The sequence below is a fragment of the Quercus lobata genome, chromosome 5, assembly GCF_001633185.2.
Source record: "Quercus lobata isolate SW786 chromosome 5, ValleyOak3.0 Primary Assembly, whole genome shotgun sequence".
In the NCBI taxonomy this organism is placed as follows: Eukaryota; Viridiplantae; Streptophyta; class Magnoliopsida; order Fagales; family Fagaceae; genus Quercus; species Quercus lobata.
The window spans coordinates 73,633,102-73,768,044 of record NC_044908.1 but is presented as its reverse complement, the minus strand read 5'-3'; the positions used below and the strand labels follow the sequence as shown (position 1 = coordinate 73,768,044).

General features: G+C 34.9%; 6 protein-coding genes and 1 long non-coding RNA gene across 14 annotated transcripts in view; 3 read left to right on the top strand and 4 right to left on the bottom strand.

Moving 5' to 3' along the window:
* Positions 1-5,109, bottom strand: part of LOC115989041 — an 8,034-nt gene extending 2,925 nt beyond the window's left edge. Inside the window, exon 1 of the mRNA XM_031112699.1 lies at positions 4,996-5,109. The gene's annotated coding sequence lies outside the window, so the exon portion shown is untranslated. The remainder of the gene's footprint in view (positions 1-4,995) is intronic.
* Positions 5,110-24,695: 19,586 nt separating this feature from the next.
* On the bottom strand, positions 24,696-25,355 carry LOC115991106. The gene is made up of 2 exons (XM_031114850.1): positions 25,323-25,355; positions 24,696-25,217 (listed from the first exon to the last, which is right to left on the bottom strand). The coding sequence occupies exons 1-2, from the start codon at positions 25,353-25,355 to the stop codon at positions 24,696-24,698; spliced, it is 555 nt and encodes a 184-aa protein (XP_030970710.1).
* A 6,071-nt stretch (positions 25,356-31,426) lies between these two features.
* LOC115992714 lies at positions 31,427-33,427 on the top strand. Of its 2 annotated transcripts, none has more exons than XR_004092626.1 (2): positions 31,427-31,741; positions 33,177-33,427. It is a non-coding gene; the product is annotated as an uncharacterized LOC115992714 (long non-coding RNA). The 2 variants fall into 2 exon arrangements; XR_004092625.1 differs by having other exon boundaries at positions 31,427-31,750.
* A 1,347-nt stretch (positions 33,428-34,774) lies between these two features.
* Positions 34,775-42,499, top strand: LOC115992001 (heat shock 70 kDa protein 16-like). Its single transcript, XM_031116035.1, has 10 exons — positions 34,775-34,986; positions 35,346-36,648; positions 37,855-38,067; positions 39,304-39,399; positions 39,501-39,659; positions 39,926-40,126; positions 41,122-41,268; positions 41,347-41,475; positions 41,563-41,693; positions 42,107-42,499. Exons 2-10 carry the CDS (start codon positions 35,479-35,481, stop codon positions 42,213-42,215), a joined length of 2,355 nt encoding a protein of 784 aa, XP_030971895.1. The 5' UTR covers positions 34,775-34,986; positions 35,346-35,478; the 3' UTR covers positions 42,216-42,499.
* Positions 42,500-59,776: 17,277 nt separating this feature from the next.
* LOC115992655 (calcium permeable stress-gated cation channel 1-like) lies at positions 59,777-85,886 on the top strand. Of its 5 annotated transcripts, none has more exons than XM_031116878.1 (11): positions 59,777-60,098; positions 60,213-60,368; positions 61,576-61,711; positions 62,495-62,596; positions 62,886-63,005; positions 63,109-63,189; positions 73,040-73,386; positions 73,465-73,710; positions 75,232-75,556; positions 83,667-83,885; positions 85,187-85,886. In XM_031116878.1, exons 1-11 carry the CDS (start codon positions 59,785-59,787, stop codon positions 85,454-85,456), a joined length of 2,316 nt encoding a protein of 771 aa, XP_030972738.1. In that variant the 5' UTR covers positions 59,777-59,784; the 3' UTR covers positions 85,457-85,886. The 5 variants fall into 5 exon arrangements, with proteins under 5 accessions (XP_030972738.1, XP_030972737.1, XP_030972739.1 ...); XM_031116877.1 differs by having other exon boundaries at positions 83,667-83,903; XM_031116879.1 differs by lacking the exon at positions 73,465-73,710 and having other exon boundaries at positions 83,667-83,903.
* A 6,567-nt stretch (positions 85,887-92,453) lies between these two features.
* The window catches only part of LOC115991479 (protein DETOXIFICATION 40-like), a 43,213-nt gene continuing 723 nt past the window's right edge, over positions 92,454-134,943 (bottom strand). The window contains exons 2-7 of one of the 3 annotated variants that reach the window (XM_031115210.1): positions 133,798-134,429; positions 131,446-131,502; positions 130,830-131,068; positions 129,857-129,975; positions 129,571-129,657; positions 92,454-92,767 (exon numbers count right to left, since the gene is read on the bottom strand). In XM_031115210.1, the coding sequence (XP_030971070.1) occupies positions 92,702-92,767; positions 129,571-129,657; positions 129,857-129,975; positions 130,830-131,068; positions 131,446-131,502; positions 133,798-134,429 (1,200 nt within the window). In that variant the 3' untranslated portion in view covers positions 92,454-92,701. Of the gene's footprint in view, positions 92,768-122,370; positions 122,768-128,303; positions 128,870-129,570; positions 129,658-129,856; positions 129,976-130,829; positions 131,069-131,445; positions 131,503-133,797; positions 134,430-134,943 lie in introns of those variants that run through there. The other 2 variants (XM_031115212.1, XM_031115211.1) reach the window with 2 other exon arrangements.
* On the bottom strand, positions 109,877-117,475 carry LOC115991480 (protein DETOXIFICATION 40-like). The gene is made up of 7 exons (XM_031115213.1): positions 117,043-117,475; positions 116,270-116,901; positions 113,657-113,713; positions 113,274-113,512; positions 110,899-111,017; positions 110,728-110,814; positions 109,877-110,179 (listed from the first exon to the last, which is right to left on the bottom strand). Exons 1-5 carry the CDS (start codon positions 117,352-117,354, stop codon positions 111,001-111,003), a joined length of 1,257 nt encoding a protein of 418 aa, XP_030971073.1. The 5' UTR covers positions 117,355-117,475; the 3' UTR covers positions 109,877-110,179; positions 110,728-110,814; positions 110,899-111,000.

The window sequence follows — 134,943 nt, the reverse complement described above, 5'->3', positions numbered from 1 at the left end:
AAAAGTCAAGCTTTTCGGCAAAAAAAAAAAAAAAAAAAAAAAAAAGGAATGCAGAAACGCAAACGCGTCTGGGAAGCGCAAAACGCGCTTCCCAAACGCACTCTTAGCATTATCCTTTTTGACCCTGAAACATCTACACGCTTCTGCTAGGGCATCTCACTGAATTCAACACTAAACAGTTGATATATATATGATATTGCTTATGATGCTGATGATGGAAATAAAACCAAAAGCTTATTAGCTAAGAATTTATATAGCAGACTCCACACCCTTAGAGCTACTGATGATTATGACAACAGCGAGTTTAAACCAAAAGTTTATTAGATAAGAAATATAACTAGCGGCCTCCAGAGGGCCCTCCAAACCAGATTGGAAGAAAAATCCTTCCACCCATCACGTGGTGGTTCCAATGACCATCCATGCAAACTTTTAATATAACAACAACAACCATCCCTTAGCCCCAAATTTTTGGGGCTGTCAGCTATGGATTCTCTGTAGCTTCCTTTATTGACATGTCCTTGTTTACTATTTCTACTAATGATATTTTTGGTCTTCCTCTATCTTTTTTAATTCTCTCAACTTGAATAAACTCATTCTTTCTCATCAGTGCATTAATCACTCTCATCTGAACATGGCTAAACCATCTCAAGCGATTCTCCCTCATCTTTTCATCAATAGGGACCACCCTTATCTTTAAGCAAATTTCCCCATTCAACCCTACCTATCCGTGTAATTCCATTTTATCTATCTTAAGATTCTCATTTTAGCTACACTCATTTTATGAAGTGGTTGCTTCTTAACTACCCAACATTCAGTACTAAAGAGCATAGATGGTCTAATGCATACTTTTGATCACATAACTTATTCATTAGTCATGTGTCTTATTTAAACTAGCTATAACCTGCGCAATGCACCGCATTATTTGATGCTTTTTTTTTTTTGAGAAACATTATTTGATGCTTTAGTCATGTTTCAAACATGTAAAATCCTTAAGTTATACTTTTGTTGTCTAAACAATATAATAAAATTCTAGTAATAGAATTATAACAATAGTATTGAAGTAAGTATCTTAATTCTAGTAAATTTAATATAAAAAGTTATTGGTGCAAAAAATACAGTTGGTACACTTTTCCATGTTGTTTTCATTTATATTTTAATTGTATTCCTTAAAATTAAAGTAAATAAGCAGATCACAATAGTGCCCTTTGGGTACAATGGCAGCTTCAACCCTTCAAAATATAAGGTGGTGGCTGTGGTCAGGAGGTATTCCTCTAGGTCCATGACTGAACTGAATTATAAAATCTGTTATGAATTATATGTAGTTTCAAAACTTGCAAAAAACACACACACACACACACACACACACACACACATACAGCGACAACTGAAATCCTAAAGAAAACAAACCAAATAAACAAAAGTGGCTTGAACTTGAAATGGGTAATCACAGGGGAAAAAAAAAGGAGAGCAATCACAGTCAATAAATATTGAAAAATAACTTAGAAGAGCTTCTAATGACGGATTTAAGGACAATATTTATCAGGAAAAAAAAACTGGCACATTCTATAAAATAAATAGAACCTAAACACTAAGTCATTTTCCTACAGTTTAGTTGTCTGTTGTGACAAACTCTCCCAGTACATAAAGCATGCTTTAAGTAGCTAATGAGATGTTAGAACTAAAATCATAAGAGATATCAATGGACCGCTGCTTCATGTCAGAAAAAAAATACCAAACATAATTTAAGTCTAATTAGAAATTGGAAAGCAGAAACTATAAAATAAAATTAAATCTTTCACAAACTCTAAAATAATAAATAAAAAGGATGAAGATGCATCACTGATATAGAAAGAATGAATAAAATATATATTATTCTTATGGATAATTGATTAGAAATATAGCCCTTTTTCATTTGGCTATCTCAAGTGGGGTTAGATTTAACAAATCAACAAGAACATAATATAATTGGAATTTACTCTATCTACTCCACATTGCAACCTTCTTTAATTTGAAACCCAAAAGAATTTATTACATAATATCAAGACCTATAATCGTCATTTCTCCCTCTCATTTATCCTGGTAACCAATCAGAAATTAGAATAAATAAAATGATTTCCTAAGCAACATCAGATAGGCAACAATTACATCTAAACCTTGACTAGCCAAAACCAAATTAACACAAATATCCTGAAGCAGACCCAAATCCAACAAAAATATGCAAACAAAACAAATACTAACTCAAATACCAAAATCAAACAAATACAACCAAAGTACTCAAACATTAATCATATTTACTGTCCAATTTTTATTTTTATTTTTTTAAAAGTTTTATGCTATTAGATGTTTAGCATCGACATGGTTGCCATAATATTTCAAATATATTACCAAAAAAAAAGAAGAAGAAGATCCATAACCTAAGCATCGAAGAGCTAGACTAGCATCATACAACTATCAGCTATCCTTTGCCTTCTCTTTTGTAGGCATCTACTTTATGAGTCACTAGTGCAACCATCTTAATGGTATTAAAAGTCAGAGGACTCGTTTTGCAGGTATATATTCTCTGAACAACATAATACTAAGGAAATAATATGCAGGTCCATAAGACATTTTGTCAAATACGTAGCATGCTATAAAACTCAGCCAACAGTCATGCAAACATTGTTAACCCAGTTAAGATTAATCTGCCATATATTAGTTAGAAACTCAACTATTTAAACAACCTGAATATCGTAGCCTTTGAATTATAAGTCTGGAGTACACTATTAAAATGAATCCAAATATTCCAAGCAAAACCAAATCGTTTCAAAGGCCAGAGAATGAACAAGTAGACAGTGTTTAAACGGTGTGTTTTATGGTATACATGTCATAATGGAGCGAATTGTGGATTAGGCTTCTTCTATTATATGGTAATAGATATGATATGGTGACTTAGTGTGCATTTTGCATCAGCTTATTTGGCTCTTTGCTGAAGGTGGGTCTTTGAAAATGTGAAAAAAAATGGGGTTCTAAAATGCTGTACCTTAACACAAACGGCTAAAAGCAAAAGCTGTGCACAAACAGACACACTCATCTAATTAAAATACAAACAAATAGTTGCTACATAATGGGTTGGAGGAACCACCCCACCCCCCAAAATCAGACAGAGCTACAAAACTCTACCCTCCACCCAAAATCAGACAGAGCTACAAAACTCTACCCTCCACCCAAAATCAGACAGAGCTACAAAACTCTACCCTACCTTAACTTGCCAAATCTTTGTCCCAAGTTGGATGAATCTAATTCATGGTTTTTATACCTCCATCTTTGTATTTATGATAGTATTTTCATCACTGTGAAGAAACAGCCATTACAGCCTAAGATAAACCTGAAGAATAATCAAGGTATATAATCCAAAGCAAGATGGACCAATGGGAGAATCTAATTCTAAAAAAATGCAGACAATTAAGTTTCTAGAAACATGAAGATACTGACATAACAATTTGAAGAAAAGGACAACTATAACAAGTAGTGGAACAAAAAAACTTTAAATAATAGCACTGGAGAGTCATAACAGAGATATTAAGATTCACAGTTCGTATGTTAGGTGCAAAAAGTGCATGATGGCAGGAAAATTAAATGAACAACTCATAAAAAATCATTATGCCTTAAATCTAACTCTCGAGATATCATGTAATAATGTTGAAATACAATGATTAGGCCCATTAAACGTTCATACACAAGTGGATTATAACCTTTATCCAATTATTAAATTGCACTTCTTTTTTTTATTCTTTTTTTTTCATGCAAAGTTGCTTTTTTTTTTTTTTTTTTTTTTTAGAGGGCTAAGACTACACATCAATCACATCTCCCAGACCATGCAAAAGTGGATAGGCTTGTGCATTAGGTTCAATGGCCTTTTTTATACAATGATTTTTTTTTTCATGAGCAGTGCAAAAAAGTAAATGTGAGAATCCATACTAATTCAATCTTATAACAACATAATTTGTTCTGTAAACTCATTGAAAGTTTAAAATCCATAAGTTAAACAAATCTGATATTAGAGGATAAGAATCATAATCTACGTTGAGCAAATCAACATTTCCTCAACATCTCCTAATCTTCTCAAGGTGATCAACCAAATTTTTTCTTTTCATCATTAACATCAAGATCCTCAAGACATGATGGTCTGATATTTGGTGAAAAGGGAAAGAGAAACAGGGTCTTTTCTTCTAATTGTTAGGGAGAACCGGGAAGCAAGGTCTCAAAATTCTCATTGAGAACAAAAAGCTCAAGTAATAGCCCAAATAACCAAATTCTTTTAAAAAAGAAAAAAGAAGAGAAAAATGACGCTTATAGGATCAGCCATACCAATTTCTAATTTATTAAGCAAAGTTATTTTCAAGCTCACCATGTCAAGAAGATCTATCCCTTGTCAGGAAAACAGAGAATCACAAACAACAACAAGAACAAGTTTCTATAACACAAAGTTTAAATCTTTATTTTATTTTAATTTTATTTTATTTTTAAAAAACCCAATAAACAAGAATAACCTAAAAATGTCCAAAAGACCTCAGTTTGGCTTTATAAGTGAACTAAGCTAAATCTCTAAATTTAAACAAACCCATAAAAAGACATTCACGAATAGCATCACATACAAAAATGTATGACATATAAACCACACAACCCACAAAAATTCACACCCTTTTTAAGAATTATCATAGACAAGAATTTCATCCTAATGCTCCATAATCCCCATTTTCTTTTTCTTTTTTTGGTTTTTCACTGCATTAACCATCTCAGTCAATATAACCCAACAGTTCAATCTCAAGTTCACTAATGAACTAACCCCACTTCGGATCAAAGAAAAAGAATATCTTTTTTTTATTTATTCAATTTTTGCATTGACAATGACATAACATTCAAAAACAAAAACAACAACAACAACAACAACAACAACAACATTGTTCTAACCAAAAAAAAAAAAACATTAAGAATGTGGTTTGAAAATACACTTACAACTTGCAAGAGCCTCCAATGGATTGAGAAGCCAAAAGGGTATTCGAAGAACCAATCCAGAAATCCAAAATATGCGGCACTCTTTGGAAATTTTATTATTTATATTTATATTTATAACTTTTTTTTTGGATAGGATATATTTATATCTTTTTAGTTGTTTGTTTATTTTGTTTGTTTTCTTAAAACATACAAAAATACGACCGTAACGGAAGGGGCTAGGGGAATCGATGATGGGTAAACGACCGTTTCTCTTCCTTAACGACGTGGTGATTTTAGTGTTCTGTCGGGAATGGAAAGATAGATGACGTGTCGTTTTATGAGCCGTAGATGTTTTTTTTATTGTTTGTTGTTTGACGGATCTAGGTTTGCATCGAGGGCTTGGGAGGGGTGTGCATAGGTTGAGTTAGAGAAGTCGGGTTGAAAAATTCTCAACCCTACATGTAAGAACCAATTAAATCCAACTTACATACATCAAGTTAGATTGGATTGGGTGAGTTGGTTGTGTTTACATATTTCATAGCTTTAAAAATAATTGGACTTAAATAAACTGTTTAAACAAATTTTTTTTTTCTGATATATTATTATAATTCACATAATATGCCACATTATGGAAACTGGTTCTTAAAATACATAATAAATCAAACTAGTAAATTAAAACAAGGAAAATAAAGTACATTTATATATGTATGGTAAGTCAGGTTGGGTTAGATGAGTTGAAAAAACTATTAACCTAAACTCAAGGTTCAAAATAAAATCTCAACCCAATCCAACTTACCAAACCATAAAAATCAACTTAAGGTGTCATGTTGGATACAAACCCCTAATTAAAAGCAAAATCTGGGTGAGTTGTTCAATTAAACTTATATTGTTTTTGCACTACCAAATAAATAACTGCATGTTGTTTAAAAGGCTATTAAGCAAAAATTATCTCCTAGATTCACATTATGGAGCAAGCTTTTCAAAAGGAATTATTCTTTTGCATAATGTTTATATGCATATCCCTAATTTATGGCGATAGATCCTACAAGTTATGCGAGAGGGATGTTACATCTTGCATGCAATACTTACGTATAATATTGTTTCTTTTTATGACATGCGGTTTTCATACATTTATAGAGCCCACATTTTGTAATAGGCATGTCCAATGGAGTGGAGTCATGAGAATTGTTGAGATGTGAATCGCCATATAATATAGGAATAAGATTTATGCAAGAAGAAAAATACTATGCCCTATTAAGGCGTTCAATTTTATACTCCATCAATCATAACTTATCATATATCTTTTTTTTTTTTTGTTTGAGAATCCAGACTGGAAACCCAGCCAAGAAATATTAACAAAAAACTTAATGGACATCAAAAAGGGCCAAAGGGGCTAAATCCTCAAGTAAGACTTCAAATCAGACTTGTAGTTCCAAACCGTTTTCGGCTTTTTTGGCCAGAGCATCAGCCACCTTATTATAACTATGTTTTACATGACAAAACTAAAAGATAACAGCTGGGACCTAGGACGCGTGGTGAATGTCTTCAACAATGTGACCATAAGTAGCTTGATCTAAAAAACCTTCATTTATTGTTTGAATTATCATTATCATTATTTTTCCTTATAAAGTAGTCAGAGTTTTAAATGGAAATTATAGTAATAATAAACCCACAGACATATTATAATTGATAAAGTATAAAGTGAAATACTAAATGTGGGATGAATGATTTTTTATTCTTTACATCACACCTATTTCACGTGTATTTTGAATTTATATATATAAATATATATCATATCATGAAATTAAAATTGGTTATTTATCCTTACTAATTGAATCAAATGATACAAAATGAAGTATTTGATATAAAATCTCACATATACCAAAAAAATATATATAAAATTGGTTATTTATCCTTACTAATTGAATCAAATGATACAAAATGAAGTATTTGATATAAAATCTCACATATACCAAAAAAAATATATAGTATTTTAACATGATAGTAAAAAGCAACTATTACTTCATTTTACGATAAAAGAAAAGAAAAAATGCAACTATTGTGGAACGGAATTTATAGATTCACATCTAATAGATTAGTAGTCTAGTAGTATCTTAAAAAAAAAAAAAAAAAAAAATGGAACTAAAAATCAAACGACACCCACATTGAAGGGTTCAAATTATTTACCACGTTTATAGGCTTCTTTTTTATTTATTTATTTTTTTATGGAAGTTTATAGGCTTCTTAATGTTGGGCCGAGTTTTTAAGTTAAAAGATACAAACTTCAATCAAAAATCAATTTTCTCAACACTATGGGCCGACATATCTGCCATTGAGCTTGTAATTTTAGACCAGGCTGGATGGCCCACATTACCATGGCCAGTGTTAGCCCCAAGTATCACAATGCCAGTGTTATTACCATGGCTAAGTATACATGTAAAAATAAAATATTATATTTAATTAAATCAAGCCGTTTATGAGTTTATTCACGAATACATTATTATATTTAAGTTTGATTTGTTTAATAATAAATCCTAAACTTAAGGGTTGACTTTGACATATTTTATAAACAAATGAACATAAATAAGTTTTTTCTCAAGTTGAGCTCAAGATGTTTATGAAAATTTTGGTTCATTAATAACCCTAATTTTTTTTATTGAAATTTTAATTGTCTTATAAAAGATAAAATCATCTATCTTTTAATGTTGTATAGGTCTTTCTTTTATTGTTCAATATAACTAAATGTTTAAATTCAATTAAAGAACTTAAAATACTTCTTACTACATATGGTATCTAGGTCTTACTTTCTTTCTTCTTCTTTTATTTATTTTTTACAATTAAAAAGCTATCGATGTACTCTGTTGCGAGTTACGTAAATTTTTATAATTTTCTCAAGTAAAAAAAAAAGTTTTAAAAAGCTCTATGTCATTATTAATTATTCATATATATTAGGCTTATTGTTTTAGGTATGAGCAGGGTGTAATACTATCCCATCCGCTATGAGTCTACGATGTACAGTTGCTTCTTTAGAACAACTTTAGTATTTTACGTGTGTGTATATACACACACACACTTAAGCCGGCGACTTGAGCAGAAAATTATAAGTGTTTTAGGTAGAAAAAGCCAACAAGTAAGATATCCATAATTGAATTAATTAAAGCATTTTTGTTGTACGTTTGATATAAAGTATATATAAGAAACTGTTGTGCTGGTGTAGCTTTTGATATAAAGTATAAAAGCTTTTGGGGTTCACGTTTCTTCATCTACATGTACATGACTACTCATTGGCGCTAAACTGAGTACACGACAGTCCCAGATAACCCTCAAATTGATTGATAGTGACTGCATATTTATCTAGTTATTGAAATATGAGACTATATATATTGTGATTTGGTGCAATAGTAGGGTTATCATATTATGCAATACTCTTTTAATACCCTAAGCTAATAATTACAAATAGATATCACCTTTAGCTACAAATAGCTAGGGCTGCACTAGTTCCAAATCCAAGTATATTCGGTATATATGCATGTTCTTCTAAAAATAATAAGAAATTTGTGCGTTGTGTCAATTCCTAAATTATATCATGTGAGGAAAGACGAACCACTGAACCAGTATGAGTTTGGCCTCATGCATGCATTGTAATGGTGCATGATTTTGATGTCCTTGTAATATATATATATATATCAATGCACGCATGGTGAATGGTCGGCTTATTCGTCATCTTTTCTTTCTTCAGTTTAATATATTGGTGATAATATTATTCACTATAGAGTCATGACATCATAGCCGTTTTTGTTATTAAAAAAAAAAAAGACCCTTCACTACTGAAGAACTGCTTTCGGTTTGTTTGTTTGTTTGAGCATGTGTGGATTTCAGTTAATTGGGTTTGATTCTTATTCACATAATATTGGTAAAATTTCTTGTTATTGAATAAAAAATCTTTGAAGTATAAACCTTATTTTAACTAAAAATCAATTAGCATCTTTGTCAGAGGATAAAGAACCATCATCATATATAAAATATATGTTCATATCGATAAAAAAAAAAATAAAAAAAAAAATCATGAATGTATTGGTGTCATTATGCAAATGACGCCCCTAACCAGGAAATTTCAAGTATAAACCTTACTTTAACTAAAAATCAATTAGCATCTTTGTCGGAGGATAAAGAACAATGATCATATATAAATTGTATGTTCATATCGATTAAAAAAAAAAAAAAAAAAAAAAAAAACAAAAAATAAAAATCATGAATGTATTGGTGTCATTGTGCAAATGATGCTCCTAACCAGGAAATTTCGTGGAAATGGGTTAGGGGTGGACCAAGATGTCACCTATTTGAGATTAAATAATAGTGAATGAATACAATATTTAGACCGATTTTCCATAAGCAGACGGTGGGTTGACCCTAGAGAAAGCCACTGCTCGATGGCCAACATTGCGTATATATATTGAACACTAAAAGTTTCTCTTCTTTTATTCAATTATTAACAAGATCGTTCATGCCGGTGGAAACTTCGTCTGTTTATATATTTGGCCATGCTTCCCTTTTTGACTTTAGAGCTCACCAATGCAGTCATCACCAAAATTAAGAAAATGCCCTCAGCTGGTTTCATATTCGACATAGTAAAACTTATTAGGCTGTGTGTTTATAGACCATGCAAAACTGCTCTGTATTGTGCTTCAATTATTCTATATTTTAACATACTTTATAATTATAAACTTTACAATTATTAAGGTCAACCTGCAGTTCCACCATGATCAAAATTCGGCAGACGTTTTAATAATAATCTAGCATAATCAACACATGGTTTACGTATTTCCCCCTAATTTTTTCAACCAATTCTTTATATATTTTTTTCCCTAGCAGGCTCTGACCCAACAATCCTAAACCGAAGGCTGTTGAGTATGATTCTTCAGGAGGGTCCTGCTGAGGAAAATGATTAGATAATTATGCGACTTAATTAGAGACGTGCATGAAACACTTTCTTTAAGATGATAATTTTCATCACTTGAAAGAGTCTGCTATAACCTATTGAGTTTAGGCAATTCACATTGAGGATACAATAAAATCACCAACGATAGATAGCAATTTGAAGTTAGTGAGTTTGTTATCGGATTCAAACAATTCATGTCTAAGATACAACAAAACACCAATTGTAAATAGCAATTTTGAAGTTCCATTCTAAGAACATAATGCGACTCTTAAAAAGGTTTATTTTTTAAAAAGTTAGTTGTTTTCTTAAGTTATTTTTATTCCAGGAAATAACTTCTGTATGTACATATTATATGCACATTTTCTAGAACCACACATCCATAAATTCTATTAATCAAAAAAATTTTTTTTGGATGTCTATGTTATATTTTATATGTTAGTTTGCTATAGACATAAAAAATTTCACACATTCTCTCATTTACAATTTCCACTCAGCACATCACAAAGAGCTAGAGGTGCAAGTGTGTTGCGAAAATCAATTACCATGAAATTTTTTGTGCCTATAAACTTATTGTTTATATATTCACCAAGAATCTTGTAAACTTTCTACATTGACAAGCCCAATTAAATACAAACCATTCCTTCCATTAACAAATCTACACTAATTTTTTAACAATCCCTAGTAAATAAATATAATAACCCCAATGTGGTCGGGTGTTACTTTAGGTAGTTCATTCATGCAAGAGGCTTGAACTTGGGGCGTTTTGCCTTTCTGTCTAGCTTTTATGAATACCAATTTTTTAATGATATCCTCTCCCATGAGAGTAGGTTTAGTTTTCACACCCTGATGTAAGGCCAGCTAATAAGAGCCTGCTCTCTCCTCCATTATTTTCCTACCAAATATTGGTGCACATGCCCTACTTCATCACCATATGCCCCTCCTCATGACGCACCATTCATTATCAACTCTATAAATATGCATTCAGTAACATCTCAGCTCACACAATACAATACATCCCTCTTTACTCACTCACTCACTCGCTTTAGGCTATACACCCTGATGGAAAAGGCTCTTTTGAGAAAACATTATGCTTACTCAAAGATCGATGAGGAAGACCCGGAAGAGATAAAACATCGGCAAGCACAGTTCTTGATCCAGAAAATACTCTTGCAAGCAGATAATCGAAGAAAACCATCGTTTTTGAGGATCAGGATGTGTAAGTTGAAGGTTAGGATTGGGAGGAGATTAAAGAAGCTGAGGAAGAGCATGTTGTTGGGTATATCTGTGGCTAGAGTTCGTCTTTACAAGCAAATAATTAGTCGAATGAAAACATGGAGGCTCTCGTTTCACCGTGGACGTGGGGAGCCCCTTGTTAGCCTTGCTCCCATGTTTGCTTGAAGTTTTTGTCCTAGTTTCTTTTTGTTGTTTGTTTGTCAAGAATACTGGCATCTGGTACTTGTTACTTTATCATGTGATCAAATGGTTGTGCTGCTTTGATAAGATTGTGCTTGTTGGAAAGTTGAAAAGAATGATTCACTTTCCAACGGTGCTGAAGAAGGCTTTGAGAGTCATAGAAATGTATTGTAAGACACCTGAAATGCTCCATTGAGATGAGTCCAATCAATAACATAAAGAAAATCAAGCACTTAATTATACTGTTATGGATATAAGTTGTTCTTTTTTAATTAGCCTTTGATTGTGGACATAATTTCATCTAGTTTGGGTTTTATTTAATTATTTCATCTGCGATGAAAATTTAAAAGTCTTTCACATTGTAACTCAAGGAAAATGAACCTCGTTTTTTGGCAAAGTAAAATAAACCTCAATATATAGATTACATTATTTCGTGTACGTTGAATGTGGGACAAGAGAGGGACAAGTCTAGGACATGCCAAAGACAACGAATCTACTCGTTGTTAAAATCTGAAAATAGTTTATTGAGAGTAGTGTTTCAAATTAATAACAGAAATTGAACTTGCTGAGTTCATTGAACCATGAATATTATCCCTTATCACCAGCAAACTAAGACTTAGACACCCCTATAGGTGTTTGATTGAAATTGAAACCAGTCAATTTTGGATGCAATCCTAAATCCTAATTATTTTCTTCAAATATTAAAATCTTGGTGTTGAACATGAAAAAGCATGAATTTCTTAAAAGGGTTTCGAGGTGGAGTCCTCAACTCATAATACACTGCCCCACCTCATCCCCATCTGCCTTACCGTCCAACCTGTCATCTTCGGCTCTTCCTCCATTAAAGAACAGGTTCCTTTAGAGTATTCTCATCAAGTATCTCAAAAGTTAAAAATGCTATTTTTTAGTATCTCATTCCAAAAAAAAAAAAAAAACACTACAACAAAGATGTTATTCTTAAAATTATTAGCATTTGAGCTACAGTGGACTGCGATCTATGAGAGTCCATTGTAGCTCCAATCTTAAAAATATAATAATATTTTAATACTACTTTAATTAAAATATCTTTTCTTTCTCTCACTACTTATCTTTTCTTCTCACATTCCTTTTCATTTTCTTCCCTTTCACCAGTCTCCCTCTTCTCTCTTTTTTTTTTCTTTCTTTCTCACTGGTTCTCTCTCTTTCTTCCTCTCCCCAGCCCTCGCCCTTGCCGTCTCTTACTTGTCCCTCTCTCTCACCGGTTTTCCGTGGGTGAGTCACCGTGCGTTGGCGGCACTGTGGGTCGCCTGGTCAGAATGGGTCATAGATCACAGTTTGGTGGTGGATCGGATTTGGTGGTGGCTGAAATTTTGTGATGGCCATACAAAAAATGCGATGAGTTATGGCTGCCCGACGTAAAATTGCATTTGAAAATTCCAAATGCTTGAACCATCTGCCTATGTGCTAACTCTAGCACCTACACGAAGCCACAAGGTATGAGAATATTGAGCAGCAAAATGTACAATGCCAATAGAACATCTAACCAAAGCCAGTGAAAAAGGAGAAAAAAAATAACAATAACAAAAACAACCTTCATTTTATCCAAAACAAAGTGTTTCCCAAGAAAAACATAATGTTTCTCAGGGTGCTCGTTCACCCATTTTTTCTGTTCATGTAGTCTAGCCTAATGCGAGTAATCCCATCATCATCATTACTTCACAATCCTTTGGCCTAGAGAAAATAGGGCCAAAACTAGCTGAGTTTCAGCACGATGTGCGGTGCAACTTATTATTAGTTTTCTCCAATATTTCAATAAGTCTTGGTAAGAATCTTGTAGTTTAGCTGGTTGGCATCTCATAGTATTTTCAATAAAAACATCCATGGTTCAAATCCCTCACCTCAAATGTTGATGTATAAAAAAAAATATTTCAATAAATTTCCTTGTAAGAAATTGTAATCTTTAGCTATTTTATAGACAAAATGGAAAGACACTAAGAATAGAATGAACTAGGTAGCATTCCATCTTTCTAAAGTAGTGTATAGTGATTTGATCATACTATATATGTGTGTGTGTGTGTGTGTGTGTGTGTGTGTTTTTTATGAATTGAAAATTGCATGATATAATGGTTAATATAGATAGGCATCTTTAATGTTTACTAAATATTGCAAATATCCTTCAATTATATTTTAACATTCTTGATTATGTTTTACTAATTTTTTTTCCCTTTTTTTAGACATTGTTTCAATACTTGTAAAAACAACTAAATTTTTGCAAGAATACCATATTTCAAATCAATTGTTTCTCACATAACAAAAAATTTAATTGTTTCTCATATAAATCTTAGAAAAAATGATATTAAAATTTCATTATGTTTAAAATAATTAATATAAAAAATAAACATATTTAATCTTTCTAATTACATAGAATAAATACTACAATGTTATTTCTAAACACGTGCGCGCGCGCACATACACACACACAAATATATTTATGTATGTATGGGCTAAAATTTGAAGAGCCCAATAAGTATTTGGGTTGGATCAATGTCCACAACAACTAATTTGTAGAAGCTTAAGCAAGAGTTTCTGGACCAACAGTTGAAGTTGAAACAGTAAATTCCCACAAAAGATTGATAATGGATGGTATAATGAAACAAATTCTGATAGTAACTCAAGTATTTTCTTTATTTCTTCATCCTCAAAATTACCGAGGAGCTTTTACACCTGGTCAGATGCAAGATTAAATTCTTACTCAATGTTCGCTCTCTCTCTCTCTCTCTCTCTCTCTATTTTCGATAAGATCCTTGTACATGGGGGATTTCTTCATTTTTATAGTCTTATTGCTTCAATCCTAGTCTTCCACCTAAATGGTAAATGTTATTTTCTTGGATAGTTGTCTCATCCTTCTCCTCCCCTCCTTTTGAGGTTGTGTTGAGCAGGTAATAGTTTGTGTAAGCACTGTTCAGATGTTATTCAGTCATTAATTAATACGGCATGCCTAGTTGGTATAGTGCATTTAATACGGAGGTGATGGTATCTTCGCCAGAAAGTTTCCTTCAAGACCTATCCAAGTTAACTACTGTTACCTTGGATGGATATGTTCAGCTTGGCCTGTGAGCCTTGTAGTTTTCTCAGCTCGGCCATATCCTAGCTCCTTCCATGGGCCTATTACTTCCTCAGATGGCCTTTTTCCTCGGTTCATATGGGCTTGCATAGCTCCTTCATACCTTTTCTTAGGCCGAATTTGAATCCATCTAAGGCCCAATCTACTGTTCATCCCTTTGGTCCTCACAATATGAATTTACAAATATTTAATTTTTTATGACTTTTGTGTCAATTGTTGTCAAAGTAACTAAACATGAGGAAGAATGTTATCTTCTAAATTTATTATTATTATTCCAACTAAAAATTATTTCTTATATAAAGTTTATTAAAATAATCATATAAATTCATTTAATATAAATAATTAGTGCACAATTATAGATAATTAATATAAAGCGTAATTATTATAGAACTTTATTAGTAATGAGTTTATCATAAAAAGTAACAATTATAAATTGCACACACATATATTCATTATAATTATTCAATTGAAGTAATGAGAAAAAAAAAAAAAACTTTGGAAGAATATTATAGAATAAAAGTTGATTCTAAATGTGTCTTTCTCTTTCTCCTTAATTATAAAACAAAATACGCATCTCAAACACCCATAGTCAATTACATTATTTACAAAACCCACAGATTCACAACGTCCGACCTTATCATCAAAATCATTATTTCCGTTGTCACTCAATATAAAATGCAAGCCCTCCTTCCTTGGTTGTAGCCAATTCATATGAGTTAGAATTAGATGAAACAACAACGTTAAAGCTAGGTAGGTGTTGTCGAAAGATTGAAGGTAAATCACATCATTTTTTGTCCATGTGTATTTGACATGGGATATCATGAAAGGCTATGGGTAGGTAAAGGGGTAGGAGTGCAAAAGGTGAAATTGATGAATTAAAATGTAAAGAGTTTTGTGTATATGTGTGAGGGATGAAAAATCTTGAATCATTGAACCAAAAGATACAAAGAATATTTATTTTTTAATTAGAAAATTCTTGAAACATTGAACCAAATGAAACAAAAAATCAATATTTAATTTGTTCTTATCTTTGATGTGGAACTTGAGAATATTTCAATTCTCTTTGCATAGAATGCATTATTTGGCAAAACCTTATACTTTTCTACATGAGCTCTCTACTTATATATGTAATGTTTTTTAAATCATATATTTCTAAAATATGTAATGTTTTCTCATTATATATATATATATATATATATGATTTAGAATTTAATTGGTTTTAGATTTTTCGATTTTCACACCCAATAATTCACTTGCCACAAAAATTAAAAACTTAAATAGACATATGGCGAATAATTGGCCTTCAATTGAAATCCAATTTAGAATCTAATTGGAATTAGACTCTTCGATTTTTATCCTCAACTAACTTTTAACCTCATGTATATGTATGGATATACTTAAAGATATATAATAAGATGCATAATATAATTTCTATATATGTAATTTAAATACTATTGATAGTCATTTTTATATTTTGTTAACTCTTTAAAAATTTTTGTAAGGATATTATTAGGTATAAAATGTAAATTGTCCATATTTTATTTATTTATTTATTATTATTGTGAAGCACTTTTTTTATTTTTTTATTTTTTACGATTCATTTATTCTAAACTCTTTGGTTTTTATACTTAATAACTTACTTGAATGAATATTTATGATGTGATCCCACATTTAATTATAAAATTAAGAAATAAAATTCTTTAAGTATAAATAATTTAGGATACATGACGCAAGATTGAAACTCTAATTTGAAATTCTAATTTGAGTTTCTTTCAGTTTCACCTATTATTATATATATAGATAATTCACTTGGCACAAAATAAAAATTAAATAAGACATATGGCACAAAATTGAAAATCTAATTAGATTTTCTCTGAGTTTTATATATATATATATATATATATATATAGATTGATTGATTGATTGATTACAAATCATCCAGAAATACTAATATAAGAATGATGTAGTCCAAACGAGTTTAACATTATAAACTTCTTTCTTTTCAATAAAAGTTCAAATTTCATTATAAACTTCTTTAACATTATAACAACTACAATCCATTTTGACATAATCAATTAATGCCAAAAGCAAGAAACTAAACACTATCAAAAAGTGTTATTGAATCTCTTCTTTGGAGTTAAGAGTATATTACTTATGTAGACCTCATTAGAAACCATGATTGCACAAGGTCCCACAAGAATTTAAATATACAAGTGCATTATTGTTGGTGATTTATTTATAAAGTTAGATAAAATAATGTTGAGGGTCATTTGTGGAAGCCCAGCAAACAGAAGAGCCCAACGATGAGGGCCACAAAGAATTGACAAGATGAATAGCAAAAAAGCCCATTAGGCCCAAGCAACAGGAATAATGGGTCACTGGCCTGACAAATATATAAATGGGTCTTGAAAAGGCAAGCGGGCTCAAAGAAGCCAGGAAAGAAAGAGATAGCATCCCATGGGCAAAGTATGAGTTAGAAAAGTGAGAAAGGGCCGTCGCAGGCCCAAAGCAGTGCAAACTAAGAGAGTAAGGGGTTTATGGCAGGCCCATGAATCCCAAAGATAAGGATAAGGTTATTGGGCCGGGGAAGCCCAATGAAGTTAGTAAAAAGCCCATGGGAGTGTGGAATTAGCAAACGGGCCGAGGAAGCCCAAAGAAAGCAATCGGGCCGTGGATGCCCAAAGGGGCATAGGAGCCCATGAGTAGAAAGCAAAATAGTGCTCATAATAGGCCACTGAGAAAAGGGATAAACGGTTGGCCCAAAAGGAGGTCCAGCAGGATTAAGTTATTACGGTAGGAATAACAATTCAACGTGGCAAGCACTAGAGAGAATCAAAAGTGGGCCAAGGAAATGTGAAACCCATTATCATACGAGACCCAGCTCCTGAATGGAGCGAAAAACTAAAGGAAAACCCACATGAAAGGCCAGGAAAGGCAGACGGAGAGTCTCCAGGTCACGACAGACGCATGAGCAGCAGGCAGACTCTTGGACAAACTTGAAAGGGAAGCACGCGTAAGGCCCAGGTACCACCAGACTGTACCCAGCCAATATAGGACATGGTGGGGCCATGGGCCAGAGGTAAGAGGTAAAGGGGGTGTGGTTTGGTGGTGGGGAGAGGGGAAAAGATCTATTTACGACTCTGGCCCAAGCATCTTTTGGGAGGTACGTCCTGCTGGGATGATAGACCACCCAAAAGAGGCAAGTTTGAGGGGGAACCGTTGGTGCATGCTCTGAGAGTAGAGAGAGAAAGCATTTATACCGTGGCAGGAAAGAAGTGCTGCGGCAGGGGGAAAACTGAAACCTGCCTCTGTCTAGCAAGGGTGAGTGGCACACACCTCTGGTGGTCGGCAAGTACGCCCATACCAGACAAAGGCGGTTAAGGGGCAAAATGGTAAAACCATGGTCATGGCAGGCACTATAAAAAGGCTCTTGCTGTAACCTGTATGGGGGGATCGAAAACAGAGCATATTTTGGAGAGTAAAAGGAAAAAACAGAGCAAGAAGAAAAGAAAAAGATAAGAAAGAAAACAGAAAAGAAAAGAAAAAGAAAACTAAGGAAAACGAGAGTTGGTTCAATAGGGCATGCACCCATAGATCGATTTCTCTCTCTCCCCCTTCAAATCTTACCTTCTTCTAAAACGCAAACAAGGATTCTTTCTTTTGGGCAACAACCATTCAGGTTCGACTCCCTTAAAGCCATTAATCCCCACGGCAGGATCCTTTTCCTGAGGGGGTTATTTGCATTGAGAAGAGGCATTCTCTCCTCTTTGGCTTTGCTTCGGCAAACTAAGCTTAAAACTTAATTTATGCCCATTTAAATTAGCCAGTATTATTTTCTTCGTTCTTCTCTGTGATTGATATCATTATGACTGTAATCATGCTTTATTAGTAGGAAATACATAGCCGTTTATTTAAATAAGTCAAAATACTCTGTTTTAGTTATTATTGTATCTGTCTGTCGTAACTTGTCTGCAACAGTTCTGCTTGCTATAAACTCGCTCCTGGCAGACAAGGCATAAGTTTGTGCATAAATCGGCCCAAGTTGAGTTACAATTGGACCGGTCCCAGCTCCCTTACTCAGAAACACTAGGGTCCATTACTGCAGAAGGCAGCCCAGCCCATTACCACAGGAGGTAGCCCAATATATCATATCATACAAAAAAGGCCCCTACAAATAACACTAATATGTAGTAAGGATATAGAAAAAACCTACACCAATAACACTGGAAATATCATTGTTACTATCAAAAATCACCCATATGAACTTAGCTAGGATTGCTTTGTTCATTAGCATGTTTTCAATTATATTTCCTTGAATATCCAAAAAGGGAATATATTCATCACTAAGCTACAATGAGGGAGCTAAACCTCTTGTATGTTTTCATGAAAGAAGAATTTTCAAACTCAATCAGTGTTTATACATATTTATAAAATCACTAGTAACCAGATGTTGTGAGTTGAAGCCAAATATACACACACAAACAATTTACATCCATTGATTATTATTTTTGTTTTTTGGATGGGAGTAGATCAAAACCAAATCAAGAATGTAAGCTATAAGCACAACTAGAAAATTAAAATATTTTGTGTCAAAAAGGGAAATACCAATGGAAGGCATGATAGACGACACCTCAAGGGACCAATATTACAATCTTGTGGTCCTTGAAGGGCTTGTGATCTTGCAACACCTCCTCGACATGCAAAGGTTTCTGCACCATTCAAGGTGAAGATTGGTCCTTCCAACCACAAAATTAGGCAACATTATGATTCGGAGCTCAACTTCAGACAAATGCTTTTTTGACCAATATATGTATATATATATATATATATATTTAAAAAGGTCCAAAATGCAATGTTCAACTAGAATTCTTGAACATAGTGATTTGGAAACCTGAAAACTCAAGAAAGTCTAAAAGTACAGAAACATGGAAAGCAATTAGGCATTGATTGCCTACGGTGGATTAATGGTATGAGATCTTATAGTTTATATGGTATGCTTAGTCTGTTACAAAGTATTGTTATATATATAGCTTGGCTAGCTATTAGCCTATTTGGAACAGGCTCCTTAGTATAGAGAGAAAAATATACTAATAATGATGGAGAGTCACTTTGCACAAACCTAGAGGTCAATGAAGGGTGCACAGACAAATTTAAAGCAGTCATATCAATTTTTTCACTAGTTCCTCAACTTTGAGGTAGGCTTAGGAGTGCTCGATGAACCACTTTCTTTGTCTAAATTTTAGCCAAATTAAAAAACCAACACTTATTTTATGAAGGTCAAATTGACGTTTGCACAATTTTCATCACAACAGACAATTTCTATTGCAAAGAGGTCAGAGAACATTGGATAAATTATCCACACTCTTAAGGATTAGGAGATTTTACATTTACAATAATGACAAGGAACAAATGTCACTAGGAAACCATCCCAAATTCATTAAAAGAAAAAAAAAGAAAAAGAAAACTAGCCCAAATATAGTGGGACCGACTATCTTGGTGGCATTGGACCCGAGAAGATATAAGTATGAAGGTGGGCATCAGAAAACTAATTAATAGTAATAACCAGTGATGTGGTTCATTGCTACATCATCTATCTATCTTTTTTTTTTTTTTTATATATATTTTATTTTTTAAATTAAAATTTTATTTTATTTTTTAAATATATATATGATATAATTTTAATTGATGATATCTACTCTATGATAAATTTCTTTATTATCAAACTAAATCATATATACTCTATGATGAATCTTATCTATTATCAAACCAATTTCATCTATGATGATTGCTCCCGTTCTATGATAATTGTTTTTTTATCATTAGATCAAGGCACTAATTAATTTCTGATATAAGCGAAACTTGAATCCAAAATCTCTTTATTTGACAATAGGAAACTTTTTCAGTTAAGCTTGAAGAATTCTGTGATTTCTGGTATGGTATATATCAATGAATGGAGAAAAGCAAGGAAGGAAATTTATGAAGAGCAAAATATGTGAGAAAAGATAGAAAGGAAGAGATATTTTTATATGAAAACTAAATAAAGCTTCTTGATTAAATACTTTCTGTGTACAACTCTATTTATATAATACAACCCACTCATACCAAATTACAAACACATGGATTACACTTCCCGCATATGTTAAACTCAGTTGTAACTAACTGTCTAAGGGTCCGTTTGGGAGTTTATAAAGGAATGGAATGGAATGATCATTAAAGGAATGGAATGGATTTAGTAGGGAAAAGAATGGAATGGAATTTAAAAATCTTGTTTGGATGTTATAAAATAAAGGAATGGAAAGGAATGGAATGGAATGGAAAGTAAGTAACACCGTTTGGAAGTGACATTGGAAGGAATGAAATGTAATCATTTTATAATAACATTACTATTATACCCCTCATTTTAAAGAACATAAAAAATAATCAATGAAAACTTATAATTGCGAAAAAACAAGTTATGTATATTTCTATGTGTAAAGCAATTCACGCATCACATATTTATTCTCAACAAAATAAATATTGTCTAACAATGCAAACAAATATCTTTAAAAAAAAAAAAAATTCCGGTAATGAGTCTTGCCAAAACAAAACAAAATAACATAATCTATTCCAAAACTAAGGTTCGCCAAAAAATCTCACACTTTTTAAATTTTTAGGCCTAGACATCAGTGTCAGTAAGACACATTTGCACTCATGATCTGGGCAACCAAAGAACATCTCCTTATATGTTGGATTTTCCGTCAAAAATATGTAGGCCTTAGTCTTTGATATTGGATCTAAGTCCAATACGCCCAAAGCTGCGTGAACTTCTGCTCCATATGACTTTGAAAAGCACTTTGTCATAACCTCAGTCGCCCTATCAATTGCTTTTGATAAATTATCAAATGACTGAGAAATTACATTCCTGAGTTCATCATCTTCTGCCAGTCGTCTTTTCTTGCTTTTAGAAGACATTGCATCTTGTGATGACATCGAGAACGTGCAACATTAATTTCTGGTGACCTCTGATCATCTTCCACTTCAAAGTTCTCTAAAGAAGCTTCATTTTGAGATATCAAATTATCAATCTCATCAATAGTGGTCGATGCAGCATACCTAGCACGTTTCTCCTTTGCAGTTTTAGCATGATCACCTTTTGCTCTATTTTTAGCCCAAAGTTGTGCCATCTTAGAGTAGTTGGGTATAGGTGTTGTCATCCACTTCTTGGCTACAGGTTTAGACTGTTACAAACCAAGACAAATGGTTAAACAACATATATAATTATGTAACACAAAATTAAACTCACAAAAAATGGTAATTTACCGCTATGAGTGGCTCCCAAACTTCTGGTTCAGCTGTCCACATATTTAAAGAATCATTCCATCCAAAACCACTCAATCCATCTTTAAATATGTCATAGCATTCATGAAAATTCTTCTTCAGTGTCTTCTGTCGATTTTTCACCTTATCCTTGTTAATTTCCATGTGAAAATTTTCAACCAATTCTTTCATTATGTCATCATATGTCTTAGAGGTAAAAGTTTCATTAACTCTACCACTTATGATCACCTGATGTAAAAAAGCATCCACTAAAGTATCATCCATAACACTACTCCATTGTACTTCTTTGCTTGAATCTCCACCATTCTTCTTTGATATCTTACCCATGCTATAATTAATAGGACAAAAAACACATATAAAATATTGTGTAAATATTAATATTAATTATCAAAAGATAGAGAGCAATATCAAAATGAAAAGACAAATTTGCATAACATTTAGGTCTTAAGTAATCGAAATATAGCATAGTCTTAAACGACATGATAACAATAAACCCAAAAACTATCACATTTGGATATAGTTTTGCCACATGACTGATGCTATAGAATCTCTAATAATATCTCCTTGCCTAGCATCCTCATCATCTTCTCTTGGAGTAAGGGTCACACGTTCACGATGAGAATACAAAACCTCTTCATTAACTTCAGCAATAAGACTTTCATCAGGATCGACACCCATTAAATAATTATGAAGTATGCAACATGCTAAAATGATTTCATTTTGAGTGTCAACACAATAATTAGGCTCTGTAGTACTTGCTATGATAGGAAATCTCTTTTTAAGTACACCAAATGTTCTTTCAATAGCAGTGCGTAATGACGCATGTCGCAAATTAAACAATTCTTTAGCATTTTCAGGAGGACGAACAGAGTACTCTTTTAAATGATAACGCACTCCCCTATAAGGTGCAATCAGACGACTTCTATTCATGTATCCCGCATCAACAAGATAATATTTACCTAATAAACAATAACAACCATTAATTACATACTACAAATTTTTTAATTATAAAGAATACACCCTAATACGTATTTGAATTAAATTTACCTTGTGGGATTTTCAAGTTATCGTTTCTAGTTAAAACACTCTTTATTATTCTTGAATCTGACGCAGTTCCTTCCCAACCTGGTAATACGTATGTGAATTTTAAATCAAATGAGCATGTTGCCAACACATTTTGTGTTGTGTAACCCTTCCTATCCCGATATCTTGGTGCATCCTCATTAGACACTTTGACACGAACATGTGTTCCATCAAGTGCCCCAATACAATCCTGAGATTTAACATTATCTCTCAAAACATTTACCTTAAAATATATTTGTACTAAACTACTATCAAATATAAATTATATGCATGATATATTTACCTTAAAATATGGGTTGAACCTACAACTTTGTAGTATTTCAAGTGGCACTTGGGTTCCATCAGGTTGTCGAAGGAATTGATCCTCTAACATAATTATTGATCTTAGCACGTTATGAAAATGGCAACTAATGGTCTCACTGGAACGACAAAAAAAGAAGGACATTGTACGAGTTGTCTAATTATGTGCTAGCATGTGAAGAAACTTGCCAACTTGCTCTTCAACCGTGGCACGCTGTATGTCTTGAAGATCACCATCTCTCCGCAAAATGTCATATAAACCTTGAAAAGCTTATGGACCCATGCGTATTACATCATAGCATTTTTCACTGTTCCTAAGTCGAGACATTAGTTCATCACAAACTTTTTGTCTTTTTATGGTTGATTGTGTAGGGATGTGGGGAACACGTCTTCTTTTTAGTTGTTGCCTTTGGTGGATAATGGAACACAAATAACGGCATGCAGCATGAACCAAGGCTAGTTCCTGCATAAAGTTCAAAAAAATTATGGTCTTAAGTACCTCATCATTCAAATCCATCTAAGTAAAAAAATAGTTATGTTATTAGTCCAACTTAGAAAATTATGGGCACATTGTAAGCAGATATACACACATGCATAAATACATTTACATCTTTATTATTTAGTATTGTATCTCAACATTGATAAATAAATATATAAAATATAACATAAATATGGTAATCCTTTAATTTCTTATTCTTTTTTTTTTTAAGAATGTGATAATCGTAAAACCACCTATTAGGGGTTACAAAACCACATCCTAGTAGACCATGGTTTTAGACAAAACCACTTGTAATCCTTATTTGTAATAGTTGCTTGTGCTTTCTCATATAGTATAAATTGGTCCTAATGCCTAGCATTTTAGCAAGTCAATTGTAAGAGAATAATAGTAAAATAACCATGGCAATGAAAGTAACTCTCTTTGTTTCCCTTATGGTTGTTGCTCTGGAGTCCAAGCCTTGGGTTTATGATATTCTCATCTACGGCACTGTGTATTGCCCAAGCAGTAGTAGTATATTAATTAAAATACTTTATGATATTCTATGGCACTGTGTTACATCTTTATGATATTCTCACCTACTATTATATTAATTAAAATACTTTATGATATTCTACGGCACTGTATTACATCTTTATGATATTCTCACCTACTGAAATTAAAGAGGGTATTTTAGGGATTTTAACAAAAATTTCATTAAACCTAAATCAATTCCCTCTCATTCCTCCCAATTTTGAAGGGAACAAAAATTTGAGGTTTTGGGGGAAAAGGGAGGAATGAGCATTCCCTCCTAACCATTCCATTCCCTCCCACTTAAACTCCTAAACAAGGGAATGAACATTCCATTCCCTCCGTTAAAACTCCCAAACAAGAGGAGGAAAGAATATTCTAAAAATATTCCTTTGATTCCATTCCATTCCCTCCTCCCAAACGGAGCCTAAGACTCCAACTACTATTACAGAGACGACACCATTTGAGTAATTAACACACGTGTGAAATTTTGGTTTTTAAGTAGTGTCGCGTGTGACTTTTTTTTTTTTTTTTTTGATAAGAATGCTAGTAAGCTTTCATTAAACTGGGCTGAAACCCAAATCAGTTACATCATTAAGGACTTGAGACATAATTATAGGGGGAGTATCTTCCACCCAAATAGTACATTCAGAAATCAGTTTGGCATGTTTAGCCTTGAGGTGAGCTGCCTTGTTCCCTTCTCTGCGCGTGAAGGATGTCTTCCAAGCTCTAAACTTTGGCACCCAAGATTTTATACTAGTAACAAGTTGCTGGATTTGAATAGGGCCCGGATCATGGCTGGCAATGGCATTCATAACAATTTGGAAATCCCCTTCAAGAATAATCTCCCTAAGGCCCAACTCCCAGGAGAAAATTATGCCAATCTCAGTAGCTTTGGCTTCAGCATCTAGAGCTCCTAATGGGTATGGGAGTGTTTTGCTAAGAGCTCCCATTATTTGGCCTTTATCATTCCGAACCACCACTCCAATCCCACACTGACCCCGTTCCTTGAAAACAGCCCCATCAACATTTGTCTTGTACCGACTTGGTGGAAGGGGTTTCCAAAGAGTAAGGACGTGGGACTAAGGGGCATTAGAAGAAAAACAGTGGGTTTGGAACTCCGCCAAGTAGATTCTTGAAGCCTCAAAAATTTGCAAGGCCGTTCTACTGGTTTCCCCATGTTGCACTGCATTTCGATTATTCCAAAGGAACCAAGCCATTGTTGCGAAAGTTTCAAGGTCTTGGGCTGGTTTTTCCTCCATTACGCACCAAAATAGGTCCATGAAGTTTGGTGGGCTGGCCATGAGGCCAGAGGCTTTGACATTTGCCATTTGCTAAACTGCTGCTGCAATATCACAACTCCAAAACGTATGACCTACTGTTTCCACGCCTTCACACAAGTCGCACTCCACTTCCACTAGAATCTTACGGTCTCTGAGCTTAGTTTTAGTTGGGAGGATGTCTTTACACGCTCGCCAAATAAAGTTTCTAATTTTGTTTGGGCAATGGAGCTTCCAAATTGCTTTCCAAAGTGACTTCATCCTGGTGTTATTCGAGCATTCCCCACCATTGTTCTTGGACAGTTGATTGTGGCTTACATGGTAGGCACTTCGGACCGAGAACACCCCATTGGCTGTACCAGACCATACTCTACGGTCCTCAGGGAGAGTGGAGCTTAGAGGGATAGCCAAAATAGTTGAAGCCTCATGGGGGAGAAAAATGGAATTAACTAACTCAGATTTCCACACGCCTCGCGTGTGACTTGTTGAGCAGTGTCGTTGGTCTTGTCTTTGAAAAGGAGGACTTGTAAAAACAACACCGTTGTCTTTTTTATCTTCTTCTCCTTTGATAACAAAGCTAACTAAAACCTACTACATTTTTGCTTAATTAATTGTTAAGTTCCTTAGAGCATCCACAGTAGTGGAGATAAAAATTTAGCTTTTTAGCTCCACCAAAAGTTACTTTATCTATTTTACCTATAGACATGCTACAGCAGTGGATCTATTTTAGCTTTCAACACATTAAAATAATATAAATATCACAACAAAATAATATATCTCTACACTAAAATAATATATCATTTACAATAAAATAATATATCCTACAACCAAAAAAAATCCACAGCACCATCCACAACCACCTATACCATCAGCCCACCACCATCATCGGCCACAACCACCACGACAACCACAACACAACATAGGAAAAAAAAAAAAAAAAAAACCAAACCAAAACCACAACGGCTGGGACGACACCTATACCATCAGCCCACTACCATCACCGCCACAACCACCACGGCAACCACAACACAACATAGATTAAAAAAAAAAAAAAAAAACTCACAACCACAACCACAGCGGCTGGGACGGCGTGGGGTGAGGCGATTGATGGTTGGAAAGGCTTAAGGTGAGGCGATCGGCAGCTGGGAAGGCGTGGGGTGAGGCGATCGGCGGCTGGGACAGCGTGGGCTGAGACGACGGTAAACTGAGAGATGAGAGATGAGAGCTTTGGGAGCTTGAGAGTGACTGAGAGAGAGGACGGTGAGATAAAAGAAATGAAAAAAATAACCAAAGCAATATTATTTTATTCCGGGGGTGAATAAACAATTAATTTTTTTTTTAGATGTCTGCTACAGTGCACATCTAAAGATAGATGTGCACTATAGCAGTTCAGCTAAAATTTATACCTATGCCTCCATTGCTGCTTGGCCCTTTTTGGTATAATGGTGGAGCTAAAATAGCATTATAGCTATTTAGCTCCACTGCTAAGTAGCTATAACGTGCTAAGTAATGAGGTATCTGGATAATTATAAATGCTTTATATGACAGTCCTCTTTGCTAACTTTTTCTTCTCCTTTCTTCTCTTCCCCCCCTTTTCTTTTGGTTTTTTGCGAGAATGCAAGTGTTCACAGGTTCTAGTCAGTCCATACAATCAATAGCATCAACAAACATTTATAAAAAAATAAATAAAAAAATAAAAAATTATACAGGACTTTCAATTAATCATAAATAATATTAGAAGCACAAAATATTTCACAACTTGTTGAGGTTGTAAATTATAATTGGTGTAAGGACGCGATTTGGTGACGAACCTAAACAGTATTGGGTTCGTACGTAAAAGGCCCAGACAATATAATTTGTAGAGCGTGGGTGTAAAGAACTAGGTTAACTGTGGTATCTACCTCCAAGGTTTTCTCTCAAGCCCATACAAGGTTTTCCTTCTTTTCCGTTGGTATAATGAACATTTTTTCTTAAGTCCCTAGTGTAATTCTCTCACTCCTCCTTCTTACTTCTTTCTCTCCAGCTTTATGTGTGTTCTTCTTTTTCCCCGATCCCCTTCTTCATGTTCTTCTTTTAGTTTATATACTCCCCTTTGCGATCCATCCTCACCGAACACGTGTAGATTGTGTCCGGGGGATTTCTTTCTGTCCCATCTGGCACCTCCTGGAACTTCCTATGGGCAGCTGTAAGGCTGCTTCCCTACTGTTCAGGTATCACCTCCACATTAATGCGGCCAGAGAGTTGGTTGAGAGGTCATTAATGCGGAGGCAGCTATAGTCTCAGATATTTGTTTGCCTTATCTCTTTCATCTTTAGTCGGCTACTCTACCCTTTGAGATGACCTAATTCTGAGATCTGATCGCGGTGAGACCACGTCCTGATCGTCCTCGGACGCGATCGTCCTCGGACGCATACTGCCGAGGAGCATGATGTCCTCGGACGGGTACACGGCCTCGGATGGGCCTACTGGCCCAACAATCCTCAGCCAATTCCGAATCCTATGGGCCTATCGACCGAATGATCCCCACAATTGGTATAATACCACTTTCATATGAACTATTAATGTTATTATATATTAATCACAAACTACTAACTTGACAATTATGAAAAAATTTGTGATATTTTTTATAAGGGACTTTTTGATTTATCATGGGTAATACATACGGGAGTCCAACATACATAGGCTGGTAGAAATTTTAGACTCTGTGGAACATATAGCACATATATAACCTCACTAGATTCTCAAAAACAACGGGACTAACAACATCAAAGAGGTCCCTTTTTTTTTTCTTTCTCAAAAAAGAAAAGAAAAAATAGAGGTCCCTTTTTGTCTTCCCAAATATCCAAAGAAGATTGGAGGAAATTTCAATGAAGAAGATTGCCAAGTTTGCTAATCATGTTACAGACAGAACCAATTGCTCCATCTTTTGTTCATAATTTTGAGTTAAAATTTAGGGCAAGTTTGGTATGTTGTAATAAATCTTGTAATGGAATGGTTTGATTATTCAAGTGTAGTAATTATTTTGATAAAAAAAGTGTAATATTTGCATTTTTATTACAGGAAATAGTTAATTATTTCCTAATAATAGGCATTTCTTAATATATATAATATATAACAACGTTTAAAATTAATATATTTCCAAAAAAATAAAATTTTCGTATACAATTATTTTAACAAACTTTCCATACCTAACAACCAAACTTATAAATAGAAATAATTAGTTAATGAGTAAAGTTAGGGACACAATATTTTCACAACAAATTCTAAGTTACAAATTATTAGTGGTAGATAAAAAAGTGATATTAATGGTGAGCCTAGATGAGAACCAGTAATAGATTAATACTATTTAAGATTTGATGTGGATGTAGCACTACTTTTATTCCATTAAAACATCTTTATTTTCAGTAATAAAGATTACTATTCCTAACATATCTCCATTTAGTGTGCCAAACATGCCCTTAATTTCTTCCCTCTATATACCTACACAAAACTTTGAAGATAGCATCTGTATGTGAGTGCACCTACTTGCATTTTATAAACTATCGTGGAGTTCCCCTCGTACCATTAGATATAGGGCTTACAGTGGACATTAATATAGGGCTTACAGTGGAGTTCCCCTCCTATTCATGCTTCCCAAGGTTCAAACACTTGCTAAGAGCAATGGGAAATATTATATCCAAAATATTTTACAATAAATCTTAGGTGACAAATTATTACTAGTTGTTATTGATAGTCAAAAAAATAATTTTAATGGTGAACCCAGATTAAAATTAATAACAACTTGTAACATAGGATTTTTTGTGAAATTATTATAAAAGTGTTGTGAATGTAACATTCCTTGAAAGCAAATGATGCAAAAAAAGTAATATGGAATATATATCCTTCTTTGTATTCTTAAACACGCAGAATGTTTTTTGCACACGGTGTGTGCAAATATACACACCGCCTAAATACACTAAGGCTATGTTTGGTTGGAATAAAAATATGAGAGATTTTTGGTGGGAGAAGTGTTTGGTTGGAGAGATTTTGGGGGAGACCCAACTCCCACCCCCCCGCCCCCCCCAAAAAAAACTAACATGATTTTTTTTTTCTCCTTCATTTTGACCATTTGGGTTGTAAATATTTATAAAAAAAAGTTATATAACAAGGGTATGAGTTATATAAAAAGTTATACAATCTCTAATTTTTATCGCTCTACTTTTCTACTCCAACCAAACATAAATAAGGGAAACTAAAATATTTTCTATTCTCTCACTTTTTTTTAATCTCCACAACCAAACGACCCTAAAAACATATCTTCAGTGTATTATTATAAGAGCATCCACATCAGTGGATGTATAAATGTGTATAAGTGTGTAAAATGGAAAAAAAGTCACTAATTTTACACATTTTGAGCAGAAAAACACCCACATCAGTGGGTGTAAACTCGTGTATATTTGCAAGTTGCTACAGTACCTGTACATATTTGCACGGGCACTGTAGCATGTGCATATAATTTTTTAATAATTTTTTCTCTCTCCTCTCAGTACTGACTCTCAGCTCCCTCTCTCTCTCTCTCAGGCGGACAGCTCTCTCTTTCTCTCATCTCATCAATCTTTCTTCCCTTAGCTTCCGCCAATCGCCACCGCCACCGATGAGAACGAGGTTGAGGAAGCCCAGTTGCCGGAAGAGTCCGTTGCCTATAACACGAACGGAGTTCTCCGACGGGTCCATCGCCTAGAATCTCATGGGTTTTGATCCATTTTTGGTTGAGATCTTTCTTCTTCTAGCTTCCGCCGATCGCCACTGCCGCCGATAAGAACAAGGTCGAGCAAGCCGAGTCACCGGATGAGTCCATCGCCTAGAATCTCGTGGGTTTTGATCCAATTTTTTTACTGGGTTTGTTTCTCTTTTTTTATTTTTTATTCTATTTTACTGGTTTTCTTTGGGATTTCGGTGTGATTGGCTTGTGTGGATTCCGGTGTTGATCTTGTTGCACAGTGGGAGGTCGGAGGCGTCGATCTTGAGAGAGATGGTGGCTGATGATGGTGGCTGTGCGGATTGGGTTAAGGAAATGAATATTTTATTTGAATAAACGTGTATAATAGACAAACTGATGTGGGTGTTTTGTAAAAATAAGTGTGTAAAATAGAAAAAGTAGGTTTTAGACGTGTAAAATGGAAAAATTTATGCACGAACTGATGGGGATGCTCTAAGAGAAGTGCAACATTCACAACATTTTACAACACTTGCACAAAAAATATTAGAGAGGTGATACGTTCACAATATTTTTACAACATCTTCACAACAAATCATAGGTGGTTGGTTGTTATTAGTTTAAATTTGAATTTAGTACTGAAATTACTTTTTTAATCTAACAATAATAACCAGTAACAACATGATACTTAATATTTGTTGTAAAAATATTATGAACATATCATTTCTCAAAATATTAGGTGATAATTTTTTTTTTTTTAAGAAGATTAGGTGATAAGCTAAACTCACCATTGAAATTATTTTTCCACCCACCAGTAATGGCCAATAACAATTTACTACTTAAAATTTGTTGTAAAAATATTGTAAAAATATCATAGATAATATCTCTATTTTTTATAAGTGTAAAACACAGTACGTGCACTGGGCCCAAAACACACTGCCGTCTAACTGAGAACCGTCTAAAAGACTCTAAACAATAGGCCCAAATCTAGGACCGGGTGGTCTTTTTCACTCGCTAAATTCACTCGCTAAATTTACAATAATATCCCATCAACCGTCAGATTTCATTCCACCTTGTCAAATCCAACGGCCCATAATCCCTACAACTCTGTCCCCACCCCAACTTCAACTCTGACGTGGAAACCGAACTCGGAAACGAGAACACAACACGCACTGTTGAGTCGGATCCAGATCCTCTCCATTTCAATATGAAATGGAGTGTCCAGTTAAGGACTAAGATTGATTTAAAATCAATCTATGGCCTAAAATCAGCCACGCCATTTAAAATACACTTAACAGAACAATGAGCCTTAATTAACGTTAGTTTTCAACGTTTCTTCTGTCTCTATGGGTTCTCCCTTTCTCTGTCTCTCTCATCAGAGATCCATGGCTCCTTCAACTTTTACCCACACGACCACTGAACCGACATCACTACATCAATGATGCTTCGACAACCTCTCCACCCCAGTCGTGAATCAATGGTTTTTCGGCCATGGCTGGGCTTTGTTGAGAGTGAGATGAGTGAAAGAGCCCAGAGTCAAAAGAAGAAAACCCAGCCATGGCCGACTTCTCCTTGAACGCACATCTCCGCCATTGACAGATCTTATGACCAGAATCACCTCGAATATCTAGTAAGGAAGGTTGATATCAGCTTTCCAAACCCCACCCCCAAAAAAAAAAAAAAAATCTGAGTAGTTCAAAATTTGTTATTTGATATATGGTTTTGTTCTTTCTTTTCATGTTTTCTTTGTCAAAGAGCATCCTTATGTTTCATTTATAGCACTAAAGATTATCCCTTACTTTGATTGAATTTTTTTTCCTTTCCTTGCTATAGATCTGTGGTAACTGTAGAAGGTGTATATGAGCTTCTCTCATCTCGGTTTCTCTCTCTTTTTACCCTCGGATCTCATTTTATTTCAGTTTTGATTAGTTTGATGACTGTGTTTTCTTGTTGAGTGTAAAGCTTGATGATTTTGCTTGAATTTGAAATTTGGGTTTTGTGGGTCTCTAGGCTTTGGCATTAACTAAGAGTAAGTTCTGATATCAATTGATTGAAAAAATCATAAAATCTTTTTTTCATTTAAGTTATATATTTATATAATAATAATAATAATATGTTGAATAAACAATATATAAAATTTTGTTAAACTTTGAAGTTTCAAAATATAAAATCTATTCAACCTATCTTGGGGAAAACATGACTGATTTGAATGCTTAATGTAAGTTTGGTAGACATCAGGATTATAATTGCAATTTGAAATGAGCTTTCATGGTTATCACTTTTTAATTCATTGATTGATTGTTAAAGAGTTTTGGTCGTTCGTGGGGTTCAATGGATAATAAACTTCATTTGGAAAGGTCTCTTTGGAAGGCATAGAAGTAGTGTTACTAGGATAACCAATTCCTATTTGTTTACATGGACTTCGTTAATAATATGAATTTTTATTTTTAGCTTGTCATTATTTATGCTGCTTGTATATAGATTTCCTCTAAAAAAAAAAAAAATGTATCACTTGTCAAATAAAAAAGGCTTAAATGAGGTAATCTTAAAATCTCTTATGGCAGTTTGGTTTTGTATTTACAAGAATTGATATATTATTAAAGACTTCTCTTGGCATTGATCGAATCCATCTTGTTGCAAAATTTGTCTGAAACCAAAGTCTAGCTTTTATTGAAGCCTCCACGATTGCATCCTGAACTGCTACTAGGTAAGATGCTGAAACACTACTCGCTCCCCACTGAAGATTAAATCTACCCTGAAGTCCTTTGCTTCATATGCAAAACCACTCCATTTTGAATTTCCTTTGCCTGCACCCAGCCACTTTGATGATGAGTTGCCAATCCCTGTTGGAGACAGGGTTTTGAGTCAGCTAGCTGTGATCTTGAGATTGGGATTGTCCATTTTTAAAGGCCTCCTTATACCTGAGTGAAAGAAGGCTTGAAAATTGTTAAAGAACTTTGCTAGGACTTGAAAACTGTTTAATGCTGAGACCTACTTATGTTGTGAGGCATATTGATATTTTTTGTATCTAACAAGCCTTCTTTCTTATTTTCTCCTTTCTGTAGGGCATCATTTTGGTATAATTGTTGGGGAGTCAAGCCATCAGAAATTGTCCGAATCTGCAAAATATTCTCAAAAAGTAGATCTTCAAGGATGCAAGACTTTCTTCTTCTTTTTTCTTGCCCAATTTTCTATGAGAATCATGTATTGTCAACAATCATGTTGTTATGGTTTCAATAGAACTCTTGTTATCATGGCTTCATGGTCTTGTGATCAAAATGTTCATTTTAATAAACTTTTGATCATTTTTGGATCACTGCCCAGGTAGACTTTCAATGAAGATTCTTGAATTCAAAATTTCCTTTGTACTAGTGTAAAATTTGAATGAGTTTGTTAGCAAAAAATTTGATATTTAATCAAACAGATAATGTCATTGATTTTATTTCATAGCTTATGTAACTTAACCCCTGATACACTGTCACAAACTTCAATGTTCAAAATTATTATTAAGCAATGAAGCATAATCCTGTTTCAATTTGTTCAAACTTCAAACTAAAATCACAAGGTGACAAAGTTCACCACTCAACCCGGCACATTGCTGCTCTTCAATCATCTGGTGCTTATCATATTGCTGAAATCCATATTAATCATGGTAGTGGTAAGACTTGAATATTTAATCTTTCAATATAGTCTGATGTTGGAAAAAATCCATATTAATCTTTCAACATGGTCTCTCTTTTTTTCCCTTTTAAATGATCAAATGATATGTATTAACCAAAATAAACCATTACAAAACACGCAAAAAAAGAAGCAGCAAACATAGACCAACTGGTCAAGCTTTTCACCGTCAATAAGAAAGTCCAATCGGATCAAAACTGAAACAAAATAAGTCCTAAAAGGTCTCGGCAAACAAAAAGAAAATTAAAATAAGACAAAATAGAGACAAATTGAGATGAGAGAGACCCATACACCAATTACAGTCTTCACTCTACAGTTACCAGAGATATATAGCAAGGAAGGGGGGAAAATTCAATTAAAGAAAGGGGATGAACTTGGAAAAGAAAACAAAAAAAAAAAAAAAAACCCATTGATTCACGACTGGGGTGGAGAGCTTGTTGGAGCATCATCGTTGTAGTGATGTAAGCTGATATCAAACCTTCCTTACTAGATATTCGAGGTGATTCCGGTCATAAGATCTGTCAATGGCGGTGATGTGCGTGCAAGGAGAAGTTGGCCATGGCTGGGTTTTCTTCTTTTGACTCTGGGCTCTTCCACTCATCTCACTCTCAACAAAGCCCAGCCATGGCCGAAAAACCATTGATTCATGACTGGGGTGGAGAGGTTGTTGGAGCATCATCGTTGTAGTGATGTCGGTTCAGTGGTCGTGTGGGTAAAAGTTGAAGGAGCCATGGATCTCTGATGAGAGAGACAGAGAAAGGGAGAACCCATAGAGACAAAAGAAACGTTGAAAACTAACGTTAATTAAGGCTCATTGTTCTGTTAAGTGTATTTTAAATGGCGTGGCTGATTTTAGGCCATAGATTGATTTTAAATCAATCTCAGCCCTTAACTGGACACTCTCCATTTCATATTGAAATGGAGAGGATCCGGATCCCTGTTGAGTCTGTGAGACTAGTGTGTGTGTGTTTGTTAAGACTCTGTTTGTTTCACCTCACTTTATCAAAAGCCGCAAACAAGTCTTTCCCACTTTTTTTGTTTTTTTTGCCTCACCAATTGGGAAAACCCATTTTTTCTGTTCTTTGTTTGGTTTCGTTTGTTTTTTTGCAGAGATCTTCGATCGTGATCTTGCTGTTGAATTCGATTTTTTGATTTACAATCCAAACATACACGCTCTACATTCTCGGAGTCTTTTAGGTACATATTCGATTTTTCATTTTTCTTAGAACTCTGTTTGGTTGCCGAGAAAGTGTCGGAAGATAATAAAAAAAAAAAAAAAAGCTAATTGAACTTTTGAACTCTAAATTATGATTTCTTGTGGTTTTTCCTTGGGTTTCTCAGCAACCAAACGGAAATGTTGCTTGCTGTTTGAAATTTATTGCTTGTTGTTTGAATATTGAGCTGCTTTTGAGTGTGATTTTTTTAGGCTTATATGAAATTCTGCGTAGCTGATTATTAGTTTATAATTGATAAATTTTACTGTTAGTTTTAGTTGATTGAGTTTAGTTTAATTATTCATGAATTTGAGCTTGGTGAATTTGATGATTTTGTGGTAGGTTTTACTGAATTTTGTTGAATTCAATTTGGATATGACGGATACAATGTGGTGCTGTTGAGGCCAATTCCTCAATTATAGTGATCAAAAGAAAGGTTTTGTGAGGTTTAGGGTTTTGTATTAGTTGAAAAAAAATGAGTGTGGTGGGATTTGATATTGGAAATGAGAACTGTGTAATTGGGGTTGCGAAGCAACGCGGGATTGATGTTTTGCTGAATGATGAGTCGAAGAGGGAAACACCGGCTGTGGTGTCGTTTGGCGAGAAGCAGCGGTTCATGGGCTCCGTTGGGGCTGCTAGTGCGACAATGAATCCTAGGTCCACGATATCTCAAGTGAAGAGGTTGATTGGTAGGACATTTAGGGAGCCGGATATTGAGAATGACCTTAGGTTGTTCCCTTTTGAATGTTTGGAAGGTCAGGATGGTGGTGTTTTAATTCGTTTAGAATATTTGGGTGAGATGCGTACATTCTCTCCGGTTCAGATTCTGGGGATGCTGTTTTCTCATTTGAAGCAAATAGCTGAGAAGGATCTTGAATTGAATGTTTCGGATTGTGTGATTGGGATTCCTTCTTACTTCACGGATTTGCAGAGGCGTGCTTATTTGGATGCGGCAACAATTGCTGGACTGAGGCCGCTGAGATTGATGCATGACTGTACTGCTACAGCACTTGGCTATGGTATTTACAAGAATGATTTCTTTGTTGCAGGCCCAACTTATGTTGTGTTTGTCGACATTGGTCATTGCGACACACAAGTTTGTGTAGCATCGTTTGAGAGTGGACAAATGAAAATAATTTCCCATGCTTTTGACAGGAACCTGGGAGGGAGAGACTTTGATGAGGTTCTGTTCAGATATTTTGCGGCACAGTTCAAGGAGCAGTATGATATTGATGTCTATGCAAATGCCAAAGCGTCTATTAGGTTGAGGGCGTCTTGTGAGAAACTAAAGAAGGTTCTGAGTGCGAATGCAGAGGCGCCACTAACTATAGAGTGCTTGATGGATGAGAAGGATGTTAAAGGTTTTATTAAAAGGGACGAATTTGAGAAATTGTCATTAAACTTGTTGGAGAGAATCAGTGTTCCTTGTCATACGGCTTTGCTTGACTCTGGTTTGACTGTAGAGAAGATCCACTCAGTGGAGCTTGTAGGCTCAGGGTCTCGGATACCAGCTATTACTAGGATTTTAACTTCTCTATTTAACAGAGAACCAAGCCGGACAATCAATGCAAGTGAGTGTGTGGCTCGTGGTTGTGCTCTTCAGTGTGCAATGCTTAGCCCAATATACCGGGTCAGAGAATATGAGGTTTGTCTTTATCTATCCACAAATGCAAAGTTTCCAGTGTTTCTATGAAGATAAAATGATTTCTACTATTATTCATTACTTGATTTTTATATCAATTATGTTATCAGATGTTTGTCCCCTTGTATTCTTTGTTTATTTTCCAAGGGTGTCATTCCTAGTTAATATTGAAAAGATAGTACTTCAAAATTAGAACTGCTATGCAGTAGTTGTTGGCTATAATGTACTTGTAATGTCTATGAAGCACGGACACGTGACACACCTGGGACACACCTCCATGCATGTCCCAGCCATGTCCTTTTTAAAAATAAAAATAAAAATAAAAATGTGGGACATGAGAACAAGAGGAATCGAATACAATTTCACAAAACAAAGAGAGCATTCATGCTCTAGTAGTAACAGTGCATTTGAAAAGTAATAAATATTCTTATATTTGGTTTTTATTCTAATTTCTAAACATCCTTTATTAGTCATGAATTCACTTTATTATCCATTTTGCTTTTAAATTGATATATGTTTAATATTATATGAAAAATAAATGCTTGAAAATATATAGAAAAAAAAAAATTTAACAATGATTTAATAGATGTGTCCCACCGTACCCATGTCCTATTTTTTCAAAAAATGTTGTGTCGCTGTGTCGTACACGTACCTGTGTCCATGTTGCTTAATAGTGTAATGTTTACCCTTTATTAATATGTTTTTCTTGGAAGATTGTCCTATAGCCCCTCAGGGACAATCTTTTTGTATTTTATATTTTATATTTTATATTTCTATTTTATTTATTTATTTATAACTTTAATGAGAGAGGGCATGAGCTTTTTTAAAGATCATTACCAAGTGTTGGCCTACCAAAGTGGGGTCCTGGGAGTGGAGATATGGATACAGAACTATGCAGTGGCATCCTCTGTATCTTCTTTTTTTGCTATTTGATTTCATTAATAACCATGGTAAAAATGAGTTATATTTGAAACAAACATGGATCATCATAATTTTTAAGTTGTCTTCAATTTGCTTTTCTTTAGGCACAGATATGTGCACACGACCAGAATATATGTAGAGATACTTGCACTTTTACACCAGAATATAAGTAGAGATGCCTGCAATTTTTTTACACCAGAATATAAGTAGAGATGCCTGCACTTTTATGTTTATGTAAGTTTTGTTCCTATTTAAGATTATGATGTTAAAAATATTTACTATTTGCAGGTTCAAGATGCATTTCCTTTCTCCATAGGATTCTCAACAAAAGAAGGTCCAATTTGCACTTTGTCGAATAGTGCTCTTTTGCAGAAACACCGGCCATTTCCAAGTGTTAAGATTTTTTGTTTGCATAGAACTGATACGTTCTCTATGGAAGCTTATTATGCTGATCTAAATGAATTGCCTTCTGGTGTATCACCTAAAATCAGCAGTTTTATGGTACAACTTCCTCTTGAACATGATTTTTTCATTGTGTATGTAAATTTTGAGACATGTCAAAATTATATTAAATCTAAATCATGCATGCAAGTGGTTTAGGCAATATATAAATTCACATAATTTCAACTTCTTTAGTGAGTGTGAATTTCAATGTTTGTGGTTGAAATTTAAAAATTGGACCACTAGACATAATCACCTTTTGGGTGCTTGGCAATTGTAACACTATGTTTGGAAGTTGGGAGGGGGAGGAGGATAGGATAAGACGGGGAGGTAGAAGAGAGGAGAGGAGTAGAAAGGGGAGTAGATGCCCCTCCCTTTGTATGGCTGTAGGGCTGGAAGGAGAGTAAATGATAATGTATAAAGAAATTGGCAATTATATCCTTGATTTATTAAGCTCTATACATAAAAAATATTATGGGAAAAATAGGAAGTACACAAAAATTCAATGAATTTGAATGCCTTCCCCTCCAAATTCCCCCAAATTGGAAGAAATTAAAGAAAAAAAAAAAAAATCCCTCCAAACCCTCTCAAATCCTTTCTCCTCCCCTTTTAAAAAACACCCAAGCAAGGGAGAATTAAATCCCCACTTCCATTCCTCTCTATACTCCTCTCCTCTTCCCTAATCCAAACATTGTGTAATGTAGAAGTAAAACACTTCTCAGGGTGATCTTTATCTATTTTTCCTTCTGTCTGTTTTCACCCTTTCCCTATAGTAAGCCTTGGTAAGAATGTTTCAACATTATAAACTTTGCATTAATCAGTGACAAAAACTTATTAGATATTTTGTTACTCGCATTTTACATAGTATTCCTAAGAATGGAAGAGCAGGATGCATTGGGTAGGTTATTAGCATGAATCCTGAAACTTACAATCTTATTTAATTTAATCCCTGTTAGAACTTAGCAATGGCCTATTTGGGGGTAGGAGTGGGTCTTAATGTAATCTATATTGCATGATTTTTTCCAAAATTGAGGATGGTGTGACAGATGGGTCAAATTTGTTTTTGTTTCTAAATATGTAATTATTCTTTCTTCCTTTCTTGCTTAATTTTTTATTTATTTTTTAAGCGAGGTACTTATATTTCAGTCTCTTTTTTCTATAACCAATGTCTTTTGGGCCCCTTTCTTCAGCATAGGGGATATTGAACCCTAGATTTCCCAATCTCCAAGCTGTTTGACTATTTAGTTTTGTTCATTGGTTTCTTTAGGCTTGATTTATGATTTTCCATTTCTCTAGATTGGCCCATTCGAAGTTTCTAACATGGAAGCAACAAAAGTTAAAGTTAGAGTGCAGCTAAACATTCATGGAATTGTTACTGTAGTATCAGCCTCAGTAAGTGTACAATTCTATCAATTGGTATGCTGAACATATTGAGCCTGAGACTTTTGTGTAAGATTTTTCTAATTTCTTTTAAGTGCTTTCTACTGAATCAGCTATTAGAAGATAATGTAGATGATGATTCCCTTGCAAAGAGTGATGATCATTTGACTTCAACAAAGATGGAGGCTGAAGCCGATCATGGGTCTTCTGCTGTCCCAAATAGTGCTGAAGATAGTAATCTTAAACGGATGAAACCTTCATCTGTATCTTCTGTAAGAAGTTCAGTTGGATAACCATTTATGTATGCATTTCTTAGTTCTAGATGCATTCGCATTATTAATTTACTGCATTCCAACATTCTCTGGAAAATTAAAAAGTATGCTTGCTTTCATTAGCAGTTCTCCTCACCTTCAAAAACCTTTATCTTATATAGCAGGCCAGATAGTCATGTATATGCTATATAGCATTGAACCAATGACATTCTTCTGTATTTATGTGTGATAAGTTGGAAGTTTAGAAATTGAATTTCCTTGTGAAGGGCGATGGACTAAGAAAAAGCAAGTTTGTCAAAAGGCTGGATATTCCTGTTAGTGAGAGTGTCTTTGGTGGAATAGCAAAAGCAGATCTCTCAGAAGCTGAAAAGATAGAACATCAGCTGGTGCAACAAGACTTAAAGATGGAGCATGCAAAAGAAATGAAAAATGCATTGGAGTCTTATGTCTACGAGATGCGTGATAAGGTATAACATCAAAATTCAGAATGAATGGTTGAGTTATAATCCCTAATCTAAAGCCCCCTTCTCAGGCTAGGGGAGCCTGCTGCTGAAAAAATTGAATCATACCTATTTCACCTTAGCACAGCCTTTGTAGAATATGCTATAAACTTCTTGTAGTTGTGTATAGGAACAGAACTGATGTTCTCATATGGCATACTTTATTCAATTCCTTGATGTAATGAGTTTATAAAAAAGTACTTGTATAAAAAAAAGAGCATATCAAAAGGTCAATGTGGTGTGCACCTTTAGACTTTCCTTGTAGGCAGTGTGTGTGTGTGTGTGTGTTTTTATTTATTTTTTATTTATTTATTTTTTATTTTATATAATTTTATAATTTTTATAATTTTTTTTATAATTTTTTAATTTTTCTCTCTGGGCCTGTTCCTTTGAGCCTTACTTATGTCAAGTCTTAATCACATTTGAAGTATGAAACTTACAACTTTCCCCCTTGTAAAAATATGCCTTTTCTTTTTTCCCTTTTTCACCTGAAACATTTGTTAATGCTCTTTAATGGCTGCATTTGAAATTTCTTTTCCCCTATGATTTTGATGGAAACTAAGACCAAAAACTTGCAATCTTTGTTCATGAAAATTCTAGCTCAATGTTTATTTATGAATTTTTCAAAAATATGTATTTGACAGGATTTGAAATGAAAATTTACGTATGAATTTTCCTCGTATATTTGACTGATGATTGAATCTCTGAATTTGAATCATTGGTGACCTTAAGAAGTTTCAACTAAGTGGATGTGACTTGAACAGGGTCCCCATATCTGTATCCTGTCATTCTGTCATGATGTCCTGGTAAATTTTTTTCATGTCAAGTCCAGCATTGTCTTGGCCCATATCTAAATTTTCATATGTGAATCTTAAATTATAACTGAATTGAATTTAGGTATTTGGACTGTTTTATTAGACTTGATTGTTCCAGATGTTAGAATAACACAATTATGTGAATAGATATTACATACATACTGTGGCTTTTCCACCGAGTCGGAGAGGGAAGGGATATCCTATAATCTTCAACAGACAGAAGAGTGGCTTTATGAGGATGGATTTGATGAATCTGTAGATGCTTATACTGAAAAGCTGGAGTATCTTAAAAAGGTGATAAATAATTTATAATTTTTCTACAATTTTTTATGAATATTTTTCCCCTTAAATGATACTTATGGGTTGTAACAGCTGGTTGATCCCATTGAAAACCGATATAAAGAGGAAGGGGCACGAGCCCGAGCTAGTAAGGATCTATTAGATTGCATCACAAATTATCGGATGGTTGTAGTATCACATCCTGTCAGTGAGAGAGATGTGGTATGATCCTTGTCCATTACTTCGTTGGTGGTGAAACAGTCTTTGTGACTAGCTTCACAGTTCACTATTTGATTATTTATTTTGCAGGTCATTGATGAATGCAATAAAGCAGAACAATGGTTGCAAGAGAAACTCCAACATCAGAATTCTTTGCCTAAAACTGCTGATCCAATATTATGGTCAAATGAAATCAAGAGAAAGTCAGAGGCCTTTGACATGTACTGTTCTCATTCTTTAGTATCTTCACTTCACAAAGTACTGATTTAAAAAATCTGAGAGATGGGAGTCTACATATAGAGTTTAAATTGCTGACTGCTGTTCATACTGAATTTCAGTTATAATCCCACACCAAATCCTTGAAAGAAGTTTATTACTTAATATATTTTTAATTAGCTGCTAGTAGATTTGGTCACGTGAAGATCCTATCCTACAAACATCTGCCTTTATATAACGTTAATTTCAGTGGAAATTTTTATGGAACTTGTTTATTCTTTTAATCTTTTCTCTTTTCATTGACATTTTGTGTTTGTTCGTTATCTTTCATCTTGTTGCTCTTTCCATTACATCTTTTTCTTTTGGCTTTCTCCACCTTTAAAATTAAACCTGATGCCTCCACGGATTTGTTGTTCAGGACATGCAAACACATAATGAGATCCAATGCTTCTCCCCCCAGTTTTGAGGATGAAGATGCCTCAGACCAAAGAGACAAACCAGATGGCATTCGCATGCAAGTAGATTGATGCGGAATCTCTATGCATGTTTACAGATGTAAAATCTTGCACTTCTAGTGGCAGCTGAAACATTCTCAGAAGGTGAGCACTGGTTTTGTTTGTTCTCGTGGATATAACTTTTTGCTTCTTGTTTTTAGATTATTCGTTACGATTTACTAATTCAATGTGTAGGATAAAAAAGGAAATTGTGGAGTGCTTTAATTTGTAAATGTAAACAATATAGATTTTGTTGGCCAAGGCCCCTGTTTTGTAATAAAAGAATTCATGATTTACTGAATTTAGATCCAGATACTCGTCCCCACCTCATTCGACCTCTTTACTAACCCATTCTAAAAATCCATTGGCTAATAAACTGCATAATTGATTAATATTTGAATTCATGCATGTATGGTCCTACAACACTTTGTGCTGGGTACAATCTTTTTTTATTTTTATTTTTTATATGCATATATGGTCCAACAACAATGATCTCATCTCATATTAGTCTTTTTGGTTCACTTAGCTTCAATTCTGCCATCTTGGCTTGTTTCATGTTTTTTCATTGTGAGAAACTGTTATTATTGAATTTAAGAATCTACTAAGAAGAATCCATGGTACTCAGTAGCATTGTTTGGTATCTTCCACAAGGACAACCAATGTTCAAATTCCCTCTCCTCTACTCGTAACTTGAATAAAAAGAAAAAAAAAGCATCAATGGTACAATTCGGAGGACAAATGCACTACATATTTTTGTAATACGAGGTCCCGTCCTGTTTTATCGCCCACTAGAGAGTTTGCAATCGTTGGATGTTCATGTGCAAATTAACACTGTCAGGTATAATTTTCGGATCAAATCAGCATGATAGAATTTGCTCATTTGCACACAAGCGTGCATGTCAGTATGTCACCTAACAAATCTATAAAATCATCAATTTTATAGATTTGACTCATGGATTAATTATTAGGATATTTCGACTAGTCCAGCAGTAAAGGCTGGGAGAATATGTAGATCAATAAAGTTTAAAGCACACTGAGCAAATTAATGCCAAAAGAACGAAAGATGGGCCACATTATTGGCTGATTCCCGGTAAAGCACACTAGAACTCAATTCCTTCCATGGTCCAAGTATGATGGGCAGGCTTGTTAACTAGCCAGAGATTTTTTGCTAGTAGGTGGGTCAAATCATGTCTATGATTGATTGTTGTAAGTCCATCTCCTACGACCCAGGCCCAAAATTTTGACACTTGTGAATCAATGTCAGCAAGCTCATTAGTTCTTCAGCAGAGGCTCTTTTGTGTCGTCCCATTTTTCCAATCGTTTCTTAGCAATCTCCACTTGAAAATTTCAACTTCTCAATGCCTGTTTTTAATGAGCTATCACCTGAACCTCAGATACTACTAGCTTGAAGTCACATGTGATACACATTATTAACAGTTTGTCGTCCTTTTTTTTTTGGATGAAGTAAATATATCAATATATATGTCATATTTTTGGGGAGTCTGAAGGGTCAATTTATGATATCATCTAATCAATTCAGTGAAGGTCAGATGGGTTCCAGCCCAAAAGAATTGGTTGTATCTTACTGCTGGTTCAAAAAGTACCAACTACCAAGTACCAAACCCTTGTTTTTGGGCCAGCCATTGTGTGACAGGTCTTTGTTATACCATTATTGTCTTTGATCTTTGGGTTGAAGGCTTTGCAGTGATGGGTTGATGGAACATCTAAAAATTTTAGACGGTCAATTTTTATTTTGAAAATAAGAGTTTGTGGTTGTAAGCCTCAGGACAACGTCTGGGTAATAAAATCATCAATTCTATAGATTTAACTCATGATGAATTATTAGGATCAATTTCAACTACACCAGCAGTAAAGGTTGGGAGAGTATGTAGTTCAATAAATTTTAAAGCACATTGAGCATATAAATACCTAAGGGTATAAAATATAAATATATGCCTGCTCACTGAGAAAGAACGAAAGATGGGCCACATATACACTCATTTCCGGTAAAGCATACCACAACCCAAGAATGGTAACTAGCAGAGATCTTTGGTAGATGATGGGTCAAATCCAGTTTATGATTGATTGTTGCGAGTCCATGATTATAAAATGAGAATCCAAATCTTTACTACTCTCCCACCACACTTTCACGGATTCAGATCTTCTAGATTTCCTAGAGTATTCTATCAATAATTTTCCTTAAATTCTAACTACACTTTAATGATTTAATGGTTTAAATTTTATTATGTTAGCATTTTACTAACAATATTCTTAAAATAATAAAATAATATTACAAACAAAACAATTAAGATTATTGTTAGTAGAATGTTAGCATGACAAAATCAAAACCATTCAATCATTGGAGTTGGTTAAGATTTAAGGAAATCTATTTGATAGAGTACTCTAAGAAATCTATAAGATCTGAATCCTACTTCCACCCCTCCCTTTACTTCCTCTCCATTTCATCAACTAAAATAACCCATTAAGCTTCAAATCACAAGATATACCAATCTGGTTAAAGATAAAAGCGAAAACATCCTCATAATTTGGTTGAGAATCTATAGTATTTAACATGCCAAATATAGCGTGGGTCTTATATTCTTATAAATGGTTTATATATATTTATTAGTGTATACCAAAAAAAAAAAAAAAAAAGTTATAGTTCGCTTTCGCTACGTCTACTAATAAAAACAAATGTATGGAATTCTTTTGGTCTTAAATAAAGGTGGGCTTGACCATTGTGTTCCTAACAAACACGTTTTCCTAGACTGCTTTCATGATTTCATCATTAAATTAAATGTGATAAACGTGGAATCACTTTACGTGTTGGAGAGAAGATATGTCACGTGTCAACGCAGCGAGCCTCCTATAATACGTGGATCTCCATGAGCGGAGGGACGGGGAGGGGGCCCTCCACTGTTGCAAAAATCCTCCCTCCCTCTTGTATTTTTGATATAAAAATAATTTTGCATATAAATTTCAAGAATAATCTCTTCTAGATTTTTTTTAAAACACGTAATTTATTTATATAGTTGGCGATTGTATTTTTTATTCCCTCTAATTACTCTTATATCATATATAACTCATTAAATTGAAGTATATTTAATGTATGTTATATATAATTTAATTATATTTTATTTTTATTAAATTGACTTGTTTATTTTTAGACATGTAAAAACTTACTTTTTTTATTTATTTTAAAAATTCAAAGATGTAAACACTTATTTGATGTAAATATGATTTTTTTTTTAATGTAAGAAAATATCATATGTTTAATTAAAATTATAAACATTCAATATATAAGTAATAAATAAATGTTTAACTTCCTCTCTTAAAAAAATTTTCTGGCTTCATTGCTGTGATTCCCATTAGTATGTGGGGCCCATACAAGGTTATCAGAATTGAGATCTTACAAGCGATCAATGAGAGGGTTTGGATAGGCACAATGATTGTAAGATCATACTTTTTGATTAAAGAAACATTGAACAAATGTAATTTTTTATACAAATTACTAATAAAAAACAAAGTACCAAAATAAAAATACATAAATAAAGTTCAAAATTCAAAAGTTACAACTTACAAATACCAAGTTCTAAGTTCTAACACCACAGACATATGTAATGTCTCACATAAACAAATCAAAACAAATAACAATATCTAATGTCTCACATAAACAACACAAAACAAATAACAATTCTATTAAGTAATTATTAAGATAGTAAGATTCATCAAATAATATTTCTAATGTTGAGAAATTATAATTAGTGAGTGGCTATGTTAGACAACTAAGTAGCTAATTAACATCGGAATTACAAAAAAAAAAAAAAAAAAAAAAAAAAAAAAAAAAATCATTGTTGGTGCTGATGGTCTCTGTCACTGCAGCATCACCATGCTTACACTTGCACTCGCTCCCTACCTTGTAGTCTCTTTTCTTCTCTTTAGTCTTCTGTGATTTTGTTGATTACGTTAACCCGTTAAGGTGACATGAGACTTGGACCTTTTTTTTTTTTTTTTTTTCATTTTTTTAATGTCCTTTTTATCAATTTGGGTTGGAGCCACTAAGCTAGTCTGTTTATTATGATTTTTTAAAACAATCTGAGGCCTTAGGGCTCTATTTGGAGACCCAAAATAAGCACACACAAAAAATTGAATTTTCCTCCATAGCACATGATCTTCGCTATGAGATTGGAATTCCACTTCAATAAAGATCTTAGTGAGAACTAAGATGTTTTAAGAATGTAGTGTCTTAGGATCTTAAGATTCTAAGTTCCGGATTGAGATACTGATAACCATGAGCCCATGTGCTGTGAGAAGCTTGTTATATAAAGCTGAAATATATATAATTTACAATTTTTAAGTTTTCAAGTACTTATGCGTCTCATGCAAATTTTTCCTTACAATACAGCAAGAGAATCCAAAGCAAGCTTAGGGCTTTTGAGTTTTGAGAAACCGACAATCAATAGGCTCCAATCTACATGTCTCTGCAGGGATGTCAGAGTCATTTTGTGGCCTAAGACAACAACTTAATTGATGTTTTTTATGGTTAAATATCAATTAAATATATATATATATATATATTAGTGTTAGATATCATTTTTTTTATTTAAAATTTATTATTCTTACTTTTTTAAATGCAAAGTTACTAATCAAGTTTTTATATATAAGTTCCACCAACATTTCATTTTCAATTGATATGACTTATCCACTAACTTTTTCAATGAATTTCTTGTCCATTTGTGATATTTTCACCTACATTTTATGTTATTTTTTTTATTACTAGTAAAAAATTTACCTAGATATCATTTTCAAATTCAATTAATTTTTTCTCTCTCTCTTTTTCTTTCTTTTTAAGTTTTTCATATCCAAATATAAATAAAACAAAATCTATATAATTTCTAGAATACAATGATTTGTTCTTCATTTTTTTTTTTAAATTTTTTAGGAAAAGCTAAAATAGAGTACAATAATTAAAGCATAGAACAACAGAACTTGATTTATCAAAGAGTCGAGTGTAAAACTTATCATGTTTTACACTGTCCAATAAGAGATTAACATGTTAGTTTTTTTTACTTAAAATTCAATACATTCTACAACACATAATAACTTCTCAATAAATTCACAGTTAAGTTGAATTTTCGAATGGGTATTAGAATTGATTTAGTGTGGTTGTGCCTATTCTTTAATATGTAATATGATGATATGACATGTTGTGATTGAAATGGTAAAATTTTAGTTTTACACCATATCCTTATAAAATTTAATCTCTTTATCAAAAAATTGCAACTTCACAAAAAGGACACCTTGTAACTAATTTACTTTGTAGCTCATTGAATTACCACTAATACAAAGAATAAACTATTCACATTTTTATATATCTATATTCACTGACTTTTACACTCATACTTAGATTTATTAAAATTTTTATTATTAAAAAAAGTCTACCTATAAAATGTCTATATTCAGTAACTATTCACATTTTATATATATATCTATATCCAGTGTTTGTTTGATAAAGGTTTTTTCTTTCAACATTTCTTAATTTGTTTGCTTATGTACAAATTTTAAAAAGACTGAATTACTCTATATACAATTATATTTTATTCACTTTTAACAAATAAATAATTTTTTTTTAAAGAAAATCGCTAACTCAATGATTATATATATATTTTTAAAATCACTCTCTCTAATGTATATATATAATAATAGGTGAAGTAGAGAGAAACTCAAATTAGAATTCCAAATTAGAATTCCAATTTTGTTCCACATGTCCTAAATTATTTATTCTTAAAGAGTTTTATTTCTTAATTTTATAATCAAATGTGAGACCATATCATTAATATTCATCCAAGTGAGTTATTAAGTACTGTGGGGCCAGAGAGTTTGTGACCCCAGCCCATTTCATGTTAAGGCCCAAGGCTTGCGCCGAGGAGATACAGGGCTGAGGACGCATCACGAGAGTCATGGACGGCCTAAGAAAATGGCCGAGGACGAGCTCTTGCTTGGCATGCCATAAATGCCCCTAAAAGGAAAAGTGATCACAGTGCGGGGACAGCACAAGTAAAAGGCTACCAGAACCACAATAAAGCATTCTGCACCTGACAGAGCCATGCTCTTAAACTTTTACAACCACCCCTAACCACTCTGGGTATGGGCTGATGGGACAAGTATCAGTCTTGGAAAAGTCGATCCTACACGTGGACGAAGGATAAGGAATACAGGCTAATATAAAAAGAGGAACAAGCAACCCGGAAGAAGGGGCTGGGAAAAATGGCAAAAAACCAGAGCCTCCCAGCCCGCCTCTAGGAGAAAGACTTCTAGAGCGTACACAATTTAATTATGTATGAACACCACGAAAAACCAACGTCTGGTGACTAAGGCCTAGCCTTTCAAACTCACGCTCTATAAATGATATTGTTTGGACTTTTTTACGTGCGAATCCAACATTATTATGGGTCGTTACAAATTGTATCCTTACAATTGGCGCCGTCTGTGAGAAAGGCTTGTGTTTTGGCACTGGCAGTAGGTTGAGACAGTCCCCTTGTCATTTCTAGCAGCCGGTTGTAGTGTTCTAGAGTAAAGTTCCACTAGGGGCTATGTTTCTTCACTAGGGGCTATGTTTCTTCACTAGGGGCTGTGTTTCGTAGCGTCAGCAGCACGGATGGTTCTAGGGGCTTGGCCGAGGAGCTAATCCCCTTAAACCAAGGTCCCACACCACAGCCGAGGGGTTAATTCCCTCAACTACTTAAAAATCAAGTTTTGGACAGAACCAAGGTATTGCATGGTCCTCGGACTCAAACCTATGGGGAAACCAACTACTTATAAATCAAGTTTTGGACAGAACCAAGGTATTACATAGTCCTCGGACTCAAACTTATGGGGAAACTAACTACTTAGAAATCAAGTTTTGGACAGAACCAAGGTATTGCATGGTCCTCGGACTCAAACCTATGGGGAAACCAACTACTTAGAAATCAAGTTTTGGACAGAACCAAGGTATTGCATGGTCCTCGGACTCAAACCTATGGGGAAACCAACTACTTAAAAATCAAGTTTTGGACAGGTTCAAGGTATTGCATGGTTCTCGGACTTAAACCTATGGGGAAACCAACTACTTAGAAATCAAGTTTTGGACAGAACGAAGGTATTGCATGGTCCTCGGACTCAAACCTATGGGGAAACCAACTACTTAAAAATCAAGTTTTGGATAGAACCAAGGTATTGCATGGTCCTCAGACTCAAACCTATGGGGAAACCAACTACTTAAGACATCAAGTTTTGGACAGAACCAAGGTATTGCATGGTCCTCGGACTCACACCTATGGGGAAACCAACTACTTAAAAAATCAAGTTTTGGACAGAGATAAGGTATTGCATGATCCTCGGACTCAAACCTATGGAAAGTCAGCTACTTAAAGAGAATTCTAAGACGCCTAATCCTCGGACCAAATACCAGAAGAGGCTAAGGCTATGAAAGACATTAGGAAGATGGCGAAACGGCTTATTACTCAGCGACCTGCAGGGGCAGTTCATTTTGGGTTATATATTCTCGGATGATTACTTCCTACACGGCACCGAGCATTCAACCATCATCTCGTTCAAGATTGGGGTATACAACCCATTTTCAAGTCGGTCTTATTATACATGATAACTCCAATAAGTTCATAATAACATCTTTTTTCTCGGTAAAGGGTTTCGGCCCTAAGTATTATTTTCTCAAGTCGGCGTTATTATGCCAGACAACTCTAATAAGCTCATCATAATATCTTTTTCTTTTTTCTTAGTAAGGGTTTTTACCTTAAGTACCATTTATTCAAATCGGCATTATTATGCCGGATAGTTTCAACAAGCACAGAGTAAGGTCTTCTTATTAACTGGGATTTCGGCCCTGGGCATCGTTCAGAGTATAAAAATAAAAAAGAAATCTTATGGTAGTACGTCTATTTACGGCATAACCATTTCAGGAAAAAGAGGTAGAATATACAAAATAAAGCAATATTGATTTTTATTAATATAAAGAGGTATTACAGCGTACAATGAAGGGCCTAAACAGGCCTATATAGAAAACGAATTACAAAAACAACAAAACAAACAAACGACCAGAAATCTTTTTAAAGCTTTGCTCCGAAGTCTTGCCAAATTCTGCCCCAGTAGCACCCATATTGAGAGGAGAACCTCCCTTGGTGGAAAAAAGAGAAGAAGAAGAAGAAGAAGGAAAAACACCAGGATGAATCTGGTGATGGGAAATAAGAAGAAGGGGAGGCAAAAGGAGGAACCAGTGAAGGAAGAGAGGAAGAAGCATGGATACTTTGTCCCTGCGTCAGTCCTGACTCCTAACACGCTGGCGCTATGTTAGCTATGCTCATAAGAGAGCGGCTGGTACTGATAATGGGTGACCCCAGCTCAGTCGCACCGAAAATTTGATGCGACGAGCCCCTGCTTCGGATTTTGGCTGAAGGAAGGATGAGAAGTATCTTGAGTCTCTACCATCCCTGCCCTGACCGTGCCATTTTGAACTTCAGAAGAACATGACATTTCTGGGAAGGTTACGGTCCCTTCATTCCCACTCCTATCTCAAACGTATCACAATTCAAGGTACAAACTAGCGGATGAAGGAAACTCTGGGGGAGGCTAAGAGTTTCAGACTTTAAAAGGATTCAAAGGTCTCTGTGTAAGAGAAGTAACCTCTTGCCTTTCTTCTTATATGAAGGGCAAAACGGGAGGCATTTAATCTATCCAAATTTCCAAGAAAATCTATAAACGAGAATATACCCATTCCACTTCCCCACGCTGTCAATAACCGTCGAATTTAAATGGTCTCGTAAAGGGAAATCATTAAAGGCGCGTTTCGGATAATGAAACGGCAGGAACGCAGCGTGAATGAATTCAGAGGAATGTCTCGTAGTCCGGTGTGTTTCTTGGATAGATGAAAAGACACCCACATTGATAAAGGGCAGATTTAAGCAGATCGCAATAAAGACGTGGCATCACCCAAAACCCTCCTCTTCGACCAAGAGGTCGGACAGCAGGATTTTGAGGGGCTATTGTGGGGCCAGAGAGTTTGTGACCCCAGCCTATTTCATGTTAAGGCCCAAGGCCTGCGCCGAGGACGCATCACGAGAGTCATGGACGGCTTAAGGAAATGGCCGAGGACAAGCTCTTGCTCGGCATGCCATAAATGCCCCTAAAAGGAAAAGTGATCACAGTGCGGGGACAACACAAGTAAAAGGCTGCTAGAACCGTAATAAAACATTCTGCACCTGATAGAGTCATGCTCTTAAATTTTTACAACCACCCCCAACCACTCTGGGTATAAGCTGATGGGACAAGTATCAGTCTTGGAAAAGTCGATCCTACACGTGGATGAAGGATAAGGAATACAGGCTAATATAAAAAGAGGAACAAGCAACCCCAAAGAAGGAGCTGGGAAAAATGGCCAAAAACCAGAGCTTCCCAGCCTGCTTCCAGGAGAAAGACTCCTATAGCGAACACGATTTAATTATGTATGAACACCATGAAAAACCACTGTCTGGTGACCAAGGCCTAGCCTTTCAAACCTACACTCTATAAATGATATTGTTTGGGCATTTTTACGTGCGAACCCAACATTATTATGGGTCGTTACAAATTGTGTCCTTACAAGTACAAAAATCAAAGAGTCTAGAATAAATGAATAGTAAAAAAAAATGCTTCACAATAATTTAAAAAAAAAACATCGACAATTTATATTTTATACCTAATAATATCCTTACAAATTTTTTTTAAAGAGTTAACAAAATATAAAAATGATTATCAATAGTATTTAAATTATATATATAAGAATTATATTATACATCTTATTGTATATTTTTAAGTGTATTCATATATATGCATAGAATTACAAGCTTGTTTCAATAAAAGTACAAAACCCATCACCCATGTGAGCCTTCCTTCTTCTTCATTTATGACCCATAGCTAGGTCCTCAATTTCAAATCAAAACCTACCCGTACAAAAAGTCTTGGCCTCCCTTCGAATTATAGTAGTATTTAAATTATATATATAAGAATTATATTATGTATCTTATTTTATATTTTTAAGTGTATTTATATATATGCACGGGTTACAAGCTAGATTCAATAAAAATACAAAGCCCATCACCCATGCGAACCTTCCTTCTTCTTCGTTTATGGCCCATAGCTAGGTCCTCAATAAGAAACAAGTCCACCTGCACAAAAAGTCTTGGTCTCCCTTCGAATTATGGTCCCCAATAAGAAACAAGTCCACCTGCAAAAAAAAAAGTCTTGGCGTCCCTTGGAATAACCACCAGTACTTTTGCATATGTTGTCCAAACTAAAATTTTTTGGTGTGTTTGGATACCGATTATTTTATTAAAATTAAAAATTTATTATTAAAAATATTGTAGATAAAAATAAAACTTAGTTGAAATAATACCAAAAAATATAATGGGACTCATAAATAGTACCAAAAAATACATGAACAGTACAATGAAATCCATCATTTTTTAACAAAAAGCAAAATTTTTTCATCCCAACGCAATCCAAACGCCCGCTCAAAGTAAAAGAAATTATATATTCCTACTGATAAGTCATAAAACTCTAATGTGTGTTGAAAATCCGTCACACTATCTGAGAAATCGAAAAGTTTTTTACCACAAATTTCAAAGAGATAAGAAAAAAAACGCAGAAAAATGAAGTCAAACTAATTGAAGCCACTTTCTGGCTGCTCAGATTGAATATTACTTACTTCTTTTCAAAAAAAAAAAAAAAAAAGAAGGTTGAATATTAGTGACTGTGAAATTAAAAGGAAAATATTCTTATAACAAAATGCAAAATCAAAAACAAAACTAAGAAAGTAGGATATAGATTATAAACCTTTTCTTGTTGGGTAAGAGACAAGTCATCCTGGAATGTCTTGGTAGCCAAAGTGCAAACAGATTATGATTGACAATAGCAATTCTAAGATTTTCACATGGTACTTCTCAAAATGCTGATTAATGCTAGGCTTATACCATTTTTACAATATTTTTTTAATAAATTATAAGTGATAAATTATTACTCATACTAAAATAGACTTTACAATCTCAGCCAAATAAATAAAATATATTGACGTTGGTAATATTGTATTCAACTATCCATGTCGAGATATAGACAAAATGATGTTATTATACGGCAATCCATCTAGTTTTTACCAAAAGCATAACCCTAAAATTTGTAACAGCATTTATTTGACTATAATGTAATGTGATTAGATTTGAAAAGTCTAAAGTGAAGTCTTCCTTATGTGCATGCATCACGTGGCCTATTGGCTAGTGTGATAAGTCTAGAAATAGAATAAGAAAAAACCAAAAACGACTTGATTGACAAATGACTAGAATGGGTGAGTGGATGCCAGTGAGTGACACTTGAAATTGTAGTCTTCAAGGGGTGAGTTGGTGTCTTGGTGACCAAAGATCGGAGGAAAATTCAAGCTAACCCGAAATTGTCGTCTTCTTACTCTTCTTAGTTCTTCCCTTATTTATTTATTTATTTTTGTTTTCCCCTCTACATAGTGATCTCGACGTGGGCTTCTTTTAAAAGCCCTGAATTCCTGTCTTTGTCACCCTATTTTACAAGAACTTCGTAGTTTGTATCGGTAGAGTGACCCTACGTTTAAGGTGTACAATTATATACAGAGTCTATTTAGATTGAACTTATTGTTATTGAAACTGAAAATTAAAAGTACTGTAACAAAATAATTTTTAAATATGTGAATAGTATCGTGGAACCCATAAACAGTGCGTGAACAATACATAAACAGTGTATGAACAGTGTTTTTTGTCCCTTAAAATCATTACGGTTCATGTGCAGTGGAAAAAAAAAAATCTTGAAAACGCAGAACTGAAAACGCCATTTTCAGCCCACCCCAAAGGCTCACACAATTATTTTAGGGTCTAAATGTTAAAAATTAAAAATCAAAAATCAAAAATTGAAAACACTTTAATAAAATAATTTTTAAATATGTGAATAATGTCGTGAAACTCATTTTTAAAGAAAGTTATGTTAAAAAAGAGGTTTGTGGATCCTATAAACAGTACATGAAACTCACTGAAAACATCACAACCACAAAAAGCCAAACGCGCTTTAAAAAAAAAAAAATGAAGAGAAAGCGCAAAACGCGCTTCCCAAAGGCAAGTAATATCACATGACATTGGAAATGCACCGAAGTAAAAATTAAATAAAAAAAAGTAGAAAAGCACCGATGTAAAAATTTTCTGCAAGACAAAGAAAGTAATATCACATGACATTGGATCCTAATCCTAAAAGCCTAATATATATTATATTTAGAATTATGTGGAATCACCTTTTTTAAGATAAAATTAAGATGGAAACTTTGTTAAGATGAAACCAAAAGGAAAAAACGTATACAAAGAAACCTAAAGGACTAATCTAAAGGCCAGAGCAAAGTCCCACCAGAAAAAAAAAAAAAAAACAACAGTAAGGGACAACAAAACGCAATTGCATGCCCAGCCTATGGTCGAATCTGAGTCCGCATGAGCCTCTGCTAACCCTCCAGAAAACAAAAAGCTCTCTCCAAAATTTGTGGAGGATGAGGTTGGGTTTTTTAAAAAATAGAATTTGTTCCCTGCATTCCAAATAGTCCATGCCAGCTTATTGCAGCCCACCTCTCAAGTTACTGAGTTTCCAACTTAGCTTCCAGCTGCTGAAATAATAAGAAAAAATTCTGTGATTTCTGCAGTCTATCCCGAGCCACAACCCAGACATTACGTGCAAGCGGCCAACTCCACAGAAGGTGGTCCACTGATTCTTGCTCTCGGCAGCGTACCTCACTTTTTTTTTTTTTTTAGCGTACCTCACTTTTGACAGTACGTGGGCTTGATTTAAAAGCCTTTAATATATATTATGCATAAAGTAACAAAAGAAAAATTATTAAAAAAGAAAAAAGAAAAAAGAAAACCGAAGAACTGAATGCAAGGGTAGGGACTGTTTGGTAAAGTATTATGAGCAACAATTTTTAATATTTAAATAATATTACACGTATTTTTACACACTTTTTTACTTACACATATTTTTTAAAAATATAAATAACGTTACTAGAATAACATTATCAAACGGTCCAATAATTACTCGAGGGAAAAAATACGAAGAAGAAAAGAGAGCAAGTGCAATTATTACCATTTATAACCAATTCACACTCCCTTTTGAACAGACAAAAACAAACAAGACAGCATTTATATTAGTTCAATGCAAAATTTTTTATCTATTTTAGTGTAAAAAATTTAAAAAATATATTTTTTCTCCATTTTACCTAATCAATTTTCAAAATATCAACATCAAATTATCTAATTTAAACTTTATTTTTTTAAGACATTTTTATTTTTATTTTTTATTATTATTTTTTCTTTTCATATACTATAACCATCATTCACTCTTTTATTTTTTCCTCATAAAACGCAAAAAATAAAAAAAATTGAAATACATAACAATAATGCTTGTGTATATTTGCACAAATATTGTAGAAAAAAAAATATTTTGCACAATTGATACATAAGTTGATTCGAGTAATTTTTGGAGTAGGTTTGGCAAAATTTGGGACTTATGCTGTTATACATTTATTGGTGTGAATGCTTATGGCTTCTTTTACTTTACCTGAATGGAGAAACAAACAAAAAATGGGGAGACACTCTTGCACTCACTTTATCCCAGTCAGTACATGTATTAAGTGATGATTGAATTAATTTTTACAAGTACCAATAGCTGTATCTGTGTGTAAGTGATGTAATATGATCATATATTAGCAAATGCGCAGATCGGATAAACGTGTCTGGGAAAGAGTATTTCACTAACCTAACCTCTAAAATAATAATTTTTAAAACAGCTCTTACATTTATCGTTAACTTTGTTAAAAGTAAAAGACATCAATAATGGTTACAATAAACAACGTTTCTCTTTGGCAAAGAATGAATAAAGAAATAAGGGGGAGGGGAGAAGATGTTCATCTGTATCCTTCTCTCTCTTTAACTAAGTACTATAGACTTAGGAATGCTGCTATTGGCATAGGCAAAATTGTTCCATACAAATCTGTTGCAATCCCACAACAATTAATGTTACGAAATCGAAAACGTGCTCTAAGACCTCTTCTGGAAAATAATTCATCATTGTTAAATCCAATATAACACTTGCAACTTTATTGGGAAAATATTTACTTTCCAGGAAAATAAAAGGATGGACAAAAAATGAAGAATTTAGAAAGATCTTATTGCAAATAAGCTGAGATTTATATGATGGAGAGAGTAGATCTAATGTTGGCATAATAACAAATAGATAAAAGTTATTACACACTTCTGTTACATATATGAATAAGTAACTGAAATTGTGACTCAAAGTCACGATAAGTGAAGTCAAATAGTTTTTTGAAAATTGTGACTTCAAGTCACAATTTCAATTGTTTTTTATGTGTGTATAGCAGAGTATGTGTAATAAATATTACTCAAAAAATTCAACATAACTTAGATATGCGAAGAGAGCGAAATAGAGAGGGAGACGAAATGAAAATATAATTTTCTAGAGAAAAATGTTGAAGAGAAAGCGAACATCTTTTCTCTCTCCTTTGATTCTTAATGCCGTTTACTTTATTTATTTATTTATTTGGGTCTTTTTTTTGAGCAAAATTAAGAATAAATTTCAAAATTTATTTTTAAAAAAATATTATTTTAGAGGCTTAGTTAGTGAATTAATTGCTAACATGATATTATCTAGATCATTTATTATAAAAATTAAAGAGTTAAAATTAAAAGAACTCTACGTTGTAGAGTATCAAACTCTAGAAGATCTTGCTCCATCACACCCACGCCTGATAGAGTGGAAATTCCCTCCATTATGGAGAGAGAGACATTGGTCACCAGATTTCGTTGCATGGAGAGGTTGAAAGACGTCACCAATCGTTGGTCACCATTTGTGATGCTGTAAGTTGTTGGTAGTGGGGTATTTTGGTCTTTTTATATTTATTTTGATGTGATATATATTATAATTAAACTTGTTATATTAATGCACATGAACTCTTTTTTATTGGGTGAGGGAACCATTGGACACTGCTTGGTCCTCCCAAGGAGAGTAAAGAATTTCTACCTAACGAAGACCCAAAGCCATAGACTCATAATTGGTTAACTATAATTTTTTTTTTGATAGGTTAACAATAATTATAGTTGGTTACAGTGCCGGCTCAACATATTGGGGAGTCTTAGACAAAAATTTTAAGTGTGGTTTTTTATATTTAAATATTAATCAAATAATATATATATTAAATTTTTTATTTAAAATTTATTTTTCTTGTTTTAGAAGATGCAAAATTATTAATTAAGTTTTTATATTTAAGTTTTTTTAATATTTTTTAAAGTGAGATTTTTTATATTTAAATATTAATCAAATAATATATATATTGAATTTTTTTTATTTAAAATTTACTTTTCTTGCTTTGGAAGATGCAAAATTACTAATTAAGTTTTTGTATTTAAGTTATTTCAATATTTTTTTAATTGATAATATAGTTAATTTTTTTTGTGATATAATAGAACAATAGAACCTGATTATTACAATTTTTCTAAAATTATGACTATTTTAAAGTCTAAACTTATATAAATAAAAATTAATTTAATACATAGTTTAATAAATAAGTGTCATTATAATATAAATAAATTGGTATAATACACATAAAATTATTAATTATTATAATAATTTATAGTAATAAATAAAGTTAGAAGCCGTGTTCATATAAAAAAATAAAAATAAAATAAAAAGTGAGAAACCGTGTTAAGTAATGACTGTGGGCTGCACTGCACAGTTGTACACTGTACAGCCTATGCAGTGCAGATGTGACTCATGTGAGCAGGCCCGCAGGGTCTGTACTATCATCCAATGGCCAAGTTTTAAAGCAAAAAAACGTGTCCTAAGCAGAAACGGGTCCTAGCAAAAAAAAAGTGGCCCATGATGGGACTCCCATCAATGAAATAAACTAAAAATATATATAATTTAAGTTAAATAAATAGAAGAGCTGAAGAAGATTACCTCCGGTAGGGAAAGTTCAAGCTATACTGACTGACTGATTTTATGAAAAAAATCAAGAATCAAGGTGAAAATAAAGAAGGGAAAGGTGAGAATATAGATGGAGAGTCAGATAAATGAGAGATTTTTTCTTTTATTTTTGAAGTTTATAATCTTTATTTTAACATATTTTAAGATAATTACTTTGTATTATTAATAAATTTATCTTGTATTAATTTTGATTTTAATATATTTTAAAAAATAATAGGTAAAGTTAGAAGCTGTGTTCATATAAAAAAAATAAAAATAACATAAAAAGTGAGAAACCGTGTTAAGTAATGACCGTAGGCTGCACTGTACAGTTGTACACTGTACAGCCTGTGCAGTGCAGATGTGACTCATGTGAGCAGGCCAGCAGGGCCTGTATAATCAGGATTCACATCAGGTGTACACCTGGTGCAATACTTAATCAAGGGCTGAGATTGAAAGTTAAAAAAGTAATTTTTAATCTCAGCCATTAAATAAAATATATTAAAAAAAATAAAAAGGTTAAAGTTAAAAAGTTAAAAAAATTGTGAGGGAAGTTGAGGTATTACACCTGATGTGAATCCGTATAATCATCCTATGGTTAAGTTTTAAAGTAAAAAAAGCGTGTCCTAAGCAGGAAAGGGTCCTAGCAAAAAAAAAAAAAAAAAGTGTCCCATGATGGGACTCCCATCAATGAAATAAACTAAAAATATAGGAGCATATAATTTTAGTTAAATAAATAGAAGACTCTAGTCTTCATTTTAGGAAAGACAAAGAGGGGAAGAGCTGAAGAAGATTACCTACGGTAGAAAAAATTCAAGCAATACTGACTAACTGACTGAATTTATGGAAAAAGATTAAGGATCAAGGTGAAAATAAAGAAGAGAAAGATAAGAATATTGATGGAGAGTGAAAGAAATGAGAGATTTTTCTTTGTTTTTGAAGTTTATAATCTTTATTTTAACATATTTTAGGACAATTATGTTATATTATTAATGAGTTTTTTTGATATTAATTTTAATTTTAACATATTTTAAGAATGGAGAGTAAGAGAAATGAGAGATTTTTCTTTTGTTTTTAAAGTTTATAATCCAAGTTTAGCATATTTTAAGGTAATTATATTGTATTATTAATAAATTTATCTATATTAATTTTAATTTTAACATATTTCAAGAAATAATAGATAAAGTTAGAAGCCGTGTTCATATAAAAAAAAAAAAAAAAAATAAAAAGTGAGAAACCGTGTTAAGAAATGACTGTGGGCTGCACTGCACAGTCGTACACTGTACAGTCTGTGCAGTGCAGATGTCTCATGTGAGCAGGGTAGCAGGGCCTGTACTATCATCCTATGGCTAAGTTTTAAAGCAAAAAATCGTGACTTAAATTTGTCAGATGTTGTCTGAAAGACAATATAGTTTGTTGTAATCTGCATAAAACTTACTTCTAGCTTGGTTTCACAAAATTTCATTTGGGTTGATATTACTCCTCGTTTATACATTCTTGCTTAGGGAAATACTCATATTTAGATATATAATTATAAATGGCTACAATTGGAGATATTGGAGTTGCAGCAGGTTTCAACATTCTTGGCGCATTCATTTTCCTTTTGGCATTCGCCATTTTAAGGCTTCAACCTCTCAATGATAGAGTGTACTTCCCAAAGTGGTATCTTAGGAATTTAAGAACAGATCCAACAACGTCCGGAGCATTTGTAAGCAAGTTTGTGAATTTGGACTTTAGGTCATATATAAGGTTTTTGAATTGGGTGCCAGATGCACTGAAAATGCCGGAACCTGCACTCATTGAGCATGCAGGACTGGATTCTGCTGTTTACTTGCGGATTTACTTAATAGGGTATGCACTATGCAGCAATCGAAGTCAAAATTGTCTTAGGATGATGTATTTGTGAAAATGTAGCATATGATATAGTATTAAATTGGGCTGACTTCTCTATAATTATTCATGCAGGCTTAAGATTTTTGTTCCTATAGCCTTCCTTGCATGGGCTATCTTAGTGCCACTTAACTGGACAAACATCACTCTAGAGCATGAAGGCAAAATTATCCACAGAATTTCTGGCGTCGATAAGCTCTCTATTGCAAATATCCCAGTTGGATCACAAAGGTTTGAAATTGAACCAGTTTTTCCTTTACAATTCCCTTCGCCAAGTTTCTCAAAAAAAAAAAAAAATTCCCTTTGCCATGTCATTTTTTGATGTGAATGAACCATTCAGAACTTTGCCTATCTGTTTTAATTGTTCTGTGGTTCTGGCTCATTTACCGAGTTATATCAAGTTGTATCTGCATGTTCTGCTTTTAGTTGTATTTAGCATTTTCATCTTCATCAACCTATCAAACTCCAAAAATTAACCCTGATCAGTATTTCAAAGCTGAAAAAATTTGCCACACAGGTACAGTACCGTCTCAAATATTAAACGATACGGACATCAATGCCAAAAATGTTTTGGCTAATTTAATTAGTTTTTCTCTCACTCTCCTCTCTGGTCTCCATCTCTCTTGCTCCCTATTTCTTTCTCACTTTCATTTTTTTTTTCTCACTCTCTTCCTCTCTCGTCCTCACTCTACTCCGCTACACTTTAAGCCGCTGCCGTGCCGCCGATCTCGCCTGTAGCCGCCGCCCGCCGATCTTGCCTGGAGCTGCCGATCACTCCTCTCTCCACACCTCGCCGATCTCTCTCTCTCTCTTTTGGTGGTTGTGGCAGTGTTTCTAATGGTGGTTGGCTGATTTTGGTTGAAGCTGGTGGGTTGATCGGGTTGTGGGTGTGAGATTATGGTCTTAGATCGGGTTGTGGTGGTTGATGTTGGGGTTTTTTTTTTTTTTTTTGTTGTTGTTTGTTTGGTGTAGGGGCTGATATTGGTTGTAATGTTTGTGTGAGATTTTTTTTTTTTTTTGGTAGCAGTGGCTGATATTGGTGGTCGGTGGTTGATTTGTGGGGTGGTCGTGGTTGTGGCTGTGGCGGTTGATCTGTGGGTGTGGGTGGTGGAGGATTTTGTGTGTATATATATATATATATATATATTTGTAATAGTTTTTTTTTAGATTATTTTAATATGTTGGACATACTATTTCAATACGTTGAAGAGAGAATAGAATATCTGATGTATGGGCATTGTAAAGTGGTGTGTTAAAATGATGAAGGAGACTTTTGGTATGTGAAAATGACATTTTTATAAGAGGGCTGATGGGAATGCTCCATCCATTTTATTGGGTTTTGTCAATTGACTCTTCCAGAAATCTTTTGCTTGCATTTCGTTCCTGATGGATTCTTCATGTTTTGCTTGAATGGGCTTCATAACCTCCTGGATCACAGGTTTTGGGGTCATGTAGCGATGGCTTATGCATTTACCTTTTGGACATGCTATGTGTTGCGGAAGGAGTACGAGACAGTTGCCTTAATGCGGTTGCAGTTTCTTGCATCAGAAAAACGCCGCCCAGATCAATTCACTGTGAGATCATATCTCTGTCTTGTAAATTAGTTCAGATTATCTTTAATTTTTAATTATGAGAAAAATGATGAACTATGAACTATTCTTTGCAGTATTTGACTTTGATTCAAATAAGAGCAGATGCTTGATTTATTTAAAGTTCACTAGTGACTCTTCTATTTCTTAATATTAAAGGCAGTGCAGTTCAAGTTCAAGTGTTCAACTAATGCCTTAATTTTTTATTTTATTTTATTTTATTTATAATTCAATAGTTATAATGGGAAGAACGATTTGAACTCTCAGTGTCTTCGTTGGCAACACCAAGAAGTGTCAACTGGTTGAGTTGCAAGTGTCAACTAGTTGAGTTGCAAGGCTCTTACCAACTATACCCTAATCTGATATCCAAATATACAAAAGGATTTTAGTGACTCTTTAATTTTAAGAGGTCATGCAGTGTTTGTGATAATTCTTTAATATATTTTGGCAAATCTTTAATCTTGATAATGATTTTTCATACACGAAACAAAAAATAGTAAATCTCTTAGGCGCTTGCGCTTTAGCCACTAAATTACCAAACATCAAAATAACTTGTACGGGGCTTCTGAATTTTTTTTTTTTTTTTTTTCCTGGGGTATTAAAATTAATGCTTGAGCCTTGAGGTATCATTCAAGGCTAACTTGTAGAAACAATTTTTTTGATAAACTGTTTTAATAATTTCTAATGTTATGTTATGGTAACAGGACTTTTTTTTTTTTTAATGCCCGCCCTGATACAAACTTGTCTGAAATTTTCAATTGTTCACAGGTCCTTGTCAGAAACGTTCCACCTGACCCTGATGAATCTACGTGGGAGCTTGCGGAGCATTTTTTCTTATTCAACCATCCGGATCAATATCTTACTCATCAGGTTGGTTCTTGCTAAACAGAATGCAAAAATAAAATATAAAATGAAAACTGATAATATCATGGACTCTGATGTGTTAAGGAGCCATAAACTGCTGGCATGCTTTGCACTCATTTGTTTGAGTAGCTGGTGTGAGGTCGGGAATTGTTGCTAGTGAGTTTACTGTTTTAGGGATCTGTTGTTCCTGAGCAAAATAAGTTAAAAGCAATCATCATTGTTTATTAGCATGCACTTAAGTTATCTTATTGTGATTGTCTTTTCCCACTTACTTTGTATTGACTGCTATATGCAGGTGGTATATGATGCAAACAAGCTTTACAAACTGGTTAAGAAGAAGAAAAATTTGCAGAACTGGCTTGTTTACTACGAAAATAAATATAATAGAAATAGTTCTCAGAGGCCCTTCATGAAGGTACTTCAATGCAATCTGATAGGTCCCTTGTAGCTTGTTCCTGATCAGTGTTCAAATTTGCCACTTTCTTTAACCCAAGTTATACCTGTGTTCTCTCTTCCAGACTGGTTTTCTTGGGCTATGGGGAAAGAAAGTGGATGCAATTGATCATCATGTGTCTGAAATTGAGAAACTGTCAGAAGAAGTAAGTTGAAGTGTGCAACTCCTTGATTGTCTTGATTATTTGAATTTATTTTGCAAATATTTGATTTGTGTGTTTGCCATGACCATGAGCATCATAGGAGCACCTACTTTATGCCATTATTATTTTTTTTAATTTTTTATTTTTGAGAGAGTTTCAACCTATGGCGTTTGCTCATGATGATAGCTCTTTATCATCAAACTAAGACATCAATAGATTTTTTTATGTAGACAGGGATTGAAAATCTCAAATCTCTTCTGCATTATCTTCAAAGTAAGGTTGTAAATCTTAGTCAATATATTTTATTTAAATTTAAAACCGTAGGCAATTAGGCATTTTACTTTAATCTAGACCACATCCAGAATATTTAAAGCCTGTGCTTGGACAAATTGTTGTCTCACTGATCCCATAAACAACATTATTTTACTGTCAATGCCTTAGCCAAGCTCATTTGGGTTCTATTTTGAAAGATTGCTACTAACTCCCTAGCAAATATTTAGACCCCAATCGACCACTTTTACCCTAAGCTAACAATTAATGTTCAAATTTAAGTGATTAAGAGGCTGTTTGGTTAGTTGAAAGAGTAATGTTTTTTGTATTCATTTTTAGTTTTTAGTGAGACCCACCCAAAAAAAAAAAAAAAGTTTCTTTTGAGAGCTTGTACTCTGTTTTTCTTTTTTGTATCCTAAAAGTTGGATTTGAATACAAAAAAAATGAAAACACCTTTTTAGCATTTTCATTTTCATAGAAAACGAATACAATGACAATTCCATAAATATTTATGGAAACACAAAGGGCCTCACCTATCTAATGTGAGTGTCTATAAGTAAAAGAAGTAATTTTTTTTTGAAAACAGAAAACAATGCCAAACCCATGTATAATGTATTTTATACCCAAATTATGTATTCAAAACAACTTACCAAACATCCTCAATTGTGAAAAACCTCTCCGTCGGTACCACCCCCAAAATAATCCACCGAACAAATAGCAATACTTGATTGAATAAAAACCCTCTAAGCCTATATCTTCCCTAATACTTCAGCTCTCCAAACTCCAGCTTGCAATAAGCTTTTTCGAGTCCTTTCTCCATCCAACTTTAATTTCTGAATTTACTTACCAAACATCCTCAATTGTGAAAAACCTCTCCGTCGGTACCACCCCCAAAATAATCCACCGAACAAATAGCAATACTTGATTGAATAAAAACCCTCTAAGCCTATATCTTCCCTAATACTTCAGCTCTCCAAACTCCAGCTTGCAATAAGCTTTTTCGAGTCCTTTCTCCATCCAACTTTAATTTCTGAATTTGCATATTAAGCTGCCAACTGCCAGTAACCAAGATCTCTTGGATTTGTGTATGTGGCCTCCAATAATTCTCAACATCAATCACTCAAGGTATATCAATCAAAGGTATTATGGAGTGTTTGAGAAATTTCCTCTCAATACACGTACATAGTGAGAGGGTAAGAAAAGAGAAATGTTATGGATTCTCTAAAGGAATATGTGGGTTTTATTTATCTCAATGTAACAAGCTTAGTCTTGCTCTCCTAGGCTTACAATATGCTCTCTTAGGGTTTTGTTACGTTTGCTTGTACATTGGATTGGGTTAGGGTTTGTACAAAATGAGCTACTCAAAATAAGAATGAGTTGATGAAATCTTAAACTTGAGCAAGTTGGGACCATGAGTAGGTCGCAATAGGCTGAATTAAAAATCCCTACTTTTTGTGCCACATGTCCGTTTCGCATGAAAGGCAGTGGGAGCAAGTTGTATTAGCATCTTTGACCAGAGCAAAAGTACATTACTCAATTACATTGTAATCTCTAAAAAAAAAATACTAAAGAGAAGCAAAACAAGTGAATCACATAATTAAGCTATCAAAGACATGAATTTAACATATTTGATTTGCTTGTTTGTGTTACTTTATTAATGCGATCTTAGTATTATCAAAACTCCCATAAATAAACCTTAAGAGGTTGGTTTAGTGATTCCTAAGGTTTCATAATATTCATAAGATCCTAGATTTAAAACTTCTTATTAGCATTTTAGGGCCATATCAAGGGATTTCTCCTTATAACAACCTGATGTTTGTGAGACAAAGGGAATATAAGGACCTGAGTGAATAGTCAAATACCCGAAGAGGTTTGAATATTCTCATTTGTAAAAAACTCTAATGAATCAAAATTTAGTTATGTCCCTTTGTTCTTGGACTTTGCAACTTTGCCCTCTTATCTTTTTAGTATATATATATATATATATATATATATAGATAACTTGTGGTTTAAAAAAAAATTTCTCCATTGGGGCCTAGTAGTTATTGATTTTAAATTCTAACCAGATCCAACTTAGAGCAGTCACATTAGCTTGTGTAATTTATTTTAATCTATTTTAGCATAACAATCTATTTTTTATATTTCACATACTCACTTTTGAAAACACCTCATATCAAATTATCTATTTTGTACTACATTACATTAAAATATTAAATTTTCTTGATTTTTCTAAGTTTTATCTTTTTTCACACACAATAACTACGATCTATTATCTTCCTTTAGCCTTGAGATATGTAAATAAAGAATTATAAGTAAAGTGAATAGTGTTAGTGTAAATTTATACGGTTATTGTAGCAATTTTGTAAATTTACACATTTTTAATTTGACTGATGTAGGTGATTTTGGAGATTGAATGTGTAAAATTTATATATTTTTCTATTTTGCATTGATTGATGCAAAAGCTCTTAAATCATATGTTTACACCCACTGATAATGTGCAGCTATATATATATATATATATTTTTTTTTTTGTTTTTTTTGTTTTTTACTTGAAACAATTCACATCAGTTCATACAAATTAGTATTTGTCTATTTCAACATAAGAATCTACTTTTTTATTTTTTTATTTTTAATATTCACTTTTCAAAACACTTCCCCACCCCCCCCCCCCAAAAAAAAAAAAATTTCAGAACATTTTATAATATGTGATCTATTTTATACTGTATTTCATTAAAATATTCAATTTTTCTTAATTATCATTTACACTCTTCATTCATTTTTGGGATATGTAAAGATAAAAAAAACTAATGCAAAATTAATAGTGAGTGTAATTTTTTTTTGTTTATTTATTTATTTTTTGTTGATACAAGATAGAAATTCTACTCTAACTTAATCTAATTGTATATGTGTGTGAAACTCCTTCTTGGAGACTTGAATTCTGACCCTTGCCCTCACAATCCACAAGAACTTCATATTTGTGAAGTGACTATCACACCATTGGTGTGCAGTGGTGTAATTTTAATTTTAATTTTAATTTTAATTTTAATTTTTTTTAATAGTGTAAGTGTAAATTTACACTAGTAAACTTGTAAATTTACACAATTATACTCTTATGAATGTGGGTTATTTTTAGGCATAAATATGTAAAAGTTAGCATTTTTCTATTATAGACGTAGATGTGAGTGATGTCACAATCCCCTTAAAAAAGAAAAAAGAAAAAAAGAATAGAAAAGAAAAGTGTTTTTTTTTTTTTTTGGTGGGAAAATAGCACGATTTTTCAAACAATTTCTTTAGTTAGCAACGTTTACGAACTATTTAGGAAACTAATAACTTGAGTCTCTTAGACTTAAGTTCATTGTAGCAACTCGAGCCTAAGAGACTCGAGTTCTATGGAACTCAAGTTTTAGACACTTAAGTTCCTTATTCTTTTTCCTTCGTTTATTTTTCTTGCGTTCTTCATTCTTTAGAGGTCAGACCCAAATCTCCAGACCAAATCAAGGACAAACCCACAAAGACGTGGGTAGAAACCTTTCTCCAGGCCCAAATCAAGAACAACCTCAAGAACAAACCCACAAACACCCACCAGCGACAGAAACCACACCCACTTTAAGAACAAACCCACAAATCACAAAAATGGTTTTGGTTTAGGTTGAGAGAGATGAGCTGAAGATTGGACCATCGTCGATGGTGGCGATGATTGTTGGAGGAAGAGCCAAGGATGCTCGGCCGTGGAAGTTCAGAGTGCAAAGGCATGGGTTCGTTGTTTCTTCGTGATCTTTGTCGCCTTCTTTCTTCGTTGTTGATCTCTACAACTCAAGTCTTTGGATTTCTTTCTTCGTTGTTGATCTCTACAACTCGGAGACTCATGTTTTTGGATTTCTTGGTTTTCTTTTGTGGAACTCGAGTTCTACATGAATTTTCATAAAAATCGAGTCTTTGATACTTGAGTTGTTACAGTGAACTCGAGTCTACGAGAATTGAAATGTTAGTTTTCTAAATAGTTTGGAAACGATGCTAACTATCAAAATTGTTTGAAAATGGGTGTTATTTTGAAAAAAAAAAAAAAAATCCAAAAGAGAAGAAAAAGTAGTACTGGAGACAACTCAGGACAAGGAGATGGCTCTGGAGCAAGGAGCGAACACCTTCAATGAATCGATTTTGTCATCAAATGGGTTCTTTGATCTACATAAAAATCTCATCTTTTGCCCCTTTAGAAGCTCAAATTTTCTTTCTTTTTCCTTCATATTCTTGAATATCTCAACTGCGTTCTTGGACTTCTGATTTGGGTATCAAGCCTTTTGATGCCAAGAATGTAAATTTATTTTCTTTCTTTTTGTGAGAAAAGCTACTGATACGTGAACAAAAGAAACGGTAATGATCAAAGATAGAAGAAGGAAGACAAGGAATTGGAAAATGCAAACAGTGAATAAGAGAAAGAGAGAGAATTTAAATTTGTTCTCACTACTTTTACAATCTGTACACGAACCTCCTTTATATAAAGAACCAACTGATTAATTACTAGAGAAAAACATCTTTTGTTTGTGAAATTTCACTATGTTTAATCGTTTTTGATTTGGGTTTTTGGTTTTTCTTTTCTTGTATTTTTTGAGAAATGAATCTGAGAATGGCGAGGGATTGACCATGTTACGGACAGTTCTTGGTGGGACTTCTCCCTTGGCACTAATGCAGGAATTTTCCATTTTTCTTCTTCGTAGGTCTTCTTTTTTCATGGGTCTTCTTCTTCTTTCTTCTTTTCAGATCTTCCTCTTCGTGGGTGTTCTTCGTGGGTCTTCTTCTTCTTTCTCTTCAGATCTTCCTCTTTGTGGGTCTTGTTCTTCATGGGTCTTCTCTTCTTCTTCTCACTTTGACTCTCTATGTTATACTGCTCTATGGAACTTGAGTCTTAGAGACATGAGTTCCACGTGGATTATTTCTTTCACTTCTACTTGGAACTTGAGTTTGTAAGACTCGATTTTCTTCACTGAACTTAAGCTTCAAAGGCTTGAGGTGCAAGTTTGCTAAAATGTTTCAAAAACATGCTAACTAACGAAATAATTGCTAAAATAATGTTAAATGGCAATTCTCCTCTGCACTTTGCTTCGAACTTTTTTTAGTTTTCTTTGTTTTGTTTTTTTTTTTTTGGGTTTTTTCTTTTGATTTAAGAGAATTATGTTAACATGCGTTAGAGCATTCACAGTAGAGTTTTTTAAAAATTTAGTTTTTTGTAACTCAAAAGGTTACTTTATCTATTTTACCACCTCATTTTACAAAACACTCAAAATCAATTGTTTTATTTTAGTATTCAACACATTAAAATAATATAAATAATACAATAAAATAATATATTAACACAATAAACAGCAGCCACAACCACCGACGTCACAACCATGAAAACCACCGCACAGCCACCACTACCCACAACAGCAACACCTAACCATCACGATCTCTCTAAATTGCAACCCAACAAACCCAAAATAAAATAACCACCCAAAACTAGCATCATCGTCATCCACAAAGGGGCACAACCCCTGCAAATTAGAACCCCCACCACCCAAAATCAAATCACAAACCCTCCAAAATCCGGCCACACTCACTGAACAACTGCAACCCAGCCACACTCAACCCATAGCAGACAACCACAAACCACGAAATTAACCCAGACCCATGGCCGATGAACTCGACCCACAAGAGAAAACCATGAACTATGAACCATGACCCAAATCCAATTCACCACTGCCACCCAAATTTGATCCATGAACCACAGTAGAGACTCAACCCACGACCGTGACCCATGGAGAAAGGAGGAAGATTAAGAGTCAAAGAGAGAGAGAGAGAGGGTGTTAGAGAGAATGAGAGAGAGAGAGGAGACACGAAGAGAGTGAACGGAGATCGAGAGTTAGATAGAGACGGATAGACAGAGAGAGAGAAAGAGGAGAGAGAGTGAAAATGAATCAAGTTTGAATGTGTAATTTTCTTTGGTGATAAGCTCTAGCTTGCCTTGTGTTCCCAAAAGAAAAAAAAAAAAAAATTAAATGAACAAAACTGAACTTTTAATATTTGGGTTTTTTTTTTTTATTTTTTATTTTTATTTTTTATTTTTTTTTTTTTTATAGCCCTATCTAGCATCATCCTCTATCCAAGCCTATTTTTCAATTTCTTTTCCCTTTCACATGGACCAATTTTTCATTTAAGGGTTGTTTGTTAAAGATAGATTTTGGGTTTATACTATTTATGTATTGATTCGAGAAGTTCAATTATGTAATAAGCTAACGTGCACTTAACTCGAATTCATAGTGTCTATATAAACCCTGCTAGGTTTCGTTGTACTATACTTGATCATATGGTAATAATGTAGCGGTCACATGCTTTCTTAATGGAAGAAAGCATCAAGCCAAACCACATAATTCACCGTGGTTTCTCTTTTATGTTTTCACGTGATTCTCCATTCTTTTCCCCCTCTTTTATGCTTTCGCTCACCACTGTTATGATTCTCGTGTTTCACATGGATTAAGTGTAAGTTTAACCATGTGTTTTTAAGCTCTTAGACACTCTCCACTTGCAAGCTAGTTTTTAAAGGTGAGTTTTACCCATGAGTTCTTAACAACCACGGTATTTTCTATTCCCCTTTAATTTCACCAGTCTCCATCAACTCCTCATCTCCCTTCTCTTGAATTAAAACTTATCTTCTAGAAAAAGATTAATGACTAAATATCTAGTTGAGGTATTCAACGACCATGCACATGATATTTGCGGGGGCTTTTTTGTTCTATTGGGTTCAGCCCATTCTATTGGGCTAAGGCTTGTTTTGTTGTGGGTCGAAGAGTTGGGCTTGACCCATTATTTTATCAGGACTGATAAAGGGCCAGTCTTTGCACAAACCCAGCATTCGAAAACAAAGACAACAACCATTAACAAATGCATGTATATTAATTCACAAATATTGGCACGCATTTATAAGTTCAAAAGCAAATATCTTGTGACAAGAGGATAACTTACATAGGGGAAAATTAATTAGGGACGTAATTAACACAACCAATATGGCAAAATGCTAAATGATACAGCATAATGTAAGAATAATACAATAGAATATAAGAATGACACGGTAGAATGTAAAATGATAAGTCTTTTTGCAAGAAGTGAACTAAAGAGAACCCGAACCCCAACTTCAACTTGGACAACCTTACTATTGGGCTAAGCCATCAAAGTTGTGCATTTTGAGAAATGAGCCTAGATGGTTGCTTGTTGCTTTGTTGGGATTTCAAAGAATGGGTTTACTATAAGAGGGAGGGAGAAGGTAGCCTATTGATGTGTGCCTTTCTATCGTGTTTACTCTCTTTTCTTTTTACTTTACTTTTTCTCTTTTCTCTGTTATTTCTCCTTCAGTTCTCTCTGTTTTCTTGCGTTAGTCACTATATGTTCTCCATTTATAGCTACCGTTTCTATTTATACGAATTCAAGCCTATGAGATTTCTTTATTTTACCCCTATGGCTCACCAACCATTTTTGTCACCTCTTCAAAGCTGCCCACTACCCTATTGGTTGTTCGGCCACCACTACATCTAGGCATGCCCAATACACTCTCTCTCTTCCAATATCCATTCCACGACAAATTCCAATTCGTTTGGTTTTTCCGTGGGCCTTTCTCCCTTGCTTGAACGGATAAGGCTTTTAGTCTCTCCTTACTTTCCTTTCTGGAATGCATCAAGTGGTCCCAACTGTCTACCACCTATTTTGGGCAAAGATGCTATCCCAGCGAAGCATCTCCCAAAAGAGGCTTTGGCTAGATACAGAAAATAGGCCATTTTCCCCCTTCCGCCGAATCACACCCTTTGTAATTCCTTTGACCATAGGGCCATCTCCTTTGCATTGGCTGGGTATAGGTTGGTAGTGTAGTTGTTCCACTACTCTCTGTTTTTGTTTTCTTTATTTTCCATGTTGTTTCTGCCGTCGCTACTTATCCTTGTCACGTTTTGCTCGTGCGCCCTTTCTGCTCGTGCTTATCCCTTGTGGAGGATGCAATGGGCCTTTTGGGTTTGTCCCACTTTTGCCTCTTCTTGGGCCCATGGGTTTGCCTGCTGCCACTTTCTGTCGGGCTAGCCCATCGAGTCTTATTTCTTTCTCTTCCTTTACTTGGGCCTTTTTAGCCCATAGTATCTGCTATTACTCACTATTCTCCTGTTATATTCCTTTTTTGTTATTGGGCTTTTCTGCTGTTAGGCCTTTTTTTATACATAAAAAAAGGGCCTAAAAAATATTGCATATGGGAGGGGCAAATTCCTGTAGCACATTTACAGCATCCTAGTGAGCCTTTCTTGTTTGTCTGGACTGAATTATTTCAAAATGCCCTTCTTGTTTTGACTAGTTTTGGTCACTGCCTGTTACATTTGCCCCCCTCCCCCCACCTCCCCCAAAACTCCTTTAGTTTAGGAATTACGAATTATTTTGCCCCTACACCAAGAATTTCTGGACAAATTTCAATGACAACCAATTAACATCAAATTCTAACCTATAATTTCAGTATATCAATGTAAATGATACAAATTTGATAGTTTGATTTATACATGTTAAAAAGAAAACAAAGAGCTACTTAACAGCTTTCGAGACACCTGCAGAATTAGAATTGGTTACCACAGTGTTCTGATACAAGGAGCTGCAAAATATGGGGGGGAATAGGTATTTGTCCCTACTTTACAAATTATGTAGCAAAATGCCTTTGTTTTAAAACTATTTAGCAAAATGCTCATGTTTTTTAAATTCGATTTTAACAGAATTGAGTTACATGTAGAACTCGACATTAGCAATGTCGACATTTCTAATGTTGAATTCCACTCAAAAATATACATATAACTAGATTTTGAGGATATCGAGTTTGACCTATAATTCAATTTTGTTAAAATCTAGTTTCAAAAACAGGGGCATTTTATTAAATAGCTTCGGAACGGCGTATTTTGCTGCATAGCTTGTAAATTATGGTTAAATGCTTTTTTTCCCCACTAAATATGTGTCCGTCAACTACTTGAAGTTTGAGTAATTGAGATTTTACAGCCTATTGAGCTAATATCATGTATTGTTTCAATTTCTTTGTTTCAGTAACGAACTTTGAGGTTTTTTAGAAGTGAAATGATAAAAATTGATTAAAAAAATGAATTGTTGATCAATAGATGAACGATTTCTTAGCTACATACATAGAAAAATATATATTTAAAATTATTGAAAATAAAGAAATCATGTATTGACTTCAAAATATGAAAACTTGTCAAGGGAAACAAGTAAATTAGCATAGGTAGGAAAAGTAAATTGCAGTTTATATTTATATTTTTTTTATCCTCACATTTATATTACATTTTGCATAAAGATTACATTATTACATATTAGTTTATTTATTTTAAATGTCTACTATATATTTTAGTTTAATTGTATTTCCAAAGTTGCCTTGTGATTTTGCCCCCTGAATTGAAATCTTGGCTCCGCCACTGGATTTAAGTGAAAAGTTATTGCATTTTATTTTGTGGCTGTTGTTTTGTCTGCAATTTGGGTACACATTAAAGTCCAATATAATTGAAATGGATCAATTCTCCTTCAGATATCTGTAGAGAGGGAAAGAATTGCAGGCACTCCAAAATCAAAATCTATCATGCCTGCAGCATTTGTTTCTTTCAGATCTCGTTGGGGAGCTGCTGTTTGCGCGCAAACTCAACAATCCAAAAACCAAACTATTTGGTTAACAGAGTGGGCCCCAGAACCATGTGATGTATATTGGCGAAATCTGGCTATTCCATATGTTTCCCTCACAGTGAGATGGCTGGTTGTAGCTGTTGCATTCTTCTTCTTGACTTTTTTTTCCATGATCCCCATTGCATTTGTACAATCTCTTGCAACTATCGAGGGCATTGAGAAAGCAGCACCATTCTTGAGAGATGCTGTTGGAATGTGAGCTTGCTTTCATCCTTGGGTCTCGTGTTAGTAATTAGTTTGCAAATTACTCATAATGTTATGTTTGCAATGCAGGGATTTTGTTAAATCAGTCATCCAAGGTTTTTTACCTGGGATTGCATTGAAGTTATTCCTTATCGTTCTGCAAACTATATTGACAATCATGTCTAAATTTGAAGGTTCTATTTCTCTGTCATCTCTAGACAGGAGAACAGCCACTAGATACTATATTTTCAACTTTGTAAATGTATTCCTTGGGAGCATAATTGCTGGAAGTGCATTTGAACAGCTAAATTCATTTTTTCACCAACCAGCAAAGGAGTATGTTATTCTCAAATGTGTGCCATTCCCTTAACTGTTCCGTGTCTCTTATTTTGGCAATGCAAATTATAATATATTTGTTTGTGTGGGTATATGTGTATGCTAGTGTTTTGTATATTGTATATGCATGCTTTGAGTATTTGAAAATTAAATGGTATGTTAACTTGAAACTTTCTAGGAAAATTTTATTATTGAAGTTGATCCCTTCTGAACAAAATATGCGTCTTACACATATGACCATAAACTTTCAAATAAAAATTTTGTAGAACCATGGAGACTGAAGATGATATCTGATAAATATTGATGAAGAAAATCATATGATAGAGTCCTGAACAAGAGCTTTGTTGGCATCAATGGTGAACTGCTAGGAGTTCAATGTAAACCAATGTAATGTACTGAAAGATATGTGCGCACTGTATGCTAATATTCCTACTCATGATCAGTTAGTTGTATAGCTGGAGTAGCTTTTAATTGTATAGCTGGTGTAACTGTTAGTAAGGAAGGAAGTTAGTTAGGGTGGTTATTCCATTAGGCGGGAAAGTGCAAGTTGTATAAAGACTATGATGATGAACAATGAGGACTATTATGCAGATTGTTACTATTGAAAACAAGAGAGGAACTAATTGATGTTGAAGAATGCATAAAGATTATTATTGATGGATTAAGTTTATATACATAAACCCAAAAGCTGGTACCAGCTATAACAAACTTAACTAATAGTAATGCTAACAGAAAACAGATTGGCCCACTGACACAAGGAGCACATGCAGCACGTGACAGTTACTTAAGTGGACTATAACAAAAACTACTTGTAGCTTATGAGCTACTTATTACATAAAGACAAAACGACTTGTAGCTTTAGCAGCTTTAATTATGCAGTAACTGGAATTCCAACAGCAACACAACAACTTGTAATTGTTCTATCTTCTCAACAGTTACAACCAATTCCCAATTCTCTCTCTCTCTCTTAGTCGTCTCTCTCTTTTCTAATCTCAGGAGGTTGATTCCCTCGAAGAATCTTTCTAATTTTCTCTTAATTCCTGTGTCTTTTCCCTTAAGCTTCTTCATAACCAGAAGCTTAACAATAACGCTGAAATGGTAGAGAATAATGTCGTCAGTACATATTGTAACCACAAGATGAGTATCCTGGTGGGTATTTTTTTTGCTTCTTCTTTTAGTCAATCGGGACAAGATTTTCCAAAATTTTTTACTCTTTTTTCTTTGGCAATTCATAACGTGTATTGCATTTTAATTTCTTCTTTACAAATGTAAAAAATACTGGAAATTTTTTTATAAGCTTAAAAATTCTGTAAATGTTTTAAGTATATCTTCAAAAATAATCACATAATCAACAATCATCTATCAGGCATTGACCATTCACAATGTGATTCATCTATCAAACTTACATAATTTAGGTTAAATAGACTAGTTCATGCCTTCTTCTAATTTTAGTGCAGTTTCAGTTTTTATCTTTTAGAATTAGATTTCATAAAATTACTATATTTGGTCTCTTTTTGACAGGATTCCCAAAACAATTGGTGTGGCAATTCCAATGAGAGCAACTTTCTTTGTCACTTATATTATGGTTGATGGATGGCTTGGTTTAGCTGGGGAAATTCTAATGTGGAAACCTCTTATATTTTATCACTTGAAGAATTTCTTCTTGGTGAAGACAGAAAAGGATAGGTGCGAGGCAGCGGATCCAGGAAGTCTTGGTTTCAACACAGGAGAACCCATTATACAGTTCTATTTCCTACTGGGCCTCGTGCATGCTACAATGACACCTATTATACTTCCTTTCATAATCATTTTCTTCAGCTTGGCTTATATCGTGTTCCGTCATCAGGTACAGAGTTGTATTTTTTTATTATGAATTTTATGATAAAGGACAATCTAGGGTTTACCGTTTATGTACACGTACATGTGTTCATGGCAGTATCAATCCAATGCATCAACTTGTTGGAAGCTATTAAGAAAAAAATGCTGGGGATGTGTACGACACTAGTTAATTGTGTAATACTTGTGCCTTTATAGGGTGAAACAAGAACACAAAAGATAACCTTTTTTATTTAATAGTTACTCATTTAATTAACTAGCTAAATTTGAACCTATGGGAGAGCAACCAAAGTCTGTATCCAAGGAAACCTTCTTCTTCCGTGTGATGTAATCATTAAAAAGTCTCAGAAAAACACAATTTTGTAAATTTAAACCCTCCCCTCTTTAGCCAACAGCGAACAAGCTTCACTTAATTTCAACTGTATTTTCTATATGCAACTTCGCAATATCTTTTACGTATAATAGCACATACAGTGTCTTCTCATTGATAAATAAAGTTTGGTATATCTAGAGTAGCCATCAATGAAGATTATATAGTATCTTTTACCACGTTTAGTTACTGTATGTTTTAAATTATCCAAAGTACCCATTAGTACAGAGATTTTTTTTCTCTCTGCCTAGGATGAGAGGAGGCCCGGCTACCTTGAATTAGCCAGAAATCCTGTTTTAGTTTGCATTTTCTAGGATCAGTATGGGGGGATTTCGAAGTTTCTTAATTGAATCTAAGTTGTTTCAGTTGGTGGTTGAGGAAGGATGGAATTTCTCTCTTAAGATTTTCGAACAGGGAAAATACTACATGCAATCGGTGTTTATGGGCAAGAGTGCAGCTCTTTGGATAATGCGGAGTCTAGAACACACCGTGATTGGGGCTAGTCCTAAGCAATTTTTCACATTAAGGGAAGGTGATACTGCTTACACTTTGCAACGGGGGTGCAACTCTTTTGTGTAATACTTAGCAGTGACAGCGCTCAAGGTAGGTTAGTTGCGGCGAACTATCATTATTCCTGCCGGAAAATTAAAACAAGGATGGAGAACTTTTGGGATTGAATTAAGAAGGATATTGGAACCTTCTCAATATGCGTTGGGGGGATTGAAGTTTGTACCCTACAGGTCTAAGCAGATCCTAAATTCTCATTCTGTCAGGTCCTATGTGGAAGCTGTCAAAGCTCCAGTGCAGGCAAGGCTGAAGCATGTTCAGCAGCCCCTCATCAATGAAAAGGTCAAGGCTGGTAGCGTGAAGGATATTTTGGAGTTTCCGAGTGACAATTCTCTCACACAGGTAGTAATTTCTGATACTCAGGCCCGAAGTTTTCTCCAGGCAGCCATGGGTGGTGGTGTGGGTGGAGAAGGTGGTATTAATGGTTTGAATAAAATTGAGGAGAAAATCTCGGAAGGAAATAATGTCAATATTCCTTTGAAGCCCAATTTGAATTAAAAAATGGTGGAGTTTGGAAAGCTGCGTGATAGTAGGAAGGCACGTTGGCTAGGGAGAGGGTTGATTGTGTATGTGAATTAATATGGAAAGAGGCGGGTATCTTGGGATGGTGTTAAGGGTGGGAAACAAGCTGGCAAATGGGTTATAACGAATAACGTCCATAAGGGTTTGGGCTCATCAAAGCAAAATGCCCAAGTCTTGTTGGAAAGTAATGAACCCATTTTGGGCTTGGGTTTGGCAAGCCCACGAAAGTTTGAGGCTGGCGAGAGTTCATTAAGTGGACAAAAGGATCTAGAGTCTTCGTACCTGAAAGGGAGCACTATGTCGAGCTCACGTAAGTGTGTGCTCACTGCCATGAAGGAGTTTGAGTGTTCAAGGGTCTCACCCATCGCATCGGAGCAACATGCGATGTCGTCGAAGGGATCTTCTTCCTTAACGGCGACGGTGGTGGTAGGTAAGGGTGGTCAACACAACCTGATAAGCGTAGCTTAGCCACCCATTTTGTTGATAGGTCCAGCGGTGGTGGCTCAAGACTCCTTTGAGCAGATATTGCCGATCAGTGCTCCGAGTGGGTCTAGGATGGTGCCGGAGGTGTCATTGGCCATGATTTTTGAACCGGTATTGACCATCACTGAACCGAGAATGTCGGAGCTGGTGTCTTTGTCTTCTCAAGTGGCATCGGAGGAGGGGGAAGATGATTTTGTGGGTGCTCAATTATTTGGCCCAACTATAAAGGAATTGGTCGGAGATTTGGATAAGTCATGGGGTAATTCCAAAGATTGGATATTACAATTGTGTGATGGCAGGCAATTGGTGCTACCATTGTCACTGTGTCGTTCTCCAGATTGTATGTTAGTCTGTTCAAGTTTGGAGGGAGATTGTGTACCAGGTAATGCTTCTAGTACTAATGAAGGGCTTGTGTACTAGGTAATGCTTCTAGTACTAATGAAGGGCAGAGGGTTAGTTAGGTAGATGAGGGTGAGGGGCTAGTAGAGTCTTTGTCTGTGGTTCCCGGGTCAGAGAGTGAGATGTGGGAATTTGATGAGAGGTTGAGGTCTTGTGAGGGAGGTGATGAGCCATTAGTTGTGGAACCTTTGGCCACTGAAGTTCCGATGGAGTCGGGAGTCTAGTCTTGTGAAGGAGATTGGGTGTAAGGAGAGTGTGGATGATGGTCAATTATCACAATGGGTAACCAATAAGATAAAGGCTTTCAAGAAATTTGTGGGCACTTCGCTGGAAGGTTTTGAGGAGCAGATTATAGGATTGTTATTAGCTATAGAGGTCAGAAAGAAAGATAAACAAAAATGTTTGGTGGATGATCAAATGAAGTTGGTCAAGTCAGGCCAGAAGGGTCAGCGGGAGTTGAAGAATTTGTTGTCATCTTTGAATGTTGAGTATGATCCAAATAAAGCAAGGAGTGCAAGTTTAGAGCAGGCTGTTGTGCCTTATCAATGAATGTGAAGATTATTTCTTGGAACGTTAGAGGGTTGAATGAGCAAGATAAAAGGCTCAGGGTTAGAAATTTGATTAGGAAATGGGGGCTAGATGTGGTTTGTCTTCAAGAAACCAAATTGGGGATGATTAATAGAGCGGTGATTAATAGCTTGTGGGGTGGCCAACATGTTGACTAGTCTTACTTGGGTTCTTGTGGAGCTTCTGGTGGGGTGTTAGTGATGTGGGACACTCGGGTAGTGAATAAAATGGAGGAAGCAGTGGGGAGATTTTCGGTTTCTTGTAAGTTCACAAGTGTGTCAGATCAGTTTGTTTGGGTGTTTACTGGTGGTTATGGTCCTAATTTACACCAAGACAGGAGGTTTTTATGGGAGGAACTATGTGGCTTGAATAGTTGGTGGAGTGTCCCATGGTGTGTGGGTGGTGATTTTAATGTGGGTAGGTTCCCTTTCGAACGATTGGAGTCTAATTCCTTGAGGAAGTTTTCCAACTTCATTTCGGAACAAGGTCTCATTGATCCGCCATTGCAAGGGGGTACTTTTATTTGGTCAAATTTTAGAGAAGTTGCTTTGAAGGCTAGGTTGGACAGATTCTTGTTTTCTACAGATTGGAGGGATAAGTTTCCAATAGTTTCTCAGAGACAGATGTCTAGGTTGTGTTCAGATCATTTTCCAATTGTCCTTGAGTGTGGATCTTTTCAGAGAGGGTGTATGCCATTTAGATTTGAGAATATGTGGCTTAAGGATGAAGGTTTTGTGGATAGGGTTCGGTCTTGGTGGGACTCCTATTAGGTTCATGGTGCATTGAGTTTTATTTTGGCCAATAAATTAAAACTCTTAAAAAATGATTTGAAAAGATGGAATGTGGAAGTGTTTGGTCATGTTGAAGTTCGGATTTAAAAATTGTGGAAGGACTTAAGTGTTCTAGAGAATATGAAGGAGAGTAGGGGATTATCAGCAGAGGAAAGGGTAGAAATGGGAAGAATTCGTGAGGAGTTAGAAAAAGCTACTCTGTTGGACGAAATATGTTGGAGGCAAAAATCTAGAGTTCTCCGTGTTAGGGAAGGAGATAGGAATACTAAATTTTTCCAAAGTATAGCTAAGTGTCATAGGAGGGACAATTCTATTGATAGGCTTTTGGTGGATGGGGTGTTGTCTTCGGACTCAGCTGCCATTGCAGATTGTATTTCTCAGTTTTATAGGCAGCTTTATTCTGAGGACGTGGCTCATAGACCTGTCTTAAATGATGTGGATTTTTCTAGTATCTCAGTGAAAGATGCAAGTTGGCTAGATAGGCCTTTTGAGAAAGAAGAGGTGTTTAGGGTGATTAATGATTTTAATGGTGATAAGGCACCTGGCTCGGATGGCTTTTCCATGGCCTTCTTCTAGTCTTATTGGGGTGTTTTGAAAACAGAAATTATGGCTGTTTTCCAAAATTTCCAGATTCAGGCGGTGTTTGAGAAGAGTCTTAATACTTCGTTCCTTGCTCTTATTCCCAAGAAAATGGATGCTTGGAGGTCAAGGACTTTCGGCCTATTAGCCTAGTTGGTGGGATTTATAAGATTATTTCTAAAGTGTTGGCTAATCGGCTTCGTAGGGTGGCGCATGAGCTTATTTCGGATTCACAAAATGCTTTTGTGAGGGGCAGACAGATTTTGGATTTCGTCTTGATTGCTTCTGAATGTATTGATAGTAGATTAAAGTCAGGAGTTCCAGGGGTGTAGTGTAAATTGGATGTGGAGAAGGCGTAGGATCATGTGCATTGGGATTTTTTAATGTATATGCTTCAACGTTGTGGTTTTTCAGAGAAATGGAGAAAATGAGTAAGGTATTGCATTTTAACTGTAAAGTTTTCTATTTTGATCAGTGGCAGCCCATTTGATTACTTTGGAAGTTCTAGGGGGCTTCGGCAAGGGGATCCTTTATCTCCTTTGTTGTTTGATATTGTGATGGAGGCATTAAGTCGTATGTTGGATGTGGCTGCCTCCGCCGGGCAATTCTCAAGCTTTTTTGTGGGTAGTACAGTTGGTCCATCAGTGATGGTGTCTCACCTTTTATTTGTAGATGACACTTTGATTTTTTGTGATGCTGTACCTTTGCAGATTGCTAATTTGAGGGCAATTCTTGCTAGATTTGAGGAGGTGTCTAGGCTTCCTATTAATTTGGGGAAATCTGAGTTGGTACCTGTTGGTGGGGTACACAATTTGGAGGCTTTGGTGGGTTTGTTGGGATGTGGGCAGTCTTCTTTGCCCTTGAAATATTTGGGCCTTCCATTAGGTTCAAAAGTTAAGGATTTATCTATTTGGAATCCTATCTTAGAGAAAATGGAGAGGAGATTAGCAAGTCAGAAGAGAATGTATTTATCTAAAAGGGGTAAGGTGACACTCATTAAAAGCTCACTCTCGTCTTTACCTACCTACTTTCTTTTCTTTCTTCCTTTACCGGGTAAGGTGGCAAAGCGTATGGAGAAATTACAGAGAGATTTTTTGTGGAATGGGATTGGTGGTGAACCTAAAATGCATTTAGTTAATTGGGCCAAGGTTTGTAGGCTTTTGTAGGATGGGAGGTTGGGTATTAGAAGGCTGGGAAACTTTAATTTTGCCTTTCTAAAAAAATGGTTGTGGAGGTATGGAATGGAGATTGATGCTTTATGGAGGAGGGCTATAGAGGCAAAATATGAGAACATTTGGGGTGGTTGGTGTACGAAAAAGGTGACAAGTTTTTATGGGGTCAGCCTTTGGAGATACGTTAGAAGTGGCTGGTTGAACTTCTCTAAATTCCTTGTTTATGATGTGGGGGATGGGACTAGAGTGTGATTTTGGAAGCATGTGTGTTGTGGGGATTGTACTCTCCAAGAGGCCTTTCCGGAGTTTTATTGCCTTAGTAGGCCTAAGGATTCCTCGGTGGCTGAAGTTATGGGTTGGTCTGCGGGGAGGTTTCACTGGAATGTGCAATTTCGTCGTCCACCACAGGATTGGAAAGAAGAAGCTTTTGACCAGTTTATGGGGTTGGTCTATTCTTCGACAGTGCGGGGCTTTGGCCCAAATAAGGTTTGTTGGAAGATTGCAAGGAATAGAGGTTTTGAGGTTAGAAGTTATTATAGTTCCTTCTACCCTCCTACTCTTGTTTCCTTTCCATGGAGAATGATATGGCAATTGAAGGTTCCTCCAAGGGTGGCTTTCTTTTCTTGCTCTTCTTCCTTAGGTAAGATCTTTACAACAGACAACCTTTGTAAAAGGCGAGTGATAGTGCTTGACTGGTGGTATATGTGTAAGAGGTGTGGGGAGTCGGTGGATCAGCTTCTGCTTCATTGCTCCATAGCTTGGGAGTTTGTGGTCTTTGGTTTTCTGCTTGTTTGGTATTCAATGGGTTATGCCTAATATTGTTTGAGTTGTTTGAGGCTTGGCAAGGAAAGTTTGCACGACATCGTGACATTGATGTTTGGAAATTAGTGCCTCATTGCTTGATTTGGTGCATTTGGCGTGAAATGAATGCTAGAAACTTTTGAGGGTTATGAATGTTCTTTGCTGGAGATTAAGTTTTTTTTCTTACAGACTCTCTTTGAATGGAGTGTGGTCTTTTCTCACTTTTCTTGTTCTTCTTTTTTTATTTTTCTTGATCGTTTTTCTTTTGTTTCCTGATTTGTGCTCCCATAGTACATCCCCAATTTACTCGGTTTGGCAATCTTTCTATTATTAATAATATTCTTACGTTATTTATCAAAAAAAAAAATTATCCAAATCACTTTGTACCAAACCAAGAAACTCAATTTCTCTTCTTACAGATTTACAAGTTTTCTTAGTGATTTTAGCTTTGGCACAAATTTCACAGTTGTTCATATTTACTTCACTTAGTGAGTTTATGATTCCACATTCATTCCTTTTTTTCTTATAGCCAAGGTTTTTTTTTTTTTTTTTTTTTAATAAGTTCATATAGCCAAGGTTTTCATTTCCAAATCTACCATGTCACATATCAATGGAATCAATCAAGCATAAGAAGATGAACCATTTTCATTATTAACTTAATCAACATTAAGTGCAAAAAGACCTTCATTAACATAACTATGCCACCATCATATAAAAGATATTGGCCTTACCAAGAAAATGTATAGAAATGAGGTTGTGTTGAAAGTGAGGAATATGAACGACATTGGAGAGTGAAATAGTTTTTATTGGAAGTTAGTTTCAAGAATACCTTTCCTTTGCTGCATGAACCTATTGTTGTCAACATATTCACATTTGGCGCCTTCCTTTATTGGAGTATAAGAGGTAAACTCTTCTTTGAATGGACCAATATGCCTAGTGGAAGTGGTGTTCACTACCGAACCTTTCACTCCCATGACCATGTGTTCCTCTGACACTACCGTTGCGATTACCTCTTCTGTATTCATCAAATTTGTTTTGTTTGATGTTCAGCCTTTGTTGTTGTCATTGAAGTTGCTTCTCACTTTACAAGTTACCACATAATGACCCACTTTAACACACTTCTATTTCATTTTATTTCCCCTTCAAAATTATAGTCCCCCCCCCCCCCCCCCCCCCCCCCTTCTTAAGTTGTTCTTCATAATTCCCTTTTGAATTTTGTCAAATGATTTTAATGATTAAATGATCAATAATTTGTCAATTTATTTAGGAAAATGCTAGAGTTACAATCTATTTTTCAACATTTTTTCTTCTTCAAACTATTGATATGTTAAGTAATTATTGGTAAGTGAAAAAATAATATTAGTAGTGGAGCTAGATGAGAACCGGTAAGATTTGGCCACAACAACAATTTGTAAAAATGTTGTAAAATAATTTGTGGTTGTAGCATTACTCATTTACTTATAAAATAATTGTACTTTTAGTCATAAATATTGCTAGAACTAGATTTTGCAATAATAAAAAATAATATTTTTTTAAAGGACTATACATTGAAAAGGAAATTAAAATGAATTTATTACAGAATCAATCATATATTATTTTCAAGACTTAAAAAGAATGCCTAATTCTTTTTGATAAAAAACTGATTTAAAGTGTATTGTTTTTTCTTTCGTTTAATTGAATGGATACCAGTTATATTTTTCATATTATATTAGTACTGAAACTTAGTACATTTTTGTTCTTAAATTTTATCTTGTTTTTTTTAAAAAAAAGAGTTCATACTTTATACTTTGGCCCCTCTAAAGCCAAAATCCTGTCTCCGACCGTTGTTTTTAGCCGTTTCTTATACACTTCTTACTTTTGGAAATGCAGATCATAAATGTCTATAACCAAGAGTATGAGAATGCTGCAGCATTTTGGCCTGATGTCCATGGGCGTGTTATTACTTCGCTGGTAATTTCACAAGTGCTTCTAATGGGACTGTTGAGCACAAAACAAGCTACCCAGTCAACCCCAACTCTCATTGCACTTCCAGTTCTAACCATATGGTTCCACTGGTACTTCTGCAAAGGCCGATATGAATCAGCATTTGTTAAGTATCCACTACAGGTTTGTTGAACCTACAAGTTGTAAAGTTGATGCTGTCTTATTATTTTAAATAATTGCATGCATTCTGACAGAAACTCTTGGGCTTGTCTGCCTTCATTATGGTGATTTACATTTATCTTTCCCCAAAATATCATAGCTACGTCTAATGTAATTCTTGTAACTATATAATAAGACTGGATTACGTTTTATAATTTACTTGGATGGATACGGACCGGTGAGTGTCATGTTTTGGTTTTTGTTAAAAGTATGATGGGACTGAAATGATTGAAATGTACTTTGGGTTGGAAGCTGAATATGTTTTCAGCAATGCAGCTAGCAATAATTTAATTCCCAAATAGATGTGTCAGAGTATCAAACTCTGTGGAACCTGATAGAGGGAGACCTCTTTACTTTTAATCTGATTCCACAATGTGATGTCTTGATTTTTTCTAAGGAGGTTTTATACATCTTCCCATCAATGACGTAATGCTCAAATTAAGTGTAGATTTGATATATTATGACCTAGATTTGTAGATCTCTGATTTTTTGTGTAGCGTTGGCCAGGAGTGTGTGCTTAATCATGAAGAAAATTATTAAAAACATGGCTCTCATCTTGATCTAGTGCGAAGCTTTAAATGCATAAAACTTTCTTGTGGGTGCATTGAGGCATAAACATACTTTCTTGAAGCTTTGAGTCTGATATTCAATCTGTATTATTATTTGATTAATTCATGTTTCATGTTAGGAGTTTATTTTTTATAACCATGTTCTCTAGGCTTAGAACATCACAACCTCAAAAGAATATTATCATATCCTGGTTCTAGCTTTAGATAACTTTGAGATTTAGTGGCTGTTTCTATTAGCTAGGGGAAGTATGCGTCAAAACTGAAATTGAACTTTGTATCAGTCTAGACTCCATATTATCTAGAATACTAACGTGGCAATGGGCTTGAGTCTGTTTGGGTGATATCTTATATTATCTACTTTATGAAATTACATTGTTCCAACCCGGGCTTCTTCTCTTCTTCTTCTTCATTTTTTTTTCTTCTATTATATATATAATCAGCTATTTGTAATATTGGCCTTTATTGTTCCTTGATTCTTTATACTCGTTTCAGGTTTTCTTTAATACTATCATTTACTTAACAAAAAAGAAAAAGTGATATTGGCCATTATTGTCAAGAAAATTTTCAGCACTTTCAGTTCTATTTATTGCTTCTAACACTTGATTTCAGCCTCATTAATCTCTCTCACATTTAGGGATTTCACTTCATTTTAATTATTATTTAATGTTGTGTGTTTAGGAAGCAATGATGAAAGATACTTTAGAACGGGCAAAGGAACCAAACCTGAACTTGAAAGAATATCTTCAAAATGCATATGAACACCCAGTTTTTAAAGCTAGTGAAGACGAAGAAGATGATGAAATTAATGATGACGGATGGGAGAATGAGAGTGTGATTGTGCCCACAAAACACCAGCCCCGAAGGATCAATACACCAGTTCCCAGCAAAATTAGTGGTGCATCTTCCTCATCTCTGCCTGAGGCTGTTCAAGAGCTTCCACAGCCCTAAATTAGGCTGGAAAACTTGGCTTCTTACTGCTCGATCCTTTCTTTTTCACATTACTATACTAATGGAGCAGGTTGGCACTGTATGGTAAAGAATAAGAATAGTGTATACAGACGCAGAGAGACAGAAGAGGTCACGACAACCTTTAAGAACTCCAGCTTGAAAGCAAATTGTACGTTGCAAGGTTGTGCACGAAATGACTAGTGTGTAGGCTGGTAAAAAGTAGAAATTTATAGCATATTATTTCTGAACCGGTCTGTTATTTTTCAGTTCCTCTTGACATCACTATCCAAGAAGACTTATTTGATAATTCTAGTGTGAATCCATGTATTGTTGTCTGCGGATGTTCATAGGCCTAAGTTATACTTCATGTGGGAACTTTTGTGTAAATCAGTGTGAATTATCCAAATGTGAGATATTCAAGGTGCATTAATTGTCATTTGTCAATGCTTCTTATCCAACAAATCTTACCTTCATCTGGCCCGCCTCTCTTTCCTTTTTTAAGGGCCGGGGTAGAAGTGATACCGAAGCCTAGGTATTGCTCTTTCCCACTTAAATCCAACCACTTGTCTATTTTAATAATTCTAATAAATGACATTAAACATAGAGTAGTTCTAATATCATACATTAAGGGTGTATTTGGATATCGTTTATTTTGTTAAAATTGAAAAATTATTGCTAAAAGTACAGTAAATAAAGGTAAAAGTTAGTTGAAATAATATAGTGAGGTTTATGAATAGTGTTAAAAAGTGTAGTGGGATCTATAAATAGTAACAAAAATAAGCTAAATAGTGAAATAATATTAATTTTTCATTCTTACCCAAAAGCACGCTAATTTATAATTTTGTTATGATTCTAACGTGACAGATCATGAGTGGTTGTTTATTATTTACATATAGATCTATTATTTTTTTCAATCACTCACATTCTGCAACATAACACTTATGTTGTGGCAAAAAAATTGTGAGATAAGTTGTGATTTTGCCTTAAACAATAAACATAAAATACCATCTTCCTTCTTCTCTCTTTTTTCTATCCCTATCCCGTGAGAGAGAACCCATTACATCAAATCTCTCCTATTTATCACCCTTAAACTGAATCAATCTGGTTTCAAGTAAAGTCCACAAAGGGTAAAAAGGGCAAGTAGGTAGAGTGTAAGAAGAAGAAGGTAATGGATAAGAAGGAGAATATGCGGATGAAGAAGTGAGAGTTGGGAAAGATAGAGAAAGGAATTTAAATGATTGGGCGTGGGTTTGAAGAGAATTTGCAAATTGTGGTCTTTGATTTTGGAGAATTGGACTTTCAGGGAAGCCGAGAGAGAGAAGATGAGACCTTTTTTGTTGCTTTTTTTTTTTTTTCCTCAGGCTTTTTTGTTAGCTTTTGATCATGATACATAACAAATAGATTTGCTCATTAAGAATCTAAGATCTCTATAGTTCTTCAATAGAAGTAAAAGATCACGTCCTGAAGTCATGGAGATCTCTTGTCAAAAAAAGAAGTCAAGGGGATCTAAAGCCTTGCGGTTCTCTTGCGGTACCAAAAAAAAAAAAAAAAAAAAAAAAAAAAAAAAAAAAAAAAAGGAATAAGAAGAAGAGAAGAGAGATGGTATTTTAATTTTAATGCCATTTGTTAGAGTTGTTAAACTAGACAAATGATTAAAATTTAAGAAAGTAACTCAAGGAACAGTAACTTTTATTTTTTTTAATTTTTAATTTTTTATATTGATTTATGATCATTTGCACTACAAGCTTGCATGTTAGTAATCAGTATATCACCTATCAAGTAAACTGTAAACCTGATTATCAAAAAAAAAGTAAACTTTAAACCTCAGGACAACATCTGTGTAAATGTGCAATATGACTATCGAATCTATAGATTTGATTCATGATAAATTTTTAGGATGAATTTCAACTCGTCCATCAGTAGTTTGGGGTGAACAAAAAGTTGAATAAAAAGTTTAAAGCACAGTGAGCATATTAATTGAAAGTTCAAATAGTGTGACAAACACTAATGAATGTTTAGATTCCCAATTTCAAACATAACCAATACAATATTATACCCAAATAATAGATGTGTGGAATAATAGGTACAAGCAAAAACCCAAATAGATAAACAACTCTACACCATTAATCACAACACAGTAGCATTTAAAAGGCAAAAATAAGGGTTAGAGAGATACAAACACAAAGATAATACCGACATTTGTTATTGAAGATGAAAACCGAAGAATTCGATGAAAAACCTTTCCACTGCCTTCCAAGCGGTAAAATGATTCACTAAAAAATAAAGTTGGGATACATGAATAGCAATAAACCCTCCAAGCCTAATCTGCCCAAAGCACTTAAGCCCTCCAAGCTTCTTACTTCAACAGGGTTAAGCCTAACTGTGTCTTCTTTAACTTCCCGAATCTCACAATAAGCCCATTGCATCAACCAAGTGAATTGGTCATCTCCGAACTGCTTCCCAAACACCAAAATACCTCCTCACTAATATGGGTGTGGTGAGATAAGGATTTGGCAAATGTACCTCTCAAGGATATGTCAATGGAGAGGGTGAGAGTAGAGGAAATTGGAGAATTAAATGTCTAAGATTGTAGATGAGTCAATCTTGGTTTTCTTTATTGTTTCTCTCTCAAAATTCTTTCTAGAAGCTTTCTACATTTCATGGGTATAAGGGCATTTATAGTAGTATATGTGAGAAATGTGAAATGTCATTTTTCTGCATAACAGGGCATTTTGGCGACTCAGTCTTGCAAGTGGGATGAGTCACGAGAGAACTGCTAGACTGTACTTTTTGTCCTGTAGTGCTTCAACTGTCGTCATCCTTCAACTACTTGCATGCTTCACACGTGTAGCATTTTGGCGAGTTGTCAGTTGCGAGATCTAGTTGCAAGAAACCTCCAAATGCACACATTCTTGAATTTCTTCACACTCTCTCACACAACCCTTATATAATTCCCACCTAAATATAGGGTATCTAATTGCTAAATTATAAGCAAATTTGGCATAGAATAAAACTAATACATGATTGAATAAATTCAACCTTACTTTAATGCCTAAGAGATGAAAGGGTGTTTAAAAAAAAAAAAGTCTGTTCACTGAGAAAGAACCAAAGATGGGCCTCATATACACCGATTCGCAGTAAAGCACACCAACCCAATTCCTTCTATGGTCCAAGAATGATGGTCCGACCCAGAAACTGGGAGAGATTTTTGATAGTTCATGAGTCAAATCTTGTCAGGTGAAATCCATGTGATAATTGATTGTTTCGAGTCCATCTCCCACAAACCAGGGCCAACCTTTAGCTACCTATAAACAAATTTCAGCAAGCTCATTAGCTCTTTAGCAGAGGCTCCTTCGTGTCGTCCCATTTTGCCAATCGTTTCCTAGCAACCTCCACCTGAAAATTTCAACTTCTCAGTGCTTCTTTACAAGTTACCATTAGTTTCTCGGCCAAAATGACCAAATATTTAGCGATCTACTCCTGTTTTGGAAATATATATGGATGTACCACTCTTTTAGAACTCAAGTTTGTGAAACTTAAGTTTGCCGTGTAATTCGAGTTCTTTGAAAAAATAGCCTTCAAGTTTGCTATGCTATTTTTTATGGAACTTAAGTTACATAAAAAATTGGTGGTTGTTTTACATGGAATCCGAGTTCCTAGAACTCGAGTTACACGATAAACTTGAGTTTCAAAAAAGTGTTAAATCTCTAATTATTTCACAAATAGTGATAAATCACCAAATATTTCCACCAAAGATGTTATTTGGCCATTTTGGCCTTAGTTTCTCTCTTAGATAGATAATGAGGGAAGGAAAAGGTGAAGTTTCGTATTACATAAAACATCACAAAATATGCTATTATTAATAAGCTATCACTTGAACTTAACCTCTGTTACTAATAGCTTGAAGTCACATGTGAGACACATGATTGGCAATTTTGTCTATAATAATGTCGACAAATCTACTTATAATATACTTTACTCAACTTACTTTACTATTTTTCTGATAGCAAGTTTGATAATTTTAAAATAGGAAAAAATTGGCATTTGTCATTTAAAAAAAAACCAATTCAGCATTTTGCTTTCTTTCCCAAACTAATTAGAGAAATATCCTTTTTTTGAAACTCAATTTTCTCAAAATCGAGTTAAACTCTATAGTAACGTTTTTAAGGACCTATAGTGGCGTTTTGTAACTCGATCTCCATGAAGTCGAGTTATAGGTAAAAAAAGAAAAAAAATTTGCATGTAACTCGACTTTATGGAGATCGAGTTAAAAAAAGCCATTATAAGTTCTTAAAACGTCATTATAGGCTCTTTAAAACACCACTATAGGGCTCCAATTTTTTTTTTTTTTTATAACTCGATTTTGAGAAAATCGAGTTTCAAAAGAGGGGCATTACCCTAATTAGTTTAGGAAAGGGGGCAAAATGCTAGATTTTTTTTTTGAAAGGGGCATTTGCCCATTTTCTCCTTTTAAAACAAATATCCACTAAATTTTAAAAAGGAATAATTCTTCTTCATAGATTTTTGTATTTTGTTGTGTGCATATCAGCCTAATGTATGTTGTTGTCTTTGATCTTGCTGCAAAAAACGTTTGTAAACAATTACAAATAAGTTGCCTTTTCTTGTGTTCTTTTTGTGATAATTAATCACACTCACAAATTTTTTCACGATTACTGAATTAATATGTTGTAATTTGATGATTAATATATGTAAATGGTATTAGTGATAAATTAATGTGTAAAAATAATATTGAACCAATCACGGTTGAAAACATAATTAATGCTAATGAATGACTTTTTTTTAGAAGATGCTAATGGAATGACTTGGTTGACATTGTAAACACAAATTTTTTCCAATTGTAGAAAATTAAACAATTGAAAAGAAATATGGTTTGCAAATAATAATTTGTATTGATGTATAATGAGTACAATCTCTATTTCGATTCTTTTACAAAAGAATACCCTCTGATTCTATCTTCATTGAATTTGACTCGAACAAGAATCTTCTTGACTTTAATTGGAAGATGGATTGATCGGTCTTCACAATAAATCTCTAGCTTCGAGCTTATTAGAGATTTATTATTCTTCAAGTCTTCGAATGCAAAGGCTCTAGGGTTGAAGTTCTTCGGGGCTTTAGAGGGTTGATCCTTTGAGCTTCAAAGATTTGGGTTTGTTGAGGTTTATGGAGGCTTTTTAGCTTAATTCCAATAGAACTTCAAAGAACTCGAACAATAGATCTTCTTGAATTTTGTTGGAAGATGGATTGAACGGTCTTCTCAACGAATTTCTAGCCTTGAGCTTGATAGAGATTTGTTGTTCTTCAAGTTCTTCAAGCCCTTTGAATGTTCTTCAAGTTCTTCAAAGATGCTTCAAGTTGTTCAAAGATTCTTGAGACAGAATTTCTCCAGAGTTTAGACCTCTTGAAAACTTGGTCCTCAAAATGAGAGGGGATGTCCTCTATTTATAGTGATTTCAGAGGATAAGCTCCACTACGAATTGATATGCTTGAAAATATGTAGCAGGCTTTCGATTGGTCCGAATTCTTCTTAGAGATAATTATCTCTATTTATCTATTTTGACAAATATCATATTTTGATAAAGATAATAATCAATAAAGATAAATAATTATCTCTATTTAATTTATTTTAATAAAGATAATTATCTATCAATTTTGAATAGAAAATTTATCTGTATCTTATGGGCCGAATGACATTTGGCAAATTTTAATATGCCAATGTGATGTCAATTTGGATGACACATGTCATCATTTGACTTAATTAATTTAATGACATATTAATTTGGAATTTGTCACTAAATTTTTGATGTGGCATTTTGTAATTGGCTTGACAAATTTTTGCCTCCTACAGACATAATAATAAAAAATAAAAAAAAAAATCCAAAATTATGTTAGACAAAATAATTAGGAAAGTATGGTGAGTGGCCTATGAATTATGATGATGTCTGCTATGTAATAATTTTTTTTAATCAAATCATGACATTAAGAGAGTGAATTGTATGTAATATAACTTTTTTCATCATCTTTTAAAAGTTATCATAACTTTTAAGTGGAGTTTGTGATTAACTCTTTTGTTAGAATCTCATTCTTTCTCTCCTTTGTATGTGTATTTATTTCTTAAAAAAAGATTAAAAAACTAATTGCATTAAAGAAAAAAGACATTAATTATTATTGTTTTTTTCTATAGATAGGATTCTATTTCAAGTTCCTTATTTGAAGATAAATGTTTTTACTAATTGAGTTAATTATATCATACTCTTAATTACTACTTTTTATTAATAAATTTTTTATCTATGAGATGCAATGGGAAGGAAATTTCGAATAATGGACATATCTATTAAGAACAACAAAATGCGTCAATTCAATTATAAAAAGCTTATATGCAAGTACGTAACCTATAAAGTAAATAACAAAGTTTTTCTCCAAACTAGTTTGGAGAGAAACTTCTCATATGTCTTTTTTTGGTATAAATTTTGAAAATCTAACCATTGAATTTCATGTTCCTTATGTTCTTAACATGTATATTAAATTTCATTCAAATTGGATATTATTTATTATTCGATCAACAAACTTATTTTTTATACACAATTTTAGATCATAAAAATTTGAAATTTTAACATTTGTTTGATGAGATAGCAATTGATCTTTAATCTTCTTGAAATTTTACATGCATGAAGAATATAATAACAACATGCAATTTAACAGTTAGATTTTCAAATTTCACACTCAGTATAGAGAAATATGAGGAGTTTATAGAGTTTCTCTCCAAATTAGTTTAGAAAGAAATTTTGTTCTGAAGTAAACTATGAGTAGTTTGGAGAGAAACTTTGTTCTGAAGTAAACTATGAGCACCTGGACAACATCTGGGACAATAAAATCATCAATTTTATCGATTTGACTCATGATAAATTATTAGGATGAATTTCGACTAGTCCAGCAATAAAGGCTGGGAGAATATGTAGATCAATAAAGTTCAAAGCACACTGAGCAAATTAATGCCAAAAAGAATGCAAGATGGGCCACATTATTGGCTGATTCCCGGTAAAGCACACGGCAACTCAATTCCTTCTATGGTCCAAGAACTATGGGCAGGCTTGTTAACTAGGCAGAGAGATTTTTGGTAGCTGATCGATGGGTCAAATCCTGTCTATGATTGATTGTTGCAAGTCCATCTCCTACAACCCAGGCCCAAAATTTTGATACTTGTGAATCAATATGTCGGCAAGCTCATTAGCTCTTCGGCAGAGGCTCCTTTGTGTCGTCCCATTTTTCCAATCGTTTCTTAGCAATCTCCACCTGAAAATTTCAACTTCTCAGTGCTTGTTTACTAGTTACCACTAGTTAGTTTAGATAGATGGTGAGGGAGAAGGAGGTATGGTTTTGAATTATAGACATAATTGCATAAAACATTTCTAGAAGGATGTTATTATTAATGGGGTATCACTTGAACCTCAGTTACAAGTTGCAACTAGTTTGAAGTCGATGTGATACAAATTATTAACCATTTGTCTTTTTTTTTTTCCTTAAATATATGTAATATTTTTTGGGAGTCTAAAGGGTCAATTTATAATCATCTAATCAATTCAATGAAGGTCAGATGGGTTCCAGCGCAAAATAATTGATTGTACCTTACTGATCCAAACGGCACCCACTACCAATACCCTTGTTTTTGGGCCAGCTATTATTGTCTTTGATCATACTGATGGGTTGATGGAACATCTAAAAATTTAAAAATTTAAGATGCTCAATTTTTATTTTGAAAATAAGAGCTTGTGATTGTCATTCCATGATCAAATTCATTACGGTTATCTTTCTTTCTTTTTTCTTTCTTCTTTTTATTTTTTATGTGTGCCCCAAAATTTGAATTAGCATATAGAGGTACTGATTACTCAGTGTTCAAAAGCCATAAATGATAGTAAGCATTTCAATTTCAAGTAGTAAACTAAAGTTCAATTCCTCTTTATTCATTGTAGAACATACCTCCTTATTCCAGTCCGTGCGAAATGTTGCCCAAAGTAAAATGAAGGTCTGCATCACAGTTCATCCTATCATCCCTGTCCATATTCCCTGTTTCGTTCAGTCAAGCAATTTTATTCAGTGCATCATTTCTTTGGTCACATCTAAAAATGATATATATATATATATATATATTTATATTTTTCAGCTGACAAATAATGTGTATCAGTGCATGAAAATTAATAAAGGTGCATCATATTAATTTGGCACACTAGATTTATTATATAAGAAGGGTGCTTAATTGGTAAACCTTAGCGCCAAGGTCGAACTTAAAGCCGAGAACGCAACCCAAAGGTATTCCAACCACGTAGTAACATCCCACATTTACATATGCCACAAATGCTTGCCATCCACATCCAACAGCCACCCCTACAATTAAAACTTAAAAATGTCATTTAAAGTGAATCTAATTATAATAACGAGTTTAAAACGACTTTTAACATTAAACACTGCCATTGCCCTTTTGCATTAAAAGAAGCCCTGATGAAGATTAGTAGCTAGATTTGTATTTGGGGAGGAAAACAAAAAAAACGGCTACAATGTCAGTCTTTCTTTCAGGAAAATAATCCTCTCATTAGTGAGGCACCATAAAAAATAAAATAAACAAATAACATGTTTACAAGGCCCCTACTATAACTTGAACCTCTCTCCATTTAGTCGAAAATAGGTATTTAATTATCTGGATTAAACTTGTTGCACAGAAACTTGAATCAGTGACTTTAGTTGCTTGGTGTATGTAAAACGGTATAAAATAAAGGGTCGTGCTAACGAGTACACTTAGGTCGTTAGTTAAGAATTCAGTTAAAGAAAGTTTTTATGAGAAGAGAAAAAAAAGCAATTAATATTTTGACAGTTTTTTTTATTTCCCATAAAAGTGATGTCAAAACTTTCCTAAAATGAATTCTTAACCAATACCCTAAACCACCGCACGCCCTTGGTGTGATGGTCACTCTACAAGTATAAGTGTTTGTGGGGTGTTGGTGGCAAGGGCCGGTGTTCAAGTCTCTAGAAGGAAACTTCACACACATATACACTTAGATTAAATTAAAGTAAAATTCTATCTTATATAAAAAAATCAATACCCTAGAAACACTCATCAATATTTCCCTAAAATAAATAATGAGTAATAAACACCTCCCTGCCTAGTAATTAACTTTTCATAGGTGCAACAAAACTTATTGATACCAACACAATAAGCAATATGTGGTACCATGCACCGTACTAGGAACTTGGGGTAGTTTTATATATATATATATATATATATATATATATATATATAGAACATGTGGTAGTTTTGGTTGTGTACATGGAGTAGGTTTTTTGTTTTTAATTTTTGTTGATTTAAGGTTTTAACCTCATTTTTTATGTTTTAAGAATAATTATAAATTAATTAAATTAGGGGTAGTTCTAAAAGTTTAAAAAAAAGAAAAAAAAAAACACTTTTTGAATCCTCTTAATATGTAGAGATAACATTTATTTAATTTAATTATAAATTAATGCTTTCTACTCGTTGGTTTGGGAATCAAATTTTTTACCAAAATATGAAACATCTCTAAGATCCCATTAATCCATAAACTTTATTGTTTTTCTCATCCAATGAAACTAATTAATATTGTAAGTACACGATTCGTGGCGGACCGTAACGGTGTCGGGTTCGCACGCAAAAAGGCCCAAACAATATCATTTGTAGAGCGTGGGTTTGGAAGGCTAGGCCTTGGTCGACAGGCGGTGGGTTTTTCGTGGTGTTCATACAAGGTTAAGTTTTCCTTCACCCATGGAGTCTTTCTCCTGGAGGTGGGCTGGGAGGCTCTGGTTTTTGGCCATTTTTCCCAACCCCCTCCCTAGATTACTTATTTTTCCTTTTATACTAGCCTGCGTCCACTGTCCTTCGTCCACGTATAGGGTCAATATTTCCAAGACTGATACTTGTCCCATCAGTCTAATCCCAGAATTGTGGGGGATGATTGATAAGGCTGGAGAATACGGCTCTGCTAGATGCAGAGTCTTATCTGGGAAGGGTCATAAGGGTAACTTTCCCAAGATATTTTAGGTCTCTTTTCAAGTTTAGTCCAATTCCAATTTTACCCCTTTATTCCGGTAGGATTTTGGATCTGTCGAGGACTGAACTGTCCTCGGCTGTATTCCAAAACAGTTTTGTGCTCCGTGTTTATCGGGCTTGGGCCATAGCTCTCCTCGGCTTGGGCCTTCGGACTCTCCACGAGCAAATGGGCCTGGCCCATAGATTATTGGGCCCCACAATAGCCCCTCAAAACCCGGCTGTCCAACCTCTTGGTTGGAAAGGGGGGTTTTGGTGATGCCGAACCTCTTCCTACGGCCCAATCAATTTGGCCTATTAATAATGCTGGCGGCTCTTCATCTGTCCAAGAAATGCACCAGTCTATGAGACAGTTTTTTGTTTTCGTGCTTGATGCGCTCTTATCGTTTGGGTATCCAAAACGCGCTTTTAATGACCACTATTTACGAGACTACTTTAATTCGGCGGTTTGTTTTGATGGGGTGGAGAAACGGAACCGGCATGTTTGTGTTGGCAGATTCCTTTGGAGATCTGAACCTATTAAATGTCTCCCGCTCCACCCTCTGTATAAGAAGGAAGGGAAGAGGTTATTGTTTTTGTAAAGAATCGCTTTTCATCCTTCTGAGATTTGAAATACTTGGCCTTCCCTAGGGTTCATTTTACCCACTGGTTTATACATTAAATCGTGATACACTTTACCATAACAAATAATGAAGAAACCACACCCCTCCTCAAAGCGTCATGTTTTAGTAAAGCTAGAAATGGCTCGGTCAGGGCAAGGATGGCGGAGGCTTAAGATTCGTCTTACCTTCCTTTCAGCCAAAATCCGAAGCAGGGACTCGTCACGTCAAACTTTCGGCGTGACTGAGTCGAGAACACCTATCATCAGTACTAACCGCGCTCTCATGAGCATACCTAATATGGCTCCAGTGTGTTGGGAGTCAGGATCGAGGCAGGGACCAAGTGCCCCTGCTTCTTCCCCTCTTCCTTCACTGGTGCTATCCTCCGTCTCCCTTTCTTAGTCTTCCCAGCACCAGATCCATCCTGGTGCTTTCACTTCTCCCTCTTTTGCTCCTTTTTCTTTCTTTTCATCTCTTCTCTCTTCTTCTCCTCCTTCTTTACTCATGTCCTCCATCTTCTTCATTCATCTCCTCCATCTTCTTCATTGATTTCTTCCTTACTATTTCCTTCTCCTTCATTTTTTCCCAAAGAAGGTTCTTATCGTAATATGAGCAGTATTGAGGCAGAGATTGGAGAGACTTTGAAGACGAGTTTAAAAGACGCCTGACAGTTTACTTATCTGTACTACGGATGTAATTGTTGCTTAGGCAGTTCACATTTTGTATAGGCTCGTTTGAGCCCCTCTTTGTACGTTGTAATAATTTTTCGTATTAATAAAAATTGTTGTTATTTTATTTCGCATGTTTTGTCTCGATGCCCTTTTTTTTTTAATTTACAAACGCTGCTCGGCACCATAATATAGCATCTAAATCAATGACGACTAAGACCAAAATACTTGATAATAAAAAGATGTCGCCATAACTTTAATAGAAATGCTTGGCACAATAAGGCCGACCAGTGAAAAGTAATACTTACCCCATGCTAGCCGAGGAGAAAAACGAAGGTTTGATGCCGTGTGAGGAATAACCATTTGAAGATATATCACCCACCAAATGAACAGCCTTCTTATACGACTAAATGCTGGGGCGTTCCACCACCTTCCTTACACCTTTATTGGCCTTAACCTTTTATGGTGTTTAAGCCGTGGATGAAGTGACCTGACATTTTTATCAAGTAACCCATCTTACGAAATTCAAACCTTTTCTTATCCAAGTATTTGGTTTCCCCATTGGCTTGGGTCCGAGGACCATACAAGGCCTTGGTTCTGTCCAAGACTTGTAATAATTATAATTTTTTGTACTTGGTTTCCCCATAGGCTTGGGTCCGAGGACCATGCAAGGCCTTGGTTCTGTCCAAAACTTGTAATAATTATAATTTTTTGCACTTGGTTTCCCCATAGGCTTGGGTTCGAGGACCATGCAAGGCCTTGGTTCTGTCCAAAACTTGTAATTTTTTATGTACTTGGTTTCCCCATAGGCTTGGGTCTGAGGACCATACAAGGCCTTGGTTCTGTCCCTGGGCTCCTACGCTGAACGGGCCTAGGCCGCGAATTTACTGGGCCTGCAAATTAGGAGGTATTTCCGTAGTCTTTGATCACGCGGTACTTTTTGGCGTCCCAGTGTTCGAGGTGCGCCTTCAGTGTTCGAGGTGCGCCTTCTCGAGACTCCTTTAGCCTCAGGGTTGCAGACGACGTTGGAAATCGAGCCAGAGACATTTTGTCTGTAGCGTTCCTTGGGACGCTGCGTGAATTAAATGCCACCGGTCTACTTCTGGGCATAAATAGGATAGGGGGTCACTTCACTTGCACATGAACTCTCCTGTTCCCTTCAGAACCATACTTCTTCCATATCCGTGATCTCTCTTTCTAGTGCCACTGCCTCAAAACAAGATGCTTGAGGCGTGGATGGGGATGAAAGGTCTCCGCACGCTTCAGAGGCACCGAATCCTCAAGGTGATATGGTATGGACAAGGATGGCACAGATTCAGGAGAATATTCCAGTTCGACAGAGGGGAAAGGGTGTTTCTCCCTCTTTTAGTCAAAATCCGAAGCAGGTTCTGGTTATGCCAGATTTTTGGTATGACAGAAGAAGGAATTTCCGCCATCAGCGCCGTCTGCCTTGTAGCAGGCAAATTTTTGCGGGGGCTCCCCAACTTCCGGCTCCCTGCACCTTTTCCGTAGATGGTGTTAGCCTGAGGTCAGGTTCCCTGCACCTCTTCTTCACCGGTGCAGGCCCCAAGTTGGGTTCTTTTGCTGCCTGAGTTATAGGCGTGCAAAAGCATTGAGGAGGAATAAGGTCTCGAGGCAGTAGCCAACTTCTCCTCTGTGCTTCCTCCTCGGCTTTATCTTCACTCTCTTGTATTTTTCGTTACTTACGTAGTTAACTTCAATGTAAGCTTTGTTTCAGCTTTTCATTGTACACTGTACTGTTCCTTTGTCTTAATAAAATATGTGTCTATTTCTTTATACATATCTTTCTTCTCCGTAACAACTACTTTATGCATGAATATTAAATATAAGCTTGCCCTTAATGATATTCCAGGCAGAAAAATGCCTTAACACAGATTCCTACTAGTTTAAGCTTACAAATATTATCAAGCATAACAAGGTTAATCCTCAATAAATTAAACTCTTGGAACTAACCGGGATAACCGCTGAGTGCTGCGCGATGCATGCTAGAGCGATGTCTGAGAACGATAAACTCTAAATAATTCGTCCGAGAGGGTAGCCGAGTAGCGGGGGACTTTGGTTGTGCTTTTGGGTAATATGTTGCGCCGTATCGCATCAACCCCTTTGATACTGGGGATCCGAGGGTAGACTGAGGAATCCGCGCAATCAAGGTATTAACCCATCTGTTGACACGGAGTTCTCTTCGGATGGATTTCGAGGTTTATGGGCCATAGTTTTTTTTTCAAATAGTTGGTTCCTCATCCAAGTAGTTGGTTTCCCCATAGGCTTGAGTCCGAGGACTATGCAATGCCCTGGTTCTGTCCAAAACCTAGTTTTCCACATCCAGGTAGTTGGTTTCCCTAGAGGCTTGAGTCCGAGGACTATGCAATGCCCTGGTTCTGTCCAAAACCTAGTTTTCCACATCCAGGTAGTTAGTTTCCCCAGAGGCTTGAGTCCGTGGACCATGCAATGCCTTGGTTCTGTCCAAAACCTAGTTTTCCACATCCAGGTAGTTGGTTTCCCCAGAGGCTTGAGTCCGTGGACAATGCAATGCCTTGGTTCTGTCCAAAACCTAGTTTTCCACATCCAGGTAGTTGGTTTCCCCAAGGCTGAGTCCGAGACTATGCAATGCCTTGGTTCTGTCCAAAACCTAGTTTTCCCCATCCAGTAGTTGGTTTTTCCAGGTAGTTGGTCCCCGAGGCTTGAGTCCGAGGACTATGCAATGCCTTGGTTCTGTCCAAAACCTAGTTTTCCACAATTCCAGGTTAGTTTTTTGGGGGTTCCCCATAGGCTTGAGTCCGAGGACTAGCAATGCCTTGGTTTCTGTCCAAAACCTAGTTTTCCACATCCAGGTAGTTGGTTTCCCCATAGGCTTGAGTCCGTGGACTATGCAATGCCTTGGTTCTGTCCAAAACCTAGTTTTCCACATCCAGGTAGTTGGTTTCCACATAGGCTTGAGTCCGAGGACTATGCAATGCCTTGGTTCTGTCCAAAACCTAGTTTTCCACATCCAGGTAGTTGGTTTCCCCATAGGCTTGAGTCCAAGGACTATGCAATGCCTTGGTTCTGTCCAAAACCTAGTTTTCTCTTTGTGTGGGATCTTGGCTTTAGGGGAGTTATCTCCTCAGCCAAGCCCCTAGAGTTTATCCATACGATTAACGCTACCAAGTGCCTAGTTTGCTCTTTACGGGGGACTTTGGCTTTAAGGGAGTTAGCTCCTCAACCAAACCCCTAGTCAAGAAACGTGGTCCTTAGCAGAACTTTATACTAGAACTCTATAACCAACGGTTAGAAATAACGAAGAAACTCTATCGACCCACTTCCTATACCAACACACAAGCCTTTCCCACAGACGGCGCCAATTGTAAGGACACGATTCGTGGCGGACCGTAACGGTGTCGGGTTCGCACGCAAAAAGGCCCAAACAATATCATTTGTAGAGCGTGGGTTTGGAAGGCTAGGCCTTGGTCGACAGGCAGTGGGTTTTTCGTGGTGTTCATACAAGGTTAAGTTTTCCTTCACCCATGGAGTCTTTCTCCTGGAGGTGGGCTGGGAGGCTCTGGTTTTTGGCCATTTTTCCCAACCCCCTCCCTAGATTACTTATTTTTCCTTTTATACTAGCCTGCGTCCACTGTCCTTCGTCCACGTATAGGGTCAACATTTCCAAGACTGATACTTGTCCCATCAGTCTAATCCCAGAATTGTGGGGGATGATTGATAAGGCTGGAGAATACGGCTCTGCTAGATGCAGAGTCTTATCTGGGAAGGGTCATAAGGGTAACTTTCCCAAGATATTTTAGGTCTCTTTTCAAGTTTAGTCCAATTCCAATTTTACCCCTTTATTCCGGTAGGATTTTGGATCTGCCGAGGACTGAACTGTCCTCAGCTGTATTCCAAAACAGTTTTGTGCTCCGTGTTTATCGGGCTTGGGCCATAGCTCTCCTCGGCTTGGGCCTTCGGACTCTCCACGAGCAAATGGGCCTGGCCCATAGATTATTGGGCCCCACAAATATCAAGATAAATATTAAATTACCTATTATTTATGTTATTAACAAAAAACACCAAGAATATGTATATAAAAATTGCATAAAAGATGCTCAATAGCCAATATTCATTGATAATATGACTAAAACTGTGGTTTATTTTTAATTATTAATGTATGATATAAAATCAAACCAACTGGAAGAAAACACAGATTGCACACCAAATTTGTGCTTTTGAAATCACTCCGTTTGACTTTGATCGTTTATATGTGCCTAATAAATATTAAATAAAAAATAATTTGGCTGTTCTCTACTTCTCGTCTCCATTCCTCTCCCATACAATCAAATCCATTATCCATATATATATATATATATATATTTTTTCTTGTCTTCTTTTTCTCTTAGACAGATTCTTGGTTCCTTCTCATATGTCGTTTTTTCCCTGTCGGAATTGGATTCCAAAAGCTAGAACCCATCATTGTAATCTGCAAGAGTATTTCTAGTAGTTCACTCAAAATTTCAATCAAATTTCGTTAAAAAAATTGTTTTTCTAGTCTTCATTTTTTAAATACATTCTTCAACAACCTTTCTTATTCTCTCTATTTCAAGTCCTTGTTTATTCCCTTTTTCTTCTCTCTAAGAACCTTTCGTTTTCGTCTCTTTAGATTTTTTTTTTTTTTTTTTTAAAATATCTCTTACCTATACAGATTGCCAGATTGGTTCATTTGGCTCTTTGTCATTATTGATATTTCTTTCTTTTTTAACCCTGCTCACACTTTCTTGCTATTCAGCTTTAATTTGGAGTTGGACAGTGGACACCCATCAAAGGCCACTTGGTCAAATTGAGCTCAGGCTTTCTATTTTTTCTGTGGGGTTTAAAAAGAAAGGAGAAAAGCTAGCTTTGGAGTTAAGACACCCATCAAAGGCCACTTGTTCATATTGAGCTCAGGCTTTCTATTTTTTCTGTGGGGTTGTGAGAAAAAGAAAGGAGAAAAGAAAGAGAATAAGAACAATTGTGTGAAAAATATCGAATATAGTTTGGAGATGCCATGACAGTCTCTGTAGCGATTACAAATTTTTCTAGCCATAGGTTTATAAACTTATTGGAGCTTATTTTTTAACTCACTTTATTGGAAGAGTAATGTAGGGACACGATTATTCACGACCCAAGAATGACGTTGGACTCGTATGTAAAGGGCCCGAACAACATAATTTGTAGAGTGTGGGTTTGAAAGGCTAGACCTTGGTCACTGGACAGCGGTCTAGTCGTGGTTTTTATGGAAACTCATATGAGGATGGACTTGGCATGACTGACAAAACCTTTCCTCAATGCAACCTCTGGGGTTTTTGTCCTTGGACCCCGTCCAAGGAGCTTTGTTCTTCTCATTCTTCCTTTTTTAGGACTTCACACCCTGAGGGATCCCCTTTCCCCTTGGTTCTTCTTCCCTTTTATACTAGTAGTTACTTCCCTTTCAATGTCCACGTGTAAGTTTTACCTTCTGGGATGGAGACTTGTCCTATCAACCCATACCTAAAGTGGTTGGGAGTAGACGTAAAAGTTGAATAGCATGGTGAAGAGCATGGGCCTGTCAGACGCAGAGTTCTTTATTACAGTATTGGTAGCTTTTTCACTTGTCTTGTCCCTGCATTAAACTCATCCTTCTTCTTTAGGTGTCTTGTGGGATGCTGAGCGTGAGATCGTCCTCGGCCACACCCTTGGGCCTTTTTGGGGCTTTCATTATGCGTCATTGGCAATAGGTCTCCTCGGCCTGGGTCTTGGGCCCTAATATAAAGTGGGCCGGGACCACAAATTCCCCTGCCCCACAATAACCCCTCAAAATCCTACTGCCCGATCTCGTGGTTGGGGAGGAGGGTTTTGGTGATGCTAGGCCCAAACCATGGCTTGCCCAGCTCTGCCCTTCATTAATGTCGGGGTTTCTCCATTTGCATGGGAGGCGTGCCGAATTATGAGACATCCCCCTAGATTTACTCAAGCGGCGTCCTTGACATTTTAGTGCTTGAGGCGCGCCATTCATATGTCCCCTTCACGAGGCTACCCAAACTTTATGGTTGCAGACGGTGCTGGGAGTTGAGCAAAAACCGTCTCGTCTGTAGCATTTCTTGGGAATCTGCGTGGATTAAATGTTTCCAACTTGCCTTCTATATAAGAAGCAGGATAGGAGGTTACTCCCCTCACGTACAAAATCCTTTGGCCCCTTCAAATTCTCAACCCTTCAGCTATGCTTCTAGTCTTCGTCTCCAGTGCAATCAAACCTTAGAGTAGTATGTTCGAGGCACGAGTGGGGGTGAAGGAACCACACCTACTCCAGAGGCACTGGATCTCTCCGAGTCTCAGGATGGCACGGTCAAGGTAGGGGAGACAGAGACTCAAGACAATTCTCTGTTTTTACAAGGTGGGAGCGATTTCTCCACCTTTTTCAGTCAAAATCCGAAGCAGGTACTGGTCGCGTCAGATTTTTGGTGCGACAGCAGTGGGATTTCCCTTCATCAGCACTAGCTGCTCTATCGCGAGCGCGGCTAATATAGAGGCTCATTAACTTCCTGCGTGGCCACCTACAAATACCCCGCTCCCTGCACCTTTTCTTCAAAGGTGTTAATCCTGCGTCAAGTTCTTTTGCTGCCTAAGTTACGGGCATGTAAAAGTATTGAAAAATGGTTTCCTTAGACAACATTTTAGAACTGCTGCATCTCTCTTCTCAGCACCTCTCTCCTTTGTATCTTTTCTTTTTGTTTATGTGGTTAGCCTTTAGTATAGGCTTACTTAAGCTCCTTCATTGTACATTGTACGTTGTACTATTTCTGTCTTAATAAAAGATAATTCTGTTTCCTGCTAAATATTTTTCTTTTCTGCAGTACTTACTTTGTGAATGGATGCATTTCGCGTGTATTTCTCGGGATAACAACTGAGTGCTCTGTAACGTGCGTGAGGTCGTCATCCGAGGATGAGAAACCCAAAATAAACCATCCAAGAGGGTTGCCGAGTTGTGGGGAACTTTGGCCGTATTTTTGATAACACCTAGTCTCTGATCCGAGGACTGAGGTACGGTTGTACCTGGCCCCAACACCTTCGCATTAGCTCCCTTGGTATTGAAGATCCTAGGATAGACCGGGACTTCCATTCGGTCTAGGGATTAACCCAATTATCAATGGGTAATCCTTCCATGGGACAGAGCCCGCAGGCCATACAACGTCCGGGCGGTGTCCAAAACTTGGTATTTTCCTTCAAAGTAGTTGGTTTCCCCATAAGCTTGAGTCCGAGGGCCATATAAGGCCTTGGTTCTGTCCAAAACTTGTAGTTTTTCTTTTAAGTAGTTGGTTTCCCTATAGGCTTGAGTCCGAGGACCATACAAGGCCTTGGTTCTGTCCAAAACTTGTATTTTTTCTTTTAAGTAGTTGGTTTCCCCATAGGCTTGAGTCCGAGGACCAGACAAGACCTTGGTTCTGTCCAAAACTTGCATTTTTTCTTTTAAGTAGTTGGTCTTCCCCATAGGCTTGAGTCCGAGGACCATACAAGGCCTTGGTTCTGTCCAAAACTTGTATTTTTTCTTTTAAGTAGTTGGTTTCCCCATAAGCTTGAGTCCGAGGACCATACAAGACCTTGGTTCTGTCCAAAACTTGTATTTTTTCTTTTAAGTAGTTGGTTTCCCCCATAGGCTTGAGTCCGAGGACCATACAAGGCCTTGGTTTTGTCCAAAACTTGTAGTTTTTCTTTTAAGTAGTTGGTTTCCCCATAGGCTTGAGTCCGAGGACCATACAAGGCCTTGGTTCTGTCCAAAACTTGTATTTTTTCTTTTAAGTAGTTGGTTTCCCCATAGGCTTGAGTCCGAGGACCATACAAGGCCTTGGTTCTGTCCAAAACTTGTATTTTTTCTTTTAAGTAGTTGGTTTTCCCCATAGGCTTGAGTCCGAGGACCATACAAGGCCTTGGTTTTGTCTAAAACTTGTAATTTTTCTTTTAAGTAGTTGGTTTCCCCATAGGCTTGAGTCTGAGGACCATACAAGGCCTTGATTCTGTCCAAAACTTGTATTTTCTCTTTTAAGTAGTTGGTTTCCCCATAGGCTTGAGTCTGAGGATCACACAAGGCCTTAGTTCTGTCCAAAACTTGTAGTTTTTATTTTAAGTAGTTGGTTTCCCCATAGGCTTGAGTTCGAGGACCATACAAGGCCTTGGTTTTGTCTAAAACTTGTAATTTTTCTTTTAAGTAGTTGTTTTCCCCATAGGCTTGAGTCTGAGGACTACACAAGGCCTTCGTTCTATCCAAAACTTGTAATTATTATTTTAAGTAGTTGGTTTCCCCATAGGCTTGAGTCCGAGGACCATACAAGGCCTTGGTTTTGTCCAAAACTTGTAGTTTTTCTTTTAAGTAGTTGGTTTCCCCATAGGCTTGAGTCCGAGGACCATACAAGACCTTGGTTTTGTCTAAAACTTGTAATTTTTCTTTTAAGTAGTTGGTTTCCCCATAGGCTAGAGTTTGAGGACCATACAAGGCCTTGGTTTTGTCCAAAACTTGTATTTTTTCTTTTAAGTAGTTGGTTTTTCCATAGGTTTGAGTCCGAGGACCATACAAGGCCTTCGTTCTGTCCAAAACTTGTATTTTTTCTTTTAAGTAGTTGGTTTTCCCATAGGCTTGAGTCCGAGGACCATACAAGGCCTTGGTTCTGTCCAAAACTTGTATTTTTTCTTTTAAGTAGTTGATTTCCCCATAGGCTTGAGTCCGAGGACCATACAAGGCCTTGGTTCTGTCCAAAACTTGTATTTTTTCTTTTAAGTAGTTGGTTTCCCCATAGGCTTAAGTTCGAGGACCATACAAGACCTTGGTTCTGTCTAAAACTTGTAATTTTTCTTTTAAATTGTTGGTTTCCCCATAGGCTTGAGTCCAAGGACCATACAAGGCCTTGGTTCTGTCCAAAACTTGTATTTTTTCTTTTAAGTAGTTGGTTTCCCCATAGGCTTGAGTCCGAGGACCATACAAGGCCTTGGTTCTGTCCAAAACTTGTATTTTTTCTTTTAAGTAGTTGGTTTCCCCATAGGCTTGAGTCCGAGGACCATACAAGGCCTTGGTTCTATCTAAAACTTGTAGTTTTTCTTTTAAGTAGTTGGTTTCCCCATAGGCTTGAGTCCGAGGACCATACAAGGCCTTGGTTCTGTCCAAAACTTGTATTTTTTCTTTTAAGTAGTTGGTTTTCCCCATAGGCTTGAGTCCGAGGACCATACAAGGCCTTGGTTTTGTCTAAAACTTGTAATTTTTCTTTTAAGTAGTTGGTTTCCCCATAGGCTTGAGTCTGAGGACCATACAAGGCCTTGGTTCTGTCCAAAACTTATATTTTTTCTTTTAAGTAGTTGGTTTCCCAATAGGCTTGAGTTCGAGGACCAAACAAGGCCTTGGTTTTGTCTAAAACTTGTAATTTTTCTTTTAAGTAGTTGTTTTCCCCATAGGCTTGAGTCTGAGGACTACACAAGGCCTTCGTTCTATCCAAAACTTGTAATTATTATTTTAAGTAGTTGGTTTCCCCATAGGCTTGAGTCCGAGGACCATACAAGGCCTTGGTTTTGTCCAAAACTTGTAGTTTTTCTTTTAATTAGTTGGTTTCCCCATAGGCTTGAGTCCGAGGACCATACAAGACCTTGGTTTTGTCTAAAACTTGTAATTTTTCTTTTAAGTAGTTGGTTTCCCCATAGGCTTGAGTTTGAGGACCATACAAGGCCTTGGTTTTGTCCAAAACTTGTATTTTTTCTTTTAAGTAGTTGGTTTTTCCATAGGTTTGAGTCCGAGGACCATACAAGGCCTTCGTTCTGTCCAAAACTTGTATTTTTTCTTTTAAGTAGTTGGTTTTCCCATAGGCTTGAGTCCGAAGACCATACAAGGCCTTGGTTCTGTCCAAAACTTGTATTTTTTCTTTTAAGTAGTTGGTTTCCCCATAGGCTTGTGTCCGAGGACCATACAAGGCCTTGGTTCTGTCCAAAACTTATATTTTTTCTTTTAAGTAGTTGGTTTCCCCATAGGCTTGAGTCCGAGGACCATACAAGACCTTGGTTCTGTCTAAAACTTGTAATTTTTCTTTTAAATTGTTGGTTTCCCCATAGGCTTGAGTCCGAGGACCATACAAGGCCTTGGTTCTGTCCAAAACTTGTATTTTTTCTTTTAAGTAGTTGGTTTCCCCATAGGCTTGAGTCCGAGGACCATACATGACCTTGGTTCTGTCTAAAACTTGTAATTTTTCTTTTAAGTAGTTGGTTTCCCCATAGGCTTGAGTCCGAGGATCATACAAGGCCTTGGTTCTGTCCAGAACTTGTATTTTTTCTTTTAAGTAGTTGGTTTCCCCATAGGCTTGAGTCCGAGGACCATACAAGGCCTTGGTTCTGTCCAAAACTTGTATTTTTTCTTTTAAGTAGTTGGTTTCCCTATAGGCTTGAGTCCGAGGACCATACAAGGCCTTGGTTCTGTCCAAAACTTATATTTTTTCTTTTAAGTAGTTGGTTTCCCCATAGGCTTGAGTCTGAGCACCACACAAGGCCTTAGTTCTGTCCAAAACTTGTAATTTTTATTTTAAGTAGTTGGTTTCCCCATAAGCTTGAGTCCGAGGACCATACAAGGTCTTGGTTCTGTCCAAAACTTGTAGTTTTTCTTTTATATCGTTTTTTTTTTTTTTTTTTAGTTTTCGAAGATTATCCCTTCGACCAAGGTGGGGGGCGTTAGCTTGATGTTGGGAGCCCCTAGAGCTGCCCGTGCCATTGACACTGCGAGGCGTAGCCCCTAGCGGAAATTTATGTCGGGACAACAACAGCGTGTTGCTGGAAATAGAGGAGCTTTCGCAGACCCCTGTTTGACAGAGGCTTGGCTCCGCCACCACCTGTGCCAACGCTCAAGCCTCCCCACAGACGGCGCCAATTGTAGGGACACGATTATTCACGACCTAAGAATGACGTTGGGCTCGTATGTAAAGGGCCCGAACAACATAATTTGTAGAGTGTGGGTTTGAAAGACTGGACCTTGGTCACTGGACAGCGATCTAGTCGTGGTTTTTATGGAAACTCATATGAGGATGGACTTGGCATGACTGACAAAACCTTTCCTCAATGCAACCTCTGGGGTTTTTGTCCTCGAACCCCGTCCGAGGAGCTTAGTGTTCTTCTCATTCTTCATTTTTTAGGACTTCACAGCCTAAGGGATCCCCTTTCTCCTTGGTTCTTCTTCCCTTTTATACTAGTAGTTACTTCCCTTTCAATGTCCACGTGTAAGTTTTACCTTCTGGGATGGAGACTTGTCCTATCAGTCCATACCTAAAGTGGTTGGGAGTAGACGTAAAAGTTGAATAGTATGGTGAAGAGCATGGGTCTGTCAGACGCAGAGTTCTTTATTACAGTATTGGCAGCTTTTTCACTTGTCTTGTCCCTGCATTAAACTCGTCCTTCTTCTTTAGGTGTCTTGTGGGATGCTGAGCGTGAGATCGTCCTCGGCCACACCCTTAGGCCTTTCTGGGGCTTTCATTATGCGTCCTCGGAAATAGGTCTCCTCGGCCTGGGTCTTGGGCCCTAATACAAAGTGGGCCGGGACCACAAATTCCCCGGCCCCACAAGTAATTATATAATATTGCGGGTGTTCAAATGATGTCATATTTCCTTCTCACACGACATGACTGTACCAAACAGTTAAAAAAAAAATTTCTTTTTATACTTGTTGAAATAATATATATGCATAATTTTTTTTTATACATGTGTTATCGTTATATATAAAATATCAATACCATAATACATTCTTAGAAAATTAATACAACATATATAGAGACTATGGTAAGCAATATAATATATATAATATTCTTAAATCTTTTTTCAAAGTAATGGGAAAAATATATTATGATACAATCTTTAAATTTGAATATGATGTTTTATGACAATGTTAGAGATATTAGATTTATGTATATTGGCCTAAAAGACAGAATTATTTTATTTAGCCAATATATCTCTAATCCTAGATCATAATTCTTATATATACCTTATTTAGGATTCATTGTAACATACGAATTGTGATTTTGGGGCAGAAAATTTGTGACCCCGGCCCACTATACACTAGGGCCTAAAGGCCGCGCCGAGGAGAGACGTTGCCGAGGACATGCAGCGAAAGTCCAAATGGCCTAGAAATGCAGCCGAGGATGATCTTGTCCTCGGCATCCCAAGACCTAAAAGGGAATAACGACACGCCATCAAAGGCAACCCCCAACGCGCTCCCAGAAGAAAGGACGAGTACAATAGGACTCGCACGGGGGTACAGTGTGGGAGCGGTTCAAGGAAAAGATGTCATCTCTGCATTGAATGCGCTAACAAACGTCCTGACCACATTGATGGGAAAAGACCCCTGAACAGTGTGGCTTCGGTTATTGCAACTAACAGAAAGTGGGGGAAGGCGGCTGATGGGACAAGTACTCGAGTAGTTACTTGCCTGATCAACAAATGGAAGGTCAGGATCAACTGAGAGGGGCTATATAATGTAAGAATTCATCCGCGCCAAAAAGTAAGAAAAGAGCATTATGTATCAACTCTTGGACCATTGTAACCTAAGGTAAAAGGAATAATGAGAACATTAAGCTCCTCGGACGAGGTCCAATAACCGGAACCACTCAGGCCGTGCCAGAGAGAAAGTCTTCTTGGACAAACTCAGTTCACCTTTGTGCAACCATCATGAACACCCTGACTAACTACTGTCCGATGACCAAGGCCTGGCCTTTTAGTCCACTCTCTACAAATTTATTGTTTGAGCCTTTAACGTTCGAACCCAATACACCAATTCGGGGTCGTTACAAATTGAGTCCTTACAGTGATTATAACTCCTAATTTTTCGATTTTCTCCTAATGGCATTTTTTTTATGTTGTGGGTGGTGGTTGGGATTCTGTTCTTTTGTGATTTTAGTTGTATATAAAAATTGGACTGTGGATGTCGTGGCTCACATATTTGGAAAGGTTTAATTAGAGCCCATTTTAAGTTAGTTGGACATAATAAACGCCATTTCCTTTTTTGGATGGACATTTGCCTTAATGACTGGCCTCTTTGTCCTTCAAATTCTCAGCTCGAATAAATGACTAATAATGAGTCAAATTGAAATTCAAGAACAAAAAATTAGAAATTGAAATTCAATGCAGTGTTAATAATCTGACTAAGCCAGTGGCACCAAATTTGGTGAGGATCCTCATGAAGCATCAAGCTTATTGAAAATTGAAAATTGAACACTTGATGGTTATTGGTTGGAAAAGATCCCATTTTCCATGCACACAAAGGCTTGTAACTTGATGTGAAAAGAGTGTGTTAATCCGTCAAAAGAGGTTCCTTCTTGTCTTCCCACTTATCCAAACGCTTCTTTGCTTTTTCAACCTAAAATTTTTTAGAGTTCAATATACAAATGATCACCAATTTGGAAAACTGAATCACCTACCTGTCAAAAATACGTCTAATTAATTGGCATCGCAATAAATGTTTTCTTGCTAATTTAAATAATTCAATAACTTCAACAGTAGAGAGGGAATTTGCAAATGTTTATATTAGAATATTAAAAAGTGTCAACTGAATTACAAAGTCTTGAATTTTCGACCAAGATTTGAGCAACTAACAAACTAGTCAAAATAAGAATGTTAGTTGAGTCTTTATCTTTCATTATATATTTATTTGAAGTCATCATCATAATTATTCCACTAAGCAAATAATTAATTTTTTTTCCCTTTGATTGATAAGTAAATCATTGTTAGTCCTTGTCATTATGAGTCCGCCGAAATTTGGACTGGTATTAGAATTACTTGTCATTATCACTTGTAGACTTGTGGTAAAACCCAAGTTGTTTTAATTATTATAAAAAAAGAAAAGAGTTAAAATTTAATATTGTATATGTTAATGTGATTATTACTAAATTTGGTTGTTGAATTTACCTCTTTAGTCCAATCTGTCCGAAATGTGAACCAAATTAAAATGAGAGTCTGTATAAGAGTGCCTCCTATCATCCCAGACCAAATGCCCTACACCAAAAACATAATTGAGAAAATAAAGGAACTGTTAACTCAAAAATAAAGGTAACAGTAAGAGTAAATAATTGGTCATACCTTAGCTCCAAGGTCGAATTTAAAGCCAAGTACTGCACCCAATGGGATACCAATAATGTAGTAACACCCCACGTTAACGTACGCAACAAATGCTTGCCATCCTCAGCCGACAGCCACTCCTTGAAAAATATGAAAAATGCTATTTACATTTCTATTTTCTACATTTTTTTTTAGTTTATCAAATAATTGCTAACATACCCAATTTGTGTGGATATATAACAATATAAATTAATTATATAACATTTTAAGGGTAAGTCGTAAGATTATTTAAATGTTAGGGATATTACAAATTCTACTATATAAGTCTTACAAGTTAATGTGTCACTAATCATAAATAAATAAATAAAAATTCAAATAATTATTTAATAGGTTAGAATGGCACTAATTACCTCCATTATATCATATACATCTTTAAAAAATTCTTGACATCTATATGTTATGCACATTTGACATGCAAAATATGTAGCAATATACATTTTAAATGCACGTTATTATCTCAATTTCTTAATAAGTCTTATAACTGAACTAATATTTCTTAATGTTTCTATTGGAAATATTCACAGTTCAAAACTTTAAATCCCTCCTCCCCCATTATCAAATTATAAAATTTCAACCCAAAAAAAAAAAAAAAAGATTCTTTTATCTTACACAAAACATTCCATGTGGCATGCACTCCTATAGTCCTATGTTCTGCATATCCATCCAGCTCAGGTGCAGCTCGATTACCTTCCCTCTTTATATGAATTAATTATTTCACAACATTTGGAGCCACTTATTTCTTTTAGCCTCATCAATGATGCCTCCTTGCTTATCAATAAAGTTTTGTTTAATGATTGTTTAGCATTACTCTTAGGAATAATATTAGTAATAATAACCATCTTTAATTAGAAGATAACTTCCAGCAATGTGAGAGAGATGTTCAACAACTAGTCCATCACTACCATTAAAAGACTTGACTGTTAGATTTCTTCATTATCTGTGCTAAGTTAAATGAGTATTTTTGTCTGTTTACCTGTAGAGTGTAGATCACTCAGTAGAGAAAAGGACAGACAATAGAGTACAAGAACATGTTCATCGACTAACAAAGATAGCATACTTCTTTTCAAGAATTTGTACAGCTTGTTGGTCAGTGCAAGTTTCGGTTCAGCAAAAAGCCAAATTTTTTCATGGCTAATATTATTATGAAGATATAGACTGGATGCATTGCATCCTAGAATCATTTCTAAAGCTAAATGATTCTTAATAACCTGAGAAAGCTGTCATGCATGCAGTCTTTACATTATCAATCTCATCGGAATTTGTTTTGGATGAGTTTATATATTTTTATAAACTTGTTTCATTTATGTTCAACTTTTTTTAAAAAAAACATAATAAACTGATAAAAATATGCTCATGCATGAAAGCAAACACCTAATCTCTTATTTTAGTCACTTAGTCAAATTTTTTTAGATAAAAGTAAGATAAAACAAACATACTTGCTACCTAGCTACTAGCTACGTACTGCTTCCAATTGAACTTACAGATCGATTTGTCTGCTTGTGGTGATCCAATTAAATGAATTGAAAACATCACTGTCTTTTTTCTTTTTGGGTTAAAAAACATCACTGTCTTACCTAGCAAAAACGAACTCGAACTCTGACTTTTTTTCCCAATGGGAGAATATTTTTTTGCTTTGAAAACTTCACTTAATTAATTTTGTCTTGGAGTACTCAAAAGCTAGCTCTAACTTGGTTATTTAATTCCTAATAGCAGTGACAACGTGACTATATCAGATTGGAAAAGTCAAGATCGTACATACATAACCTTGGTTGGTCTATTGGGTTTTGGTTTTTTTTTTTTTTTTTTTTTTTTTTGGAAATAGGGTTTTAGGTCTTATTCAATGAAAGTATTCTTGTGTGTATGTGAAATAGGGTTTTAAGTCACTATATAGATTATAAAATTGTTTCAATTATTAGGGTTTTCAATTAGGCATGACCTACATGGTGATTCACAAAAGTTAAGTGTTCTGCATGTGTTACGTACACATTTGATTAAAGCGTGCTCAGCTTAATTTTGTGCTTACCCTATATATCTTGATGGACCACATGTAGTAACATCAAAAATGGTCACGCATGTGCATTTTTCAACTGCAATGATTTAGGAAAGTGGTAGCTAGAAAAATATTCTGTTTTCTTTATGGTATATCGTACTATTGGCACTGCTAGCTAGGTTGTCACACTTTAATGTGCTCTCTAGCTAGATAATAACAAGTACAAGAAAATAATTACCTAAAAAAAAAAAGAGAATCACATCATTAACAAACACAAGAAAGTCAAGAATTAATGGTAAAGTACCAGTTACAAGCAATTTATTATTGGAGAGACCAAAATTCTTACCAGACAAAACGGGTTGGATTCCATTGAGTATGATAGATATGGCAAGGAAGGGAGAGAGTTCTGAGACAGCATCAGCCACAGTTGAACCACTCGTAAATGCATAGCTAATGACATGCCTCAAGGCAAAAACAAGGATGGCGCAGATCACCGCGATGACGGCAGAACTTAGTGTTACTATCACCACAGAAAATGCCGCAGATTTTGGATGTCCAGCTCCTAGCTCATTGCTCACCCTTACACTAGTATATTGTTTATATATTTTCCAGTAAACGTACAGTTAGATATCAAATTTTCATTAATTTTGTTAGTTGTTACTATATATGCAATAATATTTGTCAAAAAAAAAACACATCTAAATTAATAAGAACCACATAAATACTAACCTTGCAGCGGCATTGAAACCCACTGATATCAAGAAGAACCATCCTGCTACGATCATACTGCAACCACAAAATCATGCTACTCATTAGTACCTATCATATTCTTCTCCTTTCTTCTTTTCTTATTTATTTATTTTCTTTTTATTGACCTCAAAGTAAAACTTCTTTTGTGGAAAGTGCTGTATTTGTTACTAGGGTTGTCCACGGGTCGAGTTAGGTCAGTTTTCAACCTAACCTGGACTCGACTTGCCGGCATCGGGTGGAGGGCAGAGTAACCCAAAACCGACCGCCAAAAAAATCGGTCAATTCGGTTTCGGGTGATGGTTAGTGTCGGTTGGGCCGGGTTAGTTGCCGGAATTAAAAAAGGCATCGAAACTGGAATCTGGAATCTTCGCCGGAATCTGGAATTTTCACCAAAAATTGGAAAATATCGTTGGAAATTGGAAAGTCTTGCCAAAAATTGGATTTTTTTTTTTTTTTTTGAAATCTACATTTTTTTTTGGCTAGAAGTTGCTAGAATTTGGCTGGATCTAGCTAAATCCCATCAGATTTAGTTGAATCTGGTCGAGATCTTGCCAAATCTGGCTTGTTTTTGCAGGATTTGGTCGGATTTTTTTGTAACTTCGGTCGGGTTTGGGTTGCTCGGGTTTTGGAGATGCAAACCCGCCACTTAACCCGTTGATGTCGGTTTTTGAGAACGGAAACCCGCCGCCAACTAACTGGACCTTCGGTTTGGGCCGAAATCGGGTTGGCGTCGAGCAATTTGGCCGGGTTGTTGGGCTCCGATCGGGTCTGGACAACCCTATTTGTTACAGACAAAACTCAAAAGCCTGCATGTTTTAGGTTTCCACTATCCCATTCAATTTTCACGTTAGCCTTTACACCATCTTTTTGACCTTTCTTGTAAAGTATATACTTTTTTGATAATCTAAACCATAAGTATATACATTATAATATATATGTCAAATTTGATAGAGTAAGGTGATAAGTAGTCATTAGTGTATAATAAAAGTGGGAAAATACTAAAAAACTATATGTTTTACCATATAAAACTTATAAACTAATGTGGTAATGAATATAATTGGTGAATTTCAATTACCTCATAATTGAATTCTGAATTGTTTTCTCTCATTGATGACACATTATTTTGTAAAACCAATGTAGCAAAACTTGTAGTACCTATAATACTACTCATAAAAGTGAGGTCAATTATGATCCCATTTAAAATTGATACTATATAATCACAATCTACCACCTCAAATATTGTGAAAAGAGTTGGTGAAATTTGTTGTGTTCATAGTATTGTTGGGTGATAAATAGTGAATATTGAAGAAACATTACTTTCATATGTATGAATCACTAAAGCTACTTTGATTATGTATTAATCATCATAGACCACTTAATAGATGTGAAAAAAAAAAATTCATTAATTATACATAGAAATAAAAACCTAATAGACCAGCCAGTCACTACTTTCTTTTTGTGTTCCTAATTATGTTCACATTAATTTTATATATATATATATATATATATGTGTGTGTGTGTGTGTGTGTGTGTGTGTATAAAAGATATAAAATCATTTGTCTTAATCATAGTGATTCTTTTTAGAACAAAGTTTCTCTCCAAACTAACTTGGAGAAAAACTTTTCAAACTTCTCATATATTTCTTTTTTGGATGTAAATTTTGAAAATCTAACCGTTGAATTTTATGTTCCTTATGTTCTTAACATGCATATCAAATTTTGTTCAAATCGGATATTATTTACTATTTGATCAATTAATTTATTTTTTATATACAACTTTAGATTACAAAAACTTAAAATTATAACATTTATTTGATGACATAGTAATTGATCTTTGATTTTCTTAAAATTTTGTAAGCATTAAGGATATAATAAGAACATGCAATTTAACTATTAAATTTTCAAAATTTACACTCAATATAAATATATATGATGAATTTGTAGAGTCTCTCTCTAAACTAATTTGGAGAGAAACTTTGTTCTTCCTTTTATACTTCATCAGTTAAATTTGGTTGTTTATTAAGGAAAAGACAAAAATGACTGTGATAGGGTACAAAACAAAAGTGAAACACTAGCTGCTTTCTATATTCACGTAAATAAGTCAGCCAAAAAAAAAAAAGAATGAAAGAAGGAATGGTAGCCGAATAAATAGAAATTAAAGTTCTTAGTTTACTGTTTGTTGTATGGGTAGCAAGCGGATTTATTTGACCCTCAACCAACAACCTCTTTTTCTCTATTATTACACTCGACATGATCTTCCACCCTTTCTTTTGTTCTCTATATCCGAAAAATCCAAAGAGACCAAAATTGGTAGTCCGAACCAAATTATGAAAAAAATCCATGATAAAACCTTTTATTGTGTCACAGCTTTTTCATGTGACGGCTATGAGTGGTTTATGTAAAAAGAGTAGATAGTTATCCATAATCTATCATATAAGATAATAATAAAAATGAGTGTGGTTATTGGGATAGAATTACTGCCAAAATCCAAGACACACTCAATTGAATATTTTTGCTAAACTCTAAACTATGGGCAACACTCCCACCAAACACACAAGTGGGGTCAAGAAGAAAAGAGTAGGGCTTTTCTTACCAAACGGAGAGAGCGTCCAAAGCAATCTCGGCATTTTGGAGCAACCCAGCAATCAACACAAGTATCTGATAATACCAAGTCTCCAGACATAGCATGATAGCTGATGCAGTAGATAATTTCAAGAAGTCCCAGAGCCCAGAAAAAGCTTGCCAGCTAAGTCCAGTCCATGTGTATTTGCACCTGTCACTCACCAATATGTACACAAACTGCGCAATCACTATGATCCACCATGAAAAGCTCAAAATCAATGCCGCACCCAACAATCCCCAGCCCAGTTTGTAAATCACAATCCAGCTCAATAGTAAATGCACAACTAGTGTAGCTGCAGCGATGTACGAGCTAGGTGCCACTATGCTTTGTGCTTGCAGAAACTTTTGTATGGGAAAATTAGCAGCATAGGCAAAGATTTGTGGGATAAGACCATAGACAAAAATTGCAGCCGCGGATGCAATGGAACTTGATTCACCTAAAGCAAGCAAGAGGGGCTTGGAGAAGATGTAGATGAACATCACTAAGACCCCAGTACACATGAGTAGGATCATTGATCGCTGAAGATATATGCCTAGCATTTCAAACTTGTGAGCACCATAAGCCTGCCCACATAGTGTTTCCACTGCGCTTCCCATTCCAAGCTAGCCAATCAACAGACTAGTCAGTGTCGATCACATATGACTTGTTTTTCACTTTTATCAAAATTGTATTATCTTATAAGTGTAACAAAAATTTGCACATAATGAGATGAGATTATAGTGCTTTAGAGTTGAGGTACGTACCATGAGGCCATAGGCGAATATTTGGATACCATTGTTGCCAAGAGAGGCAGCAGCGAGCTCAAGATTACCTAGATGACCACAAAAGATTTGTGTGGACATGGAAGTGACACCATTGAGTAAGTAAACCACTACCGCAGGTGCTGCTAGGCGAAAGAGAGCTTTCAGTTCAATCCATGTACCGGATTTTAGGCGGCTAAAGTTTGAAACCTCGGTGTCGGATAGGGTATCTTCTAGTTCAGAACTCACTGTCTCTGGTGTTGGTGGTTTTGATTGTAATATGGGTTCATGGAGCTCACTGTCAATGGTGTCCATGCTCTCTCTCTCACACACACAAAGAAGCCTGAGTTTGTGATAGCTAGTAAAGTTACCCTTTGTTTATACTACTTGATATATAAGATACAAAGGGGTTTCTAAACGAAGAACACTGAGTTTGTTAGAGTGTGCCCATTTGGACTGGACTTATTTCAAGAGCGTCTACGTTTTCAGCATTTTCCTCTTTTTTTCTTTTTTTTCTTTTTTTGACGTGCTACTTTCACGTGGAGTGTCTGTCAGTGGGTCCCGTGCACACCTCTTTGACCAGCAAGCATTTTATGTGGGAATTAATCTGTCAGTGGGTCCCGTACATTATTTACGGAACTCACAAACTTTACTTTTCAACAACTTTTTCATTAAAAATGGATCACACGGTACTATTCACACATTAAAAATTATTTTGTTACAGTATTTTTAGTGTTCAATTTTCAACAAAATATGATTATAATTATTTTTTGAAGATATTTCGGAATCAAGGACCCATGAATCAAGCACATGTGAATCAAGTCTCTTTGAATTAAGCAATCACACCAAAGTTGGCAGCCAAAGTCAAACACGTTCCAAATAAAGGAAATCCCTCAATGGGATATTTGCATTTCACATTACTTTTTCCTCCTCATTTTCCTCCCAATTTGGGAGGATAAAAAAAGGGTTGGGAGGATAAAAAAAGTGGGCCCGGAAGGGAAAACTTTCTCCTCTAAAATAAATTATTGATATAAACTATCCAATAGACATTGCATTCATTCTAAAATAAGTTATAGTCATAAATAACATTTTTTTTTTAGAAAAAAATCATAATAACATTGTATAACTAAAAAAGAAAAAAGAAAAAAAGAAATTGACATAATAAAATGACTTACAAATTAAAACATATATTCATAGATAATTGCATTTTTTATAGTATATTTTCTTAAAAAGAAAACATAATACATAAACCTTTGAATTATTATTTTAAATTTTTTGAGAGTAATGATTTATTAGCAAAATCTAGCAAAAAATTATATTTGCCTTAGCATTAATTTTTGTTCTTTATTGTCTGTTCCATACCAATTATTTTAATAAGACTAATGGCAGATAGTTAGAAATGAACAGAAAATACATGTGAAAGATGAAATAATAATAATAATATTAATACTAAATGTAACACATTTAGTATATATTTTTTTTCTTTTTAAATAAGTAAGTCATTTATATAACATGTACCTTTTAAAAAGTTTCATTTTAATGTTATGAATGCAGTTTCAATGCCCATTTCGATTTGTCTATTTGAATAGAATATGGGCAATGCTAAGGATACTAAAAATCCCACAACGCTACAACACAAAAGTTGTGTCCTTAACATTTTCTATAAACTATTTCAGCGCTGACTTATTTTGGGTTATTGTTAATATATATAAATTAGTTCTATAATAACAATAATAATAATAATAATAATATATTATTGTTATTATTATTATTCTAATGCATAGTAAAAGGAAATCTTAAAAGCAAATTGGAAGCTTATATATCAAATTGGTATTTTTGTAATTTAGTAAATATAGAAGGGTGTTTATATATCACGCACCTTCTACGAAGCTTCCTTTTTCACTTTTGCTAAAATCTACCCCTCCCTACATGATTATCTCCTCACTATAACTCTTTTTCCTCTTTTTTTTTTTTTTTTTTTTTTTTTTTCCTTTTTCTTTTCTTCATTGTAACTTCTCTTATGGTTATAGTACTGGTCTTTTTTTTGTTATCCTTTCTTCATTATCGTCATTCCCTTCTCTTCTTTGACATTCTCCATCAATTTTTTTTTCTCTCACAGTGCCCTCCGTATCTCTCTGTCATCTCTTTCATGTTCTCTTTATTTTTATTTTCTTTTGCCCACAATAAGATCCACTGCCTTTCTTCTCTTCTTCTTCTATCAAAGGCTTTGAAAGTTGAAAAATGGGAAACGGGTTTGGTAGAGCTAGGACCGGAAAAGTTGAAAACAGAAAACTTCAATTGAGAGAGAGATTTAAGGCCTGAGGCTGAGGGAGAAACAATTAAGAAGAGGAAAAAAGATGAAAAGAAGCGTACCTCAAAGCAATGATTGGGTTTTTTGGATCATTGGAGATAAAGACCAGAATGGGAAAGAAGGAGGTTTCTTACGCTGGTTTTCAGTTCGCTAATAGTCGGGATTTTGTTTTTTATTTTAGAGGAAGGAGAAGGGGTGGATCTTTTTTGGCAGAGTCTCTGTGAAAGGGAAAGGCAAAGTCGAGTTTTAAAAGAGTTTTATCACGTTTTTTTTTTTTTTTTAATATTATGCTGACGTGGAAAACTGTGGAAGTTTCAAAAGTTTCGGTTTTATTTATTTATTTTGAATTAGGGTACTCTTATTTGTTATTTATGGTAAAATAACTAAAACTCACTAATTTATAGGTATGGTATCTTAAAATTTTAAAGAAGCTCGATTAATATGGTATTACAATTTTCACTTATTTTATGAAGCTAAGAAAATGAAAATGAAGTGATGATAATTATTTTAGAATACCTGTTACTCACTTGAAGTGTCGATGCTAGGTTTGTAATGCCCTTGATAATAACAGCCTTCAATCTTCTATATAATCCAATCCTTAATACATATTGGGTTACACCTCACCCACATAAGTAATAACCGCTTACCATATACCAAAGTATATCTCTTCTCTCCTCCTCATGTTGGCAAGAACCATTTCTATTACAATTTAATTAAAGAGAAAATCACATTGAATGTTATGTGTTCACTCTTTTATTATTTTCTTTTCACTGAAGATGTTTGAAATTTCTTCTACAAAATTTGGCAATTAGTAAATCATATATGGATCCAAAAAAAGAAAAACGAATTAGATGTATAGGCAAAGTAAATGTAAGTAAACTTCATTCTCAAAAAAAGAAAGTAAACTTAATAAATTTAATATTGTGTTTTATTTTTAGGACCCAATATATAATGATTGTTAATTTTTTTAAGTGAAAGAGTAAATAAAAAGAGTGATTAGATTCTTATTAAAAATAAAAGCAATAAAATGGTCTTAGTGTAAATAAAGACACATAATGGGTATTTTGTGAAGCATGAACCTTCGAAGAAGGTTCCTATTAAATTACTTTTACTATTCCCAATCCCATCCGTGATTGAGATTTATCTCACCTCTACTATTCCTATAAAGTTACTTTTCCTTTCCTCCATACTCTACTTCAGTTCTTTACTTCTTTCTCGTTGGTGAGCCTCTATGAACTCCCTTCACATCATCTTTTTTTTTTTTTTTTTTTTCCTTTTCACCATGCTTTTCTGCTAACATTTTCAAGTTTCAGTTTTTTCTTTTTTTAATAATTATTCAGTCTCATGAAAAATAGCACATGAAAATTTTCTCACCTTTCAACTGGCTGTAGTAAATCCAACAACTTTCTTTCCAGAGTAAATTATTCTTGCAGAAGAGCAAAACATTAATTCGGAACTTCTATCACTATTTGTAGGGAAAAAATGGTTCAAAAGGTAAATATAAATTGAGAGAGGTTTTGAATGGAAGATGGCCGTTGTAGTTAATTTCGCAACTACCTAAGATCACATTGTTTCGGATTTCTATTAATTGGCTAAAAGAGTTATAGGCGGTGTTTATTGATAAAAGTTGGCAGGCAACAGTCCGCTTAAGCGTTTTTTCTTTTAAATGTAACGGTTCCTAAAGCATTTTACTTTCAATGGCGAAGGAGTGCAATGCTTGATTTTTTAAATCCTGAAGACGTGAAAGGCACAACGTTTCGCTTTTTATTCCATGCTTTTGACTGGTAGCGTGGCAGATTTTTAAGTGGGATTTTTTTCCTACATGTCGCAATCTCCTTAATTGTAGGGAAAGGCTTCTGCTATTATATATAGCTAGCATTTAACCTGCACAATGCTCGGGGTCATTTAACATGTTAAAAAAAAAAATCAACTTAATATAACAATATAATGTATTATAAAGTACATTATAATTCAACTGGGCAATGTACTTTAATTTAACTAATTGCTGAAATAAACTAAAATTAGACTTTAAAATAAAAATTATATCATAAAAAATTGAAAGGTGTATACAAATGTTATAAGGAATAATAGAATCAGTTTTAAAACCATAGATCTGGCTTAGATGCTGATTCGAATGCTGAATCAATTGCTGGTGTTACAACCTATGCTACCTTCTCTCCTGCTACCGGTGCTTATTTGATTGGGCATTAGAGTGCCATTATAGTGCTTTGTAGACGACATACAATAAGTTGTGTAAAGAAGCATAAAAATAAAAAAACTCAAATAGGGTCTACCAAGTACTCCAACCAACCACAAAAATTAGTAACAACTCTCTAGGTGTCTCTTATGAAAGAAGAATTTAATTCTATTTTCGGGGGAAAAAATACTGATCAAGCACCCAAAAAAAAAAAAAAAAGGAAGAAACTTGAGGAATATTAAGAGAAACAAATTACTTTCTATTCTTCTTAAATAGCATGTAAATTTACATATACTGAAATTGGGTTTTATGAAAATAGTCCAGAATATGTAAAAAATAAATAATAAATAAAAAATTCAAATTCTATAATTAATTATTTCACTCAAATAGCAAAACGCAACAATACCCATTTGGGACATACTTATACCTGTTGGGAAATAAGTCATGGGAAGCCTAGTAAGCATTCCGTTTCTTAACAGTGAAATCCCAAATTTATTTTAATTGTAGTAATCTGTAAAACATAACAAATGGAAATATAATCTAATAGGCTTATTGTAAATTAAATCGAGATAGATAGATTTAGAGAGATGAAAAAATCAAATCAAAACCTAATGTAACCCAAATACCTAAATAAAAATCAATCCAACCAAATTACTCAAAACTAATTCATATTTCATACCCAAATCTAAGAAAGAAAAGGGGGAAAAAAACTTTACTTGTAGTAGCTCAAATTCACACTCCCTCTCACTTTGTCATCACACCACAAACCAACACTCACATCGAAATGAAAACAACACAACCATTGTCAAATTCCAACACGTATATAATGAAAGTTTTTCATAGAAACATACACTGATACACAGCTCTAGGAACTATATTAAATATTTCGCTCTATGACTAATTATGTATCTTTAATAAGAAAAAGAAAGAAGCATAGATTTGATATTTTGAATGGAATCAAAAATATAATCAAGGGCAAAACCAACACGGCGACGCCATCGCTGAAGCTTCACCAGCACAGCCAACCCACAACACAGCAACCCACAGCACCACAAAGCACGACGAAACCCAAAAAGCCCATATCACAACCGGATCAAAACCAACATGGCGAAACCCAAAAATCCACCGGATGCTAAGCACAGCGACGCCATTGAGCACAGCAAAACCAACATGGTGATGCCATTGAGCACGGCGAAACCCAAAAACCCACCGGATCACAACTATGGAGCACGGCGAAACCCATATCACGAATTCACGATCCACGACCCACGATCCACAACCGGAGCACAAATCGGAGCACAATCAAACCCAGATAAGTAACAGAGAAGTGGGACAGGAGAGAGAGAGGAAGTGAGCACAGGCCAAGCACAATCAAACCAAAAAACTATTTTTATGTTTGCTTCTGGACTTAAAAAATAATATTTTAATAAAATGGTAAAATAATAAAGTTTTGGGATGCTGGAGGTATTGTAAAATGGTATGATATAAATAATAAAGTAGTTTTTTGAGATGGTAAAATAGAATAGAGTAGCATTTCCTAATGTTGATGCTCTTATGAATTTTCCTCATATATTTGACTAATGATTGAATCTTTGAATTTGAATCATTGGTGACAGTAAGAAGTTTCAAGTAAGTGGATGTGACTTGAACAGGGTCCCCATATCTGTATCCTGTCATGATGTCCTGGTAAATTTTTTTCCTGTCGAGTCCAGCATTGTCATGGCCCATATCTAAATTTTCATATGTGAATCTTAAATTATAACTGAATTGAATTTAGGTATTTGGGTTGTTTTATTAGACTTGATTGTTCCAGATGTTAGAATAACACAATTATGTGAATAGATATTACATACATACTGTGGCTTTTCCACTGAGTTAGAGAGGGAAGGTATATCCTATAATCTTCAGCAGACAGAAGACTGGCTTTGACCCCGTTTGTTTCCACTTTTTGAGCCCAAAAAGGGCGTTTTGAAAAAAGCTAAACCAAAAAATGCGTTTGGTAAGCCCAAAACGCAACTTTTTTATAAAAGTTGCGTTTTGAGCATTGAGAAAAAATTAAGGGGAAACGCGGAAGGGCTTATGGACCCCTGAGGGTCCATAAATGAAAACGCGCTATTCGTGTTTTGTATTATTACCGTTGCAAACGTGAAAATACCGAAATACCCATCAGTTCTCTCACGCCCTCATCTCTCATTTGTCTCTTTTTTCTTCGTCTTCCTTTTCTTCTTCCTCTTCGTCTTCCTCTGCTTCTTCACCGGTCTACCCCCACAATCAACAAAACCCATTTCAACCTTTGATATTCCGAACATAGAATCAACAAAACCAAACCAAAAATAATTCAAAATCAACAATAAAACAACTTAAAATCAACTCAAATCCGGAAAACCCATCCCAAACCCAACTCAAAATCAAACCAAAATCCATAGAAAAAAAAACCCAAAATCCTTATGTTTCAATCGTCTTCGTCTTCATCTTCATCATCATCATCATCATCATCATCATCATCATCATCTTCTTCTCTGGAGTGTGAAAAAAAAAGAATAAAGAAGGAAAGACAAAATAAGGAAATAAAGAAAAAGGACAAAAAAAGAGATGCAGAGATGCAGAGACTTCTTCATCATCATTATCATCATCTTCATCTTCTTCATCATCATCATTAGCTTTTGAAGTGTCAAAAAAAAAAAAAAAAAAGAGATGCAGAGACCTTGAGCCAGCTTGAGGGATGAGAGAGGGGTTTGAAGTGTGTGGAAGATTCTGGAGTGGAGTGGAGTGTGAAGTGGAAGGGAGAAATAAGGAAATAAAGAAAAAAAAGAGAGTAGGGGCACGTGTGTGGAGGAAGTGGCAGGGAAAGAGAGGAAAAAAGGAAATAAAGAAAAAAAATGAAGGGTATGTGTGTGGTGGAGAAAAAAAGAGGGAAAAAAAAAGAAAGAAATATGGATAAAAAAATAAAATAAAATAAGGGAAACATAAAATAAAGAATAAGAAATTAAAATTGAGAAATACTATTACAATATTTTCACAATAAATTTTAAGTGGTATGTTATTATTAGTTAATATTGGTGAGAAAAAAATAATTTGTTTAGAAATTGAAAAAAAATAATTATAATAGCACGTTCAAATTAAAATCAGTATAAATTATCACAATACTTTTACAATAAATCTTAAGTGGTAGGTTATTATTAGCTAATATTGGTGAGAGAAAAATAATTTCACAATATTGATTTAAGTATGAAATAAACTCTCTTATATACATTGTCCTTTTTGGTAATTTATTTTTCAAACTGTCACTTTTATAAGTATTAGCCAAACACTCAGCTTTTTTAAAAAACACTTTTTAACAGCTTTTTCAAAAAACACTTTTTAACAGCTTTTACCAAACACTCAAGTTTTTGAAAAAGCACTTTTTCATTATGCACTTTTTGAAAACTCCACTTTTTCATTATGCACATTTTTAAAAAGCTGAACCAAACTCACCCTTTATGAGGATGGATTTAATGAATCTGTAGATGTTTATACTGAAAAGCTGGAGTATCTTAAAAAGGTGATAAATAATTTATAATTTTTCTACAATTTTTATGTATATTTTTCCCCTTAAATGATACTTTTGGGTTGTAACAGCTGGTTGATCCCATTGAAAACCGATATAAAGAGGAAGAGACCAAGGTTATTAAACCCGGACCGGACAGTACGGTCCGACCGGAAAACCCGGGAACCGTTCAGATTCACGGTCCATTTAAGGTAAGGAACCGTTCCATGCGAAAAAAGCATGGAACCGTCCGGACCGCGGTCCGACCGTCCGGGTCTGTGAACCGTGACCGGTTCACACGGTTCGGACGGTTCCCTAATTTCAGCCTCTTTTTTTTTTTTTTTTTTTTTTTTTCCCATACGGTGTCGTTCCACCTTTTTTTTTTTTTTTTTTAACCCTCTCTCAAAAATCACTCTTAGCCTCACTCTGAAACCCTCTCTCAATCCTCACTCGTCTCTGCCTCTCTCAAAAATCACTCTCAATCCTCACTCTCTCAAGTCTCAATCACTCTCTCGTCTCTGCCTCTCCCTAGTCACCGTCGCACTGTCGCAGCTCAGCCCAGATTTCTTCCTCAATCCTCACTCTCTCAATCACTCTCTCCCTCGTCGCCGTCGCACTGTTGTAGCTCAGCCCAGATCTCTTCCTCACTCTCTCAAAGTCTCAATCACTCTCTCGTCTTTACCTCTCTCCCTCGTTGCCGTCGCAGCTCACTCTCTCATGCTCATCTCTGCCTCTCTCCCTCGTCCCAGATCACAGCTCACTCTCTCACGCTCATCTCTGCCTCTCTCCCTCGTCCCCGTCGCAGCTCACTCTGTGCCTCGTCGCCGTCGCCATCGTTGGTACTTTAATCTGTTTTTTCTTTGTTAATATTTGTAAGTTGATTGTGGATGATGATATAGATTTGAAGTGTTTGTGTGTAAATTGATTTGGGTCAATTGAAAATTGATTGTGGATGATGATATAGATCTGAAGTGTTGGTGTATGTGAAGACAAGGCTTGTGATATTATTGTAATTGTGAAAATTGATTTGGGTCAATTGGTGTTTCTGTCTGCCAAAATTACTTTGTTGTGTCTGCAACTTCTTGCTGCATGTTTTTTATTTTTTTTTTTTGTATTTTTTATTGCTGTTGGTTTCAATAATATTTACATTATTCTCAAATCATTTGCCCCATTACTAAAAGCAATCTCAACATAATTGAAATCCCAGAATTAACATAGCATCTGAATATGCTAGATTTCAAATTTACTTAACTACAGCTATCAGACCACATATTAATAAAAAAATAAAAAGAGAAGAAGAAAAATGACCCTCAAGAATAGAACAGGTGGACCATGGACCTGTTTCAAAATGAGTTCAGTGATAGAACAGGCAGACGCCTTATAGTATCTTAACTAGCTTTTTCTTATGATGGTGTCCTGAAAACAATTGGCCCTAATGTCTCACATACTTGACAAGCACAATGAAGAAGAAATGACTAATCAAAATGTGAAACAAAAGTAAGCTAATAGCTAGTCAAAGTGAGAAGAAGCAAAAACAGTGTGAAACAAAAGTAAGCTAATAGCTAGTCAAAGTGAGAAGAAGCAAAAACAGTAATACAAGTACCAATGACTTGCAAAAACCCTGTGCTTTCCCAGATAAGAAGACATTATTCTCAGAAACCCTATGCTTTCCCAGCAATACAAGTTAATTATTTAGTTTTATTTATTTATTTATTTTTTGGGTCTGTTGCATAATGAGTAGGTTCTGTGGAAAGTTGAAAAGGAAAAGTGAATGTGGGATTAGGATGTTTTAGGGATCAGTTTTTGTATTATGGTTCAATTAACTTGTGGAAAGGATGTTACATTTGAAAAGTTTTTTTGTCTAGTGACTTGTTTCTTTCATGCATTTTTGATGGGAAGGAGTTTTTTTTGTCTAGTGTGTAACAATGTGTAATTGTGTACTGTATTTTTGTAAGTTTTATGTATTTTTTAGAAATAAGCTTTTCTAAATGAATTAGGCTATTTTAGTTAATTTTTCTATTTTTTTATTAATTTAATATTTTTATATATATTTAAAATAATTATTAAATTAATTATGACGTCATCACGGTTCGACCCCGGTTCGACCTCGGTCCAACCTCAAAACCCTTGAACCTCTCCCTTTTACGGTTCAATGAACGGTCCGGGTCTGAAGAATTTATTAGATTGCATCACAAATTATTAGACACGAGCCCGAGCTAGTAAGGATTTATTAGATTGCATCACAAATTATCGGATGGTTGTAGAATCATATCCTGTCGGTGAGAGAGATGTGGTATGATCCTTGTCCATTGCTTCGTTGGTGGTGAAGGCAGTCTTTGTGACTAGCTTCACGGTTCACTATTTCATTATTTTATTTTACGTGATATTTTTCTCAGTTTCACTTCATGTTCGATCTATCAAAGAACACAACAAATGCAATCCCACACCAAATCCTTGAAAGAAGTTTATTACTCAATATATTTGTACTTAGACGCTAGTAGATTTGGTCTCGTGAAGATCCTATCCTGCAAACATCTGCCTTTATCTAACTTTAATTTTAATGTAAATTTTTATGGAACTTGTGTATTCGTTTCTCTTTTCATTGACAATTTGTGTTTGTTTGTTATCTTTCATCTTGTTGCTCTTTCCAATACATCCTTTTCTTTTGGCTTTGTCCACCTTTAAAATTAAACCTGATGCCTCCACGGATTTGTTGTTCAGGACATGCAAACACATAATGAGATCCAATGCTTCTCCCACCAGTTTTGAGGATGAAGATGACTCAGACCAAAGAGACAAACCAGATGGCATTCGCATGCAAGTAGATTGATGCGGAATCTCTATGCATGTTTACAGATGTAAAATCTTGCACTTCTAGTAGCAGCTGAAACATTCTCAGAAGGCGAGCACTGGTTTTGTTTGTTCTCATGGATATAAATTTTTGCTTCTTGTTTTTAGATTATTCGTTACGATTTACTAATTCAATGTGTAGGATAAAAAGGGAAATTGTGGAGTGCTTTAATTTGTAAATGTAAACAATATAGATTTTGTTGGCCAAGGCCCCTGTTTTGTAATAAAATAATTCATGATTTACTGAATTTAGATCCAGATACTAAGTAACTTGAATAAAAAGAAAAAAAGCATCAATGGTACAATTCAAAGGACAAACGCATCATGCAATTGATATGTTTGTAATATGAGGTCCCGTCCTGTTTTTTTGCCCACTAGAGAGTTTGCAATCGTTGGATGTTCATGTGCAAATTAACACTGTCAGGTATAATTTTCGGATCAAATCGCATGATAGACATTAATTTGCTCATTTGCACTACAAGCTTGCATGTCAGTATGTCACCTATTAAGTAAACTGTGAGCCACTGGACTACATCAATTTTATAGATTTGACTCATGATAAATTATTAGGATGAATTTCGACAGTCCAGCTGTAAAGACTGGGAGAATATGTAGATCAATGAAGTTTAAAGCACACTGAGCAAATTGATGCCAAAAAAGAACGAAAAATGGGCCACATTATTGGCTGATTCCCGGTAAAGCACACTAGAACTCAATTCCTTCTATGGTCCAAGAATGATGGGCAGGCTTGTTAACTAGCCAGAGATTTTTGGTAGTTGATCGATGGGTCAAATCCTGTCTATGATTGACTGTCGCCAGTCCATCTCCTACAACCCATGCCCAAAATTTTGATACTTGTGAATCAATGTCAGCAAGCTCATTAGCTCTTCAGCAAAGGCTAATTTGTGTCGTCCCATTTTTCCAATCGTTTCTTAGCAATCTCCACCTAAAAATTTCAACTTCTCAGTGCTTTTTTACTAGTTACCACTAGTTGTTTTAGATAGATGGTGAGGGAGAACGAGATGTGGTTTTGAATTATAAACACAATTACATAAAGCATCTCTAAAAGGATGTTAATATTAATGAGCTATCATTTGAATCTCAGTTATAAGTTGCAACTAGTTTGAAGTCGCATGTGATACACATTATTAACAATTTGTCTTTTTCTATGTTTTTTTTTTTTTTTCCCTTAAATATATGTCATATTTTTGGGGTCTGAAGGGTCAATTTCTAATCATCTAATCAATTCAATGAAGGTTAGATGGGTTCCAGCCCAAAATAATTGCTTGTACCTTACTGGTCCAAACGGTACCAACTACCAAAACCCTTGTTTTTGGGCCAGCCATTGTCTCTGATCATACAGTGATGGATTGATGGAACATCTAAAAATTTAAAATTTTAAGATGCTCAATTTTTATTTTGAAAATAAGAGCTTGTGTTTGTTATTCCATGATCAAATTCATTATGATTATCTTTCTTTCTTTTTACTTTCTTCTTTTTATTTTTTATGTGTGCCCCAAAATTTGAATTAGCATATAGAAGTACTGATTACTCAGTGTTTAAAAGCCATAAATAATACGTAGTAAGCATTTCAATTTCAAGTAGTAAACTAGAGTTCAATTCCTCTTTATTCATTGAAGAACATACCTCCTTATTCCAGTCCGTGCGAAATGTTGCCCAAATTAAAATGAAGGTCTGCATCACAGTTCCTCCTATCATCCCTGTCCATATTCCCTGTTTCGTTCGGTCAAGCAATTTTATTCAGTGCATCATTTCTTTGGTCACAGCTAAAAATGATATATATATATATATATATATGTATATTTTTCAGCTGACAAATAATGTGTATCAGTGCATGAAAATTAATAAAGGTGCATCATATTAATTTGGCACACTAGATTTATTATATAAGAAGGGTGCTTAATTGGTAAACCTTAGCGCCAAGGTCGAACTTAAAGCCGAGAACGCAACCCAAAGGTATTCCAACCACGTAGTAACATCCCACATTTACATATGCCACAAATGCTTGCCATCCACATCCAACAGCCACCCCTACAATTAAAACTTAAAAATGTTATTTAAAGTGAATCTAATTATAATAAAGAGTTTAAAACGACTTTTAACATTAAACTCTGCCGTTGCCCTTTTGCATTAAACAAGTAGCCCTTCCCTTGCCACTACACACAAATCGAGTACAATAGATTTTTTATTACATAGAAGAAGACAAAAAATCTGATTTAAAAAAAAAAAAAATAACATTATTTTCTTTGGGAGAAGAGAAGGGCAGGGCAAGCTATGGCGATAAGGGTTCATTCTGACTGGTGATTGGTTAGGTTACCACATGAAAAAATTGTCCTGTGCAGGTTCCTCTGATGCAGCCAGAGCAACAAGGCTAGCTTAGCTGGCTGTTGAGGTGGTATCTTGTGTGGTAACTAGATATAACTTCTCAATGCATGTGAGATTTATTCCGTTTTAGGTCATCTGTTAACAAAAACAAGCGTGTCCTTATGCACTCATTAAGTAGGCTTTAAAAGTGTCCTATATGTATTAGGAGCTAACAAAATTTAATAAAAACATAGACTCACTGTAAAAGTGACTCGATTGCATTATAAAATTCTACCTTAATGAGTAAATAAAAAAACTATTAAATTGATCCAAAGTTATGCATCTGTTAGCAAATCCAAAATTTTTGAAGAGATACCATCATTTTTCACATTTTCCTATTACAAACCTTACTCACTTTTATTATGTATCAATAATAATAATATATCACATCTTGCAGCAGGAAAATTGCAACACATCAAGTAAATAGTTGTGAATAATTATATGTTACTTGATACAAAAAAATCTCAATATCTATCAGAAATTATGTTGAATAACCAGTTTTTTATGTGTAGAGTACTTACCGGACAAGACTGGTTGAACTCCATTGAGAATGAGAGTGACAGCCAAGTATGGACAGAGCTCTGAGACTGCATCAGCCACGGTTTCACCGCTAGTGAAGGCATAGCTTATGACATGGCGTAGTAAGAGCACAACAATTGCTTCTATTACAGCAATAATGAAAGAAACTATATTCACGATTATAACACTGAATGCTGCTGATTTGGGATTACCAGCCCCTAGCTCATTGCTCACCCTGACACTGTTTCAATCAAATTCTATTCAGGCCTTAAAAGTAAGGAACAATTATTTGGGTTCAAGCATGATATATGTAGGCAAAACTTGAATATCATTCCTAAATACAAAATTTGTCACATTTAAAAAATTTTAAAAATTGTTGTGATTGATACATATAACATCAATATCAATGGTACCTGGGCTAATATAAAAGTGATATATTGCTCTAATTTCAATTTATTACCTTAACAACTTGTATAAAAAAAAAAATGTGAAAAATATTAACAGAAAGGTATTTAGTCACTTTAGTGGTTACATTAGACATCGTTGAATGATAAAGCAAAGTTGTGGCATTGTACATCAAAAGAAATTGTTGAAAACAATAGTTGCAATTTGACTGACCTTGCGGCTGCATTGAACCCGACTGACACCATGAACAATAGTCCATTAATTGCCATGCTGCATAGGATGAAATCATTGGTTACTAATTAGAATCTATCAATAATCACTCCATGCAGAAATGCACACAAGTACATGCCAGATTAAACTTAGATCTAGAGTTATTTATGTATCATACAACAATTATTACAATGATACACAATTTTCACTAACCTATTTTGATTAGTACGTAATAAAGGTGACAAGTTATTGATGGATTAATGTAAAAGTAATATTACCCAAATCAGACTTTACTTATTTAACAAGTTGTGAAGAAAAAAATGTGAAAAATATTGAATCTCTAGTATTATTCCTAATGCACATAATGAATTGGTTTGATCTAGATAACTAATTGTAAGAAAGAACGAATTTAGGACCATAGAGACATGAACTTCAAACCACAAAATTAACCAGCATGCTTAGATACATGATTAAAACCACTATGAATCTAGTTTAAATAAATCTTGTAGTTGCGTGAGTATAAATAATTTTATTTTTTTAAGTTTAAATAATTTTATTTGCTAATAAATTTGGGCAGAAAAATTATATTGTTTCATTTTGAAAAGGCAGGAGATTAAATTGACAAAAAATAAATAAATCTTAGAGCACTAGCAATGGGATGTAAAAAAAACATCTATTTTACATTCTCAAACATTACTTTATCTATTTTACCAACTCATCTAACAATACATCCAGCATCCCAGTTTTTATTTTTACATACAACCCAATAAAATAATATAAACTACTTAATAAAAATAAATCAAAAGTAAGAAGAGAGAGAGAGAGAGTGAGAGGAAGAAAGAATGCGTGAGAGATTAAAAAAGTAGTTTTTCTTTACAACCTCATGAATAGTAAGGTTGCAAATTCGCAACCTTACTGTAACTAGGATGGATAATTTTTTGGATTTACATACCCAGATGAAGCTTGCTTTTAAGGGTTTAGTTGTTAAAATAGCAACTGGGGGGATTTTACAACCCCCATTGCTAGTGCTCTTAAAGAGTAATTTGACAATTAAAGTAAAAGATAATCAACTACATTAAATTTTGAGAAGTATTACATCCACAACATTTTCACAACGAATGATAGGTGGTTAGTTATTATTAGTTCTAATTTAAACTTATCATTGAAATTACTTTTTTGTCCCACCGCTAACAACTTGCTACTTAAAATTTATTGTGAAAATGTTATGAATATAACATTTCTCTTAAATTTCAGCCTAAATTTAATTAGGGATCTAACCCTAATTAATTGCGTCGGTACATACTTGTCAATATACTAATGAATGCCACCACCATCTGCTTTGTAACATGGAAACGTAGAAAGTTATCACAAACAAATCATTTGATCCTATCTTTTTATTTCTGTCCTCCATTGGCCAATGTGTTTCCAAAAGACCAATTTCCACAACAATATTTTATTTGACAAATCTTCTCATACATCTTTTCATCCTTTATTTCACATCATACTTATCAAAACTATATTTTCTTTTGAGAATTCATGGGAAAATAATGTATGAAAAAAAACATGTAAATAACATTTTTTTTAATACAGAAATTAGGTAAATATGTCCAAACTTCATTTTCCTCAAATTACAATGATATTATTGGTCTTGAAAAAGCTTAAGATGTCTAAACTAAATTTAAGGGGGTTCTGCTTTAGAAAATTTTTGGATAAAATTATTAATTATAGACATGAAATAATTGACAACCCTATCAAATGAAAAAAGAAATTAGGGAAAATTACATTTTAAACTCTAATTAAGGAGTATTTTCAAATTAAACCATATAATTTCAAAATTTTCAAATTAAACTCTAAAATTGGCTATTACAAATTAAACCATATAGTTAAGTTAAATTAAAATTGTATTAATTTGAACCCCCAATCAAACCCAAAAATCAAAATAAAAAAGTTTAGGGTTTAAATTAATATAACTTTAAAAGTATGGGGTTCAATTTGAAACTAGTGAAACTATAAAGTTTAATTTGTAACAATTTTAATCTTGGAGGTTTATTTCAAATACTTAAAAATGTAAGGTTTAGTTTAAATTAAAAAAAAAAAAAAAAAATTTAAGGTGTAAAATGTAATTTTACAAAAACTTAAAATGATAATAAAGTGAAGGCAACTTTTCTCTACTAGTCAAAAGTCTAGAAGAAAGTTGATATATGTACACAACCTTTGCAGTGCTACTTTCTTCAGTGAATGTGATACATGTGAAGCAAAAACTTATCATGATGCATTATTATTTGGTATTGAGCTTTTCAAGGTTTCAACTATCTATGGATCCCATGCAAGATGAAAGGGGCCAAGTTTCCTTACCAAACAGCAAGAGAATCCAAAGCAAGCTCAGGGTCTTTGAGCAACCCAGCAACCAAAACTAGTATCTGAAAGTACCAAGTCTCTAAACACAGCATCACAGCCGATGCAGTTGACAATTTCACGAACTCCCAAAGCCCAGAAAAGGCCTGCAAGCTAAAACCAGTCCAAGTGTGCTTACACTTACTACTCATCAAAATATACACAAACTGAGCCACCACTATGATCCACCACGATAAGCTCAAAGCCAATGATGCACCAATCAATCCCAATCCCAATTTGTACACAGCCAACCAACTTATCAATAAGTGTACCACAAGTGTAGCGGCAGATATGTATGCACTTGGGGCTACAATGCTTTGAGACTGGAGGAATTTTTGTATGGGAAAGTTCACAGCATAAGCAAAAATTTGTGGGATTAGACCATAGACAAAAACTGCAGCTGAAGATGCCACAGCCGTTGATTCACCTAGTAAGAGCAAGATTGGCTCTGATAATACGTAGACCACAGTCATGGGTATCCCAGTTAGAGTAAGGACAACCGTTGATCTTTGTAGATATACTCCTAGCATTTCATATCTGTGGGCTCCATAGGCTTGTCCACATAGAGTTTCTACCGCGCTTCCCATACCTAACTGCAAGTAAAACATTCATACATGAACTAATTATTGTTTTTGTCAGTTTTTCCTCAAACAAAAGTGATCCTAGCTGTCCTAGACGATTGTTCTTTTCTGGGGCTTGAATGCTGTGATTGTCCTCAATTTTATTTTCCACACACACATTTTTATTCATGTATTCATTTATTATATTGACAAATTCTATTTTACGGTCACATCAAAATATATTTTAGTAGAATTGATAATAATTTAAGGGATGACCGATCAATTTTTTTTCAAACCTAGAATTTAGATCCTTTCAGAATTCTTAGGTAACTCTATTATTTCTTTTATAATTTTGTTGGAAATATCATAATATGTCAGTTTTAAATTACAAGGCTCGTGGTTTAAATAAATATTTTATTATGAATTGCACAATATTATTAATGCTTAGGAAAATTGTTGATTTTCATCATTAATGTGGTAAATTATTGATGATGTGATAAAATTAGATCCACAGATTTTAAAATGAATATATAAAATTTAAGAGCTA

Excerpts from the sequence above, each read along its gene's own strand:
- LOC115991106 (XM_031114850.1), bottom strand. The coding sequence starts at position 25,355 with ATGGCTTGGTTCCTTTGGAATAATCGAAATGCA. Across the intron at positions 25,218-25,322 it reads TTTGGAATAATCGAAATGCA|TCCCACGTCCTTACTCTTTG; the intron begins GTGCAACATGGG and ends AATGCCCCTTAG.
- LOC115992001 (XM_031116035.1), top strand. The coding sequence starts at position 35,479 with ATGAGTGTGGTGGGATTTGATATTGGAAATGAGAACTGTGTAATTGGG. Across the intron at positions 39,400-39,500 it reads TTACTGTAGTATCAGCCTCA|CTATTAGAAGATAATGTAGA; the intron begins GTAAGTGTACAA and ends CTACTGAATCAG. Across the intron at positions 40,127-41,121 it reads TCTACGAGATGCGTGATAAG|ATATTACATACATACTGTGG; the intron begins GTATAACATCAA and ends TTATGTGAATAG.
- LOC115992655 (XM_031116877.1), top strand. The coding sequence starts at position 59,785 with ATGGCTACAATTGGAGATATTGGAGTTGCAGCAGGTTTCAACATTCTT. Across the intron at positions 63,006-63,108 it reads CTCAGAGGCCCTTCATGAAG|ACTGGTTTTCTTGGGCTATG; the intron begins GTACTTCAATGC and ends TCTCTCTTCCAG. Across the intron at positions 73,387-73,464 it reads TTGAGAGATGCTGTTGGAAT|GGATTTTGTTAAATCAGTCA; the intron begins GTGAGCTTGCTT and ends TTTGCAATGCAG.
- LOC115991480 (XM_031115213.1), bottom strand. The coding sequence starts at position 117,354 with ATGGACACCATTGACAGTGAGCTCCATGAACCCATATTACAATCAAAA. Across the intron at positions 113,714-116,269 it reads TTGGACGCTCTCTCCGTTTG|TATGATCGTAGCAGGATGGT; the intron begins GTAAGAAAAGCC and ends TTGTGGTTGCAG. Across the intron at positions 113,513-113,656 it reads GGTTTCAATGCCGCTGCAAG|TGTAAGGGTGAGCAATGAGC; the intron begins GTTAGTATTTAT and ends ACAATATACTAG.